Source organism: Haliotis asinina, chromosome 13, assembly GCF_037392515.1.
Source record: "Haliotis asinina isolate JCU_RB_2024 chromosome 13, JCU_Hal_asi_v2, whole genome shotgun sequence".
Classification (NCBI taxonomy): domain Eukaryota; kingdom Metazoa; phylum Mollusca; class Gastropoda; order Lepetellida; family Haliotidae; genus Haliotis; species Haliotis asinina.
Genome location: NC_090292.1, coordinates 1,659,925 through 1,804,103, shown reverse-complemented (window position 1 = coordinate 1,804,103; position 144,179 = coordinate 1,659,925). Strand labels below are relative to the sequence as shown.

The following is a 144,179-nucleotide window of genomic DNA, read 5'->3' as shown; positions in this document are numbered from 1 at the left end:
TGAGGCCAAAAATATAGTAAAAAGAACTGATCTTCCAGAAAGTTATGCTGCGGTGGCAAAAACAACATTGGAGTTACGCTCCAAAATAACAAAATCATCCACAGGCTGCCAAACTACTTTGACTTGGGTCAACTGCGATTCTCCACAGCTTTTGTACCCTGCTATATCATCACAGACTGAGCAACCACTCCCTAGTACCTCAAAGCCGTCTTCTGATCACAAATCATCATCATCTCAGTCACATTCAAGGTCTCAATCAACATCTGATAGTCAGCAAACGGTGAAAAGTAAACCAAAGCCAAAGCCTGATGCTTTAAAACAACACAGTAGCAGAGCTCCTAAGGGGTCACAAAATAAAATTCAATTGTACAATAAATATGGGTCTCTTGAAGAAATGGACGTTTCTGAAAACGTCCATTCTAGGGCACATAGCTTGTCGCCCTCCAAAAGAGTGCGGGGTAGATCCCCAATAAATCCCCCAAAAGATAGTTTATACCAATAATATTGTACAGTGGAACTGCAGAGGATTGAGGACTAATTTACATGAACTACAGCTATTAGTCCAAGATTTTATACCTTCAGCGATATGTCTCCAAGAGACATATTTAAAACAAACAGATACATTTAATTTTCGTCAGTTTAATGCATATCATTGTTTTGCACCTCCGGGTGATCGGGCCACTGGCGGATCATCCATTCTAGTCAAACAAAACGTTATTCAAAGCCCTGTTTCACTTAATACTAATATGCAGGCTGTTGCAGTGAGAATTACGTTACATGTAGCGTTTACGCTATGCTCTCTTTATATTTCTCCGTCTTCGACGTTTGCCAGAACTGATATTCAAGCTCTATATGATCAACTCCCGAAGCCCTGTATTATAATGGGAGATTTAAATGGGCACAACCCACTCTGGGGTAGTGTAACTACAAACACTAAAGGGAAATTCTTGGAGGACTTTTGTTCTGACAATGATTTATGTATTTATAATGATGGTTCCAACACATATTTACACCCTGGTACAGGGACCTATTCTGCTCTTGACTTGTCATTGACAAATTCAGTACTACTTAATGAATTCGAATGGTCAGTCCACGATGACCTCTGTGGAAGTGACCATTTTCCTACTATATTAAAAGCTGTAACTCCATCCGATGTTCCTCCATCATCAAGGCGGAATTTTAAAAAGGCTAACTGGGCTTTATATGAAACACTGTGTGCTGAAAAACTTAAACCCGAACGTTTTATTGACGTTCCTGATGCTATCAAATCTTTTTCTGATGAACTGAATTTCATAGCTGATGAGTGTATACCAAATTCCTCTGTAGTTCCACACATAAGAAAACCATGGTTCAACGATGAGTGCAAACAAGCTAGGAAGGCAAGGAAAAAAGCAGAACATTATTTCCGTCGCCATCCTATGGTACATAATTTAAATAAATTTAAAATTTTAAATGCTAAAGCACGGCGTACTTTTAAACAGAACAAACGCCAAACTTGGCAAAATTATGTGTCCAAAATAAATTCTCGGACACCCATGTCCAAGGTATGGAACATGGTCCAGAAAATTAAAGGTAAAGGTACTAAATCTACTGTCCATCATCTTAAACATGGAGATCAATTGCTTACTGATAAATCAGATATTGCTAATAAATTGGGTGAAACCCTTGCTAAACACTCTTCCTCTTCTAATTATGTACCAAAATTCCAGCAATATCAAAAACAAGAAGAAAAGAAAACTATTAATTTCAATTCGGATAATGGGGAAGATTATAATGAAACGTTTTCTATTCATGAACTCCATACTGCTCTTGATCAGGCTCATGACACTGCTACTGGAGCTGATAACATACATTATCAACTCCTGAAGCACTTACCAGAAACCTGCCTAGAAACTCTCCTAAATATTTTTGATGATATTTGGACATCGGGTAACTTTCCTCCGTCATGGCGTGACGCCATAGTAGTACCAATACCTAAACCTGGACGTGATCATACGGATCCATCCAATTATCGTCCGATTTCATTAACAAGCTGTGTTTGCAAGACCATGGAACGCATGATAAATAATCGACTTGTTTGGTACTTGGAAACTAATAACCTTATCACAGATATACAATGTGGTTTCCGCAAAAACAGAAGTACTGTCGATCACTTAGTGCGTTTAGAATCATTTGTAAAAAACGCACTGATTAACAAACAACACGCTGTGTCTATCTTTTTTGATCTTGAAAAAGCATATGACACTACTTGGAAATATGGCATTTTACGAGATTTACATGACTTCGGGTTGCGAGGTCGTTTGCCTGAATTTATTGCCAAGTTTTTAAATAACAGACAATTCCAGGTCCGCGTGGGCTCTACCCTGTCTGATCATTACAATCAGGATCAGGGTGTTCCACAAGGCAGTATTTTGTCAGTCACTCTTTTTAGCATCAAGATCAACAGTTTATCAAAAGTTTTAAACGATTCAATTGATGGATCGTTATTTGTGGATGATCTTAATATTTCTTGTCGTGGTAAAAATATGCATACCATTGAACGGCAATTGCAGTTGTGTTTAAACAGGATTAATAAATGGTGTCTTGAAAACGGCTTTAAATTTTCTAAATCGAAAACTAACTGCATACATTTTTGTCGAAAATACAAACCACATAAAGACCCTGAACTGTCTCTAGATGGGACGCCCATTAAAGTTGTGAAAGAAGCCAAATTCTTGGGTCTAATCTTTGATTCACATTTAACGTTTTTACCACATATTAAATCACTTAAAACTAAATGCCTGAAAGCACTTGACTTGTTGAAAGTTGTTTCAAATTCAAAATGGGGAGGGGATCAAGCTACCCTTCTCCATCTCTATCGATCACTAGTTCGTTCTAAACTTGATTATGGCTCAATCGTTTACGGTGGAGCCTGCAAAAGCAATCTTAAACTTCTTGATCCTGTCCATCATCAAGGTCTGAGGCTTTGTCTTGGATCTTTTAGAACTTCACCTATTGACAGTCTCTATGTTGAGGCTGATGAACCTTCTCTTGAGCAGCGCCGTATAAAGTTAGCTTTACAATACATTACTAAATTATACTCTAATCATTCTAACCCTGCATATAACTGTGTTTTCAATCCCCTTTATGAGGATTTATACAACAAAAAGTCTTCTCTTGTCCCGCCTCTGGGACATAGAATTAAACCCTTTCTTTCTGCTGCTGGGATTCAGCTGGAAAACATAGCTCCCTCCCGTCTTCTTTCTTCTCCTCCCTGGCAGTTGGTCAGGCCTCAAGTAGACCTAACATTGACCACATTTAAAAAATCAGAGACTAATGAATTACAATATAAGCAAGAATATAATCAATTAAAACATAAATATAGCAATTATAAATCCTTATTTACAGATGGGTCCAAGGATGGTGGCGCTGTGGCTTGTGCCACTGTCATTGGATCTAGAACAATATCTTCTAGATTACCAGATAGTAGTTCTATTTTTACAGCTGAAGCTAGCGCCATATTAACAGCCCTTAAATATATTCAAAGACACCCTAAACGTAAACAATATATAATCTATTCAGACTCTCTTTCTTGTCTCCAGGCGATTAAAAATTTATCATGTAAACATCCACTTTTAATTGACATTATTGAATTGTATAATAATCTTGCTACTGGCCAATACGACATCGTCTTCTGTTGGTTACCCAGCCACGTGGGTATTTCCGGTAACGCAATGGCTGATCTTGCTGCCAAGGCAGCTCTCAACAAATCTGTGACACCACTTCTTATTCCTTACACTGATTACAAAGCTAGCATTAGAACTTACATCCGCTATCTGATGCAGAAGAAGTGGGACACCCAAGTAGGTATAAATAAATTACATGAAATAAAACCGTATATTGGTTACACCTACTTGGGCTGTCAGTCCAGATTTGAAGAGGTTATTTTAAGACGATGTCGTATTGGCCACACACGATTCACTCATGCATACCTATTGAAAGGTGAGGATCCTCCGTTTTGTATCCCTTGTGATGAGAGAGTCACGGTCAAGCATATCCTGCTTGACTGTGTCGAATTCTCCATCACAAGGGATAAATATTTCAATGTCAAAACTGTAAAGGATCTTTTTACTAACATTAATTCTCATTTAATCGTTGGTTTTTTAAAAGAAATTGATTTTTTGGTAGAAGTTTAATAACGTGTTCTGTAAATAGATGTATTTTAATTATTGGTTGTTTAGATTTGTAACTAGAATTGTTAGTGGCTGTACCCTCAAAGGGGGTTGAAGTATTGTAAAATTATTGTCCTCCTGAGAGGGTACGTAAGTCCACAAACAGTTAAAGTCAATTCTAAATTTCCAGGTTTTTAATCGTAGAATATGCGTCTTTTTATTGTATGGCTAGATTTCACAAATTGCTGACGGCTGAGGGAATGATGTAAATCCAGCTAGGGTCCATGCAGGTAGCAAAGGTACTGTAAGTCCCCATGGTCCCTAGTATGGTGATCTACCTTCAGTTGTTAGCAATCTATAGCCCATTTTTACATTGTATTGTCCTGTATAGATAAATTTTTTTAGGTATAGTTACTAGTTTTATATTCTACTCTGTGATATCCTAGTTGTTTTACTGTCCTTCGCTGACAGGTTTTATGATAGACATATATTTCATTTTAGTATTAAATGTTCTCGTCACGATATGGCTGAGATATTGCCGATGTGACGTTAAATATTAACTCACTCACTCACTTTAACGCAAGTCTCCTTTGTGAGGTGCGGATGTTATATACTGTTTCTGAATGAACAAAGCCTATAGTTGGCTTCGTAGAATGGATAAACGTCTTACAATCACACCCCATAATCAGTAAGGAGGAGTGTTTAATACAATTACCAGAATTACAGAACAAACAAGTCTTGCTTAATTGACCTTATCTTGTTTTTGATGTATTTTTGCCCTCAGATTTGTCTATTTCAAATTCTCCCATGAGCAGTAAGAAGGAATGCGCCATACACATAATTACCAGAATTAGAAAAAAAACAACAGATTTCCTCCTTGCAGAATTCCTCTTTAAAGTGTGTTTCAAATTATTGACTGTGTTGGTCTTTCTTCGTTCTTCAACGAGAGCTCACGCATGCAAGCAAAGTGGGGCGCTTCAGGTCTTTTTGACTATCTCCGGCGGAGGACAGCAACGCCGAGGATAGATACGTTTAAAGGGTGAAGGTGCAAAGAGTACAGTTGCGTAACCTGAAGTCCCGATTTCCAAATGTGTAAAAGAAATGCATACTAAGGGTTACAATACCGAATACCCCATGCACGTGCCGAATCTGTAAAAGAAAAATCCCGAATTTGAAAAAAGAAATAAAGATCGGGATTCGAATCAAAATCGATTCAATTCAAATTCTGAAACCCAAAAGTTACCAAAACTCAGATCTGAGGTAAAAATATCAACTACTCTTTTAAGAAAAATTGGCTGCTCAACTTGTAAGTGTTACAGATCTATAGTTTCAGCATCCATGTACATCACCTTTTTATGAATTGGCGCACTGATGTTTGTTTCCAGAATGTCGGGAAACATAAATTTAGCAGAGATAAGTTTGAAAAACTTGTTAAGAATATGAACTAGGGTAGTCGCTGTTAATTTTAGTAGTTCGCTTCCTATACGACCTTGTCCTGTAGCATTAGCTGTAGTTCAGCATCGGGATTTTCACCTTCATCTCATCAACGATAATTCCATTCAGGGCATTGGTAATATCTTCAACGTCATCATAGAAAATGTTATTTGATACAATTAGCAGAAATAACACATTTTCGGTTTGCTTTTTCATATATTTGATAGTGATATGATCTATGATATAGGATATTTATATAACGCACATATCCACGCACCAGTGCATGCTCAAGGCACTGGTATTATTCCCTCGATCACTGGAGTCAATCCCAACAGCACATCGTATTTCAGTCTCAACTCCCTGGGGAGTATATAACTCTTGCTGCCACTTGGCGCACCGTGTTTATTGCGGCTCTCTCATCCTAACGAGGTACCCATTCACAACTGGGTTGACTGGGGCACATAGTCACAGTACTGTCACAGTACTGCAGTAGTTGTACCTGCAACTAGGTGTTTGCATGTATTTTTGTGGCCACAATCTGGTCATATACCAATGAATTCGTGGGTTCTTTTACGTGCACAGTGTTGTGTACTGTACACTAGGGGTTGTGACAACACTGAAAGAGTCTGCACACAATATTGACTCCAAGGCTTTTACAGCCGGTCACAGGTGGGCTCGATCCTGACAACTCAACCTCGCTGGATCACTAGCTTAGCGCTTTAGCCAGCGCGCCCAATGCGCCCCCAGTTCGCCCACTGCGCGCGTCTTGACTAGACGCCACCACATTGTAGTACCGTTTGGAATATTTATTATTTTAATTATTTTCAATCCACAATGTCTTCTGACATTTCTGACTGATGATATTACTTTGTTCCTGCATATTTTAAATTTATCCCAGTTTGCAAGTCTATTTCGATTTTTTAATAAATTAAGGAATGATATTTCGACTTTTTTTCAACAACAGAACAAATAACATTATTTAACCACAGTGAATATTTTTTCGTGACGGTGACAGTCCTATTCTGTATATTATTATCGAGAATATCTTTAATTTTACTAGTAAAATCTTCAGTGAGTGTACTAATATCTTCAGATGAAAACAAATTGTCAGCGTCTATGCCATTAATGTCGTGATTTATGCCATCTACATTCGTCAGAGAGTAATGTTGTATTGGCACCTTAAAGGTGTGGTTTTAGGGACCCATTTCAATGGTATTAACAAATAAAGTGTAATGATCTACACTATGGTTCTATGGAACGTACACCTGGAAGTCTTGCGTTGTCTGTATGCAATATGAACACCAGATCGAGCAAAGGTACAGAACAGGAGGTAGTTCTTGTGGGCTCTGTAATTTAGTTCAAGCCGTACATAATTTGTCCATGTTCGATCTTTTGACTGGTTTTACATAGAACATCTGGAGTGAAATCGCCAGTAACTACTGTAAACATGTCAAGGTCAACTGCACTACCTATTACTCATCAATTAAGTTCCAATAGTAGACACGTTTGTCATGACAACAAAAAATTACCAATTAAATTTTTGCAGGTTCAGTGGGCATCCATGTATTACAAATCGGCAAGTTGGAAATGCTTCATCAGTTTAGCGCATAACTGTGTTGTTAGCATGAACCGTAACGCCTCCAGCACGTGTTCTGTCTTTTCGAAACGGTAACTGGAAACCAGGGATCTGAATTTTCTCACTTCGAATGTCTTCTCATAGCCACGTTTCAGTCAAACAGAATACACCAGATGATGTAATTTCTGCACTTAAAATGCCTAATTTGTCCATAACACGACGAACAATTAAATTTGTGATGTTCAAGCCTTAATGATATTTAGGTCCAGGATAAGGATAAATATCTCCACACAAGAGGGGTAGGAAAACAGAAAAATTATGAAATCACTCACTCACTCATCAACTTACTTCATCTAAGCCTGTGGTATTTTAACATGATGCATTAATGAATTGCGGCCAGTGCACAAATACTGTTTTACGTCTGTTTCAAATTTCACCATAAGCGTCAAGTTCAATTTATAATAACCCATAAATACATTTAGCAAAGTTCAGACCATGTTTGTTGGGATCACGCGCTGTGTAAATTGAAAGGCTCGACTATATGTAACATAAGCAGACTGCACGTACGTGTACTCTTTACTCTAGCGGGTTTAATACCATTAGTTTGACATCTCATTTATAAATAAGAGATCCCAATTCAAACGTCTGTCAAAAAGCTACTAAATCCATGTATTTTGTATTATGCAGAAGACGAATGTTACATTTCTCAATACAATGTGAAATAAATATCTTTGATTCAATGGTGAAACCAATCTGGTTGTACGGTTGTGAAATTTGGGGATATGAATTGGGCATTTGGGGGAAATTAAAAATGTACAAAAATGCTTTGTGAGAAAATTACTATCTGTAAATAAAGGTACCCCATTGTATATGTCTTTTGGTGAATAACTTGTGTCAACTTTCTGGTGATGTTAAAACTCTAGTGATGTTAAAGGTTGTGCCTAAACCATTTACAAACAATTCATTTCAGATATCGTTAATCTGTTCTATTGTATATATTATCTATTATGAAGGTTTTCGCAGCTGAAGTTGAAACTTTTGACAATATTGGTTTAAGTTATGTATGACTTTACAGTTTCCCATTGCATTTTCCTGCTCATTTCATTATAAATGCTACTCAAACATATTCTATTTATAAACATAAATAATTTCTTGACATCATTATAAATGAAACCCCGTCAGTAAAGCTACTCATCTCGACATGTAGTTACCTTAAATCGACCTTTTTGACAACAGTGCTCAATTTTCTCCCGCGAACGAATTTTTCATCTGAGGGACGCGCATCCGTGACGTAATGTCAGGTATATATACCTTTGTGGGTTGTTGTAGTATTCATTTACATTTCCGGGGATAGATGATCCTGTTTATAGGTTTATATGTTTGTCTAAATCTGCAGTCGTGACAATTGTTTTGAAATATGAGAGCTTTATTTTTCACAACCTACTGCCATTTAATCTTATACCTGCGTTGCTTATTTTCCGATATATAACTTGTTTTCATAGACGATTCCGTCTAAAATCACTTGCTGTCACAATGGTTATATATCGTTTTGCAAAGTCCTTTTGGTCATGATTCAAAAATATATTTAAAACTGACTAAGTAGTTTTGATCTGCAAACCTGAAGAAATCAAACCATAATCAAATTGCTGTTGAGGATTGTTTACACCGAGTTACAAAATCAAAACTACTTTCTTCTGGTAGTAAAATATGTATTTGTTGGTGAACAATAGGGTTTTGCATGACATTGCTTCTAACATAACAATTTCACCCTTGGAAGCGATGTGGGTGTCAATATAAAACTGCACTTAAATATTTTGGTCACTTCGATCACAATCTCGCTTCCGACAAAGAAGTCGTTATGTCACAAGTTGTGACAGGCTAAATTCTTTTGGTTATCAGTCATTTACTACAACTAGCAATACGTTTTGGGGTTTTGAACTCTATGAAAACAAATGCAAATATCATCCTCCATCTTGGAAGCGAGGTAGGTGTCGAACCACCCGATTAAATCCTGCAGGCTTCCACAACGCTCGCTTCGTAGAATCACAAACAACATAAATTTAGCAAGAACTGAGGGGTCGCCTGGGAGCACATTGACGTCAACGCACCGGCATGTCGAGAAATCAGCAAACTGACGACCTTGTTACACATTTTATATATATGCAAAATCTTACCTAACATGACGTCACCGCGGCTCGCTGTCAGTCCTCTGGCAACAGAATTACGTTATCTTAGTGTGGTTTCGTTGGCGTGCGAGAGAGAAGCAGACGATTTTTTGGCAACTTTTTAAGAATGAATTTGGTGTTCCGCGTAAGACTTACCACAAGTCTTTGATACGTAATGGTAAAAACAAAAAAAAAAGGAAAAAAATATTCGTTCTTTGACTTTGATATTTGGATTTTTCATCTTCACACTTTAAATCACTCTTTAGTCTTCACAGGTAGAATGATATGAAAAATCTTCGCGTATTTCGAAAACAAATCATACAAATATTAAACTCATTCGGCCAACTATTTTCCGCCATAATATAATCAATAGTTTGCCATTTTAGTGTAGTTTACTCTGCTGTTCTGTTCTTTGTTTTATGGGCCATTGCTATTTCATTAAAGGTCACAATATGTAAGAGATGAATCTCGCACATTGTGAAACTGGCCTTACTAGCTGCTACATTCTCTCAGTAGGAGTGCATTTTCCACTCCCTAAATTTACCTACATGATATCTACAGGCGAAAAGGGATTCGACCGGAATCGTCAGTATTCCTGTCGGCTTTGCAGCTACAAATACTTTCCGATTGAAAAGGTTGTATGTATGTACGTGATATTATCTGCGTCAAGTTTGCCATCCAAATCCAGATTTGACTTCGTGGATTGGTTTATTTGCTAAACTTGTATTTCTGTGTTGATGTAGCGACGGCAGTATGAGGTCACGCGACCGCCTACCTTATGAAATCGCTAATTATAAATGCTTTACATGAAGGTGCGTTTCAGATAACTAACACAAGCTGTATAATGAAATATTACCGTTTCCTACTGCATTTTGCGTACGTTATATAAAAAAGGGAGTCAGAAATTAGGGAGTAACATTTACCTAAGTCCACTGACCTTGTTTGCCAATCAGTTTTCTTTCCCTAGAATTAAAATATGTTCTAATGTGTCAGTAATTACTTATGAACAATTTTACGCATATAAAAAGAAACACTAATAGAATATTGTCACAACTATGAATCGTTTTCCATATGTTTCATGTATGTTGTAAGCAGCCTTTAGATGCAACACCACTGCCCTGTTTGCCCATGGATACTGGCCGGACTGGAGGAAAGCACGCCCAGCCACGGTGACGTCAAAGGGAGTTTTCAGACATATTTTGTAACTTTCTGTTTCAAAATATTGTTGCAATCACGACCTCTCCATATGCTTAACTGTGGCGTTGCAATACTGTTGCACAACTGCATTACAGAGGTCGCGCTTGCCTCATAGTGTTATGGTTTTGTGAGGCCTGTGTGCAGTGTTGTGCACAACATTACGGAAATACATGTACCGGTCATTCTTATGCTTTCAGCTTTAATTTTGAGGAATACCGTGGCTTTAATTATTTTTAATTATTATTATTTAAAAAAAAAACACTTCAATAGCATTTAGGTGCGCACCTGTGATCGGCTCTATGAAGTTTTCAGTGTGATTGTCAGTGAGGTGTGTATAATTACGCATCGTTGTCCAAATGGTTGTAGGCAACAGGAAAAGGATGACTGAACCTGGTAAATTCCACTGTTTCATTGATGGGTTCAAAGTTTGAGTATCCCTACTGGCTACTGGTGTCTACTGTCAGGCTTCTCTCTCAACATCACCGAACACACACTTGCCGCAGGCAACATGACCTCTCTAGTATTTTTGCTTACCAAATTTTCACTTATCAGTTGTAAAAATGACTTGTGTCGTTCGGATTAGCACCGGTGCGAGTCTTGGTTTGTCTCTCGCAACACTCAAGATACTCCTGACGCTCACTGTCAACGCGAAGAGAGACAAAATAACAAACAAGGCGTGTAAACTCGGAGGCCACTGTAGGAACGGCCACTACAGGCATAATTCTCCCTTTCGCAGTTCAGAAGGATTTACATATATTTTTAGTAATTTTACAGAAAGTATTTTAAGAATGCACATAGGATATCTTGATACTAGATCTCAGAAATGGTCAGACTTGAAGATTTTAAAAAATTCATTCAAATACATCTCTACCTGAATGTCAACGTCTGGCATGTGTTTTTGGATAGGTATGAATCTTTTCATCATATCTTGAACTTAGTTTTGATATGACTGAGTGATAATTGTTTTCATATTTTATACACATTTAGAGATTTAACAAAATGCTTTCTCGATATATCAGTAATATTTTATGATAACAGTAACTCTGTTATTAGTATCAGAAATTGACTCTCTTCTTTAAAACTTTATTAACTTTATTAATACCCAGATATGTTTAAAAATCAATTTAATGTGGCTGTGTAAAAGTGGCTGGACATATCCCAGTCTGTTAAAATAGTTGAATCTGGACCAGAGAATCCAGTGAATGATACCATGTTCATTTATGTACATAAATAGGATACAATGATATGCATACACCAAGTCACCTAACTGGCCAAAATTAATTGCTGAAGACATATTTTCTATACCCTTGATCTTCACAAGCGTCCAATATTAATCAACCTTTCTGGATGTGACTGTATAAGTCACATGCTGATCCCTATACTCAACATGAGGTTGGTGGATACAAGGTCAGATATGTGTTCATTTGGGCAATTTGGCAAACAACCTTTTGATGTTTCAAGTAAGTGCTCAGATTCTGGGCTGCCATCGGTGGAGCACAATAGTGCAGTGGTAAGGTGGCTGCCTATCACCCCGAAAGCCTGGGTTTGATCCACAGTGGAGGCACCAAAGTTCAGGTCCCAAGGTGGGCAAATTTGTGTAGTATCCTTGTCCCAATTCACCCAACTGCAAAATTTCTACCTTTGAAGAAGTGCTGGCAATATAAGTGATTAGTTCATTGCGCTGGACAGGCAGCATGGCTGTATGATCCCCACAGAGTTTAAAAAGTATCGGATTGTACGATGAGTCCAATGACCGGGAATAGTAATATACATAGCCCAGTGAGCAGCTAATGTGCCTGGAGCACCATATAAGCAGACTATTATTATAAGATGGAGTTGATAATGTGATATATAATCAATCAAGATGATGTCTTGGAACTTGATCACAAAGAGATCAACAGAAGTTGAAATATACTAAATTACTGGCAGACAAGGATAAGTTGGACCTGCTCAGAGCACGTTTTATGAGAAGTGCGGGGTGCATGGCATACTCATCTGGCAGAGCAGATAAATGAAATTGATTCTGCACATAGTTGCACACACCTTACTTATTTATAAGACTCTCATCCTGCTACACTTTGTCCCTTTCGTTCACAATGAGTATAGGAGTCAATCATCGGGTCGGTGCTCAACTTACACATGTTCGCCAGTTCAGCAGTTTTCTTAACATGTGAATGAGTGAGTGAGTAAGCAAGTGAGGAAATAAAGCAAAGATGCAATTAACAATATGATAATAAGTGCTGCAATGAAAATCAAATGAATATGAAAACATACAGAGTTCTTACATTCTAAATTTTGAAGTCATAATGTCATTAAACCAGCTAAAGTATATGGGTTGGTTTATGTTATGAATTGATGAACAGTTTTAACAGATCCTTTGCGCTATATTACTTTAAATATGTTACTAAAGAGGATATAGTTTCTAGACCATATCTGTGGATGTGAAAGACACTTATTTCTAATTTCACTATATGTGGTACAAGTAAAGAAATAATTATATGAATCTAAATTTGGTGCCCACAAGATCAGACCATGTTTTGTGATATTTATCTATGAAATTTGTCCCAGTTAAGATCACTGCAACCTAGTCTCTACTGGTGGATTTACCTTACAAACTGTCATATACAACTTATCAATTCATGCCATGTGGGTAACAAAATATCATTATGTAACAGTATGCACCAATGAAGTTTTGTTGATTTTCTCGAAACCGTGTGGACCCTAAGTTTCTCATGATATCACTATTTCCACTCCCTTGTTGTAGCCCGTGTTTGGTGGGTGTGCAGACAAAATCCCTGGGGACAAAAAACCCCTGTGACGAGCACCCAAAGACAAGAGCCCCAACTAAGTGGGACAAAACACTCTAAAACTGAAGGTCCAAATGAATAATGAAGATTAAAGTCTTCAATGGAGATCTTAGCATCTTTTCGAACAGAACATAGACTCAACAACCTTGAAGTCCTGTGGTTTATGGTTCTCTTGGCTGGACATGCTTCTTGGGCATACTGGTGGAGGAGAGCTGACAACAAGCACCTGTCTCTCTAGGACCCCTAGGCCGGACAACAGGCCACACTGAAGCACTGTCATGGCCAATGATATCTTCCATGGGAAGAAAGCAGTGATCGAAATAACGGCCTGCCAGAGTGCCTGTGGCCGGTAAATTTTGAGTGGGGCTGCCTGGAAATTCTCTCCACCAGCCCGATTGTCTGGCTGAAATTTTTAAGGTTGACCTACTTTCAGTTCCCTATCAGGACGATCATTCCATTTTAACTGTCATGTTATATTTTGATTTAAGAAAGATCAATGAAAGCTACCAGTATATTCCATAATTATATATGGACAACTCTTCAGCCAGTGACGATAGCAACAGGACCCTAAAACTGGTTGGCTTAGTAAGCTAAGAGAGGGTTACTTACTCGTTTGTACTTGTTACAACATGGTGCCTTTTTTGTAAGTTATTGCAAAAAAGTAAGTTAAAAAGGAGGGCAGGCAACTTTCAAGATGGGCAGGCAACATTTATGGGCCACTAGCCTGGCTGTCAGGTTGAGCTGAAAAATTATTTCAATCACTGGGAGAAAGGCAAGAGCATCCAATATGCCACAGAAATGACTAAGTTAATTATAATCAATAATAAGTTTCACATACTAAATACTAAGTTAACTACTGAAGCCTGTTAATCTCTATGGTTTAGTGATTCAGTAAAAACACCTGAGCCAATCACTCAGTACTTCAAACATGTTGGAGTTAGTGGGAGTTGTCCACCAGCCTTCATTTTGTGGGGTTGTCCTTATGGGTTTTTGTCCTATGGGCTTTTGTCCTATGGGATTTTTGTCCTACAATCCTACAATTGTTTGGCGATATAAACCTACACCTGCTTTTTTGTTATCATTTACTTTGATCAGTAATAAAAGGCATAATTAGTGGTGACACCACTCAGATTACCCGTCAAGGGTTCTCATGTGTCAGTTTTTGAGTAAACACTGAACATTATGAATTAAGGTACGTGGCAAATGTATTACATGTAATGCAGACATGGAAGTATAGCAAGACAAATAATCAGCAGAAGTTAAAAAAGATAACATGTTGAATAATTAATTACTTTTCTCTTGCAGGTGGATGTGTCAAAACATGATGTTTATGTTTCAGGATTGACTAATAATTACTGAATACATCTATATTCTGTCATAAAGTCACTCTCCCACCCAGAGTTCCATGCGGCGAGCCAGCATAGTATCTCTGCCACAGGCCAGAGAGATGTGAGATTCCTCACATCTTACACAGGTTATTCAGTATTATGTGCACATTTCATAACTGTTTTATTTTTTATGAGTCTACACATCTAATTATAATATCGTTGTTAAAATGGTTCAGTTTCACTGAGAAAATATCCTAAAGCCTGTAACACTATTTCGATTTGCACAGCGTCCTTTGTTTACATGGGTTACATGAGTTGGCTCCACATGCTGTCATGGAAGCCTTATGGAGAAAAAACGATGCAGACGGTTTGAAATATAAATATGTGTTGTTATAAACGTTATTGGCAGAGTTGTAGAAGAATGATTACACGATGCCATTTAGAAAGTGGTCAAATGCAACATATGTCATATTTGGGATTTCACTTTCTTAGTAAAGTACAAATTCTAGTACTTTTTTTTTGGTTGAGTCCCATCCGGGATTCGAACCCGCACCCTCAGAGTCAGGCACCTAATCGCCAGCACACAAAGTCAGCCGCCTAGCCTGCTTGTGGAAGTCGCGGTGGCTGAGCGGGCTAGGCGGCTGACTTTGTGTGCTGGCGATTAGGGGCCTGACTCTGAGGGTGCGGGTTCGAATCCCGGATGGGACTCAACCGAAAAAAAAGTACTAGAATTTGTACTTTACTAAGAAAGTGAAATCCCAAATATGACATATGTTGTAGAAGAATGTTTACTTAACAGTGTAAAATAATATGAAAACCTCTCCAAATGCTGGCGTTATGCCAGTCTCAGCTTATTTACGAATATGTGCATTTGTTTACAAACAAGAGAAAGTCTGGTCACGTGATATGCAAATTAGCCTGTGGCAGTGATGTTAGGGTAAGTCATCGCTGCGCTGGAGTGTGTCATAAACACAACATCCTTCCTTCATGGAATTAGCTGACAATAGGTTGATTGCGCATTGCTGTCTTACTAAACTAGTGCTCAAAAGAAAGTATTTACCCAACTCGAAGAGAAAACAAAAGGATACACAAAAGAACACGCATATTATTTTAATAGACTGAACATTTATTTCTACAGCAAATGTACACTACATATACTGTCTAATCTCTCTCATGCAGCAAGGTTAGATGTTAGATGTGTTATCCTTCCAGCACCAGTTTCAACCTACGATAAAAACCTAGTGGCACCAGACAAATTCCACATGCACTACTTCCATTGCAATGTGCAATGAAAGAAATATGCTTTTGAATTATTTAGATGTTTTGCTCAGAAGTTTACCTACTCAAAAATGGACTTGCCCCTGGTGGAAGGTAGACTAACAATGAGGTGCAACTTGTAATACTGGGTTGCACCAGTGCAAGTAAAAAAACACTAAATCGAGTCCTGTGCTGGCATACAACTAAATACATGTATACAGTCTGGTCACTCTTATGCTGGTATACAACTATAAATGCAGTCTGGTCTTTTTTATAATGGTGGTATACACCTATATATAGAGTCTGGTCTCTCGCAAGCTGGTCTACAACTACACATACTGTCTGGTCTCTCTCATGTTGCCATGCAGCTGCATGTAGACATAATATGTAGACATGCAATTATTGAGTCTGGTCTCTCTTATACCAGTCAGCAGTGACTTATCAAACTGTCTCCCACATTAAAATGTATGTCTAAGAACATGAGGGGTCATCCAAGGCTAAGAATGACTGTGCACTGTTTGATCTCCATAATGCTGGTATAAAACTACATACATATAGTCTAGTCCGTCTAATGCTGGTATGCAAGTATATATACTGGTATAGAACTATATACACTGTCTGGACTTCCTAATGTCGGTATACAACCACATATTCTGTCTGGACTCCCTAATGCTGGTATACAAACATATATTCTGTCAGGACTCCCTAATGCTGGTATACAACTATATACACTGTCTTGACTCCCTAAAGCTGTTATACAACTATACATTATGTATGGACTCCCCAAAGCTGGTATACAACCATATATTCTGTCTGGTCTTCCATAATGCTGGTATACAACTAAACATTCTGTCTGGACTCCCTAAAGCTGCTATACAACTATATTTTCTGTCTGGTCTCCCAAAAGCTGGTATACAACTATATATTCTGTCTGGACTCCCTAAATGAGTGAGTGAGTGCGATAAAATTTAACGTCACATCGGCAATATTGCAGCCATATCGTGACGAGAATGATTAACTATATAAATACTACTGAATTATTAGTACATATATTGTGAAAACCCGTCAACAAAGGAGAGTAAAACTAACTAGGATATCACAGAGTAGAATGTAAAACTAGTGATTAGACCAATGTATCTATAGAGGACAGTACTCTGGACTCCCTGAAGCTGGTATATAAACATATATTTTGACAGGACTTCCCACAGCTGGTATACAACCATATATTCTCTCTGGACTTCCTGATGTCAGTATACAACCATATATTCTGTCTGGACTCCCTAAAGCTTATAACCAACCACATAGTCTGTCTGGTCTCCCTAAAGCTGGTATACAAATATACATTCTGTTTGGTCTCCCTAAAGCTGGTATACAACCATATATTCTGTCAGGACTTCCTAATGCTGGTATACAACTATATGTCTGGACTCCCTAAAGATGGTATACAAACATATATTCTGTCTGGTCTCCCTAAAGCTGGCATACAACTATACAGTATGTCTGGACTCCCCAAAGCTGGTATACAAACATATATTCTGTCTGGACTTCCTAATGCTGGTATACAACTATATGTCTGGACTCCCTAAAGATGGTATACAAACATATATTCTGTCTGGACTTCCTAATGCTGGTATATAACTATATATTATGTCTGGACTCCATAAAGTTGGTATACAACCATATATTCTGTCTGGTCTCCCTAAAGCTGGTATACAACTATACAGTATGTCTGGACTCCCCAAAGCTGGTATACAAACATATATTCTGTCTGGACTTCCTAATGCTGGTATACAACTATATGTCTGGACTCCCTAAAGATGGTATACAAACATATATTCTGTCTGGTCTCCCTAAAGCTGGACTCCCCAAAGCCGGTATACAAACATATATTCTGTCTGGACTTCCTAATGCTGGTATACAACTATATGTCTGGACTCCCTAAATATGGTATACAACCATATATTCTGTCTGGTCTCCCTAAAGCTGGTGTACAACTATACATTCTGTCTGGACTCCGTAAAGCTGATATACAAACATATATTCTGTCAGGATTTCCTACTGCTGGTATACAACTATATATTCTCTCTGGACTTCCTGATGCCAGTATACAACCATATATTCTGTCTGGACTCCCTAAAGCCTTTAAACAACCATATAGTCTGTCTGGTCTCCCTAAAGCTGGTATACAACCATATATTCTGTTTGGACTTTGTAGTGTCAGTATACAACTATATATTCTGTCTGGACTCCATAAAGTTGGTATACAACCATACATTCTGTCTGGTCTCCCTAAAGCTGGTATATAACTATACAGTATGTCTGGACTCCCCAAAGCTGGTATACAAACATATATTCTGTCTGGACTTCTTAATGAAGGTATACAGTTATATATTCAGCCTGGTGTCCCTAAAGATAGTATACCATTATATATTCTGTCTGGTTTCCGTAAAGCTGGTGTACAAACATATATTCAAACAGGACTTCCTAATGCTGGTATACAAGTATATATTCTGTCTAGTCTCTCTAAAGCTGGAATACAACAATATATTCTGTCTGGACTTCCTAATGCTGGCATACAACTGTACATAGTGTCTTGACTCCCTAAAGCTGGTATACAACCAGATACTAGTATACTGCCTTGTCTCCATATTGCTGGTATACAACTAAACACAGATTCATTTTGCTGGTATTGAACAACTTATTCTGTCAGAACTCCCTAATGCTGGCACACAACAGTACATACTTTCTGGTCTCCCTTAAACTGGCATGCAACTGTATATACAGTCTGGTCTCCCTAATTGTGGTACACAACTATACAGTTTGGTCTCTCTTACGCTGGTATACAATGGTACATACTTTCTGGTCCCTAAAATAGTCGTATGCAACTGTACATACTGTCTGATCTGCCTAAAGCTGGCATACAACTGTACATTCTGTCTGGTGTCTCTAATGCTGGTATACATCTGCATTATAGTCTAGTCTGTCTGATGCTGGTATACAAGTATATATATATTGGTATAGAACTATATACACTGTCTGGTCTCTCTAAAGCTGGTACACAACTGTGCATACTGTCAGGTGTCTCTAATGCTGTTATACAACAGCATATACAGTCTAGTCTGTCTAATGCTGGTATACAACTATATATACTGGTATAGAACTATATACACTGTCTGGTCTCCCTAATGCTGGTACACAACTGCATATATAGCCTAGTCTGTCTAATGCTGGTATACAACTATACAGACTACCTGATCCCCATATTGCCTGTATTCAACTATACATTCAGTCTATACTCAGTAATGCTCGTATACAAGTGTATATACTGTTTGGTCTTTCTACAGCTTCTATACTACTGTATATATAGCGTGGTCTCGATAATTATTGTATACAGCTATGTATGCAGTCTGGTCTCTCTAATGCTGGCATACAACTATACACACTGCCTGGTTTCAACATCCCTGATATACAACTATGTATTCAGTCTGGTCTTCATATTGCCGATGTTCAACCATATTTTCTGTCTGGACTCCTTAATCCTGGCATACAACTGTACATTCTGTCTGTATTCCCAAATGCTAGTATACAACTACATATACTGTTTGGTCTTCCAAATGCTGGCTTTCAAGAATAGATAATGTCTGGTCTTTGTGATGCTGGTCTACAACAATATATGCTCTCTAGTTTCTATAATGTTGGCTTACAACTCTATATAAAGTCCGGCTGCCCTTATGCTGGAATACAGTGATGTATAATGTGAGGTCTCCCTAACTACATGTACTGTCTTGTCTGGTATAAACACATCTCTCTCTAATCCTGATTCATAACCATACACACACATATATATACATACATATGCAGTCAGATCTTTACATTATTGGCCTTTAAATTTTAAAGATAAATTGTACCTTTATCTTGCTTATCCCATTGTTCATATTGTACTCTCTCTTATGTCTGCCACCTGAGTAGAAATGAAGAGTAACAAAGTTTTTGGCCTATCTGAACAGCTCATCCGAACACACCCCTGCTACCCTCTCAGGTCTGGACAACTTGAACAGCTCTGTGAGGAAGGTCCACCACAGGGATGATTTAGCCATCGGTTGACATCCAGATCTTTGTTGGTCCATTTCTTCTGATCAAAGGTCAAAAAGCACTGAAGAACAGAAACTCTTCAGGGGTTGACACACTGCACATGTAGAGCATATATTAATTGTGGCTTTCAACCTGTGCAGGATTGTGTGGGTTCTTGATGGACTTGATTCTACAAAAAAAGAAATGACTTGGCATTACAAACAGAACAACAGAGCCAGTGACTTTGCTTAAGAAATAGATTCGTAAAATATTTCCATAAGAAATCATACAATTCTGCAAATGTTTGAATTAAATTCTACATAGACATGACTTGGTCCAATAATCACGCAATAATAGTGACAGATTGTTGTAAGCAGAAAAATAAGTGTCAGTCACATGTTGTTTTTGTTTAACAATACACTCATTAATATTCAAGCTATGTGGTAATGGTGCATAAATAATGAAGGAATGATTTCATGTGTATTAATCTACACAACTGGGATATGCATCAACTTGCAATTCTGACCATCTAATCCTCCTAACTGCCCTTCAGTTCCATGGGTGTTGGTCATACAATCATATAAGCTCAAAAAAGCTGCCAATTTCTACGGCAGCTAAACATCATGTGACTGTCTATTAACAAAAGTACTTACATAGGTGCTTTACAGAAAAAGTGTAACTACAAATATAACAGGATACATTTGACCACTTTCTATTCAGCATTGTGTATTCATACCAAAAATGCTGGAACATTATTTCTCATCAATAAAAGTTGTAAACCATGAAGTATTGTGATGAGAGAGTGGGTTTAGTTTTACAATCCTTAAAGCAAATTTCTAGCATTATCATGGCATGGACACCAGACACAGGCTTCACACATTGTGCCCATTTGAGGCATCAAACCTGAGTCTTTGTTGTGACAAGTGATGAAACTTTACCCACTAGGCTACCCTACAGCCTTTTAGGATGAAATAATTTTCCACACTTATGATTCCTTTAAGCGTGCACTGTTCAAAGATGGAAATAAAAACCAATTTATGTTCTTTTCTTTCTGAAGATGTAGTGTACTTTTATACATAATGATGTGGCAGGATATTTATTATCAATGCAGAGACACTTTGGGTTTTACTGTTATCAAATTATCATCAGCTTCTGCCAATGTCCAAAATATGGTTGATGCTCTTTTAAAGGGTCCTTGTTTAGACATTGTGGATATCTGCCAACAGTTTAATAAGCTGATAATAGGTTTCAAAATGAATTTGGTGGAGAAATTTTACTTGATAAAAGTACATGCAAATTGTTTCCCTTTTGGGAATATTTACATCACTAAGGTTCAGGCTGGCCTCAGTGTTGCGTCTGTATAATGTGATTAGAGCTCCAGGTGTTTAACCCATTCAATCACACATCACTTTACAACTCCAGTCTCAGCCAGTGTTTGACCTTGCACAGAAAACATGCATATTTGATGCACAAACTATCTCATATATATATACGCAGAGAATTTAAAAGCTTGCATCACTGTTGATGCAATGCTACTGCACCATAAGTTCAGACAATCTAAGCTTGTAATTTGCCTTTGTTTAAAATTACTTTGTTTATTGTTTGCCACTTAACTGCTCAGTGCTAATTAATTACATGACCTGCTTTACTTTGTTTATTTATTGTATTTAATCAATCACTATTGATGTCTTGATGAAAGTTCCATACTGAAGTTGACTCCACAAAACATATCCATGACTCCCTCTCATATTAGAAAGCCAAGTTGACTCCTAAATTTTCATGTCATGGGCAAACACTGTTCTCAACCCTGTCAACATGGCAAGTGCAACAATATAAATAAGCTTAGTTTTACTCCACTTTTAGCAATTTTCCAGCAATATCACATTGTACCCATGTGGGGAATCAAACCCGGGTCTCCACCGTGACGAGCAAACACTTTAACCACTAGGCTACCCCATCGCCCCATTTTTTTTGCTGAAGGAAAAGTTATTTAAAGAAGGTTTTTGCTACTTTAGCTCATTTCAGTATTTATTTTTCTGTAAATATTTCTGACAGAGATGTAATGTATGGTATGCATAGGGTGATTATGTAAATGAGTTAGATGCTTCTATCAATCCATGCAACCAGTGTTCACGATGGTGTACATCTAAGTAACATGACATTGGGTCCTGTAAGTTTCAGATGTCTGTCTGACCTACTGAAAAAATAACAGGAACCACAGAATTAAGTTCAACAAACATTTTATATTTAACATTTGTTATAACTGACACTGAAATTTTTAACATTGATACGATTCAAGTTTTGATGCCCTAAGGTTTTCATTCAAACACTTTTTGACAATTTTCATCACACGGAGTTCGGAAATTTCTAATTAAATATAAGTCTATAACATTTCTGACAATTTTCACTGAAAATCAATGACATATAGAGTCAGTCTTAGTTGGCAGAATGAAAATCTTTGAAAAATTGTGGTCTTAATGAAACATCCATTCTTGAACAATATATCAATTTCAATTTTGTCCAAAAACATTGGGTTTGTTTAGACTGAGGAGGCCCATTAACTTTTCATCTCTGTGATTGTTTGGGCGGAAATTGATAGTTTGTGAAATTATTAGACATAAGTCCAACTATAATCCGATTGGCCTATAGCAAAATAGGCAGGACGACCTATAATATCCCGCTGTGCCAACATTATATAGGCAGATACGTTTCCTCAACCTGATTGCTGATGACCTCAATCGTCAATGTTCAATACATCGAAAATCATATTGATTTTCAAATTGTGACAGAGGTAGCTCTACGTGTGGGTATTAAAACCGTACTAACTACTATATGCATACAATTTGTTTTATCGTTTCTTTGTAATCTGTCAGTGTCTGACAACCTCAAATGTCAGTGAACGAAAACTGAAACCGAGCTCCCGTGTCAACTGCAGGAATGTCCGGGTGTAAATGACACGCTTATTATCTTTCAGTTGTCACAACACACTAACCCTCACATTAAATAATTGAATGAAAACAACAACCAGATAACACATACCTTGGAAAAATCTTCGGTAAGGTCGACACAGCACAAGCAACCAAAGATTCCCTCGAAAACAGCAGCGGCAGCTAAATGGCCGCCATCGTCAAAAGTCCGAAACGATTGAAGCACCGCACAAACGGTATTTAAAGTATCAAGGAAAAAACACCAAACTGTACATTGTTGTGTAATTGTGTCTTACTTTGAAAATGACGACAACGATGTGTCCCGGGTTTATTTTTTTCACTGAAACATTCACAGAAAAGCAAGTGTGGCGCCGGTAGGTCGGTCTCGATTCGAGGCAACACGACCGCCGTTTCACGGTCCGAATTTTTGTTTTCATTTAATAGTAACCTACAGTTTTGTTTTCCTGACAAAAATTAGAAATCAAAACACTTGTAATAATTCACTGGGTCAGAATTAAACATATATACCCAAATAATGCACTTATTTGCCTTTTTGGGTTGGTCTCCCTAAGGCGTATTTTTAAATACTTGTATATATATGCGACTGTCGCTTCTGATGTAAATGTAGCATTTTAAAGACACCAAAAAATTACTTTCGTTTGATGATGTTAAAGACAATGTCAACATGAACTATAACCCCCCAAAGTTATGGAAGTGGTGCTGTTTTATGCAATAACCGGTTGCCTGAAAATTAGGGAGACCGGATTTCGGTCTCCCTAAGTTGGCGGTCTCCCTAATGCTGGTTTTTACATACATTTGGTCTCCCTAATGCTGGTGTCATATATATATATATATATATATATATATATATATATATATATATATATATATATATATATATATATATATATATATATATATATATATGTACCACTAGATCCACAAAAAGCCAAACTATTTGCTGAGCAATGTATTGGACCCCTGACATGTAACACTATTATCTTACCACTGCTTGATCAAAGAAAGCTTAACTGTGGGCAACATGACTTACATAATGGAGAGATAGGGGAAAAGGCAGACAATGCTAACTATGCTACTTGTACATGTGTTATCTAGCTTGTACATGTACTTGTAAATCATCTTGGCCACAGTTAGATACCTTTCTCAACAAAAGTCAGGCTCCTTTGAAACGAGTCACGTTCAGGAAGACGGCAGTTCAATCTCTGCTTCAACTAAATGTGCTGTTCTCGTTTTGAAAGTAAGCCTACTTTACATTTCTAGATTTTAGTTTTAACTGTAACTTTAAAACTTTAGATATAAGCGTTTTAGACTTTGCCACTTTTGCATTACATCAACTAGGTTAGAAATATGGCTTACATACAGGTTGTTAACCTCTATCTCAAAATGTAAAATCGGCGTCGTGGTAGTTTCTTGGACTCTCTTGTTATTTCAATGTATCGTAACGTGTGTGAATTTATTATGCATGAACTTACCTAGATAACGAAATGCATAATATTTGATATGTGTATATAAAATATTGCTCAAGGTAACGATATCACACACATCACGTATCCATATTTCTACATTCTAGTGTTGTATAACCTATATTTCAATCTTGTATTTGTGATATGTATTCGTTTAGCAAGTAACCAATGCATTAATATACTTACTTAGGTTATCATCGGCCTGTTGATGCTGATTCAGCATAACGCTCTCCTACCTAGCTATAAGTACCCAGCACAATGTTTACTGGGTTGCCGGGTTGCCGGCTTGAATTCGGTAGCTACAGTCTAAGTGAGACTGCGGGGTAGTAATCGGTAGATTAGGAGGTAGACTAGTCAGCAGCAGAGTCAACCCTTGAGCTTCCATTCAGTTATGATGTTTATAATTGATGGTAAATTGTTATGAATAAAGTTCCATCTCTGCTTCAACTGAATGTGCTCTTCTCGTTTTGAAGGCTAACTCCCTCGACATCCAATATTCCCCGGGGTCAGCTAATGGGAATGAAATCAGGTACATTAATCTGGTGGAGAACAGATCCTGGATGTCCAGCGCTAGCCCTCAAAATTATAAACAGAAACATCGGAAACATCAAATCTGCCAACTATTCTTGAGACAACACCACCATCTCAAGCATCAACATCATCTGTGCCTGAACCCTCATCCTCAACATCAACACCACCGTCAACATCAACACCTCCTGAATCGACACTAGAATCAACACCAGCATCTACACCTGCAGCAATTCCTCCCTCTCCCCTTCAACCTGTCATCATGAACATCTCCCTCCGTCGTTTTAACGGAACAGAATCTACTACTTTTCTAATTATTCCACACCACACTACATCCAGGATGAACGGGGATGTCTTCTCCTTCCATTCTACATGGAGGGATCGGCAAAAGTGTGGCACCAGGGTCTCATATCCCCAGTACAAAACTCCTTGACGGACCTGAAGGATGCCTTCATCAAGAGGTTCACGAGGGACTCATTTGACCTTGGTCTGCTGAAGCTCATGCAGCAGCCAGGGGAGACAATTGAGGACTACCTTACCAGGGTACAGTCCTCAACAGCAAGCTGTGCCCTACCAGAACCTGTCATAGTGGCTCTCGCTGTCACTGTACTCACTGCCTCCTTGAAGCATTGGGTTCAAGTCAAGGAACCAAAGACACTTGAGGAGATTCGACACTGTCCTCAGGTGGCTCAGTCATCTCAAAATGGGGACAATCCTGTTGCTGTCAACGTGACAGAGCTGGCAGATATGGTGAGAGATCTGCTGATGACCACCGAGGTGGTCCAGACTGCCAGCACCCTCCCCTACTGAACCTGCACAATACAACAACCCACGACAGTGCCCACATCATCGCCAGCAGTGGCCACATCACTAGCCAAACATGATGCTCCCTCCACCAAACCAAGGAGTGTCTACACCGCTGCCTCCTCTACTGCTACCACGTCAGACACCACCACACGTGCCACAGCAGATGCCACAGTAGATGCCACCACAACCGACATGACAACAGCCATACCAGGGATAGTATCCGCAGCCAGAAAGACAACAAACTCAACAATCCTACTATCGTCAGCCCTGCAATGGTTGTGACAAGTATTGTCCTTCCCGATCTCGATGCCCGCATATCAATACAGTCTGCACATTTTGTAGTTTTAAAACTCACCTTGTAAGTGTATGTCAACAGGCAAAATGCTGTAGTAATAAACAATGGGGATTCGTGCCTGATGCACTTTTGTTTTCACTTGTGGCCCCTCTAACCAAAAAAACCACAATACCTGTTAAGGTGAAACAAACGAGAACGACAGCACTTGTTATACAGGTGCCTCTACCGGCTGTGTCAGTGAGCGCTTTCTCAGAAAGGCTGATTATGGCTCCATTCATTATCAGCCTTGCTGTCTCACTGAAATTGTTGGTGTAGGTGGGGAAAACACATAGTGCTATGCGTTATCTCTCTAGATATAAATATAGGCAATCTTCTTCTCTCCCACTCTTTGTATGTCCTTAAACACATACACCATGCTCTTATTCTTGGCCTTGATTTTCTTGAGTCGTTACAGATCTCCCTAACTATCTTCGTATTTGTTGCTCTAGTTTCCACAAATGCAGGTTATGTCAGAGCAAAGACATCTGTGACTATTCCCTCCAACTGTCAAGCTGATGTTCCTGTTAAAATATCTAGAACCCGTCCAGGTTAAATTCTCCTCCTTGCACCCTCTCCTAGCCTTTCCAAACTTAATCTTCAAGGTGCCAAATCTTTAGTGCTAAGTGGTAAAGATGTTTCAATGGGCATCTTAAATGCAACAGATCAAAATATTAGGCTTAGGGACAAACAAGTGCTTGCATTGCAGCACAGGTGAATATTTATACTCTGCCTGGCCACCCCACCCACATATGCCCACTCATATCAATAATTTAAATACTTCGAATCAACCACAGCACCACACAGTCAATCATCCTTCATCCCCTCACAGCCAACCTTTAGGTCTTGAGCGAATCATACCTTACCCCTCATGAAGAACAACAACTGTTGACATTCCTCAAAGCAAATCATGATGCTTTTGCTCAGACACCTGTTAGATTGCCATTCTGTGAACAAAACCCAGAACTTACAAAAGGATGTTAGAGGCTAAGATTATTCAACCAAGTACTTCAGAATGCTATTCCCCAGTTGTAATGGTCTAGAGGAAAGATATTTCTTATTGCTTTGTGGTAGATTACCGACGCCTCAGCTCTGTCACTCAGACTATCTTCTTTCCTTTACCACGTTCTGAAGATGCTACTGATGCGTTTGGTAGCAAAAGGGCAAAATAAAATCAGTCTTAGATTGTGCAAGTGGATTTTGGTAAATCCCACTGCATCAATCTACAAAACATTCATCAGCATTTATCACACCTGATGGCGTTTTTGAATGGAATCACCTTCCATTTGAGTTAAACAAATTCTCCTGCTGCATTTGAAAGAACTATTTCACAAGCTCTCCGGGAAATGAACTGGAAGTATATTTTGATTTATGTCGATGATATCATCGTCTTTTTCCAAACTTTAAAAGAGCTTCTCAATCATTATAAATGTGTGTTTCAAAAACTCAAAGAAGCAGGTTGAACTCTAAAACACAAGCAGGTTTAACTCTAAAACCCAGTAAATGTAGATTTGCTGCAAAAGATATTTAGGCCACATTTTAGTAAAGACGGTATATTGGTTGACATGGCAAAAGTTGAGGCTATGAACTAAATTGCCCCACCAAAAAAAAGTTCATGATGTAAGGCACTTTTGGGGTTTAGCAGCATATTACAGGAAATTTGTTTCAAACGTCTCTGTATAACCTATTTAAAACAGATGTTCCCTTCAACAAGCTTCCCTCACCCTTGGTGTAATCTGAAGCAACCTCCCCGTATCCAGGGTCATGCAGCTCTAATCTTGATGAGGAGTAAAAAGTGACTGATGCGTTGATGTTGTGTTGTATTGTATCTGCACTCTACTAGTAGATATACAGTCTTTTTATGGACCTGAAGCATTACAACATTGGCGACGAGTGATGAAAATATGTATTGTATCTTTTTTGTCTCATGACATACTTGGGTTCAGGTATTATTGACTGTTATTGACTTTGAAACTGCTCGCATTGTTGAAAGCACATGGTACAAGATGGTGGACGCACCGGACCTTGAGAAGCCGGCACCCGCACCAATGCATGTTATTGTACACAAGTCTAGAAATTTGAAAGCTCCACCTTTCGTGCCTACTTCTGATCAGATAACGACAGGAAAGTCGTGGGAGGACTGGTTAGAATCAATTGAATGAGAATTTCGATTCTCCAAGGTAACAAGCCCCTTTGACAAATGTGATGCACTAATTAAATGTGGAGGGAAAGAAATAGTCAGGCTTGGTAAAAACCTACCAGATCCAGATGAGGGGGATGCTTATGGGAAACTTATTCATAAATTGAACAGTTACTTCACACCAAAACGCAACAAACACTATGCACAATATTTGTTTCTCAAGATGAGGCCATTGGCAAATGGAACCACATACATGTACTATTCTTGACCGCAGGAAAAGGCAGGGCCCTGTGAGTTTGGTACAAGTAGTGATGAGAGAATATTGGAACACTTTATTCAAACCATTGACAACAAAACACTGATTCAAAAGACAATAAGTAAGTCATGGAATTTATCACAGTTCCTAACAGAAGCCTCACAACATATGTCATATTCCTCAGTGAAGTACAAATTCTAGTACTTCCGCATGGAAGTCGCGGTGGCTGAGCGGGTTACACGGTTGACTTTGTGTGCTGGCGATTGTGTGCCTGACTCTGAGGGTGCGGTTTTGCATTCCGGATGGGACTCGACCAAAACAGTACTAGAATTTGTACTTTACTGAGGAAGTGAAATCCCAAATATACCATATTTTGCATTTGACCACTTCCTAAATGGCATCGTGTAATCAGAAGCATCCCAATTAGAAGATGTGGCACTGTAGATTAACCAGATGAGGGATGACACACAAGACACACCACCATCTCCAATTCACCAAATTTCAAATCTTTCTAGATCTAAGAGGTCCAACAGTAACAATCAATACAATACACAGCCACACAAGCAGTGCACTTATTGTGGTCGGAGTCATGCACCAGGTAAGAATTGTCCAGTGTATGGGAAAACCTGCAGTGGACGAAGGAGAGAAAACCACTTTGCTGCCATGTGCAGGATAGATAAGAGAAGTCAGGACACAAGTGACAGAAAGTTTACAAAACGTCAGAACAGAAACAGTAAGAAGAGAGTAAAGAAAGTGTCGGAACAAGAGACAGAGAGTGTGAGTTCAGATGATCTTTTTTTTCGATCAAGTATTAGAACACTTTAATGTGAATATAGTGAAGAAAGTATTGGACACAGATAACAGTAAACTGATACCGGTAATGCTTGATGTTGTGTTGTATCTGCACGCTACTAGGAGATATACGGTCTTTTATCAACCTGAAGCATAACATCGACGATGATGTGATTTGAACCAACGCGGTGAAGCAGCCAGCTACCATGAGGGTTGTCCGCAGGATTGTTCCAGACAACTGAGAAGGAACTGTAACCAGTACACTTTATCAGCAGAACCATGACACTGACTGAGAAGAGGTATAGTCAAACCGAGAAAGATGCACTTGCTGTGAAGTGGGCGAAACAGAATGTATTTGCTTGGGGCACCAAGATTAAAAATTGTGACTGCACACAAACCCATAGTACCAATGTTCAACAGAGCAAACATGAAGTTGTCACCTAGAACAGAGATATGGGTGATGGAGATGCAGGATGCAGATTACGAGATGGTTTATGAACCAGGACAAGATGAGAAAGACCCTCTTGACTTTTTCTCCAGATATCCATTGCCAGAGAAGAGGAACGATAGCGCAGAGAAAGTTGTTAGACACATAACAGACACAGAGCATGCAGTTGTCATGAAGAGAATAGTAGAAGAGACCAGCAAGGATCCTCAGCTACTAAAGGTAAAGAGAAGAGTTCAGCTTGAAGATTGGGAGAAGTACAAGACTGATCCAGACGTTGCATCACTTTACATGGTAAAAGATGAAATTACAGAGATAGGAGGACTAATGTACAGACTGAACAGAATAATAGCACCAAGGAGGCTGCAGAGGACACTCGTTAAGGCAGCACACAAGCTTGGACATTTGGGGACGACGAAAACCAAGAGAATGCTCAGGGATAAATATTGGTTTCCTAACATGGATTCTATGGTAGAGACCATCACTAAACAGTGTTATGAATGTAAAGTCACCAACAAAGATCACCACAAAGAAGCAGTTAAAGTGACAGATATCCCAAAGAAGAAATGGCACACTATTTCAATGATCTTCTGAGGACCATACCCAGATGGCGATTACAACCTTGCAGTTATAGACAAACACACAAGCTACCTAGAGGTAGCAACAGTCAAGTCAATGTCAACTTCGTCCACGAAGAAACACCTGAAGCGGATGTTCATGACACACGGTGTACCCAATCGTGTCGACACAGACAATGGACCACCATTCAGCTCTGCAGAGTTTGTAGATTTCGCTAGAGAGGAAGGTTTAATCCATCATAGAGTCACTCCATTTCATTCCAGAGCAAATGGAGAAGCGGAGAGTTTTATGAAGCTGCTCAACGAAACAGAACAGATCAGTCACTTGAACAATGCCAGTGAAGACCGAGAGACCAAGCTGAATAACATGTTAATTGGATATCGCTTGACACCACACCCAGCAACAGGTATATCGCCATACAAAGCACTCATGAACAGAGAGGTGAGGATCAAACTGGATTATGAAGATCTCACTTTGCCAACAAAAGAGGATGACGATATTGCAGAGAGAGACCTGGACTATAAACTGAAAGCAAAAAGAAATGCAGAAAATAAATTCACAAAAGAACACAGCATGATAGTAGGGGACTATGTACTACTTTAACAACAGAAGAGGAACAAGTGGAGTACATCATATGAGCCGATGTTGTACATCATCTACAAGATGAATGGATCCTTGATATCAGCTAGGAGATTGAGTGACGGTAGAGAAGTAACAAGGGATTCAAGCTATTTCAAACAGGTGAATGCTGTTGTAGAAAACATGAACACAGAGACTGAGACAACTGGAAGGAGAACCTGATGTAAACTACCTAAACGCACAAGTATACACCAGAGACAAGTCAGCCAGCGGAGAATTTACACCATGTACCTGCAGCAACATCACCGTGAACAATGATGTCAATGCTAACTGTGACAACGCGATCCCACCACCACCATCAGCAGCAAAACTGACGACGACAACCAGGCTGAGACAAAGTCATGTAAGACAAAAACCAGCATATCTCAGTGACTATGTAACTTAATGCATGTTAATTATGAGTACCTGAGATGACCCGAGAAGAACAAGAGACATGAACTTTTAAAGTACTTACCTTATTTGCTTTATTATCCAGAAGAGAAGAGTAATGATAAATCTCTTTAAAAAAATTTCTTTCAAGGACATTTAAAGTTAAAAGTGAATATCTTGATAGAATAATCATGATTTATTTCAGTTGATTATAGTGAAGGACTTCAGAGACTTTGATTTTATTTAACTATATTCAGAAAGTGAGTATAATTCAGTTTATTATGGTAAAGCATCAATCTAAGAAGAAAGGGAGAAATGGTGTAAATTGAAGCCCTATTGACATTTTACGAGCGCCTCAGGCAGGGGCGTGTAACTCTAATCTTGATGAGGAGTAAAAGGTGACTGATGCATTGATGTTGTGTTGTATTTGCTCGCTACTAGAAGATATACTGTCTTTTTATCGACCTGCATAAATACAACAACCCTCAAAGAGAAACTCACTACCGCTCCCATTCTAGAATACCCTGACCCACATAAACCCTTCATCCTGACCACTGATGCCTCTCGTACAGCTGTGGGATACATTCTCAGTCAGTGTGATGATACTCAATGCCTCGAACACGGCATTTCGTATGGTGATCGGTCGCTACGCAACGCTGAGAAAAACTGGAAAAAAGTTACACAATTAGAATGCTTGGCCGTCCTTGAAGGTATCAGATCATACAGGGTTTACCTTGCTGGTACCGAACTCAAGATACACACTGACAATAAAGCTCTAACCTGGCTCAAAAATATGAAGGCTGAAACAGGGTGTCCTGGTTGATGGACTCTCATGCTCCAGGAACATGACTTTGGCATAGAGCATAGGCCTTGTAAGTCAAATGACAATGCTGATGATATATCTCGTACCCCCCACATACTTCCTTCCCTGACACTGAGGGGATACCTACTCCACCAGTTCTCAGTACTCAGGTTCACACATCCAAGCGTACATATGCACAGGTTGCCAGTACAATGCCTGTCCCACAATCCAAAACCTTCACCTCCACACAGACCTACACAGGCAAACCAACTCAAGCCTCTCGTGGTCCAACCCTGATGGTAATACAATGTCCTCATCCTTCCCTACCAATTTCAACTCACCCATGCATGCCAACCAATCAAACCCATCCATGCACGCCAGTCAGTGCAACTCATCAAGTCTAGCCAATCTTTTTTTGTGAGGAAGTACCCTCTTCATCACAGATCTATATCGGCAAGCCGATATCCCACGTTCTTGCTGAATACATCAGTGAAACTAATTCCATCCCTGATCACGCACCTGTAGGCTTCAATGACACAGGTAGAGGAAGAAAATGTAAAAGCGGCCTAGCCAGTTCGAAAGAGAACCAGCGGAAGAAAACAAGGCAAGCAAGTGAAGGATACATTGGATCACATGGGCAAGCGATGCAAAAGCTCTGTCCAACAATTATGAAAGACTGCCATGGGCACTGCAGGTTTAAATGTGAACAGGAAATTGGGACAACTCAAAGAAAGCACTTCGATTCGTTCGACACAACCCCAGTCAACTAAACACTAAACAGTTTATGTGGTCAACAGTGTCACCTGAGAATGCTAAAACAAAGTCAGTATGGCAGAAACCGGAACTTCAGACATAATGAAACCCTACACCAGATTATTTCTTGGCCGGAGCATAAATTCCAGTATTTGTGGAATGGTCTGATAGAGCCACGTGTAGGATTGTCACTTCATGACTGACACCACACCAAGTAGTTCTTCAACAGTGGGAGGAGGTTATCTCGGGGAGTCAGGCATTGAGTATTTCATGTCTAAATGACTTCACTAATTACTGAACTGCCTGATTGTAGAGGTGTATATTTCCTTACCCAATAATCATGGCATGCAATAACAGGCAATTTATTAAGATCATGGTATTCTGAGTAGGCAGACGGATACTGTACCTGAACATAAATATCTCGTTATGTATTCCACACCTAAACTGGCTTAAGGAATGTCTTTTGAGGCGATGAAGAATCAGGACAGCTCTTATGGATGTACAACTTCTCTATTCTTTATAGACGACGTTTCGATATAGGTCCTAAGCTTGACATTAGAACCCAGTGTCGAAACGTTGCCTAAATACAGATTCAAGCAGTTTTATATCCCTGACAATTGTCCTCATACATGTAGTCTACACCTAGCACAACAGGCGCGGAAATCCAGTTTGTCTTTCAAGGTTATATATAGAGTTATGAGCTCAACGTAAGAACGCTTTTTACATCTAAGGCACAGAGGTCTGATGATATCCACACACCGTGTACTGAAAGGGGACATGAATGCTTTTGTAAATAAATATTGGGAGTTTTGTGAACAGTCGGTGAATGACGAAATTAGTGAAGTAGCAGATATGCTTATATATCATAATTGTCCATGTCATGTCATAGGTAACACATCATACCGCAGTATGTTGCTTTCATATGATAAAACTGGAAGGCAAGGTTAAACACGGGTTGGGTAGGTATTTTCCATGCAAAGCTGTTGATCTGTAGAACCAGTCAAGCGCCAAGCGTTGCCATGCTCCTAACCTGACACGTCACAGTGACGTCATCGCTGGCAGCTTTGCGGGTTAAGTTAAGGATTTTAAAAACTGATTTAGGAAAACAGATGAATAGATTAAATGTATCTTGTACAACAGATGTAGGACAATATGAATGTTGAGGGAATTAAGTGCTTGCTTCACACAATGTTTACAAAAAGACGTTTGTATATCCTGTCACAGGTGGTAGACCTAGAAGAAACATCACACGGCGTTTCACCTGATAGACTTGTTATATTTCATCAAATTATGTGTAGGTAAGCGTTATCCTTTGACCTGACAGCATTGACCAGTCTCATGGATCGGAAGATTTTAGAGGTTATTTCAAATCTTTCAAGTCAAGGATTTCATTGTTTCATTTCCTCTGTCTTTCAATTCTTTTTTCTGCATAAATGAACAGAAGAAATGAATTATCAGTTTGAACGTGCATTACAATGATGACATGTAGATTTTTTTTCTTTTAGCACTAAAATATTTAAGTGGAACGCATGCATTTCTAAAGTATCTTAAAAATGCAATTGAATGTAGATTATTAAAAGTGCACATGTGCTACATTCTCGTTATTTCTTGTTGAAACAGACAGAATGTTTTTCTTTTGGATAGTCGACACTTTGACCTTTGCCACCACACGCTGCCACGTGTATCCTTGTTTATGCAATAAATACGGTCGTGTCAGCTGCATTTTCACGTGCGATGCTAATCGCTAGTTTTCGGATATTCTCCCACTTAAAACTAAGAACGACTTCTTGTTCTTGCGCATCTAATGTTACGATCAAATGCTTGCCATAGTCTGGAACCGTTTGTATACCCCGTCAATGCACAGCTTAACACGAAGAAAACTATGGGAGTGTTAATCTCGTGAGAACTGATAACGGCACGTTCATGATACAGTTTTGCTTGAAGTGTTAGTTTGTTGGGTTCATAAATGGAAACCCCTGATTCAGATATGGAGATCTTTATCACGCAAAGGATTTTTGCTCGAACTTCAGAAGTTGTAATCAATTCTGACTTTGAAGATTTGCTTGATACCTAATTATAACTATGAGTAATATTTAATTCAGAACCAGATGACACCACAAGTTTTGATTTAAGTCATGACGATATTTCCGCTGGTTCAGATGATTTTTTTTTGTTTTGAAGCAAGTCAGGCTATTGAGCAAGGGATATATGATAATGAATTGTCTAACAAACGTAAACTACTTGGGCCCCTTCTGCAGAAGCAACTGCAGCCATTTGTTCCGGAAACAGTTGAAAATAGATGCCGTTTTGCGGAACCTTTGACAGACTCTGACTTCAGTAACTTGTGTAATTCATCTTGTTCTTAAAATACTGAAAACTTAAGTATGTGGGCTGTCAGACTCTATCAGGCATGGGTAGACGAAGGGAAAGCCAGAGAAGGTCCTTGTGGTTGTGACTTAAGTTCAAACATTTTGGAATTAGCTGTCAATGAAGGTGAATTGCACAAAGAAATAATGTACTTTGTGACGAGAGCAAGGAATCGGAAGTGTGAAGATTATCGGGCCAATACACTGTGTGATGTTCTTGCCTCACTTCAATACTTCATTTGTTGGAGTGGAATTCAAATAAACTTTTACGAATCTCCCTTATTCTCCGGAGTTATAACTGTTTTGGATGCCAAAATGAACTCTCTAGCGCGACAGGAATTGGGATTGATAAGAGGCAGGCTTCTGTAATGCTGTTGAACAGGGGGATGTGTTGTGGAAAAGGGGAATTTTAGGTGAGGACACCCTTTGAACTGTGCTTTAAGTCCTGGGGATGAACACAGAAATCTAAGGGTGGGACCGATTTCACAGATCAACCTGACCAGTACGGAAGACGGGTATAAAACTCTTAGGTACACTGAAAATGTTTCCAAAACTAACAGAGGAGGAATAAAACACATGGAAAATAAATCAATAAGCATATCCGCCAACACAGAGCGACCTTAGAGATACCTAATACTCGGTGAGTAAGAAATACCTTTTGTGAATATTTTAGATTGATTTCACAATGTTGCTTCAGGGCCGAAGGGACGGTTTTCAGTGTGTGTGTGTGAGAAGTAATGAAAATCAAAATGAAATTGTAGTAATTGTAAGGTAGATATGGTGTCTTCATGAAAAAGTGGAGTTTTCACAACGCAGAGAACACCATCTGAGATGATACAGGCTAAACGACGATCTATCACAGCAGCAGCAGCTACGGCCACATCCACGACATCGTCGCCCACGTTCTCAGTCTCCGCCACTCCAGCCGCCATTGAACCTGCCACTGAACATGCCACTGTAGGCCAAGAACTTCTCTGCGAGATCTTCAACTAGTTTGGAAAGATGGTGGGACGCTGTTTCTTAAAATTTGAATGGAAATATAATGTCATTTGTGTTCATACTGAAATGTTATTTTTCTGAACCACTTCCATAATGTTTGCGTTTAACAACCAACAGAGTGTGCAATTGTTAGGTTAAAAAACAAAAAAAAAACTGTTAGAAAATGTTTCAACCAACAAAAGTTTGTTACTGTATGACGTCATGCTGTCTCCACCTGTTGTGTTTCCGTGATCAGTTTTGGTAACATGAGAACATTCCGTACTATCGATCAGAGACAGTTCGGCTTACTCTTTTGCAGTAAACATGATAAATTACCCTTTTGCGTCTAACATTCACATAACTTATTTTAAGAGTACTTATGAGAACAGATTGTTTATTTGTTGTTCTTTTTTTTGTTTTTGTTGATCCGGTGTTTTTCTTTTTTGTATTTTTTTTATTCAGTGTATATGATGATGTATATTTACATATTAGTAAAGTCGTCCCTGACCTAACCCTGACCTAGGGACGGAGATAGATTACATCTGTATATCTCAAAACAATACAACTATATACATTTCTATTCATTCAATATGTATCCATTTACAACATTTCAGCAAAAAGTTGTGAACACACAGTCACTGCACAAAACATTGCATTTTCAGTTTCAACCTGTAAAAAATCAGTTTAGGAAGAGTTCCTTTCTTTCCTGCAAAGACGCGCGGTCTTGATGAACAGGTACCTAAAACCATCACAATCAAACCATATATATTTAATGCCTCTGCTGTAACAGATGTGTTTCGAGTTTATCCATATTTACCACCCGTAGCCTCACCTGCACTATCGATGGACGTTCATGTTGTCAATCACAGGATTTCAAACTGTAAAAACTACGTTTAAGAAGTGTTTTCCTATGCACAGACACGCAATCTCGATGGAGAACTTTCTCGATCAAATTGAACGATGTGTATTAAATACTTCTTCCATAAGATATATATTTAGAATTTAATCACATTTAGTATTGAAAGGCATGTGGAAAGGCGAAAGCTGAGGATAGTTGTAGAAATGCTTATGTGCTATGTATAGTTTTTTTTTCGGAATAAGAAATTCCCTGTTTTAGACTCCATGATTGAGGCAAGTGAGGATCTCACAACGAGCAGAACAGTTCCACCAACGCAAGTGACCACACAAGACTCCAGTGCACACGGTAGGTGGGAAACCCAACGAGCAGGAAGATCAATGATGTCGATCAACGTTCATGTTGTCAACCACAGGATTTCATGAACAAGATATTTATGCTGAAGTCACCATCAGACAGCTGGAATACCGCTGAGTGTGGCGTTAAACAACAAACAAAACACTGTGACACAAATCAACGTTACATCTTGCTACCCACAATACCAAACAACAGTTGTACCGACATTATCAACTTGTAACGTTCAACAAAGTTCAACACTGTCCATCCGAACACAATATAATGCTACAACTTCTGGTTCTAACAGAAGTGTTATGTATAGCCCACACTATCGTTAATTCCAGAACCACGTGTTGACATTCCCGTCATGTTGGACTGTTGTTAGAGTCAGCAGCAACGGTGACCAGGAGAAAGTGAAGCAGATCCTTGCAGCGGGTCACGTGGATATCAACTATAGAGGAGGATGGGGGAGCTGGACACCAGTGATGGCGGCAGCAGTGAAGGGACAGTGGTGGAGCTCCTTCCTGGTGGGTAGAGGGGCTGATGTGTCACTAGTGGACGTGTACAGTAACAACGTCCTTCACTTGGCCTGTGAGGAAGCAGACCTGGAGATAGTGAAGCGGATCCTGTTCCTGAACGTGGTTGACATCAACGCCAGGAACAACTACGGGTTGGCAAACAGGGCGAGACGCAGGGGGCATCAGCGAGTGTTTGATCTCCTGGTGTTACGCGGTTGCAACAAACTGTTTACATGTCGTTGCACTCTGTAACCTCAGACTGAACCGAGGTTCACCCAGTTGACGTGGCGCCATTTGTACAGTGACAGTGAAGTCACACTGCTGAGATGTATATATCCTAAATAGATAACTAGACAGTTTGATTGTATTTTAACCTGAGGTAAATGAATAGGAATAGTTTCAAACACATGACTATAATTTCAGGATTAAATTTTGTTTGTTTGTTGTTTGTGTGTGTGTGTGTGTGTGTGTGTGTGTGTGTGTGTGTGTGTGTGTGTGTGTGTGTAATCACGATGGTGTAGTTATTTCTCTTTAAACGTTTGCAATGAAAGATGCAAGTAAACGTTCTGTTTTAAGAAACTGTCAGAATAATTATGTACTACTGAATATTCCGCACCATATGTACTAACGCACGTGCTGCAGTTGTGCCAACGCTTCATTTAAAATTTGTGTAAAGGTCGCAAGTATTGTGTGTTTTGCTAATGTGCAACTTTCGTCTGAAAATATTGTTGAGAGAAACTAAAACTTGCAAAGGATAAAAACAAAACATAACCAATATCCAGGTGTCTGATGCTGAACAATACCAACTTGTCACCTGATTAAAAAGCAAGAACATGATGTGTGAGGTCCGAGTAAACGGGGTTCAACTGTATACTCTGAAGCGTCTTCTTCCTGTTATAAAGTGGTTCACATGCATGAAAATCTCTTCCTTGTGTCTGTCACTTCTTAGTGTCATTCAGGTGTCTGAAGGCTGAATGTACATAATGAAGGCGATAATGAAAATAGATTAGCGAAAACAGTATGTGAAAGATGCGCAAAAATATACATAATCATACACAATGTAACTGTAAGTAGCTTAATGGTATGACTGTTTATTATTCTACTGACTTTCATCTTCAACAAATTGCCAACTATGTACAACAATGCCGACATGCCACTTTATTGTTCTCTGACATCAGTGCGAGAGACCTTCCCTTGAATCGTTTGTCTATATGTGATGTAAGTAATCAGTCACATCCCAAGGGCACTATTTAGAAAAGGGAGATGCACATTTCATTTTCACCTGTGTTTCAATGGTCATTTAACAACCTTTCAGGACGAAGGATCCGCATATACATTGTGACTATCTACATGTTGTTACTTGTTTATGTTTGTGTGTTCACTGTAAACAAGAGAAGTGAGATAAACACCGTAGTCGTCGAATGGATGATTGTGTGTCAGTTATAGCGGACGGAAACACTGACAGTGTCTTTTGAAATCAACAAATGTTTGCATTTTTTACGTCCCTGATACTTTCTACAAAATCTGCCAGGTACATCTACCAAATATACTGGACCAATGAATACAGTAAATATTGACGAATATCCGATGTGTGACAATTTGAAATGTTGCTCAATGTTGGATGTCATCTGATGTGGATATGGGTCACTAGAACCATTAATCATTTTTATAGTAAAACGGATGAGGGATACATCGATGTATTTGTTCCACATTAATATGAAATACGCGTGAAGTAATAGTCGTCTCGTGACCGGCCTTAATTTGTGAGACGTGACTTCGTAAACACTATCCAACATGGCGGAAAGTTCACATCGGTGTTTGTGTTTCTGTATTTTCCACACCATCGCGACCAATCGTAGCGCCACGATTGTTTAAAGGACCAAGGACCAGGTTCATTTTTAAAATTTCTTATGCCCTTACCCCCCTTACAAAAGCAGTGATCTCACAACCTTGACCTACTTACGGAAGTAATTGTTTGTAGTGACGTTGAAGTGGAATATTGACCAGATGGGTCAGGAGACCTGAGATTGTTTGAGATAGATTTAGTCCTCCATAACTGACTTGTGGTACCTTGCAAAACTGATCAAAATTACAAAGAGAACCCGTGAAGATTCAGGTCAGAATTGGTTCTCAGCCATATTGCTTGTGGTAAAAGGTGGCCAAGGTTGGTTGACTTGGTTGCCATGATATTCCAATCGCGTAGATCGACGCACATGCTGTTGATCACTGGATTGTCTGGTCAAGACTCGGCTGCTGACAGTCGCCGCCATGCAGTAGTGCCAACCAACGAATCAACCAAACTTTACACAGTGATTTATCCACTTTGAGCTCAAGTTCGATTCTTCCGATATTATTTTCATCATTTTGCAAAGTGTTGTGAAATAGCTCGTGGTTTTAGAGGCTCCCAGATTGAATTGAATTAAAGGGCTGGATTTGGGGGTAATTTTGGAAAATATTTCAGAACGAATGCAACAGGACATGAGGGTGTGCCTGTCACAGAAATATATGGAAACATCGCATTAGGCCGTCTTGATTTAAATAAGTGAGCAAGTTTTTGTCTTGAGTGAGTGAGTGAGTGAGTAATACAGCGTTTAAAGTAAGTGAGCAGTCCATTGGCTTGAGTGAGTGTGAACTGCAGTGTTTAAGAATTGAGCAATGATGTGTTTACAAAGTGTGACAACTGAAAGCATATATACCGCGGCTTAAAGGGAGAGACACTAGTTTAGCTACGTCGCGTGTGCTGTGTTTGGAGTATGTGACCAATGAAGTAAAAAGATTTTCAAAAAGTGACTGATTGATAGTATGTTTGCACTTGCCCTGACATAATCACTTGTCCTGACATAATCACTTGTCCTGACATAACCATTTGTAGTGACATAATCACTTGCCCTGACATAATCACTTGCCCCCAACATAGTCACTTGCCCTGACATAATCACTTGCCCTGACATAACCATTTCTCCTGACATAATCACTTGTCCTGACATAATCATTTGCCCTGATATAATTACGTGATCCGACATAATCACTTGTCCTGATATAACCACTTGTCCTGACATAATCACTTGTCCTCACATAACCACTTGTCCTGACAGAACCACTTGTCCTGAGGTAATCATTTGCCCTGACATAATCACTTTTCCTGACATAATCACTTGCCCTGACCTAATCACTTGTCCTGACATAATCATGATAGTGTAATTATAAAGGAATAAAGCAACATGGTATTTGATGGTAATGTTTACTGGACCAGTTATCGAAAAGTGATAAATGGCAAAGAAAACTCTACTTGAATTGCTACAATTTTAGTAGATATGAAATGAAATTAAAGCTTGTTAGCAGTTTTGAACCTTAGAAATTATCTAGCAGTCATTGGACAAGTAACATACCATTAACTGATCGCCCAAAATGAAAACTGACTTGTCCCGGGCGTCGGGCAGTTGGATCTTTTAATCCCTGGTGATGATGTATTTCACGTGAATGATGTAGCACTGAATACCAGGATAAGTACAGGAAAAAGACATCAGTTCCTTCAGTAAGGGCCTGTCTTACTCAATTCTCTTTAGTTTCATAACGCATTATTTTCATTTTGTACACGATACCATATCTACACCACAATTAGACGAATTTGTCCATACACCATCTTGAAAGGGTAAATTCAAATTTATCTGCATGTTGTGCATATTGATGAAGAAATCTAAAACGATCTGTAACGACAGAACTTCTTAATTGTAAGGGGCGTTCCTGTATTAGATAAAAGTTTTCTAATCCCATTCGAAGTCACGGCATCAGAACAGACTTTCATTTTCTATTTGGGGGCCGTGGGGTAGCCAGTGATTAAAGTGTTCACTCGTCATGCCTAAGACCCTCATTCGATTCCCCATATAAAAACAATATATAAAGCCAATTTCTGGTTTCTCCCGCCCTGATATGGTTGGAATATATCTAAATATGGAAGAAAACCACTTACTCACTCACTCACTCACTCACTCATTCATTCTCGGGGCGGTCGGGTAGCCTAGTTGTTAAAGCGTTGACTCGTCACGCCGAAGATCCGGGTTCCAATCCCCACATGGGTACAGTGTTTCCCCACCGCGATGTTGCTGGAATATTGCTAAAAGCGACGCAAGACCAAACTCAGTCAGTCAGCAATCATTCTCTATTTCATGTACAATACGCAGTGATTGTTAATAAATTTACAGTTCACTCTCAAGACTTATCAGTCATAGGTAGTGTTCAACACAATTTCAACCTCAGGACTGACACGCCAGTCCTCAGTAATTGTTTAACAGTTTACAAGTCAAACGCTTACAGTTAGTGCTGAACTCCTGTCATATAACCAGTATGAATATATGTAACTTTGGACTCCGACCTCCCGAACACAAGCTAGAAGCATGGCACGGATAAGCGATGTAGATCTAAATAGAACATGAAGGCGAGGTTGTTCAAAGCTCAAGTGGAGAAACGTGCGATTTGCCAACACAAGTATATCAGCACGTATCGCTTGTCACATTTTATCTGCTATGCAGCCTTTAAAAACAGCGTGAGTGCGCAATAGTTGTTGTTGAAAAACTGTACATACTAGTATTTATCTCGTATGACCTCGACACCATGTAGTCTCAGTGGCCCAGCTTTGATTACAGAACAAGCTCCAGACTGAAAGTGTAATGTTGTGTATTTGATATGTAATGACGTGTGAGTGAGTGAGTGAGTGAGTGAGTGAGTGAGGTCCGCAGCGTTAACGATTAGACTAATGTTGTGTTTAAGAATGTGAGACGGCTGCTGATAAATGTGACTGCGTAATGCAGTGTTGAAGGCGTGAGGCAGTGATGCTGTGTTTTGAGTACTCAAGTTTTAGTTAAAGAGTAGGTGAATAACGCAGTGTTCAGTGAGAAATTCTAACTACGTTGCGTGAGTTATGCTTTGTTTTCAGTCAGTGAGCAATAAAGCGTTTGGGCAGTTATAGAGACGTTTGAAATAATCAGTACAACGTCGAGGAATAATATAACTGACGTTGTGTTTGATGACAAGTTAATAATTCAGCGCTAAGGAAACATGAGTGAGTGACACTGTGTTGGAACTTCGTAATGTTGTGTTTAATAAGTAAGTGAACAATACAGCGTTGAGTGAGTGAGTGAGTGAGTAACACTATGTTTGAACTCAGTAGTGAGTAAAGCAGCATTTTGGTAGTGAGTGAGGAAAGCAGCATTTAGGTAGTGTGTGAGTTAAGCAGAATTTAGGTATTGAGTGAGCTAAGCTGCATTTTTGTAGTGAGTGAGTAAAGCAACAACTAAGTAGTGAGTGAGTGAGTGAGTGAGTGAGTGAGAAGTAGCCCAGTGATGTTGTGTTGACATCAGAGTAGCCGTAAATAGCAAGTATTACCGGACAAAAGTAGAGATACCATTCAGACTCTCAGTATGTAAATGAGCCTCAACCTGCTGCTGAGTACAGGAGCTATACACTGGAATCATCACTGGTGTAGGCTTACTGTTAAAACTCCAGTATTCTACTACGCTTCTGTGTTCTTTCCTAAGTAGGGCTATGAAAGGTTCAAACATGGTGTTCGATGCAATCTCCCAATTTGACTTGACCTAAAAGTTTCCCGTCTCTTCTCAGTTGGACAACGGACTTGCTCCTGCCTGTGTTTATTACGAATGGAACCGATGGGGCAGGATGCACTCACCGCCTCGTGAACACCTGGTGTCAACGCTGATATGGATTCCTAAACACAAGCTTGTGATGCAGTTGACTCGTGCAATCGACCTCGTCTTGGCAGCGATTTCTTGTGAATAAAGATGTTGCTTTCATTGAAGAAACGTAATGGTATTAAATTTTCACCTGGTATTTTACGACACCGCCTTTCTGCCCCCTTTCTGCCAACTGGACTCAGCCCAGTAAAAGTACTAGAATCTGTACTTCACTCAGATAGTGTAACCACATGCGTTATAACATATTTGATATTACTTTAAGAGTGACAATACACCAGTCAGTGTTGTGATTGCTGGGTACATGACATTGGATATCCATCCCGATATTCTCAGGTAGGTATCCATGTCGGTTGTTGATGCCACGTGTACGCTCATTACTGGTGGAGTATGTGTTGACCTGAGCTGGCATTCTGCCAAACACTTGAGTCGGACTATATTAACCCCGTTCATCCAGCGCCTAGGGAGTCGTCTTCCTAGCTGCGTTCTTTACACCTGCACGATGAAGGCATCGACGTTTATGTTGTTCAGTCTGCTGCTGTGTGGAGTCAGCAACGTACAGGCTGCTCCCAGGCGTGAAACATTGGCCAGGCGTACGACATTGGCTAAACGTGTCAGACAGAACGAAATTGAGATCAGTCGATTGAGACTGACAATGTTGGAGAACTTTGAAGAGTTGGAATTGACACTAAAAGAAGAACTGACCAGAACATTCGTGCCTCCCTTAATAAAGAATCTAGTCCAACAAGCCATGGCCGACATCCTGGAAGAAGATTTTATCGGGAACATCCTCAGCGGACATGTTCTCGATGAAGTTCAAAGTCTCAAGGCCAATGTGCAGAATACAAAGACACAAGTTAAAGCACTGGCACAACAGCTGAAACAAGTACAACGGGAACGAGACATTTACAGAGATAGTCTTCGAAAACTACGGGGCAGGTTGACCAAAGACATCCGGGCTTTACAACTGCAGCTGAATCAGACTGCAGCTGACCTGCGTGATGCCAGAACCTCTGCCCATCCTAGAACTACAGCAGGTGAGAGTTTTAGCAACGATTAGTCGCTTAATTAACTTTCTCTCTCGGCATTCCAACCGAAGGACAAGAGCATAACATTATCATTTCGTTATGATTTAGTCAGTGTGTTCACACTCATACTGCATACGTTTCTTCCGTTTTTGCAACAATATGTGAGAGGTTAACTTTCTATGTGCTTGGTGGGAAACGTTCATTCCGAATATGTAGTTTTAAACTACCATTATTTCAATTACTAACTGACCTATCAAATGTGAACCCACAAACGATGTTCTTACAGGACATGTCAATATCGGGTTCACATGACATATCACGATAGGGTGTACTGAGAAAGGAATCATATATCCTTTGCTCATGCACCCTGGGCATGGAAATCAAATGTCGATTGGACAAATAGTTTATTTGGGTATCTGTACATTTAATGCTTATCTCAACCGAGATTGAATTTGACATTTGAACATAAGTTGAACACCAGGATATGTCAGTGGCGCATGTCCTGAATAGGTTTTATTGGACGTGTCGAAAACATAGGGCCTGGAGGGCATGTACACGGAGGGTAAACAGACAGTGGCAACAGAGGGCTTACATGGCATGTACACAGAGGGTAAACAGGTAGTGTCAAGAGAGGACTTACATGGCATGTACACAGGTAGTGTAAAGAGAGGGCTTACATGGCATGTACACAGAGGGTAAACAGGTAGTGTCAAGAGAGGGCTTAAATGACATGTACACAGAGGGTAAACAGGTAGTGTCAAGAGAGGGCTTACACGCCATGTACACAGAGGGTAAACAGGTAGTGTCAAGAGAGGACTTACATGGCATGTACACAGGTAGTGTCAAGAGAGGGCTTACATGGCATGTACACAGAGGGTAAACAGGTAGTGTCAAGAGAGGGCTTAAATGACATGTACACAGAGGGTAAACAGGTAGTGTCAAGAGAGGGCTTACACGCCATGTACACAGAGGGTAAACAGGTAGTGTCAAGAGAGGCCTTACATGGCATGTACACAGGTAGTGTCAAGAGAGGGCTTACATGGCATGTACACAGAGGGTAAACAGGTAGTGTCAAGAGAGGGCTTAAATGACATGTACACAGAGGGTAAACAGGTAGTGTCAAGAGAGGGCTTACACGCCATGTACACAGAGGGTAAACAGGTAGTGTCAAGAGAGGGCTTACACGCCATGTACACAGAGGGTAAACAGGTAGTGTCAAGAGAGGGCTTACATGGCATGTACACAGGTAGTGTCAAGAGAGGGCTTACATGGCATGTACACAGAGGGTAAACAGGTAGTGTCAAGAGAGGGCTTAAATGACATGTACACAGAGGGTAAACAGGTAGTGTCAAGAGAGGGCTTACATGGCATGTACACAGAGGGTAAACAGGTAGTGTCAACAGAGGGCTCACACGCCATGTACACAGAGGGTAAACAGGTAGTGTCAAGAGAGGGCTTACATGGCATGTTAACTTTAGGTAAAGCCAAAATGCTGCTTACACGGCATGTAACCTTTGGGTTATCGGGCGCTTACAAAGGCATGTCAACTCTAAGTTAACAGGTGATACAACATAGGGCTTGCAAAGGGATATCAACACTGGGTTAACAGGTAGTGTCAACATAGGGCTTACAAAGGCTTGTCAACTCTGGGTTAGAAGTGATGCCACTTCCACGACCAAATTATTACTCCTGTTCCTAGTATTTTAACTTGCTTTCAGTAAAATCGTCTATACCCTCTCGCCAAGAATCGACCTGTCATACCCAGTCAACTAAACGCCGCACGTTTTTTGTTTGCGTCATTATGATCTGACAAATCTCAGTATGGCAGAAACCTGAACTTTAGATTGAATGAAACCCTAAACAGATTATTTCTTCGCCTGTCCATAAAATGCCAGTATTCATGGAATGTCCTGATAGAGTCTCGTTTTCTACTGCCCTTCCATGACTGACACCACACCAAGTAGTTCTTCAACAGTGGAAGGAGGGTACCCGGGGTGTCAGTCGGGGCAAACTGCAAGCTGGGTAAAACGTTTTGGTTTTTTAATGACTTCACTAATTACCATGCAACTGCAGATGTATATATTCTGGAATCTTCTGAAACATATCACCGTGTTAAAAACACTAGCTATTGGGTGATAGTGATGTGCAGGTTAAAGTCACAAAACGGTGTTTTACTTTCATCACGTAATAATCCTGGCATGCAATAACAGGCAACTGATGAAGACCGTGGTATTCTGAATAGGCGGACAACTTATGGATACGGTATCTGAACATAAATGTTTCAATATGTATTTCACACCTAGACTGGGTTGAGGAATATCTTCTTTGACTGACATTCTAGAAGATGAGGCGATGAAGAATCAAGGCAGTCCTTATTGATATACAACTTAACAACATAAAACTGTCGTCATTCCGGGGATACCTGCAGTCTACACTAAGCTCTTCAGGATCGGAAAACCACACCTTGTCTCTCAAGATTATATGTCAGTGTTATGGACTCAATGTAAGAACGTCAGTGTGCTTGTTTGACAGACTGATGGCAGCTATTTACATCTAAGGATCTAACGTCTGATGATATCCACACACAGCGTGTATTGAAAGGGGGCATTTAAATGCCTTTGTAAACAGGTACTGGGAGGTTTGTGAACAATTGGTGAATTACTGGTTTAGGAAAGTAGACGACATGTTTATACAATAGTTGTCCATGTCATGCCATAGGAAGTACAGCATTTGTTGTGATATGTTGCTTTCATCTGACAAAATCGAAGGTAAACACGGGTCGGTTAGAAATATTTCCACACCCGGAGTTGTTGATCAGTACAAGCAGTTGAGCGCCAAACGTTAACATGCTCCTAACCTGACACGTCACAATGACGTCATAGCTTATGGCTTTGAGTTCTTGACGTCGCCAGTCAAGGCAGTACACTGACGGGAGACGCGTCGACGTGTTAGGGCGTTATTAGTGGGTAAGTTCTCATTTTTCTGACTTTAAACTGATTTGGGAAACTATGTGAAATAGTGTAAATGTATATTGTACGACAGGTGTGAAGCAATATGAATATTGTGGGAACAGTGTTTGCTTCAAAAGATGTTTACACACAGACGTTTGTTTACCCTGTCACAGGCGGGGATGAAGGAAGGTCAAGGTAAATAACGCAGCGTTTCACCTGGTAGACGTGTTATAACATAACTGATCAAATTATGTGCAAGTGTTATCCTTTGACCTGAAACCACTTAGAACTCTCATGGATTAAGACTTTATGAGATTATTTTCAATCTGTCCTGTCAAGTGTCTATTTTTAAAACCTCCGAGGTAGTCGCAGTTATTTTTATACCAAAAGACAGGAAATTAATTCTAATAGCCGTACACAGATCAAGGACCACGGGAGCGCAATTCTCGCACAACATTTTTCACTTTTCAAACCTTACGAAAATGTGCGCCTGGAAAAAAATATTCGGCATGCAGCGGGTTAAACGTGCATTCTAACACCAAATCTTTAAGTGGAACACATGCATTTCTACAACATCTTAAAAACATGCCGTGGAATGTAGATTATGAAAGTGCGCATATGCTATACTATCGTGATTTCTTGTTGAAACAGACAGAATGTTAATCACTCAGAGAGTCGATATTTCGATCTTTACCAGTACACAGTGCCACGTACATACTATATGTTTGTCAAAGCTCATTGCTTCCAGTAACATGTACGGTTGTGTCAGCTGCAGTTTCCCCCTGAGACAGTACTGTGAAATTCGTGAGAATTGCATTGTCGCCATCGCTGGGTATTCTGACATTTTGTGTGTGCTTAACAGAGTTTACCTGACACTAGATATAAAGTGTGTTGTACAAATATTAAGTCAAGTGGCGAAATTGCATTATCACTGGCTCGTGTCGTTTGCTGTTGTTTTACTATGTAGTGACTAATTTATGCATTTTGTATCAATATGTAAAGGAAAAGCATCGTTGAGTTTCAGCAACGGTTAATGAAAGTAGTCATTGCATGAAGAGGAATTATGAATAGGTACAGGTGTAGATGTTTTCGTTTGTTTCCCTATTGTTGATGTATATATTTCAAAACAAAATAACAATCTATATTTGTATTCATTCAATGTTTTCATTTAAACTACATTTGACCAAAGAGGACCATCTCAGCTGTTAACACACAGTCAGTGTATCGCGTGTTTTCCGATTCAAACTATAAAAATGAGTCTAGATTTTCTTTGTTTCTGGCACTGACAAACGGTCCAGCTGAAGATGCAGGTAACTGAAACCATCAGAAGCAAACCGTAATTTATTTAATGCCCCTGCTATGACAGATGTATTTGGAATTTATTCACACAAAATGTTAAAACACAAAACATTTGTGGAAAGAGAAAACTGAGACCAGTAGATATAATGCTATGTGCTGCATATAGTTTTCTGAACATTTCCTGTTTCAGCCTCGACTGACCCGAGTCACACGGTTCCGCCAGTGACAGTGTCGACACAAGGCTCTGATCGACATGGTAGGTGGGAAAGCTCAGTCCTTAACTCCACCAGCATTTACCACCCTGATGTATATACCAGTGGAGATTCTGGCTTGAGGGATGAGTCTCACCTGTAGTATCGATGGACGTTCATGTTGTCAATCACAGGATTTCAAACTGTAAAAAATAAATTTAGGAAGTGTTTTCTCATGCATAGACACGCAATCTCGATGGAGAACTTTCGCAGTGAAATTGAACGATGTGTATTAAACACTTCTTCCATAAGATATATATTTAGAATTTAATCAAATTTACTATTGAAAAGCAAAACATATATTGAAAGGCGAAATCTGAGGCCAGTAGTACAAATGCTTATGTAACTGTTCTCTGAACCTCATATTCCCTGTTTCAGACTCAACGACTGACACGAGTGAGGATCCGACACTGAGCAGCACAGTTCCACCAGCGCCAGAGACGACACGAGACCCTGATGCACTCGGTAGGTGGGAAAACCCAACAGGCAGGAAGCTCAGTGATGTCCATCAACGTTCATGTTGTCAGTCACAGGATTTCATGAACAAGATATTTATGCTGAGGTCGCCATCAGACAGCTGGAAAACTGCAGAGTGTGGCCTTAAACAAGAAACAAAACACTGTGACATAAATCAACGTTATATCGTGTTACCCATAAGACCAAATAACAGTTGTACCGACATTATCAACTTGTAAAGTTCAACACACATTAACAGTGTCCAGCCGAACACAAGATAATGCTACAACTTCTGGTTCTAACAGAATGTTGTGTATTAAACACGCCATCTTTAATTCCAGAAGCCACATGTTGACATTCCCGTCATGTTGGATTGTTGTCAGCCATGATGGAATTGTTTAAATATTGTAGCAATGTCCGAGTCACGTATCAACATGATGACAACATTGTAGATGTGAGACAAATATGTCTGGTGTACATTGTTTACTTTGTGTTTCAGCGACTCCATCACCAGCAACAGGCCGCGACCTCTACGACGCCAGCAAGGACGGTGACCTGGGGAGAGTGAAGCGGATCCTGTCAGCGGGTCACGTTGACATCAACTACAGAGGAGGAAGGTACAGCAGGACACCGGTGATGGCGGCAGCAGTGAATGGACACAGGGACGTGGTGGAGTTCCTGGTGGGAAGAGGGGCTGATGTGTCACTGGTGGACAGGGGCGGTAACAACGTCCTTCACTACGCCTGTGATGGTGGAGACGTGGAGATGGTGAAGCTGATCCTGGACCTGGACGTGGTTGACGTCAACTATAGAGGACATTACAGCAGGACACCGGTGATGGCGGCAGCAGTGAATGGACACTGGGACGTGGTGGAGTTCCTGGTGGGAAGAGGGGCTGATGTGTCACTGGTGGACAGGGGCGGTAACAACGTCCTTCACTACGCCTGTTATAATGGAGACGTGGAGACGGTGAAGCTGATCCTGGACCTGGACGTGGTTGACGTCAACTATAGAGGACATTACAGCAGGACACCGGTGATGGCGGCAGCACTAAATGGACACAGGGACGTGGTGGAGTTCCTGGTGGGAAGAGGGGCTGATGTGTCACTGGTGGACGGGGGCGGTGACAACATCCTTCACTACGCCTGTTATAATGGAGACGTGGAGATGGTGAAGCTGATCCTGGACCTGGACGTGGTTGACGTCAACTATAGAGGACATTACAGCAGGACACCGGTGATGGCGGCAGCAGTGAATGGACACTGGGACGTGGTGGAGTTCCTGGTGGGTAGAGGGGCTGATGTGTCACTGGTGGACAGGGTCGGTGACAACATCCTTCACTACGCCTGTGATGGTGGAGACGTGGAGACGGTGAAGCTGATCCTGGACCTGGACGTGGTTGACGTCAACTATAGAGGACATTACAGCAGGACACCGGTGATGGCGGCAGCAGTGAATGGACACTGGGACGTGGTGGAGTTCCTGGTGGGTAGAGGGGCTGATGTGTCACTGGTGGACAGGGTCGGTGACAACATCCTTCACTACGCCTGTGATGGTGGAGACGTGGAGATGGTGAAGCTGATCCTGGACCTGGACGTGGTTGACGTCAACGCCAGGAACAACAACGGGTACACAGCGGCCGACATAGCGAGACGCAGGAGACATCAGCGAGTGTTGGATCTCCTGGTGTCACGTGGTGCACACTGACGTCGGTGTTAGTGTAGACACAGACGGAGCGCATGTCGTTACTGACACCGACGTAGTGTGTACCGTTCACGTAGTCGTGTGTCACAATTCAAGTGATTTCCTTTTTTCTTTCTGAATATAAATAAACTTTGTTGAATGTATTTTCAGACATTTTGTCATGTTTTGTGTTTGGAATCTCTCAGGATCAGGAAAGTAAATCGTCACGGTGAGTGATTGTACGTAAACGTTGCCCGTCTTAATATATTTCTGTGTTAATTTTATTAAGTTTGTTCAGAGAATATCGAGAATTGTGAAACAGACAACAACAAACTGTTTGTTTACATGTCGCTGCACTCTGTGACCTCAGACTGAGCCGAGGTTCACCCAGCTGACGTGGCGCCATTTCTACAGTGACAGTGACGTCACACTGCTGGTGACGTCACAATCACACACTGAGGTGTCTGACCGTCTTCTCAGACAGATAGGAGAGAGCGGCGCAATGCTGGCTTTATGCCAGACAACACCAATGGTATTTGTCAGATACCATGTGGTCGATATCACTCAACAAAGCAAAGTGGATATGGGTAGCTGATTACTGAGATTTTACACTTTTAGCGCCAAAGGGAAATGTACCCGTTTTGGATGCAAGACGGACAAATACTTCCACCAGTTCTCTGATACGTGATCTAATATGCTGTATTTAGGGAAAGCCCAATTGTTGAAATATACCGTAAGAATTATGTAAACCGTAACTCTTGCCATTTTTGACTCATGAAGAGTTCGCTATTCGCGGCATCGTTTACTGTATGTTGTACGTATAAATATCGGATATTTAACAGTTGAACTCAGTTTGAGACATTAGTCTACTAGTGATCAATGGCATATGTTCTTGTGTTCAAGTAGGAACTTAAAAATTCAAAACATTTTGAGTGAGTGAATGAGTTTAGTTTAGTTTTACGCCGAATTCAGCAATATTCGAGCTACATGGCGGCGGTCTGTAAATAATCGAATCTGGACCAGACAATCCAGAGATCAACAACAAGAGCATCGATCTGAGCAACTGGGAACCGATGACATGTCTCAACCAATCAGCGAGCCTGACCACCCTATCCCGTTAGTCCCCTCTTACGACAAGCATAGTCGCCGTTTATGGCAAGAACGGGTTGCAGAAGGCCAATTCTACCTCGGGAATTTTCGAAACGTGATTTGGGGCCTGCCTTTTAGAATCCCTCACCAAATAAATCCACGTGAAATCAATCATAATATGCACTGGCGCCCACTGCAGGTCAGACAATCCCTTAATTAAGCCCAGTCTGTAACATGGAAAGGTGCATCACAGAAATACGGCGACATGATAAGAAACCGGACAATTGAGCACTCATCAATCAATATCTCGTATTTTAAAGGTCTCATGAGTATGAAAAGCTTTGTCCATATTTCCGATGTGCGTGGGAGGCATCATAGCTGCTCGACTCTGACATATATTTGGAAGTATGTCCTAAATATATAAGGTATAGGATGGTGTGACAATAAAATGGCGGCCATGCTCGCCTCGGCTCGTTTTCGGTCTGACAAACGCTTCTGTCGCTTTGATCGTTGAAGAAACTACACAATTTATACTCCGTTGACCTCTGTCGAATATCATGTGTATCACTAACCTGATGATTTTATTTCCATTTAAGGCTTTCAAACATTTTACCATCCATTCTCGGACGAAGTCAGGACATTTGCCCGGATGTAAACAAATCTAAGGCTACAAAGCAGCACTTTTTATGTTATCAAGAAATTGTGATTTTGTATGACAGTTACTGGGAATATGTAAGAATATGTTGAGAATATTTGTGATAATACAGACATTATAGATTGCTTTTCGTGGTAATAACCAAGATCAACATAAACATTATTCCTAATATCTATGTCATTTTCCTTTATATGGTGTTCTCTTGTACTTCGTAAGAATAATTATCATAAGACTTTTGTGTTGAATAATCCGTTTCCTCTTCTATATAATATTTATGTGTAATCTTGCCACAACGCATGTGCCTGCTACAATGCAGGCGTGGCGTTAGCTTTGCTTCAATGATGTACAGAGGAATAAGTATATGGATATATATTAGTAACTGTATCCCTATAAGTCTAGATATGTTGACACCACATGCCATCGGCTTTACTTCACACCTCTACATAATATATAAAGTATATTTAAACTTATTCCCCCAGAGTCATGTGCTTTTGAGTGTGTGGTGAATGGGCCTTGGCTGAAGCAAGACGCTGACCCCCACACGTCTATTTGCTAACTGTGCCATTTATCAGTGATCAGCTGTTTTTAAACTGACTTAGCATTTTTTTAATGGAGACTTGTTTATAAAGAACAGATTTGTGTCACTCCAAATTCCATTCCTAAATTCATTTCAAAATGCATTCCATACTTCACATTATGCCAGCTAGGGGAGTACAATTGATTGCGCGCAGGACGTCCACGGGTTGAATACATATCAGTTTACATGAACGTGATTTGGATGAGTGGAAGATTATGCCCAAACTACAAGTAAACTTAATAACTTTTTTTTAAAATCAATGAAATATATGTTTTGGTCCATGGAAATATGATATGCCACCACATCGCCCCTCTGCTGGTCCATCATCATAAAAGCCAGGACGACCATGGCGAATGTGAGGTAGATTTGCTAGCATTGGCGTGGCACGTGCGTGTCTGATTCTTAATTCGCTATTTACCGACGTTTCCAGTCTGTTCATTACTGCTGATCATGTATTTATATAAAGCGGAGACGATCGTCATCATCATCATCATCATCATCATCATCATCACCATGTCTGCACCTGTGTGTGCAAGACAAGGCTTTCCTTGATGTAGAGACTGAAGGTGTTTAATACGATTGTATACATCTGACCTGTCGTATCAACGAGCGCAGAGCTGGAAGGTGTACTGTTTAACACATTTCATCGATCACAATGTTCTGTTACACGGCATCTATAGCTACCGCCAAATAAAAAATCTTGAGTTAGACTGACGGGTACTAGTTTCCTCTAAACTGTTTAACATGACTAGCTATTCTCAACGTCTTCAATTGACGACAGGTGTGTGCAGTGACTTACACCTTCAGGAAGTACCAGTCTAAGTAAACCTAATCTCAATGTATTTCGTTGCACTCAACCATTGACTTTCATTTAGTATATCCTCAGTCTAAGTAAACTTATATCCTCACTACTGAGTGTAACAAAACCTATTAGAAGGTCGCGTCAGGTAACCTTTGAGGGGCCAATGACCGTCCAATCAAACGCGAGACGGTTAAATAGATTTAACCAACCAGACAACGGCAACTATTTAGGGATCGGAGGGACTTCGACTGACACAGTTCACTGACACAGATCTCTCCACAAACAAAAATCAGCATATAACACAGTTATTTGACCTGCAGTATAAACGCTTTGGGGTTTCTGTTGACATGGTTACCATTAGCTTTAATATTTCCGCAAGGTAACATCCTATTTTCAGCGTCTGTCATGGTTGTCATGGTTGTACGTACACCATGTGCATCACCGGGAAGCGAGCGTACGCTGAATAGATTTCGGAATCGTTCGGGTACGAACCTTTTCGAGATGAAAAGTTCAAAAGGTATGTGCGAATGAGCACTTTCGCGATTTGATAAGCTGTGTTCTGATCGGTCAATCTGAAAGGTTACCTGACGCGACCTCCAATAAGGTTTTGTTAGACTCAGTAGTGAGAATATAAGTTTACTTAGACTGAGGAAATACTAAATGAAAGTCACCGGGTTGTGACACTACGTTACCTGATAGTTCTAGACTGTGACCAGAGTGTGACCTGGCTGGTTACTTGGTGACAGTGTGTGACCTGACCGGTTGTGTGGTGACAGTGTGTGACCTGACTGGTTGGGTGGTGACAGTGTGTGACCTGACCGGTTGTGTGGTGACAGTGTGTGACCTGGTTGGTTACTTGGTGACAGTGTGTGACCTGACTAGTTGTGTGGTGAGAGTGTGTGATCTGACTGGTTGGGTGGTGAGAGTGTGTGACCTGCTTTGTTGGTTGTGACAGTGTGTGACCTGCTTGGTTTGATGTTGACAGTGTGTGACCTGACTAGTTGGGTGGTGACAGTGTGTAACCTGACTGGTTGGGTAGTGACAGTGTGTGACCTGCTTTTTTGGTTATGACAGTGTCAGACCTGCTTGGTTTGATGTTGACAGTGTGTGACCTGACTGGTTGCGTAGTGACAGTGTGTGACCTGACTGGTTGGGTAGTGACAGTGTGTGACCTGCTTTGTTGGTTATGACAGTGTGTGACCTGACTGGTTGGGTAGTGACAGTGTGTGACCTGACCGGTTGGATGGTGACAGTGCGTGACCTGATCTGTTGGGTGGTGACAGTGTGTGACCTGACTGGTTGGGTAGTGACAGTGTGTGACCTGCTTTGTTGGTTATGACAGTGTGTGACCTGACTGGTTGGGTAGTGACAGTGTGTGACCTGACCGGTTGGATGGTGACAGTGCGTGACCTGATCTGTTGGGTGGTGACAGTGTGTGATCTGACTGGTTGGGTAGTGACAGTGTGTGACCTGCTTTGTTGGTTATGACAGTGTGTGACCTGCTTGGTTTGATGGTGACAGTGCGTGACCTGATCTGTTGGGTGGTGACAGTGTGTGACCTGACTGGTTGGGTAGTGATAGTGTGTGACCTGCTTTGTTGGTTATGACAGTACGTGACCTGACTGGTTGGGTGGTGACAGTGTGTGACCTGACTGGTTGGATGGTGACAGTGTGTGACCTGACTGGTTGGATGGTGACAGTGTGTGACCTGACTGGTTGGGTGGTGACAGTGTGTGACCTGACTGGTTGGGTAGTGACAGTGTGTGACCTGCTTTGTTGGTTATGACAGTGTGTGACCTGCTTGGTTTGATGTTGACAGTGTGTGACAAACTGGTAGGGTAGTGGCAGCGTGTGACCTGATTGGTTGGATAGTGACAGTGTATCCCCTAAATGTTTGGGTGTGACAGTGTGTGACGTAACGAAATGGGTAGTGACAGTTTGTGACCTGACTGTTTGGGTGGTGACAGTGTGTCTCCTGCTTTGTTGGTTATGACAAAGCGTGAACTGCCTGGTTTGCTGTTGACAGTGTGTGACCAAACTGGTAGGGTGGTGACTGCGTGTGACGTAACGGGCTGGGTAGTGACAGTGTGTGACGTAACGGATTGGATTCTGAAAGTGGGTGAGCAAACTGGTAGGGTGGTGACTGCGTGTGACGTAACGGGCTGGGTAGTGACAGTGTGTGACGTAACGGATTGGATTCTGAAAGTGGGTGAGCAAACTGGTAGGGTGGTGACTGCGTGTGACGTAACGGGCTGGGTAGTGACAGTGTGTGACGTAACGGATTGGATTCTGAAAGTGGGTGAGCAAACTGGTAGGGTGGTGACTGCGTGTGACGTAACGGGCTGGGTAGTGACAGTGTGTGACGTAACGGATTGGATTCTGAAAGTGGGTGAGCAAACTGGTAGGGTGGTGACTGCGTGTGACGTAACGGGCTGGGTAGTGACAGTGTGTGACGTAACGGATTGGATTCTGAAAGTGGGTGAGCAAACTGAGCCCACGTATTATTTATCATGGGAATGGGTAAATATGTAAACATTCTGGATGACAATTCACCCTCGTTTCTTTTTGTGGAATCACTCTCTTTGAAACACAATCACCTCAACATAAGTTTCTTCACCAAAGTCTAAACACAAACACACACTTCCACACTCCTGACTCTGAGGGTGCGGGTTCGAATCCCGGATGGGACTCAACCGAAAAAAGTACTAGAATTTGTACTTTACTAAGAAATTGAAATCCCAAATATGACATATGAAACACACACGAGCACCCACTACACTGTCAAAGAGAAATAACAATCTGATTCAAAAACGTGCAGAAATGAATCAAAACGTTCTACGTTATTTCATCTAGCTTCCAGCACAATATTAGCTTTCGGACATTTCAGAATTAATGTCAACATTGCTTTCTTCTTCTCGTGACACGGAACAACGTTTGTAGTTGTTAGGGAAAACGTATCAGTTTTTGACAGATATGAATTGCCTCCCCTTCAGCTATCACGTGACAGGGCAATGCACTTCCGGTAAATATTGTGAAATGTGTTCGATAACATTCTCCAAAATAAGGATTATATAAAAAATGATGCCGATACATTACTGCTACTTCATGAAACAGAAAGGAAATATACTGAAATGACCGAGTCATCAAACGTCCAGGTGAGATATGCGTTCAACATTCAACGGTAACCTACATTCCAGTGGGTAATAGCTCTCCCAGTGCCAATAACATTGCCGGCATGGGCGGGGCCATCAGCTCACACACATCGACTACTCATAGCTCTTTTCGCAATTAATCTCTTAAAACTGGACATATCGTGGCAAACTGTTATGTGAACAGTGAACATCACATGATCAGTGCACCAGGTAACATGATTTCTGAGCGGGGTCAGGTTACGGGAGATTGGGAGCCCAGTGCTGGCAGTAGACTCCTGAAAGAAACTAATCATGGACAATGTTTCTCACAAACAGTGATCTAGATGTTGATAATGTTTCAATAGCACGATTTGTGAAATTAATGCAACCCAGATGGTTTGTATTAAATGTGTGTAATCTCAAAGATTATGAAACTCATCAGAAAAGAAGAACGCTATACGAACAGGATACGTCAAGTGTGGAATGAACCCTGGAATATTTTGGCAATGTGTGAAATCAGTCTGTAGTTAAGGTGTTTAACGGGATTCACGATTAACAGCTTAATAATAAGGGTGTGGGCAGTGTTGGCTTTGAATGACATAATTGTAGCTTACGAAGAAACAAATTACCCAAGTCCTATGCCATATGCAATCATATGCAATCCGATATATTTAAAGCTTAAATGCAACCAAAAAGTAAACGTAATTAAAGCACAATTATCTTTTTTTGAAGAGATATAATATGCATAACTAATTATGAAAAATAAATTTAGGTGTACAGTCGCAAATCAAAAGTGCAATAGTTTGTACCTGGGTTTACTTTGCTCCAACTCCAAGCAAAGCACCCGAGATACCGAACTCAGTCAGAACGGGTAGGCAAGCACTCAAGTGTAGCAAAGATTTTCATTGACTGGTTTCTTTGCTGGTATCCTCTGGGCCCTATGTTTAAAGCCTGATAAGTGTTAAGTTCAAACTGCATGTGGTCAGTGACTTAAGGTGTGTATTGCACATTGTTCTTAGCACTAGCAGACTCATAGACATCAATAAAACAGACGTTGAGTTTTGTCTGTGACAGGGGCTGCTTATTACAATCCACACATTTTTCATATAACAGGTAGATTGTTTATTTTTTTTGTGTACACAACCAAAATCAGACTACTTCTGCTCGAGACCTTATGAAACGGGCATCCCACTTCAAGTTGCGCAAACCTATTCACTGCAAATGTGCTATATGCACATTACAGCATAGCTGGGGTGAAATTAGTAAATCATTTGAACTCCGATTTCAGGGTAGGGGGTTTCATCACATTATATTATAACTTTGTAAGCTGAATTTCCATTTTTCATTATTTGTTGCTCTATGTCCACACAGAAAGGTATCAGAATCTGCAGAGTTGTGTTTAGCATTTCATGTAAGCTTTAAAAGAAAACCCAAACAAATAACATTCACCCTTGTTTCAATTTCGTTAGTTCTGTTGTATCTGTAGAACATAAACTCAGTACCTGTAATCATGGTGACATTATATTCTATGGTGACTAAGTGTTTGCCCTAGGCGTCATGACTTCCTGCTGTCATGAGAGGGAGTCATGGACATTTTTGGGGAGTCAGCTTCAGTATGGTACTTTCATCAAGACATCAACTGTGATTGCTTAATAATGATAGTTAAGTAAGACAGGTTAACTGACAAACAATAAGCTCAACAGTTTTTAACAGCAACAAACTTTGATCATCTGAACTTAAGACCCAGTTGCATTGTGTCAACAATGGTACAAGATTTTAAATTCACTGTGCATATGAGATTAATTTTTGCTTCAAATACGCAGGTTTTCTGTGTCAAACACTGACTGAATGTTCATACTGGATTGGAAAATCTCATTAATTGGCCTTGACATTAATGACAATTAATTTGACAGTGTTTAACTTTGCTTCATACCCCTGAAACTGCATGGAGGGTTTGCAGAAAATGTCAGTGTCATATACATCGAAGCTCTCTTAGCGCTAAGATAGTCATGTGTTAATGTTAATGTATGGCTCTTAGACAATCTTAGTGCTAAGAGAGCTTCGAAAATCTAGGCCCAGCTCTATTGCAGTTCTCTTCCTGGTATGTCTCTCACTGGTGTTGCAATACAATGATCACTCCCTTGTGTGGGGTATTGTACCATCATGTCTGACTAAAGCATGGAAGTATGACTTGCTGAGTTGTCTTGTATATTAGTAAGTTTTGGTAACTTGTGATGATATTAATGAGTGAAACAGCTCTTACCAACAACAAAATTAATATAAGTTTGCAAGATTGCAACACTGACAAAAAACGCTGTTCTAAAGCCTGCTCTATGTGCATCACTCATAACGGCAATCCATGTCTAAGTCAGCGAAAGTGAGTTTCTTCCCTGCTACTTCAGCAAGTGTTCAGCGTGAGCGTCTAGTCAACTGCAGAAAGATTGCTACCAGTAATCGTCCTCCATGGCCTGGTTAAGCGCTCTCCTCACTAAATGTGCAACGTGAACATCTAGTCGACTGTTAATAGGCTGGTACCAGTAATTGTCCTCCATGGCCTGGTTAAGTGAGTTCCTCACTAAATGTTCAGCGTGAATGTTTAGTCAACTGCAGAAAGATTGCTACCAGTAATCGTCCTCCATGGCCTGGTTAAGCGCTCTCCTCACTAAATGTGCAACGTGAACATCTAGTCGACTGTTAATAGGCTGGTACCAGTAATTGTCCTCCATGGCCTGGTTAAGTGAGTTCCTCACTAAATGTTCAGCGTGAATGTTTAGTCAACTGCAGAAAGATTGCTACCAGTAATCGTCCTCCATGGCCTGGTTAAGCGCTCTCCTCACTAAATGTGCAACGTGAACATCTAGTCGACTGTTAATAGGCTGGTACCAGTAATTGTCCTCCATGGCCTGGTTAAGTGAGTTCCTCACTAAATGTTCAGCGTGAATGTTTAGTCAACTGCAGATAGACTGCTACCAGTAATCGTCCTCCATGGCCTGGTTAAGCGCTCTCCTGACTAAATGTGCAACGTGAACATCTAGTCGACTGTAAATAGACTGGTACCAGTAATTGTCCTCCATGGCCTGGTTAAGCGAGTTCCTCACTAAATGTTCAGCGTGAATGTTTAGTCAACTGCAGATAGACTGCTACCAGTAATCGTCCTCCATGGCCTGGTTAAGCGCTCTCCTCACTAAATGTGCAACGTGAACATCTAGTCGACTGTAAATAGACTGGTACCAGTAATTGTCCTCCATGGCCTGGTTAAGCGCTCTCCTCACTAAATGTGCAACGTGAACATCAAGTCGACTGTAAATAGACTGGTACCAGTAAAGTTACAAATATCTGAGGCTTGTCGAGTTGCTAAAGTTACAAATATCCATAGCTTGTCGAGTTGATAAAGTTATAAAATATCTGAGGCTTGTCGAGTTGCTAAAGTTACAAATATCTGAGGCTTGTCGAGTTGCTAAAGTTTACAAATATCCATAGCTTGTCGAGTTGCTAAAGTTACAAATATCCATAGCTTGTCAAGTTGCTAAAGTTACAAATATCTGAGGCTTGTCGAGTTACTAAAGTTACAAATATCTGAGGCTTGTCGAGTTGCTAAAGTTACAAATATCCATAGCTTGTCGAGTTGATAAAGTCACAAATATCCATAGCTTGTCAAGTTGCTAAAGTTACAAATATCTGAGGCTTGTCGAGTTGCTAAAGTTACAAATATCTGAGGCTTGTCGAGTTGCTAAAGTTACAAATATCCATAGCTTGTCGAGTTGCTAAAGTTACAAAATATCTGAGGCTTGTCGAGTTGCTAAAGTTACAAATATCCATAGCTTGTCGAGTTGCTAAAGTTACAAATATCCATAGCTTGTCGAGTTGCTAAAGTTACAAATATCCATAGCTTGTCAAGTTGCTAAAGTTACAAATATCTGAGGCTTGTCGAGTTGCTAAAGTTACAAATATCTGAGGCTTGTCGAGTTGCTGAAGTTACAAATATCCATAGCTTGTCGAGTTGATAAAGTCACAAATATCCATAGCTTGTCAAGTTGCTAAAGTTACAAATATCTGAGGCTTGTCGAGTTGCTAAAGTTACAAATATCTGAGGCTTGTCGAGTTGCTAAAGTTACAAATATCTGAGGCTTGTCGAGTTGCTAAAGTTACAAAATATCTGAGGCTTGTCGAGTTGCTAAAGTTACAAATATCTGAGGCTTGTCGAGTTGCTAAAGTTACAAATATCCATAGCTTGTCGAGTTGCTAAAGTTACAAATATCCATAGCTTGTCAAGTTGCTAAAGTTACAAATATCTGAGGCTTGTCGAGTTACTAAAGTTACAAATATCTGAGGCTTGTCGAGTTGCTAAAGTTACAAATATCCATAGCTTGTCGAGTTGCTAAAGTTACAAATATCCATAGCTTGTCAAGTTGCTAAAGTTACAAATATCTGAGGCTTGTCGAGTTGCTAAAGTTACAAATATCTGAGGCTTGTCGAGTTGCTAAAGTTACAAATATCTGAGGCTTGTCGAGTTGCTAAAGTTACAAATATCTGAGGCTTGTCGAGTTGCTAAAGTTACAAATATCTGAGGCTTGCCGAGTTGCTAAAGTTACAAATATCTGAAGCTTGTCGAGTTGCTAAAGTTACAAAATATCTGAGGCTTGTCGAGTTGCTAAAGTTTACAAATATCCATAGCTTGTCGAGTTCATAAAGTTACAAATATCTGAGGCTTGTCGAGTTGCTAAAGTTACAAATATCTGAGGCTTGTCGAGTTGCTAAAGTTACAAATATCTGAGGCTTGTCGAGTTGCTAAAGTTACAAATATCTGAGGCTTGCCGAGTTGCTAAAGTTACAAATATCTGAAGCTTGTCGAGTTGCTAAAGTTACAAAATATCTGAGGCTTGTCGAGTTGCTAAAGTTTACAAATATCCATAGCTTGTCGAGTTCATAAAGTTACAAATATCTGAGGCTTGTCGAGTTGCTAAAGTTACAAATATCTGAGGCTTGTCGAGTTGATAAAGTCACAAATATCCATAGCTTATCGAGTTGATAAAGTTACAAATATTTGAGGCTTGTCGAGTTGCTAAAGTTACAAAATATCTGAGGCTTGTCGAGTTGCTAAAGTTTACAAATATCCATAGCTTGTCGAGTTCATAAAGTTACAAATATCTGAGGCTTGTCGAGTTGCTAAAGTTACAAATATCTGAGGCTTGTCGAGTTGATAAAGTTACAAATATCCATAGCTTGTCGAGTTGATGAAGTTACAAATATCTGAGGCTTGTCGAGTTGCTAAAGTTACAAATATCCATAGCTTGTCGAGAATATTTTTACCTGTATCAACAATTGTGGATATAACTGATATCAGTAGACATGCGAGTGAGATTCTGTTTATCATCGCAAATCATTCTTCATTAGGTTTCAATGCAAAATGTACATCTCTGAACACAGCACTGCCATTAGATTTACAGTGCAGCAATGTCATAGCATTGTGACATCATCAAATTCATGACGTCATAGCATTGTCAGGGCTTTGTGCAAATCTACTGTCAAAACGATGTCTCCTAGGAATGGTAGGATATATCGTCTGATCTCATACAAGCGATATCCATTGTGGAACACAGTTTGGATGATAAACTACGATATTTGCTGTATCATTAAATTTTTAGTGTCATTACCTTATCAAAATCAAGCTATGAATAAAGATTGAGTGTTCTATAAGCTGCCACAGAAAGACAGGTGAATATTATCTTTAATATGGAATGCCAAGTAGAAAGTCTTCTTAATGCAACACATGTATTTGGAATACATTCTCTCAGTAAGGTACAGATTCAAGTACCCATCTGAGTCCGGCAGGGAATCGCCAGCACAAAACATCAGCCATGTAATCCAGTCAGCGTCAGTGAAATATCCCAGTCCTGGTGTAATGTGTTACAATATTATCACGGTTTAAATGAACAGTCTGGAAGGCAGAAAAAGCAGGTTAAACATTTAACGAAACCACCTAATTCTCCCAGTTCAAGCTTACATGCAACGTAAAACACAACTTTGCAGATTCTGATATCTTTCAGTGTGAACTTACAATAACAAATGCTTCAAAATGGAAATTGAACATCAAGTTGAAAAATAACACAATGAAAAAACCCTGTGAAATGGGAGTTCAAACAATTCACTAATTTCATGCCAGCTGGGGTGAAAAGTGGTTTGAATAGCTGTGTGTGTTGTGCACATAGTGTATACACAGTCAGTAGGTGTGCGCAGCTTGAACATGTTGAAGCTGGATGTGTGTTTTATAAGGTCCTGCACAGTGTAATCTTGATTGTGTACACAAACAAGGAAACAATCTACTTCATACATAAAAAAAACAACATGTTGGTCGTGATAAGCAGCCTCTGTCACAGACAAAACTCAGTGTCTGTTTTATTGACGCCTATGTGTCGGCCTCTGTGTCTGCTAATGATGATATGCAAAACACAACTTCAGTCATTGACCACATGGAATTTGAAGTTAACACAAGATTGTACATCATAAACAAGGACCCCTGAGGATATTGTCAAATGAATCAGCCAATGAAAATCTTTCTTACACTTGAGCGATTGTCCATGCTGACTGGGTTCAGTATCCCAGGTGCTTTGTTTTGAGCATTGTAAACCGAGGTACAAACTATTTCATGATTGATTTTCAATTTTATAATTACTTTAATTTGTTTTTTCATATTCAGCACTATATATTATTGTCATGAATAAATAATAATTGTGTTTTAATTATGTATTTTTTTTATGAATCTAAGCTTTATATTAATATGCAATGTAGGTACATATGGATTTGTTTCTATCGATGCATATGCAGAGCAGCTGTTGGTGAATAGATATATTCGTGGTATTGTGATATACATCAGGAGACTATTGAGTCAGGATACCGATACTTAACTCTTCAGTCAGTGACAACCAATATGTATTGCTGGTTTCAGTCATCGTCCTTGTCAGTGGATGCGCCAATCTTCACCCCTGGTAGTTATGGTACCACTGTGGGCGTGGCCTCACCTACCACTGATGGACAGGTAGGAGGTGTGCCCCTAACAGAGGTCCCAGGTTACATCACAAGCTGCTTCCCCTTTATACAGCCCGATCAGGGACCAAGGTGAGTTCCCCTTTACACAGCCCGATCAGGGACCAAGGTAAGTTCCCCTTTACACAGCGCGATCAGGGACCAAGTTGAGCTCTCCTTTACACAGCCTGATCAGTGACCATAGTGAGTTCTTCTTTATACTGCCCGATCAGGGACCAAGGTGAGTTCTCCTTTACACAGTCCACTCAGGGACCATTGAGAGTTCCCCTTTACACAGCCCGATCAGGGGCCATTGAGAGTTCCCCTATACACAGCCCGATCATGGACCAAGGTGAGTTCCCCTTTACACAGCCCGATCAGGGACCAATTTGAGTTCCCCTTTACACAGCCCAATCAGGGACCAAGGTGAACTCTCCTTTACACAGTCTGATCAGTGACCATTGTGAGTTCTTCTTTATACTGCTCGATCAGGGACCAAGGTGAGTTCTAATTTACACAGTCCGATCAGGGACCATTGAGAGTTCCCCTTTACACAGCCCGATCAGGGGCCATTGAGAGTTACCCTTTACACAGCCGGTCATCGACCAAGGTGAGTTCCCCTTTACACACTCCGATCAAGGACCAAAATAAGTTCCCCTTTATGCAGCCCGATCAGGCACCAAGATGTGTTGACCTTTACATAGCTGCATCATGGACCAAGGTGAGTGTTTTGCAGTGGAATTTACGAAACGAAACGAAATTCCATTTATCCAACCCCAAATTTTATTTCCCCACAACTGTCTGTCTACAACAAACTAACGAGTGTAAGACACCACACACTGGCAATATCCCACTGAGGTCCGATTATGACCAACTAATTTCTAACATGTCAAACGTTCAACATCTAACACACAGACGTCACATAATCAGTGTCATAATTCTCCTAACCAAACCCTAATACTTTTTGCAGAATCACAAACTGTTCTTATATAAGACACATACATGGAAATCTTGTGCAGAAGTCCTTTCCACAAAGCGTAGTGCGTTTGCGAGCACAACACACTGTCCAAGAACAAAACATCCACTAACTAAACATGTCCGAATACGCATTCCACGAACCGTTCTTCAGTCCAGTGAGTTCCCCTTTAAACAGCCTGATCAGTGATCATTGTGAGTTCCCATTCATTCAGCCCAATCATGGTCCAATTTGAGTTCCTCTTTACACAGCAAGACCAGGGACCAAGGTGAGTTCACCTATAGATAGCTGGATCAGGGACCAAGGTGAGTTCCACGTTACATACCAAAACGTCGCATCATATGTAATAAAGAAGTTGTTACCCATAAAGAATCTTATCCTGTTATTCCCCTTTACACAGCCCGATGAGCCACGTGTCATCAATTCCCAGTATGTATATTGCGCAGATCGTTGTTCATGCTGTTGATTATAGAATTATCTCGTCCAGACTTGATTATTTAGAGACCACCACCATATGGCTGGAATATTGCTGAGTGCAGCATAAAACTTCACTCACTCACTCACCCACCCACCCACCCTTTCACTCACTCACTCACCCACCCACCCACCCTTTCACTCACTCACTCACTCACTCACTCACTCACTGGGTGGGAAAGAAATAGACATCTCATGGTTTTGAGACTCAGATATATTGTGCTCCTTGTGTCTGTTGCCTGACAAGTCTTGTTTGTGTTTCAGGGGGAATGGCAAGTGGGGAGCACCAGGTGGTGGGCGTGGGCGTGGCACCGGAAGGTCATTTACAGGTGACGATTTAAATTGCTTTCCACTTAGTGTTTTCAGTCTTAATGCTTTTGATGATGTTTATATGACAATATTATTTATCATGTCACATGTCACATAACTGTGTGACGTCGTTGTACTGCTTGACCTATTGTACTGTGTGACATGTTGTTGTCTTGTGTCACATGCTGTTTTGGTGTGTTTCTGTGTGACATGATATTTTACTGTATGACAATGTGTTACTGTGTTATCAGTTGTTGTCCTATGTCACATGATGTTTTACTGTGTGAAATGATGCTTTACTATGTCACGTTTTGCTGCGTAGGTCGAGGAGGCAAGTCACGAGGCCGGGGGATCGGCAACTCTTCATACCCTAGTCAGCACTGGTCGACCAATGTACAGGGCTACATGCCACCTGTCCAGACCATGCAAGGGATGACCTTCGATGGGGGCACGGCGACGGGCCTGGGGGACGGCTTGCTACCTACCCCTTTGTTTACACCCAGCTTCAGGCAGCCAGGGATGAATGGCTACAATAATTATGGAATGTATGGTATAAGCTCAATACATCCACAGATTGCTGCACCATCTACATGGAATAACTTTCCTGCATCACATGGAAACAAGGTATCATCTAATCTGGTAAGTTACCAAGATGGCCGCTCCAAAGTCGACTTACTGCTAGGACTGTCTTCTGTCTATCTTAAAGTTTAGCAGGTACGATCATTTAGTACTAGATCTATACAAACTGTTGGTAATGTATAATAGTTAGTGGTAATATACTTTAGTTATGAACAGCTAAGAGTTACAACCATCTTTGGCCAGTAGTACTAGTAATGTATGGGAGTTACGAACAGCTAAGAGTTACGACCATCGTTTTCCAGTAGTAATGTATGGGAGTTTACGAACAGCTAAGAGTTACGACCATCGTTTTCCAGTAGTAATGTAAGGGAGTTTACGAACAGCTAAGAGTTACGATCATCGTTTTCCAGTAGTAATGTATGGGAGTTTACGAACAGCTAAGAGTTACGACCATCGTTTTCCAGTAGTAATGTATGGGAGTTACGAACATCTAACAGTTACGATCATCGTTGGGCAGTAGCAATGTATGGGAGTTACGATCATCGTTGGCCAGTAGTAATGTATGGGAGTTTACGAACAGCTAAGAGTTACGATCATCGTTTTCCAGTAGTAATGTATGGGAGTTACGAACATCTAACAGTTACGATCGTCGTTGGGCAGTAGCAATGTATGGGAGTTACGAACATCTAACAGTTACGATCATCGTTGGCCAGTAGTAATGTATGGGAGTTTACGAACAGCTAAGAGTTACGATCATCGTTTTCCAGTAGTAATGTATGGGAGTTATGAACATCTAACAGTTACGATCATCGTTGGGCAGTAGCAATGTATGGGAGTTACGAACATCTAAGAGTTCAGAACATCGTTGGCCAGTAGTACGAACATCTATGAGTTACGACCATCATTGGCCAGCAGTAGTGTACGGCAGTTACGAACGCCTAAGAGTTACTACCATCGTTGGCCAGCAATAAGGTATGGGAGTGTTATGACCATTGTAAGCCAGTGCTAATGTATGGGAGATACAAACATTGAAGGGCTACGACCATTTTGCTATTTATAACCAAACACTGAACAGGATATAGCAGAGAACCAACATAAACTGCGTCTTGAACAGTTTCTCGTAGTGTTTGCACATTTTTACATCAAGATAACTTGTGATGTACAGTCGAACCCCACATATCCGGAAACCCCGCCTTCTGGATGATTTTTATGTGAAACGAAACTTACGTTCATTAATTGTACTCACTTAACCAGACCCCACGCTTCCGGACCTTGACGGCGAATTTTCAAACCATTCCTATAGATTTCCATTAAAAAATGATCCAGACGGGGAGATATGTGCTACATGCATGTGTATGTGTCACGTCACTATCATTTACTGCTTGACTAGATGATTTCACTCTTAATCTATCGGAAGGCATTTGATGTGAATTGATTAATAAGCCATTAGGATTTGATGGCTGTGGGAACATCTCATCAGTAACAAAAACACATGTTAAGTAGGATTAAGGTAAACTGCAGTGTAATTGTACTGTATATAACACTTCTAAATCGACTCCTACTATCTGTCATGATGCAAGTTAAAAATAGTCACATGATCTAAGTCATGTGATCCCGTCAGGAATTTTCATTTCTGCAGACAGCATAAGTTTGACGCGATGTTATATGTTTTTACAGCATTTATGATTAAAAAATAGAGTATGCAATTGGTAAAATAGAGACCTTTTTTCATCGATTTATGTTTTTCATCTAACTTACCACCTAAAGCTCCATGCACTACATGATTAAGTACGAGACAACCTGACAAATGGTAACCTGTGTTCCGCCCTCTGTACACTTATATGTTATGATGAGTCGCTGTTATTCCTATTGACTGTTGATTTATTGATATACGTACATGAAAATGTTTTACTTTCATTGAATGTTCACATTGTGCTTGTTTCATCCAGTTAACTGGACGTCTCGCTATCCAGACAATTTTCAAGTGAAACCAAAACGTCCGGATAAACGGGGTTCAACTGTATACTGAGATACAGTAGCTGGAAAGTGATGTATTTTGTCATTAGCCCTGTGTTGTTACACTTTATTGCAGTGTGTTTTCACCGCTAGTCATGTCAATCGCACAAGTTATGCAATGACCATATCTAGTTTGAAGCCATAGCAACTGCTGCACCAGCAGCAGATGGTTTCAGCAACATCGTGGACCACCATGTACAAATTCAAGAAATGTCTGCAATAATGACAAGGTGCCATATTGCTCTGTTACACTGGCATGTTTAACCTAAAGCCTGTTCCATCTTTCAGAAAACCAAGCAGGTTGACTCCAGGAACTACACATCAGCACAGAACCATGAAAAAACATGGCCACCCAGTTCATTTGTTCGTTGTCATGATGACAGTAAATCTAGATCAAGACCCCGGACAATCATTTGTAAAGATATTTCTGTTCAAACAGGTAATCATCAGTTGTGTCCTCAGAATAATTGATCTTTTGCTAAAATTCACATGTTCACATGAGGAATTCATGGTTTTAAGTCTGAAGTCGACTGGAATTATGTTTGTATAGTTAATGTTTTCTTTATTTAACATATTGTTTTATACAGTTCCTTTTTGAGTGTGGGGGGGGAGTTGGAGGGGCCAGGTGTATGGGGCGGGTGTTGCTAAGGTAAGATTCTGGGACTGGCACAGAAGTATAGCTTGCAAGTAACTGCAACTGGTCACACTTCTGGTCCTACTTCTGGTCTCACCTCTGGTCCCACTGCTTATCCCACTGCTGACCCCACTGCTGGTCTCACTGCTGGTCTCACCTCTGGTTCCACTGCTGGTCTCACTGCTGGTCCCACTGCTGGTCTCACTGCTGGTCCCACTACTGGTCCCACTGCTGGCTCCACCGCTTGTGCCGCTGCTGGCCCCACTGCTGGTGCTGCTGCTGGCTCCACTGCTGTCTCTACAGCTGGTGCCGCTGCTGGTCCCACTGCTGGCTCCACTGCTGGTGCCGCTGCTTGTCCCACTGCTGGCTCCACTGCTGGCCCCACTGCTGATGCGGCTGCTGTCCCTACTGCCGGTCTCACTGCTCCGCTATTTAGGAGTTTAACTGTAAATAGTCTGCACACGTGTGCATTTAAACCTGAGTTGCAGAAAGTTAACTGTAAAATACACTTTTTGACGAAAGTTTGCTGTCTGAACCATGAATGCCATCTTCCAGCTTCTCCTGTGACATGAAGGTAACAATGACCTCCATCCAGTTGCAGATCTCCACTCTACTTGGATGTGGAAAGAACCAGCTTGTGTCAGGGATGCTAGGCCCGTATACTCAGGCATGAGTTGACTGGGACTGCAGCGATTTGGTTCAACGAAAATCAAATCTGACACTTGCTTTTGATTTTCAATCACTGTTATCACTATTTCGTTTGATATCTGAATACCTGTTTGAATTATTTCTATTCAGTCAGAACGTAAATTTGACTCCTACCCGAACAGTTTCGATTGCTGGAATAAGGCGAAACATGATTCATTGAAAGAAAGCGGGCTAATTATCTAATGGGAACTGTCATTAGAAAGACATTGACAAGTGGAAGTTGATGGATTTGACGTTCTTAAAGTTGACTTGCAACCAGAATGAATTCGAATATTTTAACTTGTATGAAGAATTGAATAAAAAATGATCAAATCATGCAATATAGAAAATCGCTGAATCATTGCAGCCCTGATATTAACCATTGTGTCATGTGATCAGGGAATGGAGGTGAAGGAAGATCTGGTCTGGTATATCATCCTCCCTCCCTCACTTACTCAAGCATTAACCATCGTTGTTTCAGATTTCTCTGACGAGCTTGCTGCCTTGACCTTATCCCAAAGACCAAATGCCTTGTACACTGTTTCTCACTCATGGAAAAGGAAAGAGAAAAAGAGTTCCGATTCCAACATTGTGTCTTACACATCTGACTCGGAGGTGGACTCTGACAGTGGGTATAGTAGTCCCTTACATCGGAGAAATGTTCGTTCCAATGGAACTGATCCTGTTGGTCCATTGTTACTCCCTACGCAGCCAGAGCCTGAACATGGGCGCAACTTGTTTGGACGTAACCATAGCACCAAGTCACCTCATATTGGGCAGCAGTTGACTTACGCAACAATTGCTCAACAAAACCCTGGCACTCGGAGAATGTTAAGTTACAGTGATGTTGCTGCATCTCAACTAATCGCCACCTGTGATAACACAAACCTACCTTCTCAATGCCTTGCTACTGTGATACCTGTAAATAATGAATCAGACGTTAACGAGGGCGTGCAGAAGGCGGAAGGAGGGAAGAGACGTCGAAGAAGGAGAAACAGGAAGAGGAAAAAAAAGACACAAGAGGACGGGGGACAAAGTGATGGATTGTCTGTGACCGGGAGGACGTTCTCAAGCTCAAATGTGTCACGAACTTCGGATGTTACCTTACATTTTGAGGATGATAGTGAATTCCCGGATCTGTACCCAAGCAACGTGGAATCTGGTCAGGAGCGGGATGTGGATATTATCTCACGCCAGAGCTCCATATCTTACAGTCAAATCCTTAAGTCGGTAAGAACAGTTTCCATTTCTTATCATAACATCATGGCATTCCTGCAACCCATATCTGTTACCTTTACATAATGCTTACAATGAAGGACTGTTGGTCTTGTTTGATACTAGATGAGTCCTGGATGCCATGTATGAATGTAGTGCCGACCAGTATCTGTTACACAAACTTCAGGCCTTGCACAAGTGAGTGCCTTGCTGTCAGGTTTTAAAATTCAGACTTTCTTCTGTGTATATACCTTTTGTCACTGCTTCATTGTGGGTGTTGACAGTTGCACTGTTTGTCAAGATGGGGCCAAAAGTTTGATGAAGGTTGATGTGAGTTTAATTTCATTTCGCACTCAGCAGTAATCCATCTATATGCTGGTGGTCTGTAAATAATCAAGTCTAAGGTTAATGTGAATATATGTCCACAAAGTGTCCAGTATGTCTTAACACTAGTTTTAACGGTACATACAGAGCCTAACATTGTGGTGAACCTGTTTAAGGAAGTTTACCTGACAACTTAAGTAGGTTCAATCAGGTACAGGACCTGCCTCACTGAGGGTTCATACAAGAATGTGCATCAGGTGCATATCCTGTCTCACTGGGGGCTCCTACAAGAATGTGTATCAAGTGCATATCCTGTCTCACTGAGGGTTCATACAAGAATGTGTATCAGGTGCATATCCTGTCTCACTGGGGGCTCCTACAAGAATGTGTATCAGGTGCATATCCTGTCTCACTGGGGGCTCCTACAAGAATGTGTATCAGGTGCATATCCTCTCTCACTGAGGGTTCATACAAGAATGTGTATCAGGTGCATATCCTGTCTCACTGGGGGCTCCTACAAGAATGTGTATCAGGTGCATATCCTGTCTCACTGGGGGTTCATACAAGAATGTGTATCAGGTGCATATCCTGTCTCACTGGGGGCTCCTACAAGAATGTGTATCAGGTGCATATCCTGTCTCACTGAGGGTTAATACAAGAATGTGTATCAGGTGCATATCCTGTCTCACTGGGGGTTCCTACAAAAATGTGTATCAGGTGCATATCCTGTCTCACTGAGGGTTCCTACAAGAATGTGTATCAGGTGCATATCCTGTCTCACTGAGGGTTCATACAAGAATGTGTATCAGCTCATATATCCTGTCTCACTGTGGGTTCATACAAGAATGTGCATCAGGTGCATATCCTGTCTCACTGAGGGTTCATACAAGAATGTGAATCAGGTGCATATCCTGTCTAACTGGGGGCTCCTACAAGAATGTGTATCAGGTGCATATCCTGTCTCACTGGGGGCTCCTACAAGAATGTGTATCAGGTGCATATCCTGTCTCACTGAGGGTTCATACAAGAATGTGTATCAGGTGCATATCCTGTCTCACTGAGGGTTCATACAAGAATGTGTATCAGGTGCATATCCTGTCTCACTGGGGGTTCATACAAGAATGTGTATCAGGTGCATATCCTGTCTCACTGGGGGCTCCTACAAGAATGTATATCAGGTGCATATCCTGTCTCACTGAGGGTTCATACAAGAATGTGTATCAGGTGCATATCCTGTCTCACTGAGGGTTCCTACAAAAATGTGTATCAGGTGCATATCCTGTCTCACTGGGGGTTCCTACAAGAATGTGTATCAGGTGCATATCCTGTCTCACTGAGGGTTCATACAAGAATGTGTATCAGGTACATATCCTGTCTCACTGTGGGTTCATACAAGAATGTGCATCAGGTGCATATCCTGTCTCACTGAGGGTTCATACAAGAATGTGCATCAGGTGCATATCCTGTCTTACTGGGGGCTCCTACAAGAATGTGTATCAGGTGCATATCCTGTCTCACTGAGGGTTCATACAAGAATGTGTATCAGGTGCATATCCTGTCTCACTGGGGGCTCCTACAAAATGTGTATCAGGTGCATATCCTGTCTCACTGGGGGCTCCTACAAAATGTGTATCAGGTGCATATCCTGTCTCACTGAGGGTTCCTACAAGAATGTGTATCAGGTGCATATCCTGTCTCACTGGGGGTTCCTACAAAAATGTGTATCAGGTGCATATCCTGTCTCACTGAGGGTTCCTACAAGAATGTGCATCAGGTGCATATCCTGTCTCACTGAGGGTTCATACAAGAATGTGCATCAGGTGCATATCCTGTCTCACTGAGGGCTCCTACAAGAATGTGTATGAGGTGCATATCCTGTCTCACTGAGTTTTCATACAAGAATGTGCATCAGGTGCATATCCTGTCTCACTGGGGGCTCCTACAAAATATGTATCAGGTGCATATCCTGTCTCTCTGAGGGCTCCTACAAGAATGTGTATCAGGTGCATATCCTGTCACACTGGGGGTTCCTACAAGAATGTGTATCAGGTGCATATCCTGTCTCACTGGGGGCTCCTACAAGAATGTGTATCAGGTGCATATCCTGTCTCACTGGGGGTTCCTACAAGAATGTGTATCAGGTGCATATCCTGTCTCACTGAGGGTTCATACAAGAATGTGTATCAGGTGCATATCCTGTCTCACTGGGGGTTCCTACAAGAATGTGTATCAGGTGCATATCCTGTCTCACTGAGGGTTCATACAAGAATGTGTATCAGGTGCATATCCTGTCTCACTGAGGGTTCATACAAGAATATGTATCAGGTGCATATCCTGTCTCACTGGGGGCTCCTACAAGAATGTGTATCAGGTGCATATCCTGTCTCACTGAGGGTTCCTACAAGAATGTGTATCAGGTGCATATCCTGTCTCACTGAGGGTTCATACAAGAATGTGTATCAGTAGTATAGGGAATGACAGTTCTGGACCACTTTCAAGAAATGTCTCTAGAAAGCCTTATTTACTAAATAAGGCTTTGGTTGGGTCATTAGCTCTTGCTACTATTACCCCTACTACAAAAAAGTTGGCGGTAATTACTATGCCTACTTTGTGTTGGTAGGAGGTAACACTGTGCCGTACGGTACGATCAATAATTCTTCTCTTACAAACCCCCTACCCGGCCCATCCCTCAAGTAGTACAAGTTAGGTTCGTCGGCTTTCATATCCACGTTATCTATGTTGTAAGTTTTGACTGACCATATAGGATCGGTGGCTCGCTTACGGCTATCGCCCTCGTGTTCCCCTATGTCATGTTTATATCGATGAAACAGTTTAACGTGAACCGCCTACGATCTCTTTGGTGTTCATAATAAAGGCTTGCTGGGCTTTTTGTATCCCCTGTTCTATGTACTTTTTTTTCTCGTCCTCGCTGATAGCAGACTTACGAGACTTGGATCGAATATCTTGTTTCATTCCGTTATATTTTGTGAGTTCAGAGAGGATTGAACGAAACTCCTCTTCTGAGATCTTACTATCAGAGAGTGCCGTGGAAATACGCTCACTCACTGTGTTGAGCTTTGCTTCGGCCAGAACCCTGATCTCGTCGTGTTTCAATGCCTTACGATGAAGTCTGCGTGATACTAACTTAAGTGCCAACCCTAACACCCCTGCCACCCCAGCTGTTATTTCAATACCTAGCACTATAGGTGCAGCCACGATGGTAGCTAACAACCCAACGCCTGCCGCCCCTAGTCCCATGCTGGTTGCCATAAGGGTAGTGTCAGCCCCGTCCACGATATTGAAAGCTCTATTATATTTTTTACATAGTGCTTTCCGCGTGTCACGGTCTTGTTCTAGTTGACGTTTCACATCACATAACTGCCTCAAGCGGAACCCATCTACGGTTTCCAGCGTCTTCGCTACTTCCTCTACGACTGGGTACAGACCCATCTATAATATATATTTTGAAAAATATTTTAATTGGGTTTCAGTTAATATTTCACGAATGAATTTGAAGCCTACAAGGGATAGATTATGATTAATGATAATAGGTGAGAGGCCAATAGACTTTTCTGTTGTAATAAAAACCCCAGGGAGGCTTATTAAGCGGTTTATAGGACCCGTGGTATCCCGTTGTATAACAATACGGCAATATTGACCTGCGTGTTCGTTATACCAGTGTATTGTCAACCCGGGTAAAATTTGGCGTCCTTTCGAGGAGTTTTCCTGGTTAAAATACGTAAAGACGACTTCTATGATGATTGTGTAGAGGTAGTTTATTTGATCAAGATGCTCCTTGGGTAAAAAAAACTTTCTGCTAAATGTTAATTTACTTTCTGTGCCAGAACTTAACCCACTTTTTTCTCCAATATGAGAATCTATCGAGACTGTTGCTTTATTCTCCGTAATGAAATCCCCGGGCCAGATACCGTTATTCCTAATCTTAGAGATGTGCCCCCACTTTTCTTCTTTTAATGTGATATAAGGTGAGGCGAGTGTTAAGTTGATCAGCCATTTGGGCTCTTTTAAATCTGATAACGACACCCGTCTGTACACGTTGTCTTTGAAGTGCAGGATATATAATTCATCTTCCTCACCAGGCTGATCGAATCCCTCCGTATCTCCTAGGTCGTTAAGTGTAGTGTTGGGACGATGACTGGTCATTATTATACTATTACGATATAATTTCCAACTGGTTTTCTGATAATAATTCATGGGTTAACTTCATACCCATGAAGTGTATGTTGTCAGGCAGGAAGATATTGGTTAGTGATATCTTATTTTCCACGATCACGTTGACCCCCTGCAGACTGGTCTTGGAGTCGACACCCACCCGCACGTAAACATTGCAAACTTGATATTGATGTTGTTTGCCCCACCCGAGTTTGATCCCCTTCACGATCTCGACATCATTCCCCGATGGTTCCCCTAGGTAGACTTTGATGATCAGTGTTCCGTTTGCCGGTAGACTCTCTAGTACCTTGACCACGCCTTCGAATTCAGACACCAACTGCAATTTCACGTTTTGTATGGCCGGTTTACTCGATAGCATGTGGGCTGCTATATTGTTGACGGGGCTGACGACTACGCTACGTCTCTGAGTTGGGACGTAAGCCACGAGCAGGATTCCATTGTTCACGACTTTGTTTAGGTGGTTGTCTTTGTTATCCGTGAACACGTAAGGGGAGACGAGTCTAATATTGATCAACCAGTCGTCGTTATCGGGTAACAACACTCACTTGTCATCTTCGGTGAAGACGAGCATATGTGGTTTGTTTCGGGCGACGGTAGTGCTCTCAACATCGTCTAAGTCGAACAGTTTACCACCGAACGATGGGTATATTATCCAATTATTATCACCGGTGTTGACAAGGGCGTACTTAGTGTTGACTGTTGCTCTTGTGGTATCTATCATATCACTTAGGGTTCCACCGGAGGGGATTTCAAAGCGTTTGTAAATGTTGTTTTTCAGTTGCAAGGCGTACGATTTACCATCTACTCCGGGAACGTCGAAACCGCGCGTGTCTCCAAGGTCGGAGATCCCGATATTGACGCATTTTTTCACTCCGGGGCCTTGGGCGCTGGTCATTTTACATGAAGCGTTAAGCTGAGGTATCCTATATTTACAGGATTATGATTTATATCTAACACCGATATTGTCAGCTCAGGTATGTTGCCCTGGGTTAATCTCTTATACTGCCGTGGTGAAAACGACTCGGTTCTACCGTCGTTGAATTTCTCAGTTTTCACCGGCACTGCTCTCAGTATAGTGGAAGGGTGACCTCCTTGAATGTTATACGTTGTGCTCACCTGATCGAGATGAATGTACAGCTCTCGGTACGGTACTAGGTCGGGTAACTTCGTGCCTGTGACGGTTGTTGTTGGTTTTATCTCGTCAGGAGACATACCGAGTATCCTCGCTAATGGTCGGCCGAGCCTCAATGAGGTTCTTCCGTTGTTGATTAACACCACTGTACCGTTTGAGTCGTTCATCTTGAGTTCGGCTCCCAGGGGTTTGAAGACCTCGTCGTTTAGAGAGCACACGCTGTAGTAGCCGTCAGTTATCTGGCTGCGAGTTCCACTGACGAACAGCTTATTGTTGCTGATATTAATGTTAGTCCATTGCGGTAGGTAGGTGATATCGCAGAGTGCGACTTCGAGTTGACCTGACGTGTTATCGATCGCGTGCGTCAGCTGAAGGGCCTCACCGCTCGTTATCCCTGGAAGTGTTATGTACATATTATAATATATAATTTATATATTATAATATGGATTTAGCACACTTGAAAATCGTGGTGAATGCAGATGGTACGGGGTTTAAAACAACCTTTATTAATATCTTTGAAAAATATGTCGTGTCCGTTAATAACGCGCAGGCGGTGGTAAACTGGAATCAAAACCCAATGCAGTTTGGGCAGAACCAACTCAACTTTGCTGTGTGGTGTGCGACGACAGGGTCGGGTGTGACACCAGACTACGGTATAGACGAACTGAGTAAGGCGGTTATTTTGTTTCATATTTATTATCAAACGAGACGAATATTGAAGGAAATAAGTGCTCCTCTTCCCCAAGATAAAGCGTGGAGTATGACGAATAACCCCTATGATAGACGCGCTTATGAACGTATTTGTGGGGAGTTTGAGATTCCAACGAATAAAGACTTTCGCCTTCCTGGTGTGAACCATGGTCTCGGTATAGTTCTCGTGTACTTCTACAGGTCCGGAACATATTATGCCGGTTCTAAAGATGGTTCATACAACCCAAACCGGCATACATTTACAGGCCCCACAACGAATGAAAAGATCCATGTCAGCTGTATAAAACAAACCAATCCTGATGCAGCCACAGCCTGGACTAAAATGATTTCAAAAACATTGAAAGAATTCACTCGTGCTGGTACAATACGCTTGAACGACTCGATTCGAACGTACGTGTGGGCGCTGTTGGGTGCGCAGTCGATGACGCGTTCCAACATCCTCGGTAAGGGAACTGCTTACGACGCTCAGAAACAGTTCGTTTCCAACGTTGAGGATGCTATCAATTCTCCAGTTGATCTCCCGAGGGCCATCGACCGTTACCAAAACGTGTTAGAATACGCCAGATCGAAAGTCAATTACGTATTCGGCGTGGGGTTGTACATGGCTCCGAGTGATATGCAACTGAGAATAAAAAAAGTGGTGGGTTATAACAACAAAATAGTCATAGCCACGGCGGACCAAAAGTTGGGTATCAACCCCGATATTAACACCCCCTATATCCCACACATCCCACCACGTGAAAAGGGTATAGTGGCGCCACCCCCGGAGTCTAAAGTTCATGTACCCCCCACACACCCCCATATTCATGTGGGGGTACCCCCCTATCAGCAGCATATTGATAATAAAACAGCCCTGGTGGTTGGTGGGGTAACTTTGGGACTTATTTGGTTAAAGATTTCTTAGCCGCTACGTACACCAGACCCGCCACGGCGACGATGGCTGCCCACAGGTTTTGACTGAGCCACATGGCAGTTTTAGACAGAGCGCTCAACAACCACGAGACGATGCTACCCAGGATGCCGGGAAGGGCTTCGGCGGCTTTACCAGCCAGTTTAGCTAGGCCTTCCCCGAGTTTTTTTATCCAGTCTTTAACACCACCGCCTGTGGGAGTGGGAGTTCCCCCGCCGGCAGGTGTGGGGGTTCCCCCTGTCAGTGACACCACCAGGGTTGATATGATGAAACCCAATGCAGTTAGAATGCTGGCGATGGTGATCCCTTGCTCCCGGAACAATATCCGAATCCTGTTGGCTAAAGTTGTATCCTCATTCAGTATTCTATCGATTGTTTCCCGAATACGACTGATCTGGGATCGAAGCTGTTCACGATTCGAGGAAGCGGATTCCAATCGTGTACGTCTCTCGTCTTCTAAATCGCGTAGTCGTTCATTGATACGACGCTTCATATCATCGTTTTCAGTTTCGTTGAGTTTGGTTTTTTCCCTAGCGATGTGCTCGCCGATTTCGTTCAGTTTCCCCATGTTGTTCACGAGTTCTCCACGCACGCGTTTCACGGCTTCATCTAAGCCGTGCAGTTCCCTTACCGGAAAGTCAAACCCCGGTAACGGTTTGTCCCAGTAGGTGCTCAACAGTTTTTCTATGCTGTCCGAGGCTTCTGTAGCACGCTGTGGTGTCATTTCATCTCTAATGGTGAGGTGGGATCTGGTAGCTTGCAGATCTTCTTCAACGGCCTTAGGTATGGCACCACCGTAATCATTCATGTTTAGATTTTTACGGATAAATTCGACACCATGGCGGCTGGCTAGAGTTGACAAGGCCAGTGGTTTTTTATTGCTCTTGTTAAAGAGGTCAACCCCTGGGTCAGACTTAAGGCGTAGAACACCCTTTGTATCAATAAAAAAATTCTTATGGTATCGACCCTGTGGTTCAACGTAGTTTTTATCTCTTCTTAAACTTTCGTAATAATCATTTACCGTTGTTTCCAAGAGTTCTTGGTTCAATGGTGAACTAGTAAATGAGGTCTCCTGCTCATCATCGAATGCCTGGGCACTAGCGCCCGGCATCTCCGTCATATCTATGTCTTCATCCATTAGTATTAAAAATATATTTCTTTTATATAACAATGTACGGCAGAAAATTAGATCCTTTCAGAAAATTGAGAGAGCCATTAGGAGCCAGAGCCGTGCGACAGTCGGTGACCATCACCAACAATCTCAGCAAGATAGACCAGAATCAAACTCTGCTGGTTAGATTTCCAAACCTTGGTGAGAATGACCTCATTGTACCAGGCACTGTTCGACTGGCGTTCAATATCACGTTGACCTCCGACAACGACAAACGTGAGCTAGTGCGTAACGTGGGTCGAGCTATCATCAAGAAAACGACCGTCAAGATCAGCGGTAACGAGGTGTTGAGCATCGACGACAGCGACGTGTTTCACTGCTACAGGGATCTCTGGAAAAGCGAGGGAGAACGAGTCAATGATGTGTACCAGGGTATCAGCAAATCAACCCGGGCGCGCATAGGGTATGCCTTCACGCAAGACCAGCAAGACAAGCTATCGGACGGTGAAAAGGCCATCGCTCGAGCATACGGGAATCGATTCTGCGTGCCGCTCGACTTCGAGTTGCTCACGGGACACGCGCCGTTTTACCAGGCCGCGCTGGGTGATAGGCTCGAATACGAGCTCACGTTTAACGACTATAGCAAAGTAGTGCGTACGCCGAACGGTGATGAGGCCAGTTATACCATAGACAACATCTCTCTGGAGTTCGACATGGTCACTAGCCCGGAGCTGGCCAGGCAGGTTCGAAGCCAGTACTCTGGGAAGATGGCTATCCTGTACGATCGCGTACTGAGACATAGATCAGTCGTGCGAGATAAGAGCGACACTGTGTGGAATATCAACCTGAACGTGCCGGCGCGATCGATGAAAGGTATCCTGGTCGTCCCCGTGGAGGATTACGATCCATTCCGGAGGGACAGCGAGAAGTTTTTCAACCCCGAGATTGAAAAGGTGGAAGTGACCATCGAGGGCGTACCCAACCAGCTGTTCAGTCATGGTATGAGACCACACCAACAGTGGGATGAGATAAAAAAGCTACCAGTGGGGGATTATATAACAAAGGACCTGGACCTCGGCTCCGTGCAGATCGGTGAATACCTGACCACCAAGTACGCCCTATGGTTGGACATGCGATCCACGGATGATGATAAACTGCACGGTAGCGGGCGTCGTATAGATAACGGCAGCGAAGGGATAACCATCCAGATTACTAAGAAGGCTCAACCCGCTGGTAAGTTGAAATTATATCTGTACGTTATTATGGACGCGCAACTTAATATAGACAATGGGAGATTTGTGCAAGCCATCTACTGATGGGGGGTACCCCCCCACACCCCCCAACAATAAACTGCCACAACTACCCACTGACCCACACTGCGCCATAGTGTGCGGGCAGACTGGCTGTGGGAAGACCGTTTTCGTGTTGGATATGTTGGAGGGTTACTACAAGGATGTGTTCGATAACATCGTTATCATGTGCCCTACTCTGAGCATGAATAAAACGTACGCGCGACCTTGGGTGATGACGGACCCGGACGTACACAAAATCGACCCTGGAACACGCCTGCAGGACTGGTTGAAAGCTCTTCACGAGAAATTTAAAGGGGAACCGACGCTGTTTATACTGGACGACTGCAGCGCTAATCGCGAGATAACAAAAAAGAGAGACATGCTATCGTACCTGGCCTTCTCCGGCCGGCATGCAAATCACAGCATCTGGGTGCTAACGCAGAAGTTCCTCAGGGAGCAGACGCAATGGGTGGCCTTATTTCACTGCAAGGACAGGGATTCGTTCGAGGAGTGTTTGAGAGAGAACGATGTGATGAGCAAATTAGAACGGGAACGGGTGAAGAAACAGCTCGCTGAAACTAAACACGCTAAGCTCGTGCTAAAGACCGACCAACCAGTAGCATATATAGTATGCTAAGCAAAGCTAAGCAAAGCTAAGCAAAGCTAAGCTAAAGCTAAGCAAAGCTAAGCAAAGCTAAGCATATAGCTATGATATTTGAAGTGTTTGTCGTGTGCAACTTAACCTTCATTTCTCTGTGTTTTGTCTGCATCGGGTATTATATAGTTAAAACTAAATCTTACTTGTTATATTATAAGATGGAGTGTGAGGAATTACTCGAACAATTGGGGGTCTCCCCCACGCCGCCGGCAGGCCCCACTGTGGGGGATTCCCCCAAGCGAGAGAAACTGGTGGCGTTGGCTGTTGGCGGCAAAGCCAAACATTACTTTGGAGACTACACTCCGGATAAAATTCACAAAATGTCAGCCGAAGAAATCGATAAGCTGTACGCTAGATACGAGTCCCGGCTCGGAGCAGAAATGACAAAGACAATAGGATCGGCTATGACCCAGATATACACCGGTATTGTATCACACTTCCTTCCCATTCCACCAGAGCGCCGACTTTACCTGTGGGAAGACCTCGAGAAAGACCCTTTTATCGAACACGCCGTGAGCTCTATCAGCTGCGGGCTGTACCACAAATATGGCATGTTGTTGGCTCCAGTGACGGCGGCGATTATCACGGCAAAACATTGTCAATTTGAGAGAAAGAATAATAATAGTAGTATAGATGGATGCTGCACAGGAACCAGTGGAGGTACCCCCAACAGTGGAGGAGACCCCTTCACAGGAACCAGTGAGGGAAGTGACCCCCACAGTAACCAGGCAGAAGAATCCTAAGAGAGTAGCTGCCGGTAAAAAACGGTGGTGTAACCAACATAAAGTGACCAACCCAACCCGACTGTTGTTGGCTGTAGGCGTAACTGCTGCCGTGGTTATAACATGGTTATACGTGGGGGTACCCTCCCACAGTGAGCCACCACCCAACAGTGAGGTAACCCCCAACAATGGGGGTGGGGGGGTATCCCCCACTATTGACCCGCATATCATGTTATAATTTTAATATTTTATATCATATACATAATGTCTGAGGGGAAAACGTTCGTCAACGACGCATACCACGCCACAGTGGTAGCCAGTCTAGCAGTAGGGTACGCTCGGTTGACTAAAATGGTGCTTAAACAACCAACTATCAAGCTAGATTTCAACCTGCAGGATATGGGTATGCTCATAATGAACCTTGGTATGGCGATGGCCACAAAAGACATCCTAGTAAAACAAGGAATAATACCTGATAATATAATGAAATAAATATAGGGATGGCCACGATAGCTATGATGGCCGGTGGAGCGTTAGTGAATGCCCTGGCATTTTCCGGGAGTAATTTCCTCTTCTCGAAACTACGAGATGATCACGCGGCTGAAATACAGGAAGAAAGGAAGCGACACGATCTCGCTACTGAGAAATTACAAAGAGCACAGGCCGATTACGCTAAAAAACGCCTCCAGAGGATCGATTTTATTAACGAACAACTCCAGCGTGAAAACCATGCCGTTCAAACATTCAACGATGTTGATGAAGCAATGAAAGAATACTACCTACTAACTGGTAAACAATTGGAACCGCTCAATAAACCCACACTCGCTCAGTACTACACACCATCCAAGGGACAAATGAATCGTGAACTGGGCTTCATAGTGTTGGGTATAACAGCTACTGCGTTGGTTGCGAAGCAATTAGATTAAAATACCTATATAAGTAAACATGAGACCCGCTCCATACCGATGCGAATACATACTTATGGGGAAGACCGATGCCTGTGGTAGGAAATGCAGGAATCAGGGGTTCTGTTGTTTCCATATGGGAAGTCCTAACTACACGTGTTCTGTGTGTGGTATCGGGGTTAAAGGACACTACTGTCTATGTAAAGCTCACGGAGCGAACGTAGTCAGACATCAACTCATCTACGAGAATAAAAAAGGCTACATAAAAGAACGTAGGCGACTGCTGAAGATAGACTCCAGTGTGTGAAAGGGTTACCTCCCCTTACTGTGAACCAATTAGACATTGGTTCTCTTAGGTGTAAACACGATGTCTACTGTAAGCGAGCTCAAGCGGATCGCAAAACAGAGAGGTGTGATCGGGTATTCTAGAATGCGGAAGTCAGCATTGTTGAGATTACTAGGTTTAGAAGCCCCTCCTACAGTAAAACAATTAAAAGCTCAAGCAAAACAGCTTGGATACACGGGTTATTCAAACCTGGGGAGAGCCGGGTTAACCGCATTGTTATCACATGCCCCCGTAGCACGTCCCACTGTAAAACAACTGAAAGTCGAGGCACACGATTTGGGTTTAGGCGGGTATTCCCGTATGAGAAAACCACAGCTTTTAGAATTATTACGACAGAATAGAGCTATTGACCTACAGTTCGTGCGCACTGAGCGCGCTGTAGGCAACTATTTGAGAGGTTGGCGCATGCACGTTGATAGAAACATAGACATTACAGATATCAAGCCTCTGATAGCTGATAAGGTCAACCAGGAACTAAATAACCTAGGAAGTATCAAGTTTCAGATCACAGTGAAAATGTCGCTCGATAAGCAGGTTGGGGGCCCCACAGGGGCCACTGAGTATGTTCAGCCTTACTTCCGAGGTCAACAAGAGGTCGTCACACATACAGAGACCATTGATACATCAATCGATACCAGTTTTCAGCAGATACGAGAATACCTAGAACGCTACACACACTTGGGGTCCGGGTGGGTTGTAGATAAAATCGATAATATCTATCTAGACATAGCTAACTACGTGCCGTTCAGAGGCGGGTCATACCTAGCCTTGCCTCCCTACTATAGGAATAAACATGCCATAGTAAACGTTAAGAATAGAGGAAACGATTGCCTGAGGTTAGCTATCAGGTCAGCCTTATTTCCAGCTGGCACTCATTCAGATAGGCATTCTAGCTATCCCCAAGACGATGGGCTCAACTGGGATGGTATAGATGAACCCACCCCCATATCCCAGATCACTAAAGTAGAAAAACAGAATAATCTGGCTATAAATGTCTTTGGGCACGAAGGTAACACAACAATAGTACACAGGGTCAGCCCGGGGGTACCCCCCGCTCGCGTTATCAATATATTCATGATCCAACGAGGTGAAAAGTATCACTACACGTGGATAAAACATCTCAGCCGGTTGTTGCACGACCAGTCGAAACACGATGGGGAAAAACACTTTTGTGTACGATGCCTACACGGTTTCAGTCGAGCTGATTTATTAGAATCCCACCGGGATGATTGTCAAGGTGTGGGGCAGACGGCCATACGAGTCGACATGCCTAAGGAAGGTGATAATATCCTAAAATTCAGTAACCACAAGAACCAAATGTCTGTGCCTTATATCATATACGCCGACTTCGAAGCCTTGGTTGTGGGTGGGGATTCCCCCAGTGGTGGTGCCTTCACCCACAAAACACAAGAGCATAAAGCCTGTTCGTTTGGATACATTGTCGTCCGTTGTGACGGGGAAACGAAAGCTCCGGTAGTATATAGGGGGCCTGACGCGGCTGAAAGGTTTCTAAAGTGTTTGCAGGAGGAAGAAAAAATTATTAGGAATGCATTGTATAAAATCGCTCCCATGCGTCTGACCCGAGTCGACAGGCTAGCCCACGCTAGTAGCACTAACTGTCACGTGTGTGAATCACCACTTAACGGTGATTCGGTGAGAGATCACTGTCACATAACTGGTAAGTATAGAGGCGCTGCTCACAACGCGTGCAACCTCAAGCTTAAAATCAACCCTAAGACAATAAACATCCCCGTTGTCTTTCACAACTTGAGAGGGTACGACTCACACTTGATCATGCAGGCCATCGCGAAAATCGATGGTAATATAACGTGCATCCCCAACAACATGGAGAGATACATCTCCTTCAGCTTAAACGGACTTAGGTTCATTGACTCGTTTCAGTTCCTCCTGTCGTCACTCGACAGTCTGGTCAAGGCCAACAATACCTTCCCTATCACCGATCGATACACAGACGCCGAGACTAGACCCCTGCTTATGAGGAAGGGTGTGTACCCCTATGAGTACATGGATAGTTGGGCCAAGTTCACCGAGACCAGACTACCCCCTATTGACTGCTTTTATAGCAAGCTGAATGAGGCGTCCGTCTCACGAGATGATTACTCGCACGCGACTAACGTATGGAATAAACTGGGTTGTAAGAACCTGGGTGATTATCACGACCTGTACTTGAGGACAGATGTACTGCTGTTAGCCGACGTGTTTGAGACGTTTAGGCGGACATGTTTCAAGCAGTATAAACTCGACCCCGCATGGTATTACACCAGCCCAGGTCTGTCGTGGGACGCCTTGCTTAAAAAGACCGGAGTTAATTTGGAATTGCTCACAGATTACGACATGCACCTATTCATTGAGAAAGGCTTGCGAGGTGGGATTTCCATGGCATCCAAACAATACGCGAAAGCAAATAATCAATACGTGAAAGGTTACGATCCTAACAAGCCAACCAATCACATTCTCTACCTCGACGCAAACAACCTGTACGGCTGGGCCATGAGCCAGTATCTACCTACAGGGGGATTCGAATGGGTACCCCACGTTGATGTTCTGGGGGTTGCACCAGATTCGAACAAAGGGTATATCCTCGAGGTTGACTTAGAGTATACCAAGGAATTACACACATCACACAACAGCTACCCCCTGGCCCCCGAACGTATGAGGGTTAACCCAGACTGGATGTCTGAGTACCAACATAACTTGTTAGGTGGGCGTGTGACAGACGTTGAAAAACTCGTTCCTAACTTAATGAATAAGACCAAGTACATCGTTCACTATCGCAACCTACAGCTGTACCTGTCATTGGGTATGAGGCTGACCAAAATACACAGGGTGCTCATGTTCGACCAGAGCCCATGGATGGAGCCCTACATCAGAATGAACACAGACCTACGAAAAAAAGCCACCAGTGATTTTGAGAAAAATCTCTACAAGCTCATGAACAACTTGGTGTTTGGTGAGACTATGGAGAACCTGAGGAAACGCGTGACCGTGAAGCTGGTTCGGTCGAGTGAGGAAGACAAGCTCAGGAGATTGATAGCCAGTCCGGCATTCAACATTAGTAAGATATTCACAGACAACCTGGTTGCCCTACACATGAAGAAAAGTCACATAAAATTCAACCGGCCTGTTTACGTGGGGATGAGCATCCTCGATTTATCCAAACACCTGATGTACGACTTTTACTACAACGAGCTCAAGAAACAGTACGGCGACAGGTGTGAAGTGCTGTACACTGACACGGATTCCCTGCTGATGGAGATTCGAACCGAGGACGTGTACGAGGACATGAAAAAACACCTTGATTTATACGACACCAGCGACTACCCTAAGACCCATGCCATACACAGTACAGTAAATAAAAAGGTCCTAGGTAAGATGAAGGACGAGTGTGCTGGCACGCCCATAGCCGAGTACATAGGTTTGAGACCTAAGATGTACTCCATACTGAAAGCCGACAATAGTGAGATCCGGAAGGCTAAGGGGGTTAAGAAGTATGTGGTGAAACAACACATCAAACACGCCAGATTCAAGGAAGCCCTGTTCAAGACCTGTACCTTTAGACATAAAATGAACACACTTAGAAGTGATGGACATAAGATATACTGACTGACTATAAACAAGACGTCCCTGTCGCCTATGGACACGAAACGTTGGATAGCTATTGATGGGATAAACACATACGCGTATGGACATGAAAAAATTTGAGGCTATTTACTACAGCCCGCGTGGGTACTGGAAAGGAGCTAGCGCAGTAGATAAGCTAGCTAAAATAGCGCGAGTACCCCCGGAGGAAGCCAAAGCGTGGCTTGAAAAACAAGCCCTGTGGCAGATCTATTTGCCGGCACCACGCTACGTGCCTAGAAGGAGGTTCGGTATTAACATACCTAATAGCGTTCACCAGGCAGACCTACTGTTCCTACCCCACGACAAGAGGTACAAGTATGCCTTAACCGTAGTGGACGTAGCCAGTCGTTACAAGGAAGCCGAACCCTTGACCACGAAAGATTCGGCCCAGGTAGCCTGAGGATTCGAACGCATATACAAACGCAGCCCGCTGACGTGGCCAACAGAGCTGCAAGTTGACCCTGGACGGGAGTTCATGGGTGCCGTGTCACAACTGCTAGCCAAACACGATACAAAGGTCAGGCGTGGCACGGCCGGAGCCCATCGCAGCCAAGCCATAGTTGAGAGATTTAATAGGACTTTGGCTGAGCGCTTGTTCGGCTATCAGTATGCTAGGGAGATGGTCACCCCTGGAAAACGATCGACTGAATGGGTCACGAGGTTACCCAAGGTGGTGTCGGCAATCAACCATGAAGTCACCCGTCTCACCGGTAAGAAACCGGTAGACGCTATCAAACTAAAATCAATAGTTGCAGAGTCGGCCGCTCCATTGCGTGGGAAGGAGAAACAGATACCAGATAGGGCCCTAGTGAGGTATCTATACCAGCCGGGGGAACACGAGGGTGATAGCCGTAAGCGGGCCACCGATCCTATATGGTCAGTCAAAACTTACAACATAGATAAAGTGGATATGAAAGCCGACGAACCTAACTTGTACTACTTGAGGGATGGGCCGGGTAGGGGGTTTGTAAGAGAAGAATTATTGATCGTACCGTACGGCACAGTGTTACCTCCTACCAACACAAAGTAGGCATAGTAATTACCGCCAACTTTTTTGTAGTAGGGGTAATAGTAGCAAGAGCTAATGACCCAACCAAAGCCTTATTTAGTAAATAAGGCTTTGTAGAGACATTTCTTGAAAGTGGTCCAGAACTGTCATTCCCTATACTACTGTATCAGGTGCATATCCTGTCTCACTGGGGGTTCCTACAAGAATGTGTATCAGGTGCATATCCTGTCTCACTGAGGGTTCATACAAGAATGTGCATCAGGTGCATATCCTGTCTCACTGGGGGCTCCTACAAGAATGTGTATCAGGTGCATATCCTGTCTCACTGAGGGTTCATACAAGAATATGTATCAGGTGCATATCCTGTCTCACTGGGGGTTCATACAAGAATGTGTATCAGGTGCATATCCTGTCTCACTGAGGGTTCCTACAAGAATGTGTATCAGGTGCATATCCTGTCTCACTGAGGGTTCAAACAAAGTATGCTTCAGTGAGAAAGAGTCGTGTCTATTCCTTGATCTCATGATGCAACTTGGTCAACATTTCTTCAGTTATGTTTTCAGATATTTCTAAGAAATGTACATGGAATTTAATTTTGTTAAAACTTGCAGAATGGAAATACCCTTAGATCGTGTCACATTGTGTGTTGAGTTTGTGTTTTCAAAGTACCTCAAAATGTCTGTTCTCCAGGAGAGATCACAGATTATTACTGAATTTTGAAGCATTTGATGTTATTTTGAAAGTATGTTCATGTGATCGACAGTATGAGCATCGATCTATGTAATTGGGAACTGATAACATATGTCAACCAAGTCAGGGAGCCGGACGACCCACTCCTACTAGTCGCCTCTTAGAATATGCATGGGTTTCTGAAAGTCAATATTTTACAACGGACCTTTACAGGTCACACATGGATGAAGGCATGACTGCTCACGAGCACACACACTAGATTACCTGGAAAATAAATCACTTCATCTTACATAGGATTACACATAATCTGTGTGTTGTATTGAGAATGAGATGTTGTTTGTAGCTGTTACAAATGTTAGGCAGTGTTAGAGTTGAAGGCAAATATAGGAGTACTGTCGAACAAACGGACTAGACATTAAAAATTAGTTTACCAAATTTGAATTTTATGTTTTGGTTTTGAAACCTGGGCTTTGTGGTGTTGTAGCATTTTGCTACAGAAAGAGAGAGAGAGAGAGGGAGATTATTTCATATGAGATCAAGGCTTCTTGTCATGTCCACAGTAATTTTTCTTTTGGTTTTGAAATTCTCTTTCTGGGTAAGTTCAAAGGCAAATATATATATATGAAAGACTAGAGACAAAAAAAAAACAAATCTGAAATCTGAAATGTCTGTTTGTGGCTGAGGACATGCAGGTCTCCTTGTTGACCCCAGTATTTACTGGGAGACGCCATCTGTTGCCACAACAAGTCTGTTGGAGTCACAAATCTTGACTTTGAATGAGAGATATTGACATCAGCCCCACTGTCAACTTGCAGTTACCAGCAAGCAGGTGGGTCTGCTTGGCCACTTCATTCCAGCAGGTGCTTGAACATCACAGAATTGACTTCCCCATTCTGGCTGGGGCTTGAACATCACAGAAATGTGCTGCTCATTCAAACAGATCATTCACCTTGTACATTCTTCTCACAATCCCTAGTAAAAAATAGGAATGGTCCCTTATAGTGAAAATGTTGGAATTCCAGTTCTTGTGAGACATGTTAAAGAGGGTGTCAATATCACAAGCAGTGAGCTTGTATGGAGCTGTAAGGGATAGTGTTTATCTGGACTATTTGACCTAGCTTTGTAAGATTGTAAACACACCCCAGAAGGTGCTGTAACAGTTCCAGACATCTACACACAGGGTTGTGGGTAGTGTCATGGCTACAGGGTCAAGCTGACCTCAGATCTATTTCAGTGTTGATCGATATCTTATTGTCTAAGTGGGATTTACTATACTGCTACAAAACAATCTCAGCCCTGGTGTAGTGGATAGAGTATCTCTTCAAAGAGCGGTTCAGTCCTAATGTACCTCTGTCCTGGTGAAATGGCTAATATGTCTGCTCAAACAGCAGTTCGATCCCAGTCTACCTCTGTCTTGGTTTAGTGGATAGAGTATCTACTCAGAGTGGTCTGATGCTAGTCCACCTGTGTGCTAGTGTAGTGGATAAAGAGTCTACTTAAAGAGTTGTTTGATCCCAGCCAACCTATGTCGTAGTGGTGTGGATAGAGAGTTTTCCCAGAGAATGGTTCAATCCCAGTCTGTCTGTGTCTTGGTGTAGTTGATAGGCTGTCTGCTCAAAGAAAAGTTCAATGCGAGTACACATGTGTTCAAGCACAGGGTATAGAATGTCTTGCTCAAAGAGTGGTTCAGGCCCTGTCTGTGGGCTTGTGCCTGTAGGATATCGAGTTTATGTTTAATGTAGAGTAAGGGATTGTGTCCTTCAACTGTGTCCTATCATCATCGGTCCCAGTTCAAATCCTGGTTTCTCGTTGCTGGTTATCATTGGTGCGTCTGCACCATACCTGTCCTGTACTTGTTATGGATGTTGTGTACGTTCATCTGCATTCACACACAACTGACATGTGAAATCTGACACTGTTTCACTGCTCAGCGCGGCAGTATAAAAGATATTTTAGAATAGCAACTGGTTTACTACTGTTACGGTAAAAAATTTGCCACGACAAAAGATGTAAGAAATCTCCTCAGAACCAGCAAAATACAACACTGAGAAGTGTGATACTTCAATAATTTTGTATTAAGCAAAACAAAGGCAAAAATTTGCAGATTCACAAGAGTGGTTTCATTTACGATGCAAATGTGTCAATTCTGAAATAATGGGTCACAAATATAATGTCGACTCAACGAAGCCTTGATGAGAGACCATCGCCATCACCGTAGAATGCTCTAGGAGTCTTCCGGAAGTAATCCAAATAATCAAAACATAAAGGTCAAGAGGAGGTAACTCTAAAACACTTCCTGAAATTCTGCCACCAAAATACTAAAAGTTGCGAACATTTATGATACGAAATGTGACCCATACTAATTATTATTCAAAACACTAAACATTGTGACCCAACAAAAATTATTACTTAATTAATAATACAGTTTACAGAAAATGCACTTAATGCTCCTGGGGTAGGTGGTGACTGGCTTAGCGATAAAGGCATTGGCTCGTCAAGTCGAAAACCCAAGTTCAATTCCCCTCATTGGTACAATGGATGAAGCTCATTTCTGGTATTTTCAGTGATGAAATACGCCAAAAATGGGGTAAAACTAAACTCACTCTCTCACTCACTTAATGCTAATCTACCAGACTTACTCCGGTTTTTTGGTTTTCAGAGTCCAAGTTCACACGTATCCCGATGTTCATCGCGTCAGTCAGATGATTTTGATTTGAGTCGAGAACAAACTGGAGATGAAAATACTGACAACTGGCAAGGTAAGCTTCTTTGATATCCTATCAGAGGTCAGAGTTCATGGTCACTCCTCTGCGTTCTCCCAAGGTCATGGTCATTGCGTGAGGTCCTGACTGTATTTAGGGCGGTAGGGTGGCCTGGCGTTTATAGTGTTTTTCGGCATACTGAAGACCTGGGTCAACTGTCCTCATGTGCTCATTGTGCTGAGCCCATTTCTGGTGCCCGCAACTGTGATATTGCTGGAATATTGCTAAAATCAGGGTGAAACCATACTGACTCACTCCCTTCCTAAATCTGCAGATTTTGTACAGTGCCCTGACAATCGAATGACATCATGAACTTAATGACATCACAATGCTATGACATCACTGCATGGTATATCGAGAAGCCTTGGATACTTGTGACTTTATCAACTTGTGTTGATACGATTGTTATCAGAAGACATTTGGGTGAGATTCTCTGTGTCCCAAATTTGTAACTAATGGCAGTACTGAACACCAGAATTAAACAGGTTTCGGATTTGTCTGCACACCACTTTGACCAGACAATCCAGAGATCAACAGCATGAGCATCGATGAGCGCAAGTAGGAGCCAACGACATTTCAACCAATTCAGCAAGTCTGACGACCAGATCTCATTAGTCACAACAAGCATAGTCACCTTTTATGGCAAGCATGTGTTGTCAAAGGCCAATTAAACCCCAGACCTTCACGGATCCCTTGGCTCAGACTGGCTCGTTGACTGCCACCACAAGTATACTCATAGTATCAATGTCAGGCCCAATTTGCCACTGTTAGTTACCTTGTAGTTCTATCAATAGTATTTTGAAACAATTTTCACATGTTGGCAGAACAGGCACAAGAAAAACAGTGAGTGTAATGGTGAAAGCATATAGAAGTGTAAGCATATGACAGTGTAAGCATATGGCAGTTCATGCATATAACAGATTACGGATATAGTGTTGTGTATGATTACACCACTACACTGTTACCAGATTACACATTACAGTGTTACACGATTACACCTCTGCAGGAAACACTTCGAACATGGCAACGATATTAATCTGAAATTTTGTATAGTGCTGCGCTCCGGTGAATTGTGTCCTACCCTTGTGGGTCAAATAGTCTCTTTTGTTTGATATCATTGCCCTTGTGTCATGTCTGTGCAGGTGCTTTGTGCCAGCTGATTGACAATGTGGCGGGGACGTGTGTCTGCCTCTGTGTGGTCAGACATGAATGAACAGGTATCCCATGGGACGATAGTCATCGTGTTTCAGGGTCAGAATGTCACATTGGTTCTACAACATGAGATAATTGCCATGTATATCCCCAGCAGTGACTTGGAAACCCTGAGAGAGACAGATCCCAGTTCGTGCTCTACTGGAACTTGTGCTCATTCCTGTTGTAGGGCCTGCACTGTGTCCTGTTGTAGGGCCTGCACTATGTGTGTTGTAGGGTCTGCACTATGTCCTGTTGTAGGGCCTGCATTATGTCCTGTTGTAGGGCCTGCATTATGTCCTGTTGTAGGGCCTGCACTAATTTGCATGTTGCTGCAAGGATTTCACTCTTTATACTTGTTTTACAAATAGGTCTACCTTTACTGTGAAATAAATATTTGTTTACATAATTTTGTTCCATGCAAGTTGTGGAGCCATGTTGGTGAAGGGATCAACTGTTTGGACTCTGAACATAAGTATTACAACACCAGCCATACTCTCGGACCTTTGTTTTGGCAACAGCCATGAGACTTAGGGGCTGGTTGTCACAGTGACACACATCTCCCTGGTCAGACACTGACTGTACTAGCTTGATCATATCCAGATTAGATTTAGCCGGGATAATAATGTCACATACAGGTACTGACGGGCATAGAATATACCGGTTGATAGCAGTTGTATCACATACAGGTACTGACGGGCATAGAATATACCGGATGATAACAGTTGTATCACATGCATACCATAAGAGTTGAATCACATACAGACAATATCTGTTGTATCACATGCATACCATAAGAGTTCTATCACATACAGACAATATCTGTTGTATCACATACAGACAATATCTGTTGTATCACATACATACCATAAGAGTTGAATCACATACAGACAATATCTGTTGTATCACATGCATACCATAAGAGTTGTATCACATACAGACAATATCTGTTGTATCACATACATACCATAAGAGTTGTATCACATACAGACGATATCTGTTGTATCACATACATACCATAAGAGTTCTATTACATGCAATGTCTGTTGTATCACATGCATACCATAAGAGTTGTATCACATACAGACAATATCTGTTGTATCACATGCATACCATAAGAGTTGTATCACATACATACAATGTCTGTTGTATCACATGCATACCATAAGAGTTGTATCACATACAGACAATATCTGTTGCATCACATACATACCATAAGAGTTGAATCACATACAGACAATATCTGTTGTATCACATGCATACCATAAGAGTTGTATCACATACATACAATGTCTGTTGTATCACCTGCATATCATAAGAGTTGTATCACATACAGACAACATCTGTTGCATCACATACATACCATAAGAGTTCTATTACATACAATGTCTGTTGTATCACATGCATACCATAAGAGTTGTATCACATACAGACAATATCTGTTGTATCACATGCATACCATAAGAGTTGTATCACATACAGACAATATCTGTTGTATGACGTACATACCATAAGAGTTGTATCACATACAGACAATATCTGTTGTATCACATACATACCATAAGAGTTCTATTACATGCAATGTCTGTTGTATCACATGTATACCATAAGAGTTGTATCATGTACAGACAACATCTGTTGTGTCACATGCATACCATAAGAGTTGTATCATGTACAGACAAAATCTGTTGTATCAGATACAGACCATAAGAGTTCTATTACATACAATGTCTGTTGTATCACATGCATACCATAAGAGTTGTATCACATACAGACAATATCTGTTGTATCACATACATACCATAAGAGTTCTATTACATACAATGTCTGTTGTATCACATGCTTACCTTAAGTGCTGTGTCATGTACAGACTGTATCACATGCATACCATAAGAGTTCTATTACATACAATGTCTGTTGTATCACATACATTCCATAAGAGTTGTATCACATACAGACAATATCTGTTGTATCACATGCATACCATAAGAGTTGTATCACATACAGACAATATCTGTTGTATCACATGCTTACCTTAAGTGTTGTATCACGTACAGACAATATCTGTTGTAGCACTTACAGACCACAAAAGTTGTATCAAATGCATACCATAAGAATTGTATTGCATACAGACCATAAAAGTGTTATCACGTACAAACCATATGAGCTGTATCACATACAGACGATATCTGTTGTAGCACATGCAGACCTTTTCTGATGTAGCACATACAGACCATGTCTCTTGTATCACTATCAGATACAGACCATAAGAGTTGTACATATCAGATACATACCATAAGAGTTGTATCAGATACAGACCATAAGAGTTGTATCACATACAGACCATAAGAGTTGTATCACATAAGACCATAAAAGTTGTATCACATACAGGCAATAACTGTTGTATGACATACAGACCATGAGAGTTGTATCACATACAGGCAATAACAGTTGTATCACACACAGATCATAAGAGTTGTATCAGATACAGACCATAAGAGTTGTATCACATACAAACCATAAGAGTCGAATCACATACAGGCAATACAGTTGTATCATATACAGATCATATCAGACATGCTTGTATCATACAAGTCAGTAGATATATCACAAACAGTCACACCACATTTTGAAACATACCCCTTCATCCTCACTTGTTTTTGACAATACTGAATGCCCGAGTCTCTTTTATCTTGCTTTCTTTTGATTTATACTGCTCCTTCAGAATGTTATTTATGTGTGAGTGGATAAGTATTTTTTACCAGTGTTTCAACAATGTGAGGGTGAATTAAGTTTGAAATCGCTCTATATGTGGGAAACAGACCCCTGGTCTGATTGAGGTGATGAGTGAAAACCGTAACTCCTTGGCCACCTGACATATTCCACAATAAATTAGTGCACTAGGCAGAATTTGAAATTAACACTTGGGGGTAGCAAATTTTCTATTCAACATCCTATTTTGATGCCTTAAAAATGCTCAGTAGCAACAACTTGCTACCTGGTATTGTTTAGTGAAACCACTTATGTTCACCAAACTCTCCACTTCCACTTGTAAACTTACAGATACTTGTATTTTAATGTTAAAAAAATGCTCATTACATCTTTTCTTGGTCGCTTTCACATCGTCATACACAGTCAGCTCAGTGCACATGTGCAGAAGTATATAATTACTGGTTCATATGTTTCAAAATGGACATTCATCATTTCTGAAGCATACGGGTCGGTGGCGTAGCCTAGTGGTCAGAGCGTTCGCTTGCCACGTCAAAGACCCAGGTTTGATTCCCCACATGGGTACAATATGTGAAGCCTATTTTCTTCCTATCCCGCCGTGATATTGCTGGTATATTGCTAAAAGTGGCGTAAAGCCAAACTCGGAAGCGTAAGGGCGATAAAACATCATCAAATACAGGTAGAGGAATTATATTTGCCTAACATGATAAATACCAGTATGCAGTATGCTGTGAACTGATTATATAATATAAGTTATCACATCGTGTCGAGGGAAATGCAGGGTTTTATCAGTCCCGAGTAAGGTAGTATTCCCCGAACCTTACGAGGGACTGATAAAACCCTGTATTTCCCTCGACACGATGTGATAACGCATCTATCTAGCTGAATGCTTTCACTAAATCAAAACAAAACAACACGCATCGAATCGACTTGCTGCCATGTTGACACCAGCTGATCGTTTGACCTCAATCCACCGCACGTTACTAAAGGCTTGTGGATGCACGCTTTTCTCACTTCGCATCGTCACCGAGGCGTACCGGGGTGATATGACTTTCGCAGCGAGATTATACAACTTTTATACTCCCGCTGGCAGATCGTGATGGATGTACATGTTATTTTATCAGAGTCATGTGGACCAATCAAACCTCGACATTCTTACATGAGGCTAGATAAGGTATTTTACATAATAAGAAAAAATGGCTGCTACCAAGTGAGGACCTTGCTACTTGTTTATAACCAGGTTGCAAGTACTTGATACTATCCTACAAACAGACATTAATTTTGAACACAGGCACTACAAGTAGTAAGGGTTAAGGTGGTTAAACCCACATTCTGTCACGGATGGAAGGTAACCTGTTAACGGTGGCATACCATAAAGTCAAGGGTCAACTTATCCCGAATATGAATCTCAAATGCTTTTTATGAACAGTTACGCAAGGATTGGGGTAAAAAACAGTGAGTCATTTGCTGGATCACCTGTGATTTGTCTGATTTCAGAATTGGCCACTGCCCTGGTATCAATAGTAAGCTTCAAAATTCTCATGGGCCATTGTCTATTCTAGTGTGCAAAATGGCTAATGGCCCCTGCCTTTCCCATTTCCTGGTCATGGAAGAATACAAACTGCTTGAACTGCTTTAAGTTAAGGTGCTCTGATGTGTGTGTGATGGGTATCTGATGTTACTCTGGTCAGTATGCTGTGCCAGTCACATTGATCAGAAGAACTTGGGTTGACTACAGTATTCAAGCTTACTGTATATAGTGAATAGGTTATCAAATATGCTGAATGCCAACAAGCCATGTTGACCAGTGTATAGACGTACAATGGCTTCTCGTTGATGTCTTGTTAACCTAAAGGCGTTCATGATGCACATGTATCTTGCTTTTAATGTTGTGAATGTGCAAACTCTTCCATTTCCAGGAACTAAAACATTTCTAACCTCAACCTCAAATGATATATTATTGGGCAAAACAGACTATGAAAACATGATTAATGTTTTCCTCAAACTTGACCTGCGGTGTCTATTTAAAAAAAACAACATAGGTACAGGTAATCCGTTGATACTTAAATATCATTTCAATATCCTGGCATTTCTTTTGCTTTTCAGTATCATTCTCAAGTAATTCTCAAATATCTGGCACTACTGTGCAGGATGAAATCGGGATGGGTCTCAACTCAACAAGAGTACTTAAGTCTATACTTAACTGAGAAAGTGTAATCCCAGTGTAACTGTTACATTTGACCTGTTTATGAATAGCATTCTGTAATCACTGTATGAGCTTGACAAACAGAGAGCTTGCTTATGTAAGTGTATGATATTTTGTAAAGACAATAACAGGTCCTCACGACTGACTTTAGTAATGTCCACCAAACCTCCCGCAGTAACTTATTGCTGTTGTTGAGTTTCAGATAGCAATTAATCCATGGTAGAAATGAAAAACTATTGATGCATCGATATGTTGATAGTTTAGTAACTGACACTGGTTGATAATGTGCAGTGCAAAATACTCAAAGTACCACATTAGTTGATTTTGATTAAGAGTTATCCGCCCATGTAACCGGCTAAACAAACATTGCAGCAAACATGGCATGTGACTCAGACTTTGAGTGTGAATAGCAATAAGTTTATGTTTTAACTGTTTACTAGATCTGGGTTCCAAGTTTCTTGTCAGTTAATTATAGAAACTGCAACTATTTCAACTTGCTTCTACGTCATATAAACTATACATTCATTTGGGAAAGACTTCAAATGAGACAATTCAAGAAAAAAAGAATCACTATTGCAATAGTTGGTGTTATTAGACTGTAGTTATTGCAGTACTATCTTGCAATAGTTGGTGTTATTAGACTGTAGTTATTGCAGTACTATCTTGCAATAGTTGGTGTTATTAGACTGTTTTTATTGCAATAGTTGGTGTTATTAGACTGTAGTTATTGCAGTAATATCTTGCAATAGACTATTGTAATCATGATGGCTGTTTCCCCCTCAATATTCACCCATAGCTGTACTTGTCATTTATGCCTTCAGACTCAAAACAGGAATCCAAGAGTGCTCGGAAACGGAGGAAACGAAGAGAGCTTGCCAACAAGGCCGCAGAGGTTGAATTGGCAGAGATCAGCTTGGAACAGCAGATGCTGAAGGAACTGAGTCTCAAACCCAAACAGGGCCTCACAGGAAGTCAGGAGGGGAGTTCGGGCAAGTCACCGAAGACTTCCAAGCAAGGGGGAATAATCTCAGAACCAGCTGTGGTGCAAGAGTCCAAGAAAGATGGCAGAGGTGGAGGAAAGAAATCAAAACAACCAATTGCATTTGATATTGGGGCCATGATCACTGCACTGGAGGTGAGGCTAAATAAGTGGTATCTAGCTAGCTAGATGGGTTATAGTGGTAGTTCGCCTAGAGAAGGATCTGGGCTACACAGGTTATAGCAGGAAGTGTGCTGAATAGGTTGTAGCAGGAACTGGCCAGATAGGTTGTAGTGGGAATTGGGCTAGATAGGTTGTAGCAGGATCCGGGCTAGATAGGTTGTAGCAGGATCCGGGCTAGATAGGTTGTAGCAGGAACTGGCCAGATAGGTTGTAGTGGGAATTGGGCTAGATAGGTTGTAGCAGGATCCGGGCTAGATAGGTTGTAGCAGGAACTGGCCAGATAGGTTGTAGTGGGAATTGGGCTAGATAGGTTGTAGCAGGATCTGGGCTAGATAGGCCACAGCAGGAACTGGCTAGATAGGTTGTAGCAGGATCTGGGCTAGATAGGTTGTAGCAGGAAGTGTGCTGAATAGGTTGTAGCAGGAACTGGCCAGATAGGTTGTAGTGGGAATTGGGCTAGATAGGTTGTAGCAGGATCCGGGCTAGATAGGTTGTAGCAGGATCTGGGCTAGATAGGTTGTAGCAGGAACTGGCTAGATAGGTTGTAGCAGGATCTGGGCTAGATAAGTTGTAGCATTATTTGGGCTGGATAGGTTATAGCAGGATCTGGGCTAGATAAGTTGTAGCAGGATCTGGGCTTGATAGTTTGTAGCAGGATCTGGGCTAGATAGGTTGTAGTATTATTTGGGCTGGATAGGATGTAACAGGATCTGGGCTAGATAGGTTAAAGCAGGATCTGGGCTAGATAGGTTAAAGCAGGATCTGGGCTAGATAGGTTGTAGCAGGATCTGGGCTAGATAGGTTGTTGCCTGAACTCTGTGGGCTAGATAGGATGTAACAGAATCTGGGCTAGAAAGGTTGTAGCAGGATCTGGGCTAGATAGGTTGTTGCCTGAACTCGGTGTGCTAGATAGGATGTAACAGGATCTGGGCTAGAAAGGTTGTAGCAGGATCTGGTCAAGATAGGTTGTAGCAGGAACTGTGCTAGATAGGTTGTAGCAGGATCTGGACTGTATAGGCCACAGCAGCAACAGGCTAGATAGGTTGTAGCAGGAACTGTGCTAGATATGCCACAGTAGGAACTGACTAGATTGGTTGTAGCAGGTTCTGGGCTAGATAAGCCACAGCAGGAATTGGACTCAGATAGGTTGTAGCATGAACTGGGCTAGATCGGTCATAGGGAAGCCTGGCTAGTTAGGTCATAAGGGGAGCTGACGAAATAGGTCAGGTGGGAGCTGGCCAAATATGTCATGGAGAGCCTGGCTAGATAGGTAATAGGAGGAGCCTTGCTTGAATGAGCTTGTGTTTCATCTTTGTAGTGTGTCTTGGGGGTTTTGTTCTCGTGTTTAGGTGAATGATAAGACATTGCAAATAAGTACCCTTTTAATCCCCCCGGCATGTAATGATGGGGGATATTGTCAACGCCTCATCTGTCCGTCCGTTCGTAATCATTTTGTTTCCGGAGCATAACTCAGAAACTGTTCAATATTTTTAGACCAAACTTGATAGATATAGTATTCTCAGCCTATGGTTGTGCCTTTTGCTATTTACAGACTTTTGGCATTTATATGTTTTTTTTGTTTTTCCATGGAACATTTTAGTGTTAGTCTTATAGTAGGGTGGGCTTCGTTTCTGGAGCAGAACTCAAAAGCCGTTCAATATTTTTCTGCCATACTTGGTAGATATATCAGTCAGCTTCTAAAGTGGTGCCTTTTGCTATGTACAGGTTTTTGTGATTTCTTATTTTCTCAGTTTCCATGGAAACGTTTCGGACATAGTCTCAAAATTGAGAGGTATGTTTAGTTTCCGGAGCAGAACTCAAAAGCTGTTCAATATTTTTCTGCAAAACTTGATAGATATATCAGTCAGAAGCTGAAGTGGTGCCTTTTGCTATGTACAGGATCCTGTGATGTATTATTTTCTCTGTTTCCATGGAAACGTTTCGGACGTATTCTGAAAAGTGAGAAGTGTGTTTCATTTCTAGAGCAGAACTCAAAAACTTCTTAATATCTGTTAGTAACACTTCCTAGATATGTATGGCAGACCCCAGAGTGGTGCCTTTTGGAACTTAAAGGGTTTTTTTATTTATTTTTCTTGGTTTCCATGGAAACGTTTCAGACATAGTCTCAAAATGGATTGAAGGGCTTCGTTTCTGGAGCAGAACTCAAAAATAGTTCAACATTTTTTCTGCAAAACTTGATAAATATATCAGTCTGAGCCTAAAGTGGTGCCTTTTGGATTTTAAAGGTTTTTGTGATTTATTATTTTCTTGGTTTCCATGGAAACATTTTGGATTTGGTCTCAAAATGGAGGGCTGTGCTTCGTTCCCAGAGCACAACTTGAAAACTACTTCATATCTTTCAGCAGATCTTGGCAGATATATGAAATTGTGACTTTGCTGGTTACAGATATGTGGCATTTATAATCTTCATGAATTGCATGGAAACAATTCAAACTTAGTCTGAAAAAACAATGAGTCAGACTATATGTCTTTTCAAACATATGGGGGCCGGGGGGATATGTCGTCTTCTGATGACTCTTGTTTTCAATTGTTTTAGCACCCAGAGCTCTTACCATGTCAAATACGGTATATCAAATGTACACGTTATGGCTGCAACCATGGCCAACTTCTGGTGTTCTGGTATTTTTCAGAAGAAGAAGGAGGTGAACCTGGAAGAGGACAGAAAGAGCCCTGGACGAAGGAAAGAAGAGAAGCTGGTGAGGAGAAGAGATTGTAGTGTTCTAGTGTCACTAACACATGCTGCCCTACGTTAGCACTGACTTACGACACTCATAGTGCTGAGATAAGTTCATACCCTGCTTTCACAATGACTTACGACAGTTGTAGGCAAGATGAACAGCAGTGTCATACTCTGACACTAACTTACGACACTCATAGTGTTGACATGGATCATACATGCCGTACTTTACACTGACTTATGACACTCTTCAATTTACTAAAGTGGCAATACAAAATTCACTGACCACTAAAGCAACCAGATCATTTAGTTGTCCTGATGAATATTTACAAGCCAGGGACCACAGGTCCAGCATACATTTCTCACACTATTGACTTATGATAGTTGTAGTCCCAAGATAACCAAGTCGGCAGGAGGACGTCAGTGACGCTTCATCCCACACTTGTTCCTAGATGAAGCAGATGGAGGCAGTTCATCACATCCTCCATGTTTAATCTCCTCATCAAGCAACATGCTGAAGCTCACATTCTCGTTCACAGCAGTGCTGAAAATATCTGCTGTGTCAGTTGACGAGATGAGATGTCATTTGCCAAGACAATCAAAATGTTCTTTGATGCATGTATTTTTGACCCTGTGGACACAGTATTGCTTTGGAGGCTGTCCAAACAGGGATGGGTGGTTCCTAAAAATCAAACCTCAAGGTCATGGTGCCATGATCACTCTTGCCAGTCCTTGTAACATTAGAAGAAAGTTAAATTCATTTTTTGTGTATTTGAGGGTTGTGCCTATAGTCCACCATTCTGACTTGACAAAGATATTTAACGAGGCAAACACTCACAGGTCCTGCAGACAAGCCCAACTGCGCAGGTCAGTGCTCACGGCATTGATTACTGGATTGTCTTGACCAGACTTGATGATTTACAGACCACCGCCATGTAGCTGGAATGTTGGCAAGTGTGGCGTAAAACTAAACTCATTGGCTCACTCCTGCAGTCATGCATGTTGAATCAAGAGTTTCTGTAGGAGCCTCGTGCCTACAGGCAGATATCAGATTCTGTCCTCACTGAACATAATTCCATTTTGAATATTTAGTTCTGTCATCTTTTTGTTTTTTCGAATAAAATCTAGCATTTTTCAAGTAAATACTTAGCAATTTGAAAACCCCTGGTTTGATTCTTAGTATCAGGAAAAATTGTTTATTTTCCTTTTTATGTTTTATGTCAGTCCAAAGTGTCAGCCAATATCCTCGATTCATCCGCACCAGCCAAACGAGGAAAAGAGAGAGAAAATGCAAAGCCTAAGAAACCAAGCCCCTTGAAGAAGGTATGAATTGGTCTTCTTGTACACAGGGCAGTGGGGTAACCTAATGGTTCAAGTGTCTGTTCATCACGCTGAAGATTCTGTATTAGAATTATGATATAAAGCCCTTTACTAAACTTTTGGCACAAGTTAACCTACCAAGAAGGTGTTTTTAAACTTACCAACTTAATTTACAATTACCTATCATTCCAAAAAACAACAAATAAAAAATATGATCCCTGGCTACATCATGTTAGAAATATATTAGACACTACTGGACTCTCTTATGTTTTGGAAAATCCATCAACTTGCACAACCCAGTGGCTGGTCTCAAAAGTTAAATATATTCTTAAGGATCATTTTATCCAAAACTGGCACAGTGACATTATTTCTAGCCCCAAGGGAATTTCCTATCAACATCTAAAGTCGTTTCCTAATTTTGACAAATATCTCTTCCTCCCAAAATATATTTCATTGCCAGTGTTGAGATTTAGAACATGTAACCATAATTTACCTACTGAGACGGGCCGCTGGTGTAACATTCCAAGGGACGAGAGAACGTGCCTGCTAAGCACCTCTAAAAACATTGCGGATGAGTGCCATTATATTTTCCGTTGTAAAGCATTAGATACTTTGAGGAAGCAATATCTACCCACCCATCTAATCATTTTTCCTAATGAAATAAAGTTTACGAAAATATTATCTGTTAAAACTTCGCAAGATATAGTGAACCTATCAAAATATATTGTGAAACTATCATCCCTTGTCAGAAGAAGATGTTAACATGTTTGCTTGCCATTTTGGATCTGAACTGATTTTGTATTTGTATATATGTTTAGATTGTATGCTCTTGTACCACAAAGGTGTTTTTTGAGAATAAAGAATTGATTGATTGATTGATTGATTGATTGATTGATTGATTGAAGACTCGAGTTTGATTCCCCACATGGGTATGGGTTGATCTTTTGTACACAGGGCAGTGGGGTAGCCTTCTGGTTCAAAAGCCTGCTCATCATGCCGAAGACACAGGTTTGACTCCTAATATGGGTACAGTGTGTGAAGGCCATATCTGGTGTCCCGGCCCTGATATTGCTGGAATTCCTAAAATGAGGCTTTAACCAAACCCACTCACCCTTTCCATACGCCGAGTGGTCATTCTGTTTCATCTCAGTACCTGTCTTGTGACCTTGACCTTGGGTTGTAGGTGATCCTGAAGGAGCGTGAGCAAAAGAAGAAGATGAGGCTACTGGACGATGACAACGACCCCAGTGGACTCCATATAGCAGAGTAAGATGGGTCAGACTGATGGGAGGTTCATATGACATCAAGTAGAGTCATGTGGCATTCTTCACCAGCCTTTTATCACCAGCCATTTATAGTGACAGCTGACGGGAGCATTCAGACAAAGTTGATTGATACATGTCATGCATACATTCACAGTTGTATAGCTCAAGGCACATGGTGTGTATCACTGGATTGTCTGGTAGAAGACCCTTGTTATCCTCTGCAACACGTTTTGCAGGGGATATTAAAATGCGCTATATTTGTTTTGTGTTCTGTCTATGTCGACAGGAGACATTCTGTTTTTCTGGAGCGACATTTCAAAACTGTAGCACTATTTCTTCACCAAACTTGGCACATAGATAGATCTGGTGGTGTTCAGAGGTCTTTTGTTATTTGAGGAATTGTGAATAACTTTTTTCCATGCCAACAAGTTTGACTTTGACTAAATTTTGTGGTAGTGCTCCTTTCTGGAGCAGAAGTTTAAACCTTCCACTAAACTATATAACACAGCCGTTAGCTGTTGTTAGCTATATACAAGTGTTTAACACAGCTGTAACAAGTTGACATGTTCATAAAGAGTACTTTACCATTGCAGGGGATATTGATCACTATATCTTTTTGTTACATTGCTGTTGTTAGCTATATACAAGTGTTTAACACAGCTGTAACAAGTTGACATGTTCATAAAGAGTACTTTACCATTGCAGGGGATATTGATCACTATATCTTTTTGTTACACTGCTGTTGTTAGCTATATACAAGTGTTTAACACAACCGTAACAAGTTGACATGTTCATAAAGAGTACTTTACCATTGCAGGGGATATTGATCACTATATCGTTTTGTTACACTGCTGTTGTTAGCTATATACAAGTGTTTAACACAACCGTAACAAGTTGACATGTTCATAAAGAGTACTTTACCATTGCAGGGGATATTGATCACTATATCTTTTTGTTACATTGCTGTTGTTAGCTATATACAAGTGTTTAACACAACCGTAACATGTTGACATGTTCATAAAGAGTACTTTACCATTGCAGGGGATATTGATCACTATATCTTTTTGTTACATTGCTGTTGTTAGCTATATACAAGTGTTTAACACAACCGTAACAAGTTGACATGTTCATAAAGAGTACTTTACCATTGCAGGGGATATTGATCACTTTATCTTTTTGTTACATTGCTGTTGTTAGCTATATACAAGTGTTTAACACAGCTGTAACATGTTGACATGTTCATAAAGAGTACTTTACCATTGCAGGGGATATTGATCACTTTATCTTTTTGTTACATTGCTGTTGTTAGCTATATACAAGTGTTTAACACAGCCGTAACAAGTTGACATGTTCATAAAGAGTACTTTACCATTGCAGGGGATATTGATCACTTTATCTTTTTGTTACATTGCTGTTGTTAGCTATATACAAGTGTTTAACACAGCCGTAACAAGTTGACATGTTCATAAAGAGTACTTTACCATTGCAGGGGATATTGATCACTTTATCTTTTTGTTACATTGCTGTTGTATTTAAGACTACTGACGTGTCTCTGTTTTCTCGCCAGACCACCAGTAGGTATCGGTGTGGTGAATGCGGAGAGTGACCTGTCACAAGATGGTAAGTTTGGAGAAGTGTGAGAAGTCACCATGGAGACAGTGAGTTTTATGCTGTTTTCACAATATTCCTGTAATATTCGAGCAGGACTGCGGTGGTTGACACTAGAATGTACCTCCACAAACACACGATATACTTAGCCTCAAATACATCATGCTCTCATTTTCCATTAGATTCTTGTTGATTTTGGGGGTTAGATTGAGTCCTTAACAACCAGTTCATAACAATCAGTCCTTAGCAACCTGTGCTCAGCAGCCCGTGCTCAGCAACCTGTGCTCAGCAACCTGTCCTTAAGAATCTGTCCTTAGGAATCTATCTTTAACAACATATGCTAAGTAACTTGTCCTTTGTAACCTGTGCTTAGCAACCTGTCTTTTGCAACCTGTGCTTAGCAACCTGTGCTCTTCATTTAACAGGTTTGAGTTCCAAGAGTTCAATGGAGCTCGGCAATGGCGCATCAACCAGTGCGGACCTGTCCCCCATAAGCCAAACATCCCCAATCTCCATGAGCCCTCTGTCCCCTGGGACTAGCCCTCTCAGCTCTGGCGTCAACAGCCCCATCACCGGTGGGCACAGCAAGGACCTCAAGGCAATGATGAAAATACACAGTCGCAGGTTCAGAGAGTAAGTCAAGACTTAGTCTAAGGGATGATAAATCTGGAACATTGTCACAGGTTTAAAGAGAAGGTCACTGCTCAATCTCAAAGCAAATTAGTCTGGAACACAGTGAATGTCTTAGAGAGTGTGTCACTTCTCAGTCTAAGAGGAGATCACCCTGGGATACTGTCATAAGTTCCGAGAGGAAGTCAATACTCAGACTAAGAGGAGATAACTCTGTAACAGAGATGAAGGTTTAGAGTGTAAGTCACTGCTCAGTTACCCACAGATACAATTCATGGCAGATAGCTTTTTGTTAATGCCACAGAGGTTCAGAAAGTAAACATGTTTGGGTTTTGTTTTTTTTTGAGAATTGAAATTATTCACTGTTATTCTGAGAGTTTATTGCTCTGTGCACACTGAAGAATGTCAACTGACCATGGACTGTCCTTGCAGGTACTGCAACCAGGTGCTGGACAAGGATATCGACATGTGCTGCACGGAGTTCCTCCAGGACCTTGTCCGCTTCCAGGACCGCATGTTCCACAAGGACCCTGTTAAGGTAGCAGCAGTCCAGGAAATGGCAACACTCAGACCTGGGGAACAGCAGTAGATTAATCTGGGGAACAACAGTAGACTGATCTGGGAACTGATCTGGGGAATGGCAGTAGACTGATCTGGGGAACGGCAGTAGACTGATCTGGGAACTGATCTGGGGAATGGCAGTAGACTGATCTGGGGAATGGCAGTAGACTGATCTGGGGAACAACAGTAGACTGATCTGGGAACTGATCTGGGGAATGGCAGTAGACTGATCTGGGGAATGGCAGTAGACTGATCTGGGAAATGGCAGTAGACTGATCTGGGAACTGATCTGGGGAAAGGCAGTAGTCTGATCTGGAGAACGGCAGTAGTCTGATCTGGGGAACGGCGGTAGACCAATCTGGGGAACAACAGTAGTCTGATCTGGGAACTGATCTGGGGAATGGCAGTGGACTGATCTGGGGAATGGCAGTGTCTGATGTGGGAACTGATCTGGAGAACGTCAGTAGTCTGATCTGGGGAACGGCAGTAGACTGATCTGGGGAATGGCAGTAGACTGATCTGGGGAATGGCAGTAGTCTGATCTGGGGAACAGTAGTAGAATATGTAGATATGATGTATATTGATATCATGTTTTCACACTATCCCAGAAGTCTGTATAAGCTGGATGTGCACAAAACATGTCTTAAGATTTCCAAAATACCCACCGAAATGTATTTGTTGTGTCCCAGGTAGGCAAAGTAAATTATTTAAACATTTCAGTTGTTCACTTGCTACCCTGAATTACCGGTAAACAACAAATACATGACAGAAATTAGATAACGGTCAAATGTGGATCAAGTAGATTATTAATTGAATTTCACTTTGTAAATGTACATATTCTGAACTAAAGAAAGGAAAAATCACAAAAACACAGATAGATATGCTTGTAACACACATTTCGATTGGTTCTTTCAGTAAACAATCTCATGAAATGAGATTATGCTGCACTTTAGCAACAAGTCAGTTAGTCTTACAAGTGTGTACCTACATGGTGTAGTCTTATGAGCAACATATTAGCTGCCATTAAAGATCATTTTTACCCATTTATAACAGGGACTCTGGGTAAAATACCCACATTGGAAAATACGGTTATCTAGATCTTTGTGTCCAATGCAGTAAGATCAACAAACTGTCAGCAAGGACTTGTCTAACAATAGGTGCACAGAAATGGGTGTGGCAAAATTGGATGTGTTTCTGAAATATCATTCATGTTTTTCTGAATTTCTTAAAATATCAGCAACTGCAAGAGGCATATACTCGTAACTTATTTCCAGTTACGGACTCAGATGAAATTTAGGATGTGTTGATAAACTTAGTGGGTATGTCACATTTATTACAAAGTTATACCTTTTACATCAGAACCATTTGAATCACACTAAACATAATAATGCAGTGCATGAAAATCCTTTATTAATACTGACAAGAAGATATGATGAATTCTACCATGCCTTCAGCAAATACTGGATTGTGATTGGTTAATCAGCGGCATTCAGAAGTATATAATCATGTTATATACCTCTGATTTTCTAACACATAAAATCCATGTTACTGACTATGTAAGTTTTGGTTTTAAGCAACATTTAGCAATATTCCAGCAATACCATAGCAGAGAACACCTGAAACGGCCTTCACACATTGTACCCATGTTTGAAAGCACACCAGCTTTTTGGCATGATGAGCAAGCACTTTGACCACTAGACTACCTGACTGCCTTGAAATCTGTGTAGAACATTGCCTTTGCCATCATGAAATGAGAAATGTCAACGACACTCTTATTGATAAATCAATTTAAAGGTATCAAACTTTGAGTAGCCTTTATTGCGTGTAAGTGAATAATATAGTCAATACTGCACCGTTAGACACATGACCATCCAAGATCAATATTGATAAATCTGCTTTTGCTCCCAGACCAAGCTAAAATCAAGTTCAGTGCGTTATCCCTGACCTACAGCTGTTACATGTGTGTGTATTATATAGTCAATACTGCACCGTTAGACACATGACCATCCAAGATCAATATTGATAAATCTGCTTTTGCTCCCAGACCAAGCTAAAATCAAGTTCAGTGCGTTATCCCTGACCTACAGCTGTTACATGTGTGTGTATTATATAGTCAATACTGCACCATTAGACACATAGCCGTCCATTATAACACTTGTTCTGATGGCTTTTGCAGAAATCATTAATATCTACTGACTGACTGGCCCAACCCAACCCAACCCAAAATTAAACGTCTGATCTCGAAGATGTTGAAAACCAACTAACAAATTCTCACATAATAAATATGGAAGCCAGTGCAGTTCACTAGCTAGTAAATCTTGTGCAGTCAGTGTCTATTGGAATTTAACTCCGCAAATATTCTGTAATTCCATAAACACTAACTGAACAAGGTTCATTCCCAGAACAAGCCAAAATGGAGTTCAGTGTGTTAACCCTGACATGAAGCTGTTACCATGATGCTGTACCAGCACATGTGAAATAACTTTCCCAGAAATGTACTTCAAGCAAAAATATGCGATCCCATGATCAGGTTCTATTTACCATCCCCAAGATCAGTCCCCAAGAACTGCCTTCCTAACAATACCAAAACCTCCCCGTCTATGGCTGTCTTCAAGTTCAAACTCAAAACCCATCTCTTCTCCAAGTACTATTCTTGATTCCTGCGCTTTGAGCAACCACAATGGATGGAAAGTAGCGCAATATAAACGCACTTATTACCATTGTTATTAATCTGCTTCTTGGATGTTATGTTCATCTCAAACTGATAATTGACATACGTTCTTTGATTTGAAAGGAGTTATTACATCGAACCTGCTGCAAAATTTGCTTTAAGTATAAGGTATGATCACTACTTAGGATATTATGGTAATATTTTCACTTGTAAATCTTAAAGTATATCTGGTTTTCTAATTAAGAATGTTTTGAGTAATGAAAATTGAGTGTGTAAGGGGGACTTGGTTTGTAATCAAATATATGTAGTTCAACGATGATGCTGATGTTGTAGGCAAAGATGCGGCGAAGGCTGGTGTTGGGGCTGCGGGAGGTGACGAAGCACCTGAAGCTGAAGAAAATCAAGTGTGTCATTATCTCACCCAACTTGGAGAAGATCCAGTCTAAAGGTAACCACGTCACAGGGGTGTGTTTTAAACACATGTATACATCACTTTGGTGTGAGTGAAACATGTATACATCACTTAGGTGTGGTTTAAACATGTATACATCACTTGGGAGTAGTAAATACACATGTATACATCACAGGAGTGTGGTATAACCACATACAGGGATTCCATTTCGAACACACAGATGTATCATCAGAGAAAAATTATTCATTATTTTTAAAAATAACATTTTGTGAAGTTTCTTTTTTGATTCAATATATATACATCACTTGAGTGTGGTTGGAACATGTATAAATCACAGGACTGTGGTTTAAAGCACATGTATGTTGTGTAACACATGTTATGTTGATTGACTCATGTAAATATGTTGAATGACATGCATATATGTTGAGTAACACATGTATGTGTATTGAGTAACCCATATATCCGATGAGTAACACATGTATGTATGGTGAGTAACACATATGTCCGATGAGTATCTCATGTATATACTGCGAGTAACACATATATATACTTTGTGTAACAGATATGTCCGATGACTAATTCAAATATATATTGCAAGTAACGTGTATATATATTGAGTAGCACTTATGTCCAGTGAGTATCTCATGTATGTATTGCAAGTAACACATGTATGTATGGTGAGTAACACATATGTCCGATGAGTAACACATCTTTATGTTCCACGCAACACATGTATGTATGGTGAGAAACACATGTTTATGTTGCGAGTAACACATGCATATATGGTAAGTAACTCATGTTTGACAAGCTCTAAATCCATGAAAATGTCACCACTCCAGGAGGTCTCGATGATGCCCTCAACAACATCCTCAACATGTGTCAGGATCAGAACATCCCCTTCGTGTTCGCCCTGGGTCGCCGTGCCCTGGGTCGGGCCTGTGCCAAGCTGGTTCCTGTCAGCTGTGCTGGAGTATTTAACTACGATGGCTGTGAAGTGAGTTACCTCCCTTGTCTGAGATCAGTGTACTTAGTTCATTATATCAGACAGACAGACAGACAGACAGACAGACAAGTTTTTTTCAGTAAAAGACCACAGGCCCATCATACAGTCATTTGCATATGGTGTTGGATTTAGTGCAAATGCTGTTTAAAAGAAGCTGAAATACATGGTACAGAAACATACTAACATCTTTTATAACATAGTCATTACTTGTTTTCATAACATTAATAAAATTGACATTTGGATCAGTCAAATATATCTGAATATATCTTAATCTTAAATCCGAAAAATGTTCACACTTCAGGAATACATGAAATTCATCTTCAACAACATTTTTGTCATTCAATTTACAAAATAAACATAATCTTTCATTGTAATTAACTTTATTGTATCTTCCAGTTTCAACTGCTAAATTAAAATTACCACATCTAATCCTCGACAATGCAGATCTTAGATGTAAAGGAATATCAAAAATTAAATATCTTTCCACATTTAAGAGTGCTTTGAATTGGGAGTAATAAAAACATTTATTAGAGTTTTGGACTGAAGAGAACCAACGTTGTTTAAGATTATCTGCATCAGTTATGTAACATCAATGTCTCATGTCTGAAAGGAATGATATGGTAGCAGGGCATGGTTCAGTGCTTGTCACTTGCACTGGTGTAGCCAAATATTACATCACTTGCACTGGTGTAGCCAAATATTACATCACTTGCACTGTTGTAACCAAATATTACATCACTTGCACTGGTGTAGCCAAATATTACATCACTTGCACTGGTGTAGCCAAATATTGCATCACTTGCACTGGTGTAGCCAAATATTACATCACTTGCACTGTTGTAACCAAATATTACATCACTTGCACTGGTGTAGCCAAATATTACATCACTTGCACTGGTGTAGCCAAATATTACATCACTTGCACTGGTGTAGCCAAATATTACATCACTTGCACTGGTGTAACCAAATATTACATCACTTGCACGGGTGTAGCCAAATATTACAAAGTGAAACCTAATTATAGCATAAGTATTTCAGCCCATTTTTCTTCTAAACTTGGAATAGCTGTGACATGACATATAGGTTGACATCCTTTAAATCAAGCCTTGCTAAACTTGTCGGTACTAGTGCTTGTGGTTTTACCAAATGCTAAATGTCAAGGTCAGCATTATCTCGACACTATTGTGACCCTATATTTAACTGTGGTGGCAGGGTAGCCTAATGGTTAAAGTGTTCCCTCGTCATGCTGAAGACTCAGGTTTGATTCCCCACATGGGTACGATATGTGAAGCCCATTTCTGGTGAACTACATCATGGAAACATGTGCACAGAAACCTCTGATGTTTTTAACACACTACATCGCAACTGGAATTTGACTTGTGCAACTAGGTCTTTATCTTAGGTTGCACTTGGTGCAAGTCTCTTAAATCAAACCCTGGGTAGCTTAGTGTTTAAATCATTCGCTTATCACAATGAAGACCTGGGTGTTCACAGTGATTCAATCAGTGGAGACCATTTCTGGTGTCCTCAGCCGTGATATTGCTGGAAAATTGCTGAAAACGATGTTTCCCCATTGCAAGAACTGAGCTCTTCATCAATCTGTCCGAGATCATGTGTTCAGGATATCTGTAAATAATCTGGGGGCGTGTAGATTAAAAATAGACGTGGGCCAAGAAGTGAAAGGTTTAATGCAACAAGTTATTCAAGAGAACAATGACTGGACTTTTATTGATGTTGTGTAGGAGTTATCTCCCATAGGATGCTGCAGTTAGAGGTTGTCATGTTACTGTTTGCCAGTTAGTGATTAAATCTGAAAGGTAACTCAGCTCTTGGCATAGACTGTATCTTCACATTTCATGATTTGGACACAGCAGTTGAATGAATGAATGAATGAATGAATGAATGAATGAATGAATGAATGAATGAATGAATGAATGAATGATTGAATGAATGAATGAATGAATGAATGATGTACATCAGATGTGAGTCTGTTGTGTAATTTGTTTCCCACGAGCAGATGATTTCACCAGGGTGGCAGATTTCGGAGAGGGCATCGTATGAACCCTGATATTTTCACCCTAATAGGTAAAAAATTGATTTCTGTTCACAGCAGGTGTTGAACTCGGCTTACTTCTTCACTAACTGCTATCCCTGTGTTGCAGGAGACGTTCAACAAGCTGATGGACTACACAGAGAAGGCACGGCAGGCATACAATGAGATGGTCCTGTGCATCGAGAAGGAGATGGAGGACAACCCCCAGCGTGGCACCACCCACATCTATGCTCACATGGGACATTCTCGGACACCATCGGGATGCAGTGTCATGTCCTTCACCAGCAGCATACTGTCTGAACCAATCTCTGAGAACTACCCCCACTCCGAACCCGAGACAGACAGTAAGGGTTATGAAATAGTTAAGGATGTCCCACAAAGCAGTTATCTCATTGTTGAAAATGGCCTGCACCCTGAAGTGAAGGTTGCTCCAAGCTTTCCGTCATCAGTGGATGAGATAGATGACGGGAATGAGGCCGACACTGAAGACTGCTCAGATGTCCCAATCAAACTTCCCAATGAAAAGAATTCCCTTCAGGATGATAGAATGGCAGGTGAAAGCGAGGTTGAAAATGAGGTTGAGGCTCCAGGTGAATCTGAGGACGAAGAGGAGGAGGATTTTTCAGAAAGTGATGACACAGCAAGTTCCCAGCATGCATCTGACACAGTGGAAGAGCTGCCTCATATTGACTCCATCCACACAGGTAACTTTGATCTCAGTGCTGAAATTCTTTCTCAACATTCTGGCCGCACTTTGGATAGAAGTGAGGTAATGTCAACCCACTCATCACGGACGATCGGAGACGGGAGCTCAACTATCATGACAGATTTGATAGGGATGGATAGAACCAAGTCCGATGTGACGAAGCCTTGTGAGAGTCCGGTGCCCGGTCAGACTCGGATGAAGCTCAGTGACAATGACCGTATACAGAGCTGGGTGGATGCGTCCAATACAAACCTGTCTGGAGTGGACGAGAACTCTGACATTGATACTGTGCACAGTGGAAGTGTAACAGAGTCAGAAAATGAATCTGAGAGTCAAGGCTATGTGAAAGGTCAGCCCCTGAAACCAATCAGCGAATCAGGAGAGGGTGACCTCTAGCAATCTGGGAATCAGGAGAGGACGACCTCTAGCAATCAGCAAATCAGGAGAGAGAGACCTCTAGAAATCAGCAAGTCAGTGGAGGATGACCAATCAGGAAGTGAGGAAAGGGCGACCTCTAGAAATCAGCGAGTCCGAAGAAGGCGACCTCCAGCAATCAGTAGAGACCATGCAATAACCCTTGTGTGTATATATATATATATATATATGTTGTCGGTATACAACTCTCAAACAAAGACATATGTTGATTTGTTGAATGAGAGAATTTGTATTTTGTTATGTCTTGGTTGGGGATAAATTGAGGAGAATTTTAATGTACATGGTAACCTTGACCTTCTGGCCATATTGTAACGGAGTTGTGTTTATCAGCATGACCTGGTATTGACCATAGAGAACAGAAGGTTCAGATTTTCGTCGTAATGCCTGCAAGTTTTCATTCTGTTTTGATGTGTCCAACCCATGTCTTGTCATTCCCTTATTAATGTGACAAACTAGTGTTGAAACCGAGTGATGTGGCGTTAGATCTTTACATACACAACTGTGACTCACAACTGTGACTCACAACTGTGGCTTACAACTCAGTGAAGTGAAGACTCAGTGTTATTCGTTACACTTTTTATACTAACAAACCCCAGCAGAAGGTCGCATCTGCAAACCCTTTCAACTGACCAATCAGGACGCAGCTTACCAAATCATGAAAGCTGACATTCACACATCCATTTTGAACTCTTACCTGGAAAGAGTTAGTACTTGAACATTGCGGAATGCTGTTTTCCCTACATTCACTTGAGAGTGTTGCCCATGGAGCACACCACAACAGTGAGTAAGCAGTTGCTGAAAAAAGCATTTTTGTCAATTTTCAAGGATGTCCGCTAGCTGAAATAATAGTTAATGGTAGCCCTGTTATCAGAAAGCCCTAAACGTATATACTACCGGTAAAATACCTGTTTTATGCAGATTTTTGTTTGTTGTCAATGACTGCAGAATTTTGGAAGTCCTGCCAATCCTTAAACAGTAGCTGTTGCCTGATTAGTTAAATACATTCAGCTGTCTTGCATTTGATACCATGGCCATATGTTGCTCAAAGGGTAGCTGACGTGATCTTCCACAAGGGTTTGTTAGACAGTAGCTGCTTGATTTGTTAAACGTGTTCAGCCATCTCACATCTGATTGAATGGTCAAAGGTTGCTCAAAGGTTAGCTGACTTGACCTTCTATGTGGGTTTGTTAGACTCCGTATAGCAGTGTATGAATAACACCGAGTCTGAGTCTAACAGTGTATGAATAACACCGAGCCTAACTTTGCATCAGCTGTCCACTATGACCATTGTTTGACAGTTGCTATGCAGTCCTCCCAGCCGATCTTCTCTTGAATTGCTGCGTGTGTGGTGTGTCTGTGTGCTGCTTCCCACTAAAAGGCACTTCTCAATATTCTTAACTTAAAATCACTTAAATTCACTTAAATTCATCCGATCGCCATGGTTATGATATTTGTGATCATACAGACAATCATGGAGTTTGTTAACGGTTTATTGTTTGTGTTACATGGCAACCTGTAGTTCTATACAGGAAGTTGTTATGGGGAGGAGGACTTATTTATTTATTGTTAGAATCTGAATGCCTCCCAGGGACCTTCGTCACCCATCTCACCCAGGCATCACTGTCATAGAGACCTCTGCCAAATAATCAGAGGTAGTGTAAAAGCAAATATTTTAAATAGTGAATATTTATTTTCATTTTGCGTAATTATTTTTGTTTTTGAAAAAAGTGTTTGGTGATAACTTGGTTTACATTAACATAATTCACTTCCTGAAAGTATTACTGCGTTGATTGTGGTGTATTGTTGAAGCTAGGGATGCCGTGATACATGGATGCTTGTTCAAAGATGATACAGTTATTGACGTACATACTTCTAAATGAATGAAGAACCCCTATGATCAATACATTTAAAACTGCACTGATATTTAGTTTTAAAAGTATCGGTTTAAACATGCTTATGTATCCTTTGTTTACAGTTTGCAATTGTATCATGGTTTGTTTTTGTTTTTTGTTTTTTTTTTATGTTATGTGAGTTATTTTGTGCACAAAGATGGAAATTAGAACTGTTTGATCTCTGAGAATCATTACTGTTAATCTTTTCACGGACAATAATTAAGTGTGAGATCTTAATGTTTAAAATGTTTAAACTAAATTTACGCGATTAATACTGTGAAATTTAATATTGTGATTCGTATCGAATCGTGACATGGGTATTGTGATAGGTAGTGATTCATGAAGCTTGTTGATCGTGACATCCCTAGTTGTACGCACATGTGCTGGTGCAAATATATATGTAGTGTTTCTGTCTTTAAGTTTTTTAACCCTTATAAATAAACAAATAAAATATGATGAGGCTTATCTCCCTTGTGTTGTTTGGTGGCACTTGATGGTTGGTGAGATTTGTAAGTAGTGACTGCTGCCAGGGGCTGATGGGTAATTTTCCTGGCCAGTCAAGTATTTTTTCCTTCCCAATACTGAATATACAACTGGAGTAAAGTAACTGTGCATTATTTAATGTTATGCTGATGTTCAGTGCAAAAAGATAATCACATTATTACTGACTTTATTTTGGCTGGATCATATCAAAATATGCATGATCTAACGCAAGGCATGGTGACATGCACTTAAGAGATATGGTGTCAAGAGTCAGTTCACATTAGCAAAGATTAGCAGATTTATTTGGATCAGTATTGTGTGTGTCCACCTTTCGTGTTGATGCCATCTTGACAACAGTTATGCATAGATGACTCAGAGCGATTGACAAAACCTTGAGGAACGTTGTTTCATGCTTGAACCAACACTTGTCCCAATTCAGCTAATGTCAATTTTTGATTCTGGACTTGACGTGAACATCGCCCTAGTTCATCCCAAATGGACTCTATAGGTGGCCGGCTGGCCGGTCCTGAGAAACAGCTGGCCAGGGGAGTTCAGGAATGTTCTTGTGGTCCCAGAACTCTGGGACAACACAAGCAGTTACTGGAATTGAAACCCAATGTATCGTAGACCTATCGGAATACTATTAACAATGACAAGTTGTGTCTGACTGCGAAATGCGATGCTTTGTTTTACCATAACGCCCATGCCACCAAAGTGTCGATGCTGAACAGCATACCATTCACCTAACTTCCTGTACACCTTGCCCTGCCATCTGAGCTGTCCACATGAAATCTCAACTCAAAACACCATGCCAATCTTATCTCCCACTGTAGATGCTGTCTGCACCAGGCAAGATGTGCCCGTTGGTGACCTTGTAACAAAATTGGACATATTGCAGACCATTGGGGTCGGATGTTTTGATCCTTCAGTTGCATCGGTACAGGTCAGGAACTGATTTGACATAAGCCAGGAATTGTCTGAGTAGTCAAACTGGCACTCTGGAATCAATTCTTTAGTCAGCCGAATATGGATGTCTTGTGGACATGACGTCACTTGAGAAGGCCAATCTGAGGCAAATCTCTCATGTTTGCGTTATGTTGTACAAATCTCCATAGACATGAGATGTGTCTTGGTGGACATAAAATGTCTTGCCTCTTCACACTGGGTCACTTCAGTCTCCAGTATGCCCAATAACATTGCGACCCTGATGTTATGTAAAACCTGGAATGACTTCAGTGTCGTTGAAATTAGCATGTTTTCTCCAACATTTAGAGTCTAGAGAGAAATCAGCAGTTGAAGTTTCGATATCAAATGTGTGAGCTTCAGATTTCAGAAAATCAGAGAAATCAGCAGTTGAAGTTTCGATATCAAATGTGTGAGCTTCAGATTTCAGAAAGCAGGCAAACGAAGAGTAAGTTCATTGTGCACATGCCAAGCATGATACGTAATAAAATATTTCATGAAAAGTGCTTTTCTACATCTTTTTAAGGTTATTTCAAATATATTTTATTTTATGCAATTTTGTCTCATGCACAGTTACTTTTTCCATTATGATAGTTTGCATTTTACACGGATAAGTACAGTGCAGTATTTTTTTACTTGAATTTATGCATGTATGTTGATACTTATTTTTTGACATTGATACAATATTAATGAGGTTGTCTATTTTCCTATTACTCAGCAATTTCTGGTTTGTCAGCTGTTTTCAGCAGATTACATGTGCAGGTTTTCTGTGAAATATGTTTGTCAGTATTGCTGAAGTGGCCAAAAGGTTGTGTGGTGATGCCAAATGTTATGAACGTTTTGATACATGTCATTCGGCATTCGTCTTTCTGGCTTTAACATCGCACTCATCAGTCACCAATGTATTCTTTGTCAGTTATCTTCCAATAGTTGCCTATTAACAGGTACCCCTATGCAGATGCCCCTAAACAGGTACCCCTTCAGCTGATGACTCCTTAACAGGTAGCCCTTCAGCTGATACCCCCTTAACAGGTACCCCCCTCAGCAGATGCCTCCTGAACAGGTAGTGTTTCAGCAGATGCCCCCTGAAATGTTATACCCTTAAGTAGATGCCCCCAGAACAGGTATACTTTAGCAGATGCCCCCTGAACAAGTACCCCGTCAACATATGCCCCAGATGCCCCTGAACAGGTAGACCTTCAGCAGATACCCCCAGAACAGGTAGACCTTCAACAGATACCCCCCCGAACAGGTAGCCCTTCAGAAGATGCCCCACTGAACAGGTAGACCCTTCAGAAGATGCCTCCTGAAAAGGTAGCCCTTCAGCAGATGCTACCTGAACAGGTAGACCCTTCAGCAGATGCCACCTGAACAGGTAGACCCTTCAGCAGATCCCCCCTGAACAGGGAGACCCTTCAGCAGATGCCCCTGAACAGGTAGACCCTTCAGAAGATGCCCCCTGAACAGGTAGACCCTTCAGCAGATGCCCCCTGAACAGGTAGACCCTTCAGCAGATGCCCCCTGAACAGGTAGACCCTTCAGCAGATGCCACCTGAACAGGTAGACCCTTCAGCAGATGCCACCTGAACATGTAGACCCTTCAGCAAATCCATGAATATGGTTAACATTATCTAAAGGTTATTGCAGTTTACACTGGTACTTTTGGATCATTCAGGTCATGTGATACTAAATCTCAAACTCTGGAGCAACAGTGTGTGTTTGAGACAAAATGGAAGACTTCTGGATGCCATTTGTAAGACGCTGTTTCCCATTATTTCCTCCTTCCTACTGCTTGCTGCAATGTACATGTGGTTTGACTCAGTTGTACACAATAGAATAAAGTTCACATATCTCCAGCTGAAGTCCTTGTCATTTAGCCTTCATACAGATGTTTTAGAGGGCTTTGTCATGCGACCCCTGAAGGTCCAGGGTAGAAAAGGCTTTCAGCAACCAATGCTTGCCATACAAGGGACTATGCTTGTCGTTCGAGGCGACTAACGAAATAGGATGATCAGGCTCGCTGATTTGGTTGACGCGTCAAGAGTTCCCGTTTGCGCAGATCTGGAATGTCTGGTTGAGACTCGATTATTTGCAAGTCATATATCTCGAATATTGATGAGGGCGGTGTAGAACACACACACACTCACACACAGTGTCACAGCAGGCTTTACAATGGATGTCGGTGTTATAATCGCTCCTGGTGCCTCTCAGGAGCTTTTGCCGCCACCATATGACTGCGAGTGTTGCCGATGTGACACTACATATTAACTCACTCACTCAGTCGCTTCTTGTGTGACGCATTCCACTGATAATTAAAGTTTCATATTGAAGACACATTTCCCTGTAAGCAATTTCCCGGAAGTTGTCGCAGATTCAGTTTGGGGCTTGGACGGGTAACCGGGGTACCAGGAAAGGTGGGTAAAGAATTGAACACGGGTAGCCACGTCCTCGGTATACCTGGACCCGTTGTAATAGGTGAATAATAGATTAAACCAGGGAGCCTATATATAGAGGGAGAAGAAACTCCCCGAAAAGCCCCTGAACGTATGTCTTGGCTCGTTACGTAACCAGTGTAGCCAATATGGCGGTAGAGTAGTATTTAATATTGGGCTCCGTATATTTTCATCAGCTGATTAAATTCGCTGAGTGTTGTGACACCTGGAATTCTACATGTAGAAGAGAAGTTAACTATTTTGTCACTTCAGTTGAAGTTAAATGATTTGTTTTAGGACAGTAGATTTGTAGTAAAGCTTCAAGTTGGTATGTTACAGCTCACTGGCTTCCATTCTCGATTCACCGCGAAGTTAGACTAAATTGTGCCGATAAACACTTCTTTCACATATTCGTTTATCTTTCAGAAGGCAAGCATGCCTTCAGATGAAATGTATTTGCAAGTAATAGTCATAGTTTTATGACTTTAAAAATTATTAGGGTGTGTTTGAGGTGTGTGAACATATGACGTATCGCCTATCTGTTCTGATCCACTATTGAAACGCTACACGCCGTTGTTTGAGTGTTTCTAGTTATTTCTTCAAAAACATCTTTCACAGACCCCTTTAATTCTTATGAGTGGAATATACTACCAGATGAAATACGTTTGCAAGTAATAATAGCGATAGTTTCATAATCTGAAAAAGAATGTTAGGGTGTATTTGAGGTGTGTGAAAAATAGACATATCGCCGATCTGATCTGATCCGCCATTGATGCTTGAGGGTTATAGTTCTATAACTTCTTTCTTTCTTGTTTATCTTGTTTATTGACAAAACTGGAAAGGTGTCTACAACGCTTTGTGATAGTTTTACATTTTCTGTTTTTGACGTGTGTGACGGTGTCAGTTATTCTTTTTCGTTTATGTCCATTCCATTCCCCACATGCAATAAGATATCTGAAATAATTATTAATATAACCAAAAATGTCTGAAAGTGCATTTCTTAAAAAGCTGATGTTAACACATGTGTCCTCGCGACACTTTTCCGTTCTTTAACATGTTTTGGGGTGTACTTCTTGTTTTATTCTTTTTGTGTTTCTTTCACTCATTCACGTAAAAGTCTTGCTCTTAATTCTTACTATAATTCATTCATTCAATCAATGTAAAATTTCGACTGATACCATAAACTGGCTGAAGTTCTGTTAAACACAGCTGAAGTTGCGCTGGCAACGAGTCAAGTCACTGTGTGCGTTGGAGCATGACGAGGCACACGTTAATTAGTACAAATGGTAAGGAAAGCAAGCGAGTGACCTATTCCTGTTGTAGATTATACCTGATTAAAATTAATATGTTATTGTTGCATGAGTTAAAGGTTGTACTGTCCGAAGATTAAGACATAATCTACAATCACTTCTTGTAATATAATACGTGGTGAAGGTATTGCATTTTAGCCTCCGAGCTGAAAAACCTTTTGCCATATATTGCAAATTTGATGTGAAGAATTAACATAACGGCTGTCCGGGTAGGGAAGGGTAATAGAGGGTATGGTAGAAAATTTGGCCCGTCTCAGTCGTAATCCATTTGTACAGACGAGTTCTCCCACCTGTTCAAAGAGACAAGTGGGGCTACCTACTTTTTGCTGGGAAAGAAAACGACGTAAAACACAACCGGTTATAAAACATAGCATTCTGTTGCATAGCATTCATACGCGGAAAGACAGTTCATTGATTGACCATGCTGCTTGGACCAGTACACTCACTGGGAAAACAGTACCTCACTCCTACCTCACGCCTACCTCACTCCTACCTCACGCCTACCTCACGCCTACCGCACGCCTTCCCCACACTCTCACACGGTCATAGTCTGTCGAAACAATATCGGCTTTCAGGAGACAAAAACACAGTTCTCCATTGTTCGATGCTGAAGTGCAGTCGGTTTGGCGCTGATGACCGGGACGACAGGACCAAGGCATGGTATGTGGCAGCCGAAGTTTCTCGGCACTGCTGGGTCTGTTGTGAATCCTAGTGGTCTGGCGTGCTATACCAAAGTCCCAAAAAGAAACTCCACAAAATGTAATTTTTTAAAATAATGAAAAAAATTTCTCTGATGATACATCTATTTATCATACAATGGATAGTGTTCAACGGATATTTTTGGTATCCGTTGGGGTCCTATACGAATACCGATGCAAATTAGAGAGGTCATATGCAAATTCTAGGGACTACTTGCACAGTGTAAACAAACATGGCGTCAAGGATAGGTGTCCGGATTGACGGCCGTGGTTACGGTGCTGTCAGTCCTTTGATCCCAGGACATTCGTGCCTGGTTATGATAGATGGAGTAGATTATGAAGGGAAGATAGAAATTCATTGGCTTGCGGAGATACCAAAGACAGTTTCCCGACCGACTGTCAGTGTTAGCGAGAATCCAGGTGCACAATGTCACGCGAACATTAAAGTGTATTTGGTGTTCAAACGGGTAATTGAAATTTTGTGAAATTCCACACGAGGTATTTTGTTATTTTTCAAACGTAAGGTAAGATTTGTTGACCGCAATGCGTTCTTCAAAAAAAACTTAAGTCATTTTTATAGACTTAAGTTTTTTTATAGACTTAAGACTTTTTTAGAATACCGCCCCAGGTGTCTATTGGTGCGGTCACGTGACAATATCATTGACAGCAATTGGTTGTTTCTGAACAAAACGAGTTTGACAACACTTCAGACGTCAAACTCGAGTTTGACACCCATACGGACACCAAACGTTTGATGGAAAGTTGGTGAGGAGAGACCGGTCCTGTTTGTGTCACGCTCACCCAAGTGATCATTACTTGTCGTCACCCCTACCTGATGTGCACAGCAAACCCAGACACAAAACACTCTACTAACTATGTTAGTAATTATAGTATATTATTGTAAGTTTATTTATGAACATCTAAGTATCCTAAGTAAAAAAAGCATTTTAGTAAACTAATTATGATAGTGTAATTAGCAAATGTATTAATATTCTCAAGCAGGAACACGTGTATGATTGGCGATTTTATATAACTTTGAAATACAAGCGTGATAGGATCATAGTTACTTAAATATATCATAGAAAGAAGTAAACCTTTCCTGGTAATTATGTGAACTGTATCAATTAATAGTTGCGTCTGAACTATTCTCAGTCACGTGACATATGTATATATTTCATGAACAAGTGGATTCTAAGTCTACTTCTACCAAATCGGACACGACTCACCACAATTTTCCAAAATTGCCTTTATTCAGCGGTGACTCTGGGAAAGATACAGAATATGATCTTTGGAAATACGAAGTGGACTGTTTGCAGGATTCCAAGGTGTACAGTCAGGAAACTATTCTGCAAGCAATTAGGAAGTCTCTCAAAGGGGAAGCCGCTCTCGTCGTCATGAAACTGGGACACAAAGCATCTATCAAGAATGTATTATCTAAACTCATGGGTGCTTTTGGGACTTTGGAAAGAAGTTTCAGCCTCATGTCCCAGTTCTATAGTGCACGCCAAGGAGACAAAGAGGACATTTCAAGTTGGAGTTGTCGTCTTGAACGATTACTTCATACTTTGGCGGAAGAGAAATTAATTCATACCACCCCGTGAACAGGATGAAATGTTAAGGACAAAGCTTTGGGATGGAGTTCTTGTCGTCTTGAGCAGCAGTCTAGAGCCGGACCATAAAAACACGGCAACACACACACACCGTTGACAGCAGACACAGACACACCTAAATAGAATGAGGGCAGCTCCATTCCGGTTCACCCGCCATGCTACCGCTGGGATGTGGTTAACGCCATACTTCTACAATTGTTATTTCAACTGTTATGTCAAGTTGGCAAGTGCACCCTCATCAACATAATGCATGTGACTTGCATGTGCGCCAATCCGCATGGACTATCGATTACTTCTATTGTCCTGAACAAAAGCTACCGCTGTCAGCTCCGCCACCTTGAGCATGCGCACTGCAACCTGTACAGGGGATTCCCCGTATCGTCCTCTCGCCATGAAGTACTGTGTGTTTTACATTGCTGTTGACAGACTACATATGGCTGTTTGATCGCCAACTCACCACGTTTGTCCATGCAGAGGAATGATCAGCTGGATGTGACGATTGTCTTAGCGTCCTCGAGCTTCCAGTGACGGAATATATACGACGTCAAACACAGGTACGTGTGTACTGAGAGAGAAACGCGTCGTCACTGTACATATGTGGACAGTAATAAACAAACCCGTATAAATTGAAAAGGAGCCAGGGGCGACCCCAAATTCATAACCTGAGGACTGGCTTCATTTACGGGTTTATCTCAACAGAGAAGGCCTTAATGTGGCTCAGGGACTGTGAGACAATATGTCAGCCTGGAACAGTGTCATTACCTGTCAGTCGGGCTCTCTACGGAAAATGGCTGTATGCTGTCACCGCAGACATAACGCTGACTTCCTTTTAGAGCATGAAATAACTGAAATGTTTTTTCGTTCAAAGATACGCGGTACTAGGCATTCTAATCCCGGAGACATTTTATTCTTGGCTAAATTTTGGAAACTTACGGACGAAGATGGAGAATCAAGTTATTCAGGCATATCTCAACCTCCAACATCTTTGCTCTTTTGTTGTAGAAATTTCAAAGTGAAATCAGTATTTATCTTACCTTCATATTAAATACTTTGCTTTCATTGGTTAGTGGTGCTGTAGCAAGTTTCCGAGTCCCTCATCCTAGGATTGTGACAAGAGCATTAATTAAGCACCACCCATTTTCATGCTATAGGAGTCTGTTTAACACAACACACTGGTCATATATGATATGGAAACCAAACACAGGGTTATAATTTTGTTAACTGAACCACTGAACTGTTCACTTATTGATGCATCGATCAAAAAGCAATGAGCATACTTCATTTCACCATTTTATACCCCTCAGTCGCTTGTACCATGACAGAACCTAGTATGAAAAGCATGAGTCTGCATGTGAATTTCATGCTAAATGCATGTGTATTTAGATATAATTGGTTGACTTCTCTGTTTTAATCCCTTTTTGTTACAATCGACAACTTCTTTTGGTGGTGCTTAATTAATGTTCATGTGTATATATAGAATCGGTTGGACACTCAACTTACACATGATTAACTGTTCTTCTAGCAGTTTTCATCTTGCCAGGATATGCTTCACCTGTTTAGCGCTGACTCCGTGAAAACATGAAAACTCATGCAAAAAACAAAGAACACCATTAAGTCCCAGTTTGGGTTACGTATTAAATGTATAACAAAAGATAAAAAATAAAGTGCGTTACACAAATTGGCCTTTGTGTATATATTCAGTATATATTCATGATTTTTACAGTGTCAGCAAATTGTTACATTATAACAGCAATATGTGCAACTCGTTGCACTGTAATTCAACAACAATATGTGCAACGTTTTACATTGTAGTTTAACAACAATACACATATGCGGAACTCTTTACATTGTAGTTTAGCAACAATATGTGCAACTCGTTACATTGTAGTTTAACAACACGTGTAACTCTTTACATTATAGTTTAACAACAACATGTACAATTCTTTACATTGTAGTTTAACAACAATATGCATAACTCGTTACAATGTGGTTTAAGAACAACATGTGCAACTCGTTACACAGTAGCTTAACAACATGTGCAACTCTTTACATTGTAGTTTACGAACAATATGTGCAGCTCTTTACATTGTAGCTTAATAACAATATGTGCAACTCGTTACATTGTAGGCTAACACGAAAATGTGCAATTCTTTACACTGTAGTTTAACAACAATATATGCATCTCGTTGCATTATACTTTAACAACAACATGTGCATTTCTTTACATTGTAGATTAACAACAATATGGGTGACTCGTCACATTGTAGTTTATCAGCAATATGCGCAAAGCTTTACAATGTAGTTTAACAACAATATGTGAACTTGTTACATTGTATCTTAACAACAATATGTGCAACTCGTTACACTGTAGTTTAACAACACGTGTAACTCTTTACATTGTAGCTTAACAACAACATGTATAATTCCTTACATTGTAGTTTAACAACAATATGCATAACTCGTTACAATGTGGTTTAAGAACAACATGTGCAACTATTTACATTGTAGTTTATCAACAATATGTGCAACTCTTTATTCCCGATATTCACCAAGCCACCAGCCACCAGCCAATATTCACCAGGCCGATATTCACCAGGCCAGTATTCACCAAGCCAATGTTCAAGTCAATATTCACCAAGCCAACATTCACCAAGTCAATATTCACCAGACCGGTATTCACCAAGCCAATATTCATCCAGTCAATATTCACCAAGCCGATATTCACCAAGCCAATATCCATCCAGTCAATATTCACCAAGCCGATATTCATCAAGCCAGTATTCACAAAGTCGATATTCACCAAGCCAAGCAGTTATTCTAAATGTGTGTTTTTCGGACTCGTCAACGTGTACACAATGATTTGGGTAATAAAGATTCGAGGCTTAGAGAGACATTTCTTAAATGGCACGTTTTATGTCTCTTTTCCCGGGACTCCTTGAAATCACGAAAACTCATGCAAAACAAAAATACCAACAGGTCCCTGCTTGGGTTATGTATTAAATGTATGATGAAAATAAATTTTGTAAGAAACTAATGAATAAACAGCCGAAATTATGCATCGGTTCTGTGTTTAACACTTCTCACAGGGAATCTGTGACAGCTGGTGATCAACACTCCCTCCATTCATTCAGGTTGTGACATTAGACATTAGATATGAACTTCTTTCTCAAAAAAGAAGTGCCTGTATTTGATCATATTGATATGTTTATTGCATAACATGGGTATTAATATATAATATTACCTACCACCACGCCAGAAAGTTTTTCGTGTCTTATTATCTATTAGGCGCATTGAGCACGTTTGCCTGGAGCAACACAAGATCGACTTTCAGCTGTCTTTTCTGGATGTTGTGACTGTCGTTTGTACGCTCGGCGACCGTTCTCGGGCGCTGTTGTCGCTAATACGCGAGTTTTGCTTCCACTTGAAAAGATTAGTTTTCCCTTGCAGAGGGTTTGTTTCGATTTAAGAGGATATTGTTTCAGGTTTGGAGATTTTTGTTCAGTTCTTGGAGTTCAGTTTTGGTGTGTACGAGTTCAGTTTTGGTGTGTACAATTTGAGTTTTTGTGGATACGACTTCAGTTTTGGTGTATACGAGTTCTGTTTTGGTGTATACGAGTTCTGTTTTGGTGTATACGACTTCAGTTTTGGTGTATACGAGTTCTGTTTTGGTGTATACGAGTTCAGTTTCGGTGTATACGAGTTCAGTTTCGGTGTATACGAGTTCTGTTTTGGTGTATACGAGTTCTGTTTTGGTGTATACGAGTTCAGTTTTGGTGTATACGACTTCAGTTTTGGTGTATACGAGTTCTGTTTCGGTGTATACGAGTTCAGTTTTGGTGTATACGAGTTCAGTTTCGGTGTATACGAGTTCAGTTTCGGTGTATACGAGTTCAGTTTTGGTGTATACGAGTTCAGTTTCGGTGTATACGAGTTCAGTTTTGGTGTATACGAATTCAGTTTCGGTGTATACGAGTTCAGTTTTGGTGTATACGAGTTTAGTGACGCGAATCAAGAGGTAGTAGGCAAATGACGTCATCGTTCTGTCAAGCCGAGATAAATACACACCTGAACATAATCATGGGTCAGGTCGATTTTACATTTACGATTTTTATCCACCACATGGCGCGTTGCAACGAAAACATGTCATCCCATAGCATCGATGAAAATGCTTTGAAACAGTTGTCCGTATTTCTCTACACATGTCGCGTTGCCCAGTAGGTAGGGTTGCCATTATAGAGGTCCTGGGTGTATTTGGGGCGGTGAGATAGCCTAGTGGTTAAAACATGTCTCCTTACAGTAGACCCAGGTTCGATTCCTTACTTGGTTACACTGCGTGAAGCTATATCTGGTATACTCATCCGTGATATTGGTAGAATATAGCCAAAACCGTCTTAAAACTAGAATTACTCGCCGCTAATATTACACAACACGCGTGACGTAAAACATCATTCAGTTCTATGTGAAATGTCACATTCATGGGCCAGATGTGAGATCTACACAGCATGGCGATTGATTTCCTTGAATATCCTAATATCTGGTTGTGAGAAGGTGTTTGTAAAAGCATGGCTTTATTCTTCCAGGATAAATACATTCTAGACCCGCTTTGCTTCGGTTGTGAAATCTACCAGCACGGGTTCACCGGTCTTCGACAATAATCCTGTTGAACACTGACACGACCGTAACTTGTGTTTATTCATACATTGCATTTCAGATATAAAACATGGCGGCTAAACCGGCTATCCCCTCTCACCTGGACTGTCCGATCTGCAAGGAAGCACTGGCCAACCCACGCATCACTGACTGTGGCCACACCTTCTGCCTAGGCTGTCTACAGAACCATGTGAACATTAGCGGTGCCAGGTCCCAAGAGCGGAAGTGCCCAATCTGCAATAAGGGCTTGAAGATTCCAAAGGGAGGAGTAGAGAAGTTGCCCGTCAACTACCTGGCTGTTCAGGTAAGCTGGAGGCAGTCAGCAGTTCGATTCCCGTTTTTTGCCCCAACATTGTACTCTTGCAAAACTGGATTCACGCCCGTGGTGTAGTGAATAGAGCGTCCGGCGGATAGTGGAAGGTCTAGGGTTAATCCCCGGCCACATCATACTAAAATATGGTACTTGTTGTTCCTTGCCTGTCGGCATTAATGGGCGCAACAAGGATTGGTTGGCTCAGAGTCAGTGTAATGTGTTTGAGTGGGGTATTTATGCTTAACTGAGGCATGGTATCTCAGTGAGATAGCGCTATGTAACAAGCTAAGTCTGGGCTAGTACAGCAGCCAGTCACGCATACACGTTGTGATATGAGCGAAATATTCTCAAGTGCGACGTTAAACCCTGCTTCACTACCTACTGCGGCGCTAAACAATATGTATTCAATCGGCTGACTTCGGAGACGGGCACTAGCCTTCCCCTGTCACCTACTGCCAGTTGATATTGTTTCACAGTTGATATCACTCCATGATCCAGTACGTTCCTGTCACCGAAGATAATACTTTACTGACAACCAGTTACATACCATGTCCGTACTGAAATCAATAGAATTACATTGAAATGTAGTTATTGAAGCTACTCGTAAAACAGCACACAACAACAGTTGTATGAGCAAACAAGACGTGTGTTAAATATACAGTCAAGTCCCATTGTGTCGAACTCCCCGGGACCAAGGGAAAAGTTCGACTTACCCAAGTGTTCGACACATCCGTCAACATAGAAATAACAGTTCGAGACAATGGGTAACAACTGTACTGATAAGGGCTTTGGGGGATCCGAAAATGATTTCGACACAATCGGGGGATTCAACACATCTACTTCCAGACATCAGGATAATCATAAACATAAGGAAATGTGCAAGGACCGAGAGAAGAGTTCGACATAACCGCGAGACATTTGGGGTTCGACTGTTTTCATGAGTAGTGATGTATACTATGCACACCTGTGTAGACACATGAGGATTTCAACTCTGAAATAAGTGACATGTACGCATGTGCCACGTTCCATGACGTCAGTGGTTTCGTCCTTGAGACGTGCAATACGATGTTGCACTTGCATTCCGGGAAGGAGAAACAGAGCAAATGAATGCCACACGATACCGTCACTTTGGGAAGCACAACCCCTGTCCTTGCAATCGTTCAAAAAATGAAACGGCTATTGAAACGCATAGCATGCCGAGGCTAACGTCTGCAATACGTCATGGGGCCATTGGGATGGTCAGTGGGGGAATGCCGCAACGACAAGTGGCTGCACATATCCACTGCCACCGGAACACCATTTCTGCACTGGTGAGACGCTACCAGAACACAGATGACATCATCAATCGTCCATGTTCTGGACGTCCACGTGTAAAAAACGCCAAGACGGGACAGATTTAATAAGGGCGACCCATCTTCGCCACAAGCTTCAGACTGCAGTGATGACTGTCCGGACCATCGGACCATCCCAGGATTCAACCCAACAAAGTTCGACAACTTTTACGTCATCACTGGATCAAACATAGACGATCCTGACACAACGTCATCGACAAGCTCGCCGAATGTGGTGCCGAAATCATGTCCGCAGACACTTGTTTTGGTGGAGAAATGTTGTTTTTACAGATGAGTCCATGCTTAACATTTCCCATATTGATGGACGTCAACGTGCACGTAGATGCTGGGGAGAACGTTACGCAAATTCCTGTGTCTTGGAGAGGAATCGCTTTTGTAGTTGATTCCGTGATGACTTGGGGAGAAATAACAGCACGCCAATGAACTCCATTGGTGATTGTTCAGGGAAACATAACTGGTGTGGGCTACAGGGATCAGATTCTTCGACCTGTGGCAATTCCTTTTCTGCAACGTCATGACCCTGGGTTAACATTCCAACAGGACAATGCCCGTCCTCATACGGCAAGGGTTGCTATGAACATTTTGCAACACCGCAACGTTGATGTACTGCCCTGGCCTGCAAATTCACCGGATCTCTCTTCGATAGAGCATGTTTGGGACGAGATGGATCGACGTCTACACCGTCTTCCTCATCCGCCAGATAACGTCCTTGATCTTGCAACAGAAATTGAGAGAATCTGGCGTGACATCCCACAAGCCCTCCTCGCACGCTTGATAGGCTCTATGCGTTGTTTATGCACTGCTACTCTCAATGCCGATGGTGGTGGTGCACGTTATTGAGCTTGCGACATGATCGTTTGACTCCTGACCCGCTTGTGGACCCCTGACGTCGTTGTGATTGGCTTTTCAACTGAAATTCTCCCGACTTATGGTCTCATGATTCCTCCATAAACGTTTATGTGTACGTTTCACATCGTTATCGTACTTATCAACTGGGATAATATTTTGACAATGCACAGTTTCTTTATGTGACTAGTATTTATCCCTTTTCCACTCTTTTATAAATGTAATTTTGATGAAAATGACCTGTGATGTCAGTTTGCACCTGGACACTATGATCAAGCATTTAGACTAAGAGCAAAGGCTCATAAGTGAGATTCATTGTCATTGTTTAATAGAACCAGAGACTGTATAATAGATCTCTTTGTTTCAGGTTAAGTCAGCAATGGACGAAGCGAACGCGATCCCTGCAAACGGTGAGTGTGTGGCCTGCACCACTACGATTACAGGTGGCGTGTTCTGCCAGACTTGCCAAGACCATCTGTGCAGCAGGTGTGGGAAGAAGCACGTGGAGCTGTTCACCAGCCATCACGTCACAGACAACTTGGAGAATATCCCCACAGCGAAGTGTAAGATCCACCATGGGAAGACGATCAGCTGTTTCTGTTCCCACTGTGTGACCGCGATGTGCCCACTCTGTGCGACCTGCTCCCATTCTGATGCTCCGCACAGAGTTAGACCGCTTGAGGATGCAAAGAATGAGTTTGTGGAGCTAGTTAAAGGCAAACTTATCACACTGAAGGACTGGAAAAAGAAGCTTTCAGTAGATCAGGACATGCTAGATAGGATGCGGCAGTCAGCGGTAGATAACTATGCTCTACAGAAAGATCGACATGGTAGACTCCGCAGCAGATGACGCTGTGCGGAGAATAAGAGCTAAGCAGCAGGATGTGCAGAGAAAGATCCAGAATCTCCATGACAACAATATTATGATGCTTGACCAGCACGATCGCTTAACGGAAGAGAGATGTTCTTTGCTGAACTCTACACTGACTGACGTTGAGGCAACAGTAGTGGGTATAACTATATCTGATTTCCACCACAAATGTCACGAGCTGGAGACCAAACTGAAACAAATAGACGATTTGTCCTGTTCTGCAAACACAGGATTTGCCATCCAGGAATACACCTTCAACAGAGAAGGAAGCTGTATCGAGTTGGGAGACATCACTTTGCCAGAACGTGGTTCCATAACGGATATTGACCTCTTAAAGTCCCAAGTGTACAACGAGGGGGCAGATGAAGGCAGGGAGGAGGTGGTTGAGCGGAGGAGGAGACCGGAACAGCCTGAACCTCTTCCTGTCCCCACGGTGATGAAAGATGAGACCGAGAGGAAGGCATATATTGTAGGGTCTCCCGCGCTGTTGTCAAGCTACGTGCTAGAGAGCGGGGTGGACGGCATCCCCATCACGATCATCGGACTGGGATTCATGGCGAATGATGACGTGGTCTATGCTTACAACAGCAACACCATGGGCCAGGTCGTGGTGTGTAACAGCGTCGACAAACAGCAGGTGGTTTACCACAGGAGAAAAGGCATCGCTGCTTTCGCTATGTACCGGGACCACGAGTGCGGTGTAGTGCTGGAGGATGACTGTAACGTCAGCCGCCTGTTCCTGAACGACGTTCCGTCGGAGCGGGAAGCACCGTGCACAACCCACAAGATCAGTTGTCGGGCAGCCAACATCGGCGCCCTTGCCTTCCATCTTGATGGTGTAATGGTTCTCTTTGACAAGGACAAGACATGCCTCACAGGCATAGACCGCCAGAGCAAGCGGCCCTTCAACCTGCAAGGTAACAGAAACGAAGAGTCGGGTTGCTTCAACACAGTGACTGACATTGCAAGTGGTCCACAAGGGGAGATAATTCTGTATGATGGTAAGAAGCGCCGTCTGGTTATCTTCAGCAGTGACACAAAGTTCCTTAACTACGTTGACCTGAGCTCCCTCAGCTCCTCCTGCAGTATTGACTGCGACGACTACGGGACGTTGTTTATTGCCGACAAGAAGCAGGGAAAGGTCGTTCGGTGCGCTATCTCCGGCCAGGGAGATATGGTGGAAGTGTTGAATGCCACCCATGGTATCACATCTCCGTGTTGCCTGTGCGTCAGCCAAACCAAGCTTGCTGTTGGGAATGCGAAGTCTTTCAGTGAAGGGGAAATCCGCGTGTTCGAATTGGGTTTGTCCATGTCAACTGTTTGACCGTGAAGGCTTTTCGACATTACCCTAACTTACTAAATTATTACCCATATATGGTCCTTTTGTTCGATTGATGTCAAGGGTGTTGATAAGGGAAGATTTCCATGTGTGTGTGTGTGTGTGTGTGGTATGTGTGTGTGGTATGTGTGTGTGTGTGTGTTTGTGGTGTGGAGTGCATGCATCCATGCGTGCGTGCGTTGTAGTCTATTGTGTGTACGCGCGTGTGTGTGTGTTTGTGACGTGTGTGTGTGTGTTTGTGTGCGTTTATGTGATGTGTGTGGTGTGGTGCGTGTAAGTGTTTGTGTGGTGTGTGTGTAGTATGTCGGGTAAACTGTATGGGTGATGTCAGCTTTGGCCTGTCGGGTAAACTGTGGGGATGGTGTTAGCTCAGGCCTGTCTGGTAAGCTGTGCGGATGATGAAACCCTCTGCTGAATTGTAACACGTCGATGTCCGCGTCTTGGTCTGTCTACGATGAATATACGGATATGTTTTACAGCCGCCATACGGTAGCATCTGAGTTTGGTAGCAACAGCATTGTACTATGGCGACCCCACCTGCAACATCTCGATGCATTTTTCTCTCTTTCTTCAGCTGTTAATCATCGCATATTTCTCGCACTTGTGTGTCATATCATGCAGTTTTGGATCTTTTCATACTCTATAGAATTCTGTACGTGTAATTGATGGAAATACTGCTTAAATATTGCTACGTTTTGGCAATATATATTGCGATATGTAAACTGAAACTAGAATTAAATTGCCTTGTTAGCAAAACTATAATTTTATGTGTTCCTAAATACTTTTTCACAATATCAAAGAAACATTGTATTTTTTCACTTATGAAAATCAGCAGAAAATGTATTAAAAGAAACGAATGAAATAAATAGGAATGATTCTTCTATAATTTTACACTGTCTGCAATCGTTGTTTCTTATTTTAATAGTTGAAAATAAATGACTTCTAAATATTTTTCTTTGTCTCAGAGTGTCAAGACCACAATGATTATAATGTTTGCAGTATATGCTTAGTGTTAAATTTGAAGGGTGACAAGTTTGGAGTGAGGACTTGTGAGCGAGGGCAGTGATGCAAGCGGTGAGCTATTGTTTGTGTCTGAGGTGTGCAGCATGAGACTATTGTAGACAGACAGACAGACAGACAGATAGTTTATTCCAGTCTCACCTCATATATTACAATAAATTTTACAATGTTAAAAACAGGGATTAAAATATACGAGCCACCCAAAAGGGTTATGAGAGACTTACTAAAATATCACTATACCAAGTAAAACACACATAAAATAGAAGCATAAAATGCGTCATTACATCAAGCATAAACGACTAATTATTATAAATAAAATTTCTTCTCTCTTTGAGTAAAATAGAGCAGGTTCTGGCAGTTACAAACATGATATCAGGGCAGGAGAGGATGAAAGACAGTTTTTCATTATCGCTTAAAGAACTAAAACTAGGACGTGTTTCTATAGATTTTGTTAAAAGGTTTTGTTGTAGATGACTATAGAGTGGACATTGAAGTAGTACGTGCTTCTCATCTTCCACGGTGTCGTTGCAGTGGAAGCATGTTCTCATCTCAAGAGGACGGTTTTCGTATCTTCCTGTCTCTAGCTTTAAAGGGGCTACACCACATCTCATTCTGGCCAGGGCGCTCCTCTGGTGCTTAGCCATCGAACTTTTAACATAGGACTCTGTTCGGAACTCTGTTTTAAAGGAGTGATATAGTCTGAGCTTGTTACCCCCTGATCCACTCTTACTTGTAGGCCGTTGTAAATCAGCTTTCCATTGCTCTATAAAAACATTCATGTTGCACTTTGAAACTTCAGAGACGATAAAATTTGTGTGGAAGCTATTGTCGGGCGGAATAAAATGTTCCAGGTCAAACTTCTTAAAATGTTTGTGAACTCGCAGGTTCGTTCGTTCGTTGTATGTGGCTGGGTAGTAGGCTTGGGGTCAGTCAAGTAGCTTGGGGGTATATAAGGTTTGATGTGAAGATTGTGAGTTGGCAACAACCAGTTGGAAAGTGTATGTTTGTCAGGTTGACTGTTTTCCCTATATCTTCAGCTGGTGTGAGTATTATGATTTTGTATTATCTTTTAATGAGACGGGTTCAATGAATTGTTTGTATATGTACTGAGGTTTAGCATTCACCGTATAATATGTAACTTAACTTAAATGAAATATGTGTAATATAATTGCTGCCGTTTGGAATTTGAAAGTGATTTAAAGTGACAGCATCTGAGAATGTCCCTAAGCTTGTATGATAGGGTAGTAATAATATTCAGACAACAGCTATGTGTGAAGTATAGTGATAGTGCGGTATATCAAGTAACTGTAAAACAGCCCTGTAAACACATCTTGTATGTGTAAAACCCATATGTTGTGTATATGTAAAGACACCATGTACATTGTGTGCTTTTTGTATTCAGTGTCCGGGTTAGGTATTACACCCTGTAAGGCGATCGTGAGGGGTCGACCCTGATAGGCCGCTTGTGTATAGTTGAACTGACCTGGGTTGAACATCAGGGATCGAAGTGGCACGCCGCCAAAGTGTCTGAAGAATTACAAGCTGGGGAAGGACGCCTAATATACCACCGAAAGAATAAACTGTTTGAAACCCTACATATGGTGACAACAACCTCGACTGTGATTGGAACAGTGAACAGTAATAGTTTCTGATTTGTGCTTTCAATGAATTGTTACTGTGCATTCTGTTTTCAGTGTAAATAATATAATTATATGACCTGTTGTGTATTTCTTTAAAGACAGTTGTAGTGTTGTGATATTGTGAGTTGATGGGAGTGTTGATATGACTGCATGTGCGTGTATTTGAAGAGTGAAGTATGACGGGCGTGCGTGAGTGTGTAGGGAAAGAGTACGAGAGTGTTTGATGAGGTGAGAATGCAGGTGTTGAAGGCAAACCTAAATGGTTTATGGTAAATAAGATAGATTTAGTGAATAAATTGCATTAACTTTTAAATGTGGGGTATGGTTTTTACTCCAGTATGTGACACAGAGTAGAACTTCTAATTCAGGTTTTCAAAGCAGCTGAGCTGTATTAATGGAATCGCAAATACGAACCACAGTACATTCCAGTATGAAAAAGAACACAATTTGAGACATTCCAGATTCGTTTGATTGCGATTTCAGTAACCAAATTCCTTGTAAAGTTTCGGGTTTTTTTCATCAAGAAGAATCACATGCCAAACGTTACTCGCCGGTCGCTAATGTGCCAATCTCGTCTACGCACGTCAGAAGGTTGACTATTGCTGGATAGAAAACATAAAAGCTGTCAATTTTTTCAACGTCAACTTATAAAACAGTGAAAATGTGCCAGGTAACAATAAAACGCAGTAATGGCGAACTCGTGTTTTATTGAGAAGACGATAGATAATTCTGAACGTTTCTCAACATTTTGCATAAACAGACTGTGACCTGGTTTAGGTTCTCGTCAGTTCTCCTGTCACAACTCTAAACCTAGTCCGAGTCCACAACAGTTTTCGTTCGCAGCCAAAGCGTCTCAATGTCAAGGTCAAAATCAGGAACAAACCTAAGTTACTGTCAAAAGTTTGGTTCTTTTTCTTTTGGGCTTAGGGTTGGTCATCTTGCAGTGTCATTTATGACACTCTAAGGAACGTGAGGATTTGGGCGAGATGCGGACTCGATATCGTTTCCGGCAACACCTTCAGTCTGTACCTTGCGACATACATTTCACAATATTCAGCCTCGAGTCAGTGCGATTACAGTGCGTTGATTTCATGGATGAATCACTTACATCTTCTGAGTGAATGTAGGGGTTTGAAAGTAGTTCCGTCAGCCAAGGAAAATGTATAAACATACGACCTTCCATGCAAAAAAACAACGTTGTTATTAAACCACTTAATGATTTAGGAAGCAAAAGCGAGTGTGATACTAAATCTTTCAAGAGTTTAATGAAAATGGTATTTCATGGAAGCAAGTTTAGAATACTGTTTAGCCCCTACGGCGATATTACCTACAGTGTGATGACTCGTAGCATTCTGCGAGTCAAGCAAGGTCTAGTACCACTGCGAAAGCATTGTAACGTCATAATTGTGAAGCGTTATCACGTCATACGTCTAGCGGTATTACACAAATATACTATTGTCGTAAAAATATTACACTGCAGTTTCTTCCATGAACGAGTAATAAAGTCATCTACTTGCACAGCAGTGTAGGCTACCCATTGGTCAAAACCAGTCACGTGCCGTAAGCATACTTTTCTGTGTTGTGAAAAACTCTAGTAACAGCATGCCATCAAGAGTATCTCCCTTGTTTGCAAACAAACACTAGCCGAAGACACAACTTGGTGTTGCAACGTTCCCGTTGGAGCCAATACTTACCAGAAGTCCATGCCATCACTGAACAAGAATCTATCCACAGTGTACAAAATTTGCATTGTTTGCAAACAAACACTAGACGACGACACAACTTGGTGTTGCAACGTTCCCGTTGGAGCCAATACTCACCAGAAGTCCATGCCATCACTGAACAAGAATCTATCCACAGTGTACAAAATTCACTCTACCCGTGTCACTGGGGTCATAGTATTGTCGACGTGTCACTTTGGTATAGCTTCAGCTGAATTACTGGTGTAACGAACTGAAAATGGTGGTTTGTTCTAGCTTCGTTTTACCGCGCTTTAACTGTTGTTGATTCAGCGAGTGAGTGAGTGAGTATAGTTTTACGCCTCTGAAAGCACAATTCCATCAATATCACTGCGGGGGACTCAAGAAATTGGTTTCTCGCATTGTGCCCATGTGGGAATCGAACCCGGGTCTTACGCGTGATGAGCGAACGTGTAAATCCTAGGCTACCCCTCCGCCATTACGGTCCTCTTCAGGGACATGTGTATGCAAGGGAGACATAATTATGTGCAGTGTTTGCAGCAGTTTAGGCTTCAAAATCTACAGGCCCCTAATGAAATTTGCAGGCCCACTTGGTTAAAGTAAAAACAAATTGTGCACAGTTTCACTCTGTTTCTACAAAATCAAGTGATGCCCATGGCACAGAGAGGAGCTTGTATTTGTTAGACGGGTGTTCTCATTCCTACACCAAAGCGCTGAAATACCAGAAAGTGAAACTGTAATTTGTCGAAACATGATGGATCGTGGATGATTCCTGAATGTTAAAAGAAAAGGGGGAAAACATTCCATTTGAAAAAATAATTGATAGGTACGTTGCTGAAGGCCATAAGGGCCTGCACATATTTGAAACTGCGGGCCCGATACAACAACTGGGCCTCCGGGCTGGAGGTTATTTCCAACGTTGTATATATGAGTGTTTTAGAAACATTTGTAAACACTTGTGTCGTATAGTGCAGGACGAATGTCATTGAAAATTAAAAGTGGGCGAGGCTTGTCTCGTATCGTCGAATGATGTCACAGGTGCTGATGTCGACAGATTGCGTTGTATTGTTGTGTACCTGTTTAAAAATCAGTCAGTGACATTTATGCTGTTGACGTTGCATTTACTGATTGTTTTGTTTATGGATACCTAAACGTACAAATCAATCTAGACCATTGCACATATTGTTGAAATATTAGTTTCATTAAATCAAACCAAGATGCAAAGTCACCAATCAGAGTTTCTGTTCATGTTGTAAAAGTTTGAGCCAGTGAGATCTGGAGACGGAAGTGTCTCCATCGTCCTGTTTACTCTCAGACACTGTTCACTGTTTTAGACCTGGCGTTTGGGCTTCAGAGGTATTAGCTAGAAATACAAGTTAGATATCACGGAAGACCCTTTGTATGTCGCCATAGTTTTTTTAAAACAAGAAATGTGTTCATACAGATTCCCAGTCTCCTCGGCTCTTCGGATTTGACAGTCAGTGCCCCCACGTGACTACCACGTGATCAAACTGCCGCTCGGACACAAGAGGGCAATGTTGTAAAAACAACAGTGGGCACTCGGAAACAACAGGCAGCTGGAATAGGTCAAGCAGGTCATAGAATAAAAACAGTAGTATATACAATGGGGGTTCTGGACCACTTTCAAAAAAAGTCTCTACAAAGCCTTATTTACTAAATAAGGCTTTGGTTGGGCCCTTAGCTCTTGCTACTATTACCCCTACTACTTAACGTGTGTTGGAGGTAACACTGTGCCGTACGGTACGATCAATAATTCTTCTCTTACAAACCCCCTACCTGGCCCATCCCTCAAGTAGTATAAGTTAGGTTCGTCGGCTTTCATATCCACTTTATCTATGTTGTAAGTTTTGACTGACCATATAGGATCGGTGGCCCACTTACGGCTATCACCCTCGTGTTCCCCCGGCTGGTATAGATACCTCACTAGGGCCCTATCTGGTATCTGTTTCTCCTTCCCACGCAATGGAGCGGCCGACTCTGCAACTATTGATTTTAGTTTGATAGCGTCTGCCGGTTTCTTACCGGTGAGACGGGTGACTTCATGGTTGATTGCCGACACCACCTTGGGTAACCTCGTGACCCATTCAGTCGATCGTTTTCCAGGGGTGGCCATCTCCCTAGCATACTGATGGCCGAACAAGCGCTCAGCCAAAGTCCTATTAAATCTCTCAACTATGGCTTGGCTGCGATGGGCTCCGGCCGTGCCACGCCTGACCTTTGTATCGTGTTTGGCTAGCAGTTGTGACACGGCACCCATGAACTCCCGTCCGGGGTCAACTTGCAGCTCTGTTGGCCACGTCAGCGGGCTGCGTTTGTATATGCGTTCGAATCCTCTGGCTACCTGGGCCGAATCTTTCGTGGTCAAGGGTTCGGCTTCCTTGTAACGACTGGCTACGTCCACTACGGTTAACGCATACTTGTACCTCTTGTCGTGGGGTAGGAACAGTAGGTCTGCCTGGTGAACGCTATTAGGTATGTTAATACCGAACCTCCTTCTAGGCACGTAGCGTGGTGCCGGCAAATAGATCTGCCACAGGGCTTGTTTTTCAAGCCACGCTTTGGCTTCCTCCGGGGGTACTCGCGCTATTTTAGCTAGCTTATCTACTGCGCTAGGCGACAGGGACGTCTTGTTTATAGTCAGTCCGTATATCTTATGTCCATCACTTCTAAGTGTGTTCATTTTATGCCTAAAGGTACGGGTCTTGAACAGGGCTTCCTTGAATCTGGCGTGTTTGATGTGTTGTTTCACCACATACTTCTTAACCCCCTTAGCCTTCCGGATCTCACTATTGTCGGCTTTCAGTATGGAGTACATCTTAGGTCTCAAACCTATGTACTCGGCTATGGGCGTGCCAGCACACTCGTCCTTCATCTTACCTAGGACCTTTTTATTTACCGTACTGTGTATGGTATGGGTCTTAGGGTAGTCGCTGGTGTCGTATAAATCGAGGTGTTTTTTCATGTCCTCGTACACGTCCTCGGTTCGAAGTTCTAACAGCAGGGAATCCGTGTCAGTGTACAGCACTTCACACCTGTCGCCGTACTGTTTCTTGAGCTCGTTGTAGTAAAAGTCGTACATCAGGTGTTTGGATAAATCGAGGATGCTCATCCCCACGTAAACAGGCCGGTTGAATTTTATGTGGCTTTTCTGCATGTGTAGGGCAACCAGGTTGTCTGTGAATATCTTACTACGGTTGAATGCCGGACTGGCTATCAATCTCCTGAGCTTGTCTTCCTCACTCGACCGAACCAGCTTCACGGTCACGCGTTTCCTCAGGTTCTCCATAGTCTTACCAAACACCGAGTTGTTCATGAGCTTGTAGAGATTTTTCTCAAAATCACTGGTGGCTTTTTTTCGTAGGTCTGTGTTCATTCTGATGTAGGGCTCCATCCATGGGCTCTGGTTGAACATGAGCACCCTGTGTATTTTGGTCAGCCTCATACCCAACGACAGGTACAGCTGTAGGTTGCGATAGTGAACGATGTACTTGGTCTTATTTATTAAGTTAGGCACGAGTTTTTCAACGTCTGTCACACGCCCACCTAACAAGTTATGTTGGTACTCAGACATCCAGTCTGGGTTAACCCTCATACGTTCGGGGGCCAGGGGGTAGCTGTTGTGTGATGTGTGTAATTCCTTGGTATACTCTAAGTCAACCTCGAGGATATACCCTTTGTTCGAATCTGGTGCAACCCCCAGAACATCAACGTGGGGTACCCATTCGAATCCCCCTGTAGGTAGATACTGGCTCATGGCCCAGCCGTACAGGTTGTTTGCGTCGAGGTAGAGAATGTGATTGGTTGGCTTGTTAGGATCGTAACCTTTCACGTATTGATTATTTGCTTTCGCGTATCGTTTGGATGCCATGGAAATCCCACCTCGCAAGCCTTTCTCAATGAATAGGTGCATGTCGTAATCTGTGAGCAATTCCAAATTAACTCCGGTCTTTTTAAGCAAGGCGTCCCACGACAGACCTGGGCTGGTGTAATACCATGCGGGGTCGAGTTTATACTGCTTGAAACACGTCCGCCTAAACGTCTCAAACACGTCGGCTAACAGCAGTACATCTGTCCTCAAGTACAGGTCGTGATAATCACCCAGGTTCTTACAACCCAGTTTATTCCATACGTTAGTCGCGTGCGAGTAATCATCTCATGAGACGGACGCCTCATTCAGCTTGCTATAAAAGCAGTCAATAGGGGGTAGTCTGGTCTCGGTGAACTTGACCCAACTATCCATGTACTCATAGGGGTACACACCCTTCCTCATGAGCAGGGGTCTAGTCTCGGCGTCTGTGTATCGATCGGTGATAGGGAAGGTATTGTTGGCCTTGACCAGACTGTCGAGTGACGACAGGAGGAACTGAAACGAGTCAATGAACCTAAGTCCATTTAAGCTGAAGGAGATGTATCTCTCCATGTTGTTGGGGATGCACGTTATATTACCATCGATTTTCGCGATGGCCTGCATGATCAAGTGTGAGTCGTACCCTCTCAAGTTGTGAAAGACAACGGGGATGTTTATTGTCTTAGGGTTGATTTTAAGCTTGAGGTTGCACGCGCTGTGAGCGGCGCCTCTATACTTACCAGTTATGTGGCAGTGATCTCTCACCGAATCACCGTTAAGTGGTGAGTCACACACGTGACAGTTAGTGCTACTAGCGTGGGCTAGCCTGTCGACTCGGGTCATACGCATGGGAGCGATTCTATACAATGCATTCCTAATATTTTTTTCTTCCTCCTGCAAACACTTTAGAAACCTTTCAGCCGCGTCAGGGCCCCTATACACTACCGGAGCTTTCGTTTCCCCGTCACAACGGACGACAATGTATCCAAACCCACAGGCTTTATGCTCTTGTGTTTTGTGGGTGAAGCTACCACTGGGGGCCTCGCCGGCGGCACCACTGGGGGAATCCCCCACCACCAAGGCTTCGAAGTCGGCGTATATGATATAAGGCACAGACATTTGGTTCTTGTGGTTACCGAATTTTAGGATATTATCACCTTCCTTAGGCATGTCGACTCGTATGGCCGTCTGCCCCACACCTTGACAATCATCCCGGTGGGATTCTAATAAATCAGCTCGTGTGAAGCCATGTAGGCATCGTTCACAGAAGTGGGTCTTTTCTCTGTGTGCCGATTGGTCATACAACAGCCTGCTAAAGTGTTTTATCCTTGTGTAGTGATACTTGTCACCTCGCTGGATCATGAATATATTGATAACTTGGCGATCCTTCACTTCGCTGACCCTGTGTACTATTGTTGTGTTACCTTCGTGCCCAAAGATATTTATAGCCAGATTATTCTGTTTTTCTACTTTAGTGATCTGGGATATGGGGGTGGGTTCATCTATACCATCCCAGTTGAGCCCATCGTCTTGGGGATAGCTAGAAAGCCTATCTGAATGAGTGTCAGCTGGAAATAAGGCTGACCTGATAGCTAACCTCAGGCAATCGTTTCCTCTATTCTTAACGTTTACTATGGCATGTTTGTTCCTATAGTAGGGGGGCAATGCTAGGTATGATCCGCCTCTGAACGGCACGTAGTTAGCTATGTCTAGATAGACATTATCGATTTTATCTACAACCCACCCGGACCCCAAGTGTGTGTAGCGTTCTAGGTATTCTCGTATCTGCTGAAAACTGGTATCGATTGATGCGTCAATGGTCTCTGTATGTGTGACGACCTCTTGTTTACCTCGGAAGTAAGGCTGAACATACTCAGTGGTACTCCCAACCTGCTTATCGAGCGACATTTTCACTGTGATCTGAAACTTGATACTTCCTAGGTTATTTAGTTCCTGGTTGACCTTATCAGCTATCAAAGGCTTGATATCTGTAATGTCTATGTTTCTATCAACGTGCATGTGCCAACCTCTCAAATAGTTGCCTACAGCGCGCTCAGTGCTCACGAACTGTAGGTCAATAGCTCTATTCTGTCGTAATAATTCTAAAAGTTGTGGTTTCCTCATACGGGAATACCCGCCTAAACCCAAATCGTGTGCCTCGGCTTTCAGTTGTTTTACAGTGGGAGGTTTTGCTACGGGGGTATGTGATAACAATGCGGTTAACCCGGCTCTCCCCAGGTTTGAATAACCCGTGTATCCAAGCTGTTTTGCTTGAGCTTTTAATTGTGTTACCGTAGGAGGGGCTTCTAAACCTAGTAATCTCAACAATGCTGACTTCCGCATTCGAGAATACCCGATCACACCTCTCTGTTTTGCGACCCGCTTAAGCTCGCGTACAGTAGTCATAGTGTTTACACCTAAGAGAACCAATGTCTAATTGGGTCACATTGATAAAAAATATAGTGAATCCAGTACTCGCACTGTTGGATATAGTATTGTAAATATTTTATTTGGTATTAAGAGAGCCGCCAATCAAAACTAGGTGAGGATTTTCGTCACCAATTCTCGTAAGTCTTCTTTCAGCGAGGTACCCGTGTTCGCTTGAGCTTCTAAACTTCCGTATTCGAGAATACCCGGTGTTTTGCGATATGCTTAAGCTCGCGTACACCTAATTGGAGTCTATCTTGAGCAGTCGCCTACG

At 41.5% G+C, this 144,179-nt stretch overlaps 2 protein-coding genes and 1 pseudogene across 2 annotated transcripts; all 3 read left to right on the top strand.

The window, feature by feature from the left end:
• The first annotated feature begins 44,066 nt into the window (after window positions 1–44,066).
• Window positions 44,067–51,435, top strand: LOC137259714 (ankyrin repeat domain-containing protein 50-like). The gene is made up of 4 exons (XM_067797304.1): window positions 44,067–44,634; window positions 49,066–49,131; window positions 49,505–49,591; window positions 50,082–51,435. Exons 1-4 carry the CDS (start codon window positions 44,100–44,102, stop codon window positions 51,287–51,289), a joined length of 1,896 nt encoding a protein of 631 aa, XP_067653405.1. The 5' UTR covers window positions 44,067–44,099; the 3' UTR covers window positions 51,290–51,435.
• A 5,929-nt stretch (window positions 51,436–57,364) lies between these two features.
• LOC137259330 (selenocysteine insertion sequence-binding protein 2-like) lies at window positions 57,365–119,686 on the top strand. Its single transcript, XM_067797013.1, has 17 exons — window positions 57,365–57,543; window positions 64,466–64,635; window positions 66,257–66,321; window positions 66,624–66,940; window positions 69,185–69,335; window positions 70,699–71,447; window positions 91,738–91,837; window positions 98,789–99,102; window positions 101,781–101,846; window positions 103,052–103,150; window positions 104,331–104,413; window positions 105,980–106,032; window positions 106,446–106,653; window positions 107,083–107,188; window positions 110,216–110,330; window positions 111,134–111,288; window positions 113,460–119,686. The coding sequence occupies exons 1-17, from the start codon at window positions 57,520–57,522 to the stop codon at window positions 114,450–114,452; spliced, it is 3,768 nt and encodes a 1,255-aa protein (XP_067653114.1). The 5' UTR covers window positions 57,365–57,519; the 3' UTR covers window positions 114,453–119,686.
• A 4,660-nt stretch (window positions 119,687–124,346) lies between these two features.
• On the top strand, window positions 124,347–135,980 carry LOC137260254 (tripartite motif-containing protein 2-like; annotated as a pseudogene).
• The last annotated feature ends 8,199 nt before the right edge of the window (window positions 135,981–144,179 follow it).

What these genes read in the sequence shown, in the direction of transcription:
- LOC137259330 (XM_067797013.1), top strand. Translation starts at nt 57,520, where the DNA reads ATGACCGAGTCATCAAACGTCCAG. An exon ending in AGATATTTCTGTTCAAACAG is followed by an intron (nt 69,336 to 70,698) that starts GTAATCATCAGT and finishes TCGTTGTTTCAG; the next exon opens with ATTTCTCTGACGAGCTTGCT. An exon ending in CACAGTCGCAGGTTCAGAGA is followed by an intron (nt 106,654 to 107,082) that starts GTAAGTCAAGAC and finishes CTGTCCTTGCAG; the next exon opens with GTACTGCAACCAGGTGCTGG.
- LOC137259714 (XM_067797304.1), top strand. Translation starts at nt 44,100, where the DNA reads ATGAAGGCATCGACGTTTATGTTGTTCAGTCTGCTGCTGTGTGGAGTC. An exon ending in ACAAGGCTCTGATCGACATG is followed by an intron (nt 49,132 to 49,504) that starts GTAGGTGGGAAA and finishes TCCCTGTTTCAG; the next exon opens with ACTCAACGACTGACACGAGT. An exon ending in ACGAGACCCTGATGCACTCG is followed by an intron (nt 49,592 to 50,081) that starts GTAGGTGGGAAA and finishes TTTGTGTTTCAG; the next exon opens with CGACTCCATCACCAGCAACA.